This window comes from Lindgomyces ingoldianus (assembly GCF_010093535.1).
Source record: "Lindgomyces ingoldianus strain ATCC 200398 unplaced genomic scaffold BDR25scaffold_8, whole genome shotgun sequence".
NCBI classification, from domain to species: Eukaryota; Fungi; Ascomycota; class Dothideomycetes; order Pleosporales; family Lindgomycetaceae; genus Lindgomyces; species Lindgomyces ingoldianus.
Window position 1 is genome coordinate 1 of NW_022985169.1, and position 115,922 is coordinate 115,922.

At 40.0% G+C, this 115,922-nt stretch overlaps 25 protein-coding genes across 25 annotated transcripts; 12 read left to right on the forward strand and 13 right to left on the reverse strand.

Moving 5' to 3' along the window:
• Positions 1-30,787: 30,787 nt before the first annotated feature.
• On the reverse strand, positions 30,788-33,482 carry BDR25DRAFT_301795 (acetolactate synthase). Its single transcript, XM_033689651.1, has 4 exons — positions 32,961-33,482; positions 32,840-32,907; positions 31,095-32,786; positions 30,788-31,045 (listed from the first exon to the last, which is right to left on the reverse strand). The coding sequence occupies exons 1-4, from the start codon at positions 33,158-33,160 to the stop codon at positions 30,981-30,983; spliced, it is 2,025 nt and encodes a 674-aa protein (XP_033550370.1). The 5' UTR covers positions 33,161-33,482; the 3' UTR covers positions 30,788-30,980.
• Positions 33,483-33,736: 254 nt separating this feature from the next.
• BDR25DRAFT_323372 (sym-1) lies at positions 33,737-34,384 on the reverse strand (the record flags this gene model as incomplete). Its single annotated transcript, XM_033692097.1, has 3 exons — positions 33,737-34,119; positions 34,172-34,291; positions 34,333-34,384. 3 exons carry the CDS (start codon positions 34,382-34,384, stop codon positions 33,737-33,739), a joined length of 555 nt encoding a protein of 184 aa, XP_033550371.1.
• Positions 34,385-36,457: 2,073 nt separating this feature from the next.
• Positions 36,458-39,132, reverse strand: BDR25DRAFT_386320 (uncharacterized protein; the record flags this gene model as incomplete). Its single annotated transcript, XM_033697994.1, has 13 exons — positions 36,458-36,849; positions 36,921-37,077; positions 37,124-37,474; positions 37,525-37,596; positions 37,645-37,678; positions 37,723-37,857; positions 37,906-38,050; positions 38,104-38,182; positions 38,239-38,283; positions 38,333-38,597; positions 38,651-38,856; positions 38,916-39,013; positions 39,075-39,132. The coding sequence occupies 13 exons, from the start codon at positions 39,130-39,132 to the stop codon at positions 36,458-36,460; spliced, it is 2,037 nt and encodes a 678-aa protein (XP_033550372.1).
• A 716-nt stretch (positions 39,133-39,848) lies between these two features.
• Positions 39,849-41,122, forward strand: BDR25DRAFT_311775 (uncharacterized protein; the record flags this gene model as incomplete). The annotated part of the gene is made up of 4 exons (XM_033691254.1): positions 39,849-39,862; positions 39,934-40,287; positions 40,339-40,679; positions 40,734-41,122. The coding sequence occupies 4 exons, from the start codon at positions 39,849-39,851 to the stop codon at positions 41,120-41,122; spliced, it is 1,098 nt and encodes a 365-aa protein (XP_033550373.1).
• Positions 41,123-41,804: 682 nt separating this feature from the next.
• On the forward strand, positions 41,805-45,234 carry BDR25DRAFT_352029 (uncharacterized protein; the record flags this gene model as incomplete). Its single annotated transcript, XM_033694955.1, has 15 exons — positions 41,805-41,912; positions 41,963-42,032; positions 42,104-42,718; positions 42,755-43,683; positions 43,725-43,771; positions 43,820-43,893; positions 43,924-43,962; positions 44,098-44,230; positions 44,295-44,376; positions 44,414-44,642; positions 44,720-44,791; positions 44,826-44,882; positions 44,945-45,019; positions 45,099-45,177; positions 45,207-45,234. The coding sequence occupies 15 exons, from the start codon at positions 41,805-41,807 to the stop codon at positions 45,232-45,234; spliced, it is 2,637 nt and encodes an 878-aa protein (XP_033550374.1).
• A 139-nt stretch (positions 45,235-45,373) lies between these two features.
• BDR25DRAFT_123754 (uncharacterized protein) lies at positions 45,374-46,603 on the reverse strand. Its single transcript, XM_033683737.1, has 3 exons — positions 46,523-46,603; positions 46,055-46,469; positions 45,374-46,003 (listed from the first exon to the last, which is right to left on the reverse strand). The coding sequence occupies exons 2-3, from the start codon at positions 46,421-46,423 to the stop codon at positions 45,398-45,400; spliced, it is 975 nt and encodes a 324-aa protein (XP_033550375.1). The 5' UTR covers positions 46,424-46,469; positions 46,523-46,603; the 3' UTR covers positions 45,374-45,397.
• A 165-nt stretch (positions 46,604-46,768) lies between these two features.
• Positions 46,769-47,887, reverse strand: BDR25DRAFT_281423 (Arabinanase/levansucrase/invertase; the record flags this gene model as incomplete). The annotated part of the gene is made up of 3 exons (XM_033687887.1): positions 46,769-47,503; positions 47,543-47,644; positions 47,678-47,887. 3 exons carry the CDS (start codon positions 47,885-47,887, stop codon positions 46,769-46,771), a joined length of 1,047 nt encoding a protein of 348 aa, XP_033550376.1.
• An 816-nt stretch (positions 47,888-48,703) lies between these two features.
• Positions 48,704-50,484, forward strand: BDR25DRAFT_281428 (uncharacterized protein; the record flags this gene model as incomplete). Its single annotated transcript, XM_033687888.1, has 2 exons — positions 48,704-50,001; positions 50,050-50,484. Exons 1-2 carry the CDS (start codon positions 49,054-49,056, stop codon positions 50,482-50,484), a joined length of 1,383 nt encoding a protein of 460 aa, XP_033550377.1. The 5' UTR covers positions 48,704-49,053.
• A 3,572-nt stretch (positions 50,485-54,056) lies between these two features.
• BDR25DRAFT_311780 (uncharacterized protein) lies at positions 54,057-55,063 on the forward strand (the record flags this gene model as incomplete). Its single annotated transcript, XM_033691255.1, has 3 exons — positions 54,057-54,163; positions 54,210-54,255; positions 54,410-55,063. The coding sequence occupies 3 exons, from the start codon at positions 54,057-54,059 to the stop codon at positions 55,061-55,063; spliced, it is 807 nt and encodes a 268-aa protein (XP_033550378.1).
• Positions 55,064-55,755: 692 nt separating this feature from the next.
• Positions 55,756-58,746, reverse strand: BDR25DRAFT_123768 (uncharacterized protein). Its single transcript, XM_033683738.1, has 5 exons — positions 58,457-58,746; positions 57,898-58,393; positions 57,083-57,845; positions 56,517-57,019; positions 55,756-56,465 (listed from the first exon to the last, which is right to left on the reverse strand). The coding sequence occupies exons 1-5, from the start codon at positions 58,571-58,573 to the stop codon at positions 55,954-55,956; spliced, it is 2,391 nt and encodes a 796-aa protein (XP_033550379.1). The 5' UTR covers positions 58,574-58,746; the 3' UTR covers positions 55,756-55,953.
• A 704-nt stretch (positions 58,747-59,450) lies between these two features.
• On the forward strand, positions 59,451-62,122 carry BDR25DRAFT_386331 (uncharacterized protein; the record flags this gene model as incomplete). Its single annotated transcript, XM_033697995.1, has 3 exons — positions 59,451-60,127; positions 60,182-60,784; positions 60,832-62,122. Exons 1-3 carry the CDS (start codon positions 59,682-59,684, stop codon positions 62,120-62,122), a joined length of 2,340 nt encoding a protein of 779 aa, XP_033550380.1. The 5' UTR covers positions 59,451-59,681.
• A 798-nt stretch (positions 62,123-62,920) lies between these two features.
• On the reverse strand, positions 62,921-66,052 carry BDR25DRAFT_281434 (uncharacterized protein). Its single transcript, XM_033687889.1, has 2 exons — positions 63,394-66,052; positions 62,921-63,264 (listed from the first exon to the last, which is right to left on the reverse strand). Exons 1-2 carry the CDS (start codon positions 65,913-65,915, stop codon positions 63,219-63,221), a joined length of 2,568 nt encoding a protein of 855 aa, XP_033550381.1. The 5' UTR covers positions 65,916-66,052; the 3' UTR covers positions 62,921-63,218.
• Positions 66,053-66,213: 161 nt separating this feature from the next.
• BDR25DRAFT_281438 (uncharacterized protein) lies at positions 66,214-67,944 on the forward strand (the record flags this gene model as incomplete). The annotated part of the gene is made up of 2 exons (XM_033687890.1): positions 66,214-66,872; positions 66,919-67,944. Exons 1-2 carry the CDS (start codon positions 66,219-66,221, stop codon positions 67,942-67,944), a joined length of 1,680 nt encoding a protein of 559 aa, XP_033550382.1. The 5' UTR covers positions 66,214-66,218.
• Positions 67,945-70,275: 2,331 nt separating this feature from the next.
• Positions 70,276-71,273, forward strand: BDR25DRAFT_352039 (uncharacterized protein; the record flags this gene model as incomplete). The annotated part of the gene is made up of 3 exons (XM_033694956.1): positions 70,276-70,913; positions 70,962-71,150; positions 71,228-71,273. 3 exons carry the CDS (start codon positions 70,276-70,278, stop codon positions 71,271-71,273), a joined length of 873 nt encoding a protein of 290 aa, XP_033550383.1.
• Positions 71,274-71,348: 75 nt separating this feature from the next.
• Positions 71,349-73,258, reverse strand: BDR25DRAFT_352040 (uncharacterized protein; the record flags this gene model as incomplete). Its single annotated transcript, XM_033694958.1, has 11 exons — positions 71,349-71,400; positions 71,457-71,495; positions 71,531-71,688; positions 71,725-71,766; positions 71,804-71,846; positions 71,907-71,947; positions 71,976-72,124; positions 72,337-72,346; positions 72,392-72,701; positions 72,786-72,816; positions 72,859-73,258. The coding sequence occupies 11 exons, from the start codon at positions 73,256-73,258 to the stop codon at positions 71,349-71,351; spliced, it is 1,275 nt and encodes a 424-aa protein (XP_033550384.1).
• A 2,831-nt stretch (positions 73,259-76,089) lies between these two features.
• On the reverse strand, positions 76,090-78,015 carry BDR25DRAFT_386341 (uncharacterized protein; the record flags this gene model as incomplete). The annotated part of the gene is made up of 3 exons (XM_033697996.1): positions 76,090-76,096; positions 76,193-77,290; positions 77,375-78,015. 3 exons carry the CDS (start codon positions 78,013-78,015, stop codon positions 76,090-76,092), a joined length of 1,746 nt encoding a protein of 581 aa, XP_033550385.1.
• A 465-nt stretch (positions 78,016-78,480) lies between these two features.
• BDR25DRAFT_217272 (uncharacterized protein) lies at positions 78,481-79,072 on the forward strand (the record flags this gene model as incomplete). Its single annotated transcript, XM_033684902.1, has 2 exons — positions 78,481-78,575; positions 78,661-79,072. The coding sequence occupies 2 exons, from the start codon at positions 78,481-78,483 to the stop codon at positions 79,070-79,072; spliced, it is 507 nt and encodes a 168-aa protein (XP_033550386.1).
• Positions 79,073-79,746: 674 nt separating this feature from the next.
• On the reverse strand, positions 79,747-81,829 carry BDR25DRAFT_352043 (uncharacterized protein; the record flags this gene model as incomplete). The annotated part of the gene is made up of 15 exons (XM_033694959.1): positions 79,747-79,919; positions 79,951-80,025; positions 80,080-80,201; positions 80,241-80,280; positions 80,314-80,369; positions 80,427-80,516; positions 80,549-80,740; positions 80,801-80,842; positions 80,896-80,928; positions 80,959-81,069; positions 81,138-81,150; positions 81,252-81,311; positions 81,381-81,401; positions 81,474-81,766; positions 81,825-81,829. 15 exons carry the CDS (start codon positions 81,827-81,829, stop codon positions 79,747-79,749), a joined length of 1,326 nt encoding a protein of 441 aa, XP_033550387.1.
• A 1,358-nt stretch (positions 81,830-83,187) lies between these two features.
• BDR25DRAFT_301799 (uncharacterized protein) lies at positions 83,188-84,168 on the reverse strand. The gene has a single exon (XM_033689652.1). It carries the CDS (start codon positions 84,156-84,158, stop codon positions 83,250-83,252), a length of 909 nt encoding a protein of 302 aa, XP_033550388.1. The 5' UTR covers positions 84,159-84,168; the 3' UTR covers positions 83,188-83,249.
• Positions 84,169-84,522: 354 nt separating this feature from the next.
• On the forward strand, positions 84,523-84,951 carry BDR25DRAFT_123816 (uncharacterized protein). Its single transcript, XM_033683739.1, has one exon. It carries the CDS (start codon positions 84,665-84,667, stop codon positions 84,878-84,880), a length of 216 nt encoding a protein of 71 aa, XP_033550389.1. The 5' UTR covers positions 84,523-84,664; the 3' UTR covers positions 84,881-84,951.
• Positions 84,952-85,023: 72 nt separating this feature from the next.
• Positions 85,024-85,608, reverse strand: BDR25DRAFT_323381 (uncharacterized protein; the record flags this gene model as incomplete). The annotated part of the gene is made up of 1 exon (XM_033692098.1): positions 85,024-85,608. The coding sequence occupies one exon, from the start codon at positions 85,606-85,608 to the stop codon at positions 85,024-85,026; it is 585 nt and encodes a 194-aa protein (XP_033550390.1).
• A 233-nt stretch (positions 85,609-85,841) lies between these two features.
• On the forward strand, positions 85,842-87,483 carry BDR25DRAFT_123822 (uncharacterized protein). Its single transcript, XM_033683740.1, has one exon. It carries the CDS (start codon positions 85,950-85,952, stop codon positions 87,330-87,332), a length of 1,383 nt encoding a protein of 460 aa, XP_033550391.1. The 5' UTR covers positions 85,842-85,949; the 3' UTR covers positions 87,333-87,483.
• A 2,541-nt stretch (positions 87,484-90,024) lies between these two features.
• Positions 90,025-91,072, forward strand: BDR25DRAFT_340930 (uncharacterized protein). Its single transcript, XM_033693554.1, has 3 exons — positions 90,025-90,296; positions 90,353-90,459; positions 90,515-91,072. Exons 1-3 carry the CDS (start codon positions 90,049-90,051, stop codon positions 90,976-90,978), a joined length of 819 nt encoding a protein of 272 aa, XP_033550392.1. The 5' UTR covers positions 90,025-90,048; the 3' UTR covers positions 90,979-91,072.
• Positions 91,073-92,428: 1,356 nt separating this feature from the next.
• BDR25DRAFT_340931 (uncharacterized protein) lies at positions 92,429-94,798 on the reverse strand (the record flags this gene model as incomplete). Its single annotated transcript, XM_033693555.1, has 2 exons — positions 92,429-93,022; positions 93,078-94,798. 2 exons carry the CDS (start codon positions 94,796-94,798, stop codon positions 92,560-92,562), a joined length of 2,184 nt encoding a protein of 727 aa, XP_033550393.1. The 3' UTR covers positions 92,429-92,559.
• Positions 94,799-96,240: 1,442 nt separating this feature from the next.
• BDR25DRAFT_352048 (uncharacterized protein) lies at positions 96,241-97,926 on the forward strand (the record flags this gene model as incomplete). The annotated part of the gene is made up of 4 exons (XM_033694960.1): positions 96,241-97,155; positions 97,201-97,212; positions 97,237-97,833; positions 97,879-97,926. The coding sequence occupies 4 exons, from the start codon at positions 96,241-96,243 to the stop codon at positions 97,924-97,926; spliced, it is 1,572 nt and encodes a 523-aa protein (XP_033550394.1).
• Positions 97,927-115,922: the final 17,996 nt, after the last annotated feature.

Consider the following 115,922-nt stretch of genomic DNA (forward strand, 5'->3'; position numbering starts at 1 on the left):
CGTAGGGTCAATCGCTTGTGCAGTGGATCGCGCGGGTACTGCTGTTGTCTAGCTGCTAGGTCGTGCAGCTTTGATGGCTTTGGTGTGCGCCTCGCACTATCTCCTCCTTACTTCGTACGGTAGCAGAGCTTGCCGTGCGATGCAAAGGATCAATGTGCTATTGTCTAGCTGCTAGGTCGTGCAGCTTTAGTGGCTTTGGTGTGCGTCTCGCACTATCTCCTCTTTACTTCGTACGGTAGCAGAGCTTGCCGTACAATGCAAAGGATCAATCTGCTATCCTAAGGGATAGGTAACTAAACAAAGTACCTCGCAGGGCGTGGGTACTCTGCCGTCACTCTTCCTAAGGGATAGGTAACAAAACAAAGTACCTCGCAGAGCGTGGGTACTCTGTTGTCACTCTTGCTAATTTGCAGTTGATTAAATCAACCACTAATTAGTGTTGAATGGGCTCTGACAGCTAGCTGCTTATGGTATGAGCACTTAAGTAGCAAGAGTAAGAGTGGTGTACGGTGTGCACAGCGTACGAGGTAGGTAAGGTGAGGGCAACATGTTTCTGGTTCTATTGCTCTTGTCTTTTTCTCCGTACGGAGGAAAAGGGGGATATCTAGATGTTCGCGCACGGAGGTTCGCGCACGAGCATCATGTGACATAGATACGTGATCCTGCTCGTGCGCGATCGTTCGTATCCAGGCCGCGACGCTGCTGCTGCGTACGGACACTTATAGCTATTAATAACTAGTAGACAGTAGCTGCTAACAGTACACTTCTTTATATGCACATTAAAGTGCTTTAACTAGTCTAGACTAAGCTAATTAGTAGTCTAGCTACACTTAAAGATTATAATAACTTAATTTTAAAGTAGATTTTTTTTATACTAGCTTAAAAAGTAGTTACTACTCTAAAAAAATAATAAAAAGTAAAATAGCTTACTTTTTAGCATTAATGCCCTAGATAGCTGTTGTCTACTTCTAGTTACCTAGCTAGACTGCTTTTAGCTGTCCTTATCTTTTTAAACTTATAATAACTACTTTAGTAAATATCTAGCTTATTATAAACTTTATTTTATTAAAGTTGTACATGTTATTATTTTAAATACTATACTTAGCTTTAATATTCTTTATAAGGTTAAACTAGCTTTAAATTACTATAAAATCTTTATAAAAAGCTTTTTTATAGTTATACTTACACTTAAACTTTACTTTAAGCTTTAAGTAACACTTAATAAATATATTAAACTAGTTTATGCTAACATAGCCTATATTATGCTTAGTGTGTAAAGAATTAGCTATATTAGCTATAGCTGCTAGCTAGAGGGGAAATCCTTGCATATTTAGCTTAAGTATGTGCTAAATAATTACTTACTTCTTATTATTATCTAGCTTTTTTAAGTTAGCTGTATAATTAGCTTAGAAAAGTTATTTAGTGTGTTAGTTACTTATTATTTTTTAAAAGACTTTATAGATAGCTGCAGTGTATTACTTAAAAAGTATTATATTTTATTTAAAAGTTTAAAGTATAAGCTGCATCTAACATTTCTTTAACATGTTTAAGTAGTGTTGTTAGAAATGCATTAGTGTAAAAAAAAGTAGTGTAGTAAGGTCTTAGCAAAAGTAAGCAACTTAGGTGTGTAAGCAACTTGCCTATAAAGTACGTTAACATGGAACACAAGCAAGTTAGTAACATAAGCAAGTTAGTAGCCTTACTAACTTTCTCTACTTTTAAAACAACGCAACTTAACAACGTATTAAAATACTATAAAAATGTAAGTATCTAAGATAAAGTAGCGTCTACAGTATTTTTTTTACATGTGTAAGAATTATAACTAGGCTCTTTATAGCAACTACACGCGCAAGAGCCTGTTAACTTTACCTTAATGCTAATGCATTCTGCTGCCTACTCTGCTCTACTAGCTGCTGTGTGTCTTTTTAAGCAACTATATCTACACCTTCTTTAATTATTATATTTTTGTGCTTTTAAATCTGCCTTTTTTACGCGACTTTTGCTTTATTGCAGCCTTATTAGCTTTTTAAAGGGCAGAGACCTAATTACATAGTAGTAAAGCTAAATGCATTACTATTTTAGCGCCTTTAGTAAATAATTTAGCAACTAAAGCATTTATATAAAGAATAAGTTTTAATGCTGTTAAATTCTTATATAAAGTAGAGTTAACTACGCCTTAAGTTTATATGTGTTACTTAGTGTTTACAACACCTAAAGAGCTTCTAGTTAAGGTAGTAGTAGTAGTAAAAGCGTATAAATAACTATATTAAGCTTTAATAGTACTGCTTCTAGCGTAAGCAGAACTAGCCCTGCACCTTTAAAACTTGCGCAAATATTCTCTAGTGTAAAAGCCTTCTTAAAAGCTGCTTTAAAGAAAGGTAGAAATTTAAGCTTAGTAATATGCTTTATATAGTAGTAAACTAAGCTGTTAATCTTATTTTTATACACACACTTTAATAGTAAAAAGCAGCTAACATTAAGTAGCTAAAAAAAAATGTAATAAATGTAGAGGTATATAAAGCATGTAGATATTATTCTCTTTGCAGAGGTCTTTAAACACAGCTAAGTAATAGCTTGTATAACTATCTAAGACTAAAAGTTAGCGTGCGCCTACTATTCTATTTTTAGTATGCTTAATAAAGTGCCTTAGCTAAGTAACTCTAAGATTATTATTAGTCTATCTATTCTTACTTACACTAATCTTCTAGTTACCTAGGATATCCTAATCCTTATACTAGGCAGATAGGTAGTACTAGGCCTTAAAAATAATGTATAGTAGGATAGCTTACTCTATAGCATTAATTTTCTAAATAACTATAACCTACTTATAATTACCTAGTTATACTATCTTAGGCTAATAACATTTTTTTAAGCTAGTAACAACTATTTAAGTTATTATCTAGCCTATTATAAAGCTAGCTTTATTAAAGTTAAAGGTATCCTTGTCTAAGATTCTATAAGTAGCCTGCGTACACTGTACAAGCTTAACCTAGGTCTATATTATCCTAGAATCCTTACATAGAGCTTACTGCTAGTTATACAGTTAATTAAAATACATAGTAAGGCTATTTATATGCTTAATAAAGTTTAGCAGCTAGTTCTTTTCTACTAGCTAAGCACTACATGTAGTAAGCAGATTGTTAGCTATAACTTGCATAGTATTTAGACTAGGCAAGAATCTTTATAAATTAAAGTTAAGTATATGTCTAATAATTAACTTCTTCTTTAGCTTAGTAAGCTTTTTTAAGTTAAGCTAGTAATTATGTTATGCAGGTTAGCTAGCGCGTTAGTTATTTAAAGTTAATTAAGGCATGTTAAATGTAGCTATAGCATAATTTACACTTTTAATTTGCGCGTAATTAAAGGCTTAAATAGTAAAAATAATACCTACTTTACTTAAACATAATTAAGAAGTAGTTAGTTAAGCTATAGTAGTTAATAGTTAACGCGTTGCGTAAAGTTAGTAAGGCTACTAACTTGCTTATGTTACCAACTTGCTTGTGTTCTATGTTAATACTTTTTAAGTAACATGCTATAGCTATTTATAGAGTCTTTTAAAAGATAATAAGTAACTAACATGCTAAATAACTTTTCTAAGCTAATTATATAGCTAACTTATAAAGGCTAAATAATAATAAAAAGTAGATAATTATTTAGCACATACTTAAGCTAGATACATAAGGATTTCCCCCCCTAGCTAGTAGCTATGGCTAATATAGCTAATTCTTTACACACTAAGTATAATATAGGCTATATTAGTATAAAATAGCTTAATATATTTATTAAGTGTTACTTAACGTGTTTCACCACCGAGCGGGCGGCACCACCAAGCAGGCGGTTTTTGCTTAGCACAACTATTCTATGTTACTCTAGATTAATTTCTTTACTACTACTATCTAAAACTATATACTGCGTACTTGCTTCTAATTTAGAAGTTACCTTCTTAGCCTACCTACAGGTTTATGCATTATGCCTAGCTTCTCTACACGTTCTACAGCAACGTTAAGTTACTAGCGCCCTATCTTAACCACCCTGCCTATAAGCCTTCTTATACTACTGCGCAGTTAAAGATAGCCCTACAGCTACTTAATCTACTGCCTTACTATACTCTAAAGTGCTACTTTTTTAAAGCTGCTTTTTTTTATATAACTTTTTTTTAGTTATTATATCTAATTACTTTTTAAGCTTAAAGATGTAAGTAGCTTAAAGCATGTTTTAGTATAGCCTAAGTTTAGCACTTTTAATAAGTTATAAAAACTTAGTAAAGGCTATAACTAGTAATTTTTTAATAAATTTAAGTACTAGCCTTAACTAGAAGCTAAATTTATGTGTATTACTTAGAGTCTTTAACTACTAAGAGTTAGTAGAGAAAAAAGGTTCTAGTAGAGTGCATAATTATATATTAAGTTAATCTAAGACTTTTACTATATTAAAAGAAATATGCTTTAATGCTTTAAAAGCTTTCTAGTAGTTCTTTTCTTAAAATATATTAAAAAACATAAGTTTAAATACTAGTAAAAAGCTTTTTTTAATTAATATAGTAAATATATTAGCACACTAGGTTTTAAATATATTAAAAGTACTTTAACTTTAATAGTTAAAAATAGACTATATCTAAAAGCTAAAAAATATATAATAAGTAAGTAAGCATATAAAGCATAAAAATCTTATGTTTTAAGTAGTAGTCTTTAAAATTCTAAGATTAATAGCTTTTATAACTGTCTAAAATAAGTAGTTAATATACTTTTACTTAACATGTTTTTATATACATGTTAGAGTGCTTTAACTATATAACTTTAAGTTTATTATTTATTTATTTATTATTAAAGACTAAAAGCTTCTAATTATAAAGTATATTAGCCTTCTTATACTATGCTAAGATGTAGATGTTTTTTTTATAAATAATAAAAAGTAAAATTATGTACCTTATAGTGTAGATACTTTAAATAATAGTTACCTACTTTTAATTACTTAGCTAGATAAGATTAAGCCTTATATGCTTCTTTAAGCTTATAATAACCTGTGGAGGATAAAATAGCCTGGCAGTAGCTGTTTAGAAGATTAGATAAAGTGACTCTGCTATCTAAGAGAGCTAAGGGCTCTCCTTATATACACTAAGCTTTAGAACATAATATCTCTAGATCCTAAGCTGCGTCCTAGGCTCTAAGCCCCAGCTAAGGCTCTTAGTATACGCGACACACCCCCCAGGTGAGCTGCGCAGCAGCTTACCTGCGTTAAGCGTTAACTTAGCTTGTTAGAGCAGCGCTGCGCGTTTACTCTATGTTTATGCTTATTGCTTTAGGCAGCGCAATGCTTATTTCCCTAGGCAGCGTAATGCTTGTTTCCTTAGGCAGCGCAGGTTATGTGTGTGCTGTAATTACTGCAATAGAGGTAAATAAATTCTCTTACTTCTTAAGCTTTTTTTTTATAAGTCTAACTAACATGCTATGTATAAGTTAATGCTTTTAAGAGCTTTAAAAATAACTTTAAACTTATTTATAATCTCTACTAATGTGCATTTGTAGCTTAATAAAGCTAAAAGAGCTGCCTGCTTGCGTGCTGCTGCTCTGCAGGGCCGCGCTGCCTATAAGCCCGCGCCTGCTACCCGCCGCCGGCCTGCGCCTACCACCCCCCGCCAGCCTCCCCCTAGTGCGCTCCGCGCGCAGTCCTGTCTAGGCTGCATAAAGAGTGCGCTTACAGGGCGCTCTAGTAGAGAGTGCTATCATTCTACTACTAGCAGTTTACACTGCTAGCGCTGTTCCTCTAGGCACAGCTGCCTGCCTCTATAAGCCCTGTTGTAGTGTGTAGGGTAATCTAGCTTTTAACCTATTTATAGTCCCCCTATTACTGTTGTCTATACGCAGCGCTTTATTACAGCGCTTATTGCAGAGGACAAGCAGGTAAGCTTCTTTACAAAGATTATATGTTATACCTTAGATTAGACTAATAAGCTATAAGCTGTGTTCTAGCTTTAGCTAGTTCTTTAAGCTCTACTTAAAAAAAATATAAAAAATAAAATAAAAAGGTAAAGTGTTATTTTCTTTAGGCTCCTAGCGTGTTACTAGTGCGCTAAAGAACTTTTAAGTAAGCTTATTAATCTCTTTATAGTTTAAGTGTTCTATGTTTTTACACATCTTATGTACTAAATCCCTACTTAAACTTTATAGCATAGAGAAGTGTCTTTACTAGTAGCTAGAACTTTTATTTTTAGGCAGTATAAAAATATTCTTACTATTAATAATTAACACTTTTTTTTTTAAAAGCTTATTTATGTGTCTTTAAAGTTAAAAAGCTACTTAAAGTGCTTAAATTCCTACTTTAGTAGGTGCTTTATAAGCCTATCTACTAGCATATTGCTTGTTTTAATATAGCACACTTTAAAAAATCCCTTTGCGTGCTCTTAGCGCAGCTACATGTTCTAGATATTAATATAGCGTAGGTAGGTAGTTATCTAGGTGTTCTTTTATACTACTAACTAGATTATCTACTAGTTATTATAGTAGATCTGCTATAGTGTGCCTAGCTTTAGAGTAAGCTTTTTAAAAAAGTGTTTTAAAGCTAGTAATTTTTTTATAATATTTGCTAAAGTAAGTAGTTTAGCTTTTATTATAAATATAGTTACTATTAGCTAGAAAGCTACTTTTTATAAAATTAGTTTTTTAAAAAGTAAGATAATATATTTATAAAATAATTATTTAGTCTTTATATAATTAGTAAAAGACATGTCTTTACACATAATAAGTTACACACCTTTTAGTGCTTTATACTATATGCCTATATACCTTATGTAGTACAGGTACATAATTGCCTAGTTTACTGCCTAGAAGTGCTGCTTTCCTAGGTTTATTAGGTAGTAGAAGAGCTAAGATGCTACAAACACTATATTAAAGCGCACTATAATTATAGTGTAGAGTGTTAATTTTATGTGCATTTAGTATTTTTTAATTTTATACTTTATTACTAATTCTTAGTTGCTTATAAGCTTTTCTAATAGTAAAAAAGTTTTTAGAAAGAGCACACTTTTTATAAAGTTAAACTTCTTTACTACTTTTTTAATATATATATTATATACTAGCTAGATTATTCTAGCCTTTTTATTTTTAATTATTTTAATTTTTAAAAACTATTTATATAGCCTTTAATTTTCTAGCTTATATATTTTTTTAATTATACTAATTAATTAGTAAGCTTCTAACTTATTATTATAGTAATAAATATAAAGTATATTATTTACATAAAAAAGTAAGATATAGTAATTATAGTTAAAAAATAAGTATAGCTTTTTTTTAAATAAAATAAGCTTAAGCTTTTAAAAAGCTTGCAAAAGCTTCTAGTACTATAAAATTAGTAAGTTATATAGTCTATATAAGGCTTAGAGAAGCTTAACGCATTTGCTAGGCTTTATAAAGCTTTTTAGAAGCTTATATATTACTTCTAGCTTACCTTTATAGTGCGCGTTTAAAAATATACTTATAACATTATATTACTTAATCTTTAAGTTAAATTAAGCTACTATTACTATTACTATTTAGAAAAATCTAGCTGTAAGAGTAGCAGTATAAGTTAACTAGAGTAAGTTCTTACTTTAAAGATTACTATTGTCTGTACGCAGCAGCAGCGTCACGGTCTGGATACAAGCGATCGCGCACGAGCAGGACCACGTATCTATGTCACATGATGCTTGTGCGCGAACCTCTGTGCGCAAACATCTAGATATCCCCCTTTTCCTCTGTACAGAGGAAAGACAAGAGTAATAGAACTAGAAACATATTGCTCTTACCTTACCTACCTTGTACACTGTGCACACTATACACTACTCTTACTTTTACTACTTAAGTGCTTATACTATAAGCAGCTAGCTGTTAGAGCCTATTTAACACTAATTAATAGTTAATTTAATTAACTATAAATTAGTAAGAGTAATAATAGAGTACCTACACTTTATAAAGTACTTTATTTTATTACCTATCTTTTAGAAAGAGTAACAACAAAGTACTTACGCCTTATAAGGTACTTTATTTAGTTACCTATCTTTTAGAATAGCAGATTAATTCTTTACATTATACAGTAAGCTCTGCTACTGTATAAAGTAAGAAGGAGATAGTGTAAGACGCACACTAAAGCCACTAAAGCTGCACAACCTAGCAGCTAGACAACAGCAGTACCTGCGCAATCTACTGCACAAGTAATTAACCTTACGCTTTATAAGGCACTTTGTTTTGTTACTTATCTCTTAGGAAAAGTAATAATAAAGCACTTATACTTTATAAAGTACTTTATTTAGTTACTTATCTCTTAAAATAGCAGATTAATCCTTTACATTATACAGCAAGCTCTGCTACTATACAAAGTAAAGAGGAAATAGTGTAGGGCGCACACTAAAGCTATTAAAGCTGCATAACCTAGCAGCTAGACAACAGCAGTACCTGTGTAATCTACTAAAAAAGTAATTAACTATACTATTATAATAAAATCTTATTAGTAACTAATAACTTTATGTAATAATAAAAAGAATAAAGAATAATTTCTATTATATAAATAACTTATAAAGGACATAAAGATATTAGAGGCAACACTATAGAATAAGACTAGCCTAAAGTACTAAAATAATAAGATTAATATGTTAAAAGCTTTAATAAGCTTATAAACTTAATTATATATAAGTTATATAATTACTAATCTATATATAATAACTTAGAATAGCGCTACCTTTTTAAGTGCGTATATAAAGGATTTTAAAGAATAAACACTATAAGACTTTTTAGCACTTAGCTATATGTTTAAAAAAGAGCTTATATAAGTGCTAAAGGACAAAGAAATTACACTATAGCTAAGCACTAAAGGTACTTAAGCCTAGAAGCTATATAATATAGTATAAAAAAAGGCAATTATACTAAAAAAGCTTTATATATAACTTTTATTACTATATAAAGCTCTGCACAGAAGTAGACTAAACATAATGCTACTATTAACACTAAATATACTAGCATTACCTACTCTTACACCTTAGCTAGCACTACACTAATTACTGTACAAACAATACATGCTACCCTACCTAACGCCTGCTCCACACCCTTAATTGTACACACCACTGCCTGCAGTAGTGTATGCACTACTAATACTACCTGCATAATCTATACTACATTATAACCTGTACAAACTTCTACTCTAAAGGGAAACTACTAAAGAAAAACTCCTAGCAGATAAAATTATATAATTTTAAAAAGTATAAAAAAAAATAATAACTACATAAGTTAACTATATAATATTTTTATAAATAAAATAAGAATTTTTATTAATTTATGTTAATAGCTAAATATTTAAGAAACTTAGTACATAGACATCTTTCTAGATATTTTAAAAAGTTAGGTAAATATGTACTATATGTATAACATAGGCCTTAGACATAACTAAAAGCATTTATATAACACCTTAAGTAGTTACTTTAACACTAATATAAACTATAGCTAGTACTAGACAGACTAGATAATAATAACTTTTATATAATACTAATAAAAGAACTTTAATAAGAGTTTATATAAAGTTTTTAAAATAATAATTAATAAGCTTACACTTATATAAAAAGTACTAAAAATAAAATTTTAAAAAAATGTTCTACTACACACTGCTATTATATAAGCCTATTAAGAATAACTAGAACTAAAACATGCTATGCTTACTATTAAGCTTTTATGTAAAGCCTTATTTAGTAACTTATAAGTATTACTTTAAGTTACTATAGACTAAAAAGTAAACTAATACCTCTAAAAACTGCTTAATATATACTATATAGACTGCTAATATAACTCTGCATAATAAAAGTTTATATAATAAAAAAGAAGCTTTTCTTTGCATAAAAAAAAACAACATAAAAGATCTTTATCTAAGTTTAGGCTATAATTTAGAGACAACTACATGTAGATAAAGAAGTGCTTTGTCTGCTATAAGAAAGAATGTTAGTTATTAAACTACTTTTATAATAACTATATATAAGTAAAGAACTAGTATATTATCTTATATAAAAATTTTTATAATAAGACCTTATTATATAAAGCTATTACCTTATATATCTAAGACTTTAAAGGTTACTTTAAGAAAAAGAATAATTTACATAATATAAAAGAAATAAAATAAAAGAGTAAGAATACTAAAAAAGCTGTTAACTACTTTACCTCTACTACTTATTTATACTGTGTAACAGAAGAGGACATCTACAGCATTAAACCTAAAAAATATGCTAAGCAGTTTATCCTTAATAACTAATACTATACAGTATACTAAGGTAAACTATAAAACATAGGCATAGTAAAGATCTTTACTATTAGTAAGTTTTAACTTAAGGTGTATATATAAAAGAACTTATGTATAGAAATTAATTAAACACTTAGCTAAATAAATATTAGCTTTAAAAGCTAAACACTAAAGGGATTAATTAGTACTATATAAATCTAGAACCTAATTAGTCTAGTTACATACTACATTTTAAAGACTTTAATACTATTTTTACTATTACTAGCAAATGCTAACTAACTTAGGGCATACTTTAACAACATTTTAAATGTTATTATATGTAAAGATAAAACTACTATTTTTCTTATATAAAAATAAAAAGACTTTTTTTTTAATATTAGTAAAAAAAAATTTATGTCTTTTTTTACTAAATTAGAACTCTACTGCCTTTACTACTAATTTAGACACCCTTGCATAGAGAGACTCTAGAAGATGCTAACTAGCGCTAGCTACAACATTAATGCTGTAGTGCTAGAAAAGATTAAGAAGTTTTACTACTTTTACTAATTATATAACTAGGCCTTATAAAAATTTAAGTTTATAATTAAGAATAACACCTACTTTAACTATAAAGTTATTATTAATATTATATAAATTAATAATAAAGATGTTTTACATGTTATTAATATAAACATATTATTTTAGGCTGCTACATTTCTAAAATCTATGTCTACATAAAATACCTAGGATGCACTGTGTAAATGCTAAATTAACACTTATTAAAAACTTTTAGACTATATTATGCATAACTTTAGTATAAACTTTACTTTAAAGAATTTTTAAGCTTATGCAAAGATTATAGAAGCTACATGTAAGCAGATGCCTATAAAAGCACATTAAGTAGTTAGAAAAGTTAAGCGCGTGTATATACCTCTCTAATAAGTGTTTAACATCCTAAAGACTAAGCTAGGTAACTGTATAGATAATAAGGCTATTCTGTAAATAGTAGTTAAGGCTCTAAACAACACAGCTAGCCTATATAGTCTAGTACCTACGCTGCTAGTCTTTAAAGCATACCTAAAAATTAACCTAAACTTTTTACTATTACTAGACATTATTATATAAGCAAGTGCTATATAAAAGGTAATAAAGATACTTTAAAAAGACTATATAAAAGTAAACATTAATTATATAATTAACACTTATAATAGCTTTATAATACATAAAGTTCTTAACCTCTTCTTTAGCTTAAAGATTATAGCATAAAGAGAGAAAAAAGGCTAGACTAGCTTATATAAGATTAAGAGTATTAAAAAGAAAAACATTATTATTAAAAAAAAATAGCCTACTAAAGCTCTAATATACATAGGTTAAACTATACTATAAAGAAAAAAAAAACAACTTACTTATAATAAATAACCTAAATAAACTAATCTTTATATAAAAAAATTTTCTAAAAAAAAGAAAAAAAAACAGCTTTATAAAAATATTATAAAAGTAAAACTAAAGCCTACTATAAACTAAGCCCCTTAAGATAGTAATGCTGCACTAGTGTAAAAGAAAGATATAAATACTAGAAGAAGTAAAAGGCAAAGAAAACCTGCATAAAGTCTAGACTAGGTATTTCTAACCTAAAAGAAAAAGAATAATTAGGCCTTATTTATTAAGCTTTATATAAATAGTGTAATTACTATACCTAGAAAACTATTTAAGAAATTAGACTACATAAAAATAAACACCTTAATTACTAATAGCACTTTTAAGGTTATAGTATATAACTTAATAAAGCATAAAAGTTAGATTTTTAACCTTTACTTTATATAAAAAGTAAAAGGTAAAATAACCTAACTATATAAGAAATTCTGCCTAGTGTTTACTAGCTACTTAGATAAAAAAAAAGAAAAAATCTTTACTTAGTTACTAACTATTTAAAAGATAAGCTAAAGACTACTTCTAGCTATAAAAGTAAGCCTAAAAGCTATATATAAAATGCATTTTAAACTATGTAATATTACATAAGTATACATTTAATTAATAAATAAGCTTATGTGCATACTGTACATAAAGTTACTAAAGAAAATGCGCTAGAGCTTTCTACTAAATATAATACTCTAGGTTGTATAACTCTTATATAGAGCTACTAAATTAGGACTGTATTAGTTTAAAACATACTATAACTACTATAAAGAAAAGCTGTGCATGCACATCTTTTTATATAACCTCTGCTTTTTAATTACTAATAAAGAAAAGCACACTTTTAGTATTACTAGCTTATAAATAGATAATACTTTAAGCATTATAATAAAAAATTTTATGTAAAAAAAAAGAAAAAACTATAAAAAGTAAAGTTTTACATAAAAAGTAAAACTATTCTAGTAAAAAAGTAACTTATTAAGTTTAATAGTAAAAGAATTAAACTTATATATAATATAGTAGTTCTTACTTAGAAGAAATAAGTAAGCTACTTTTATATAATTAACTTAAAAAATAAAGATGCTGCATAATAATATGTTAAGTAATATGCAAAAGAGGTATATATTACATTTATATGTTAACTAAAGGCAGCATTTAACTTATTTATTACTACATAAACTATAGACTTTTTATATAACAACATTAACACACTTAACACATAAATCTAATAGTAGATAAATAATAGTAAGTGTAGTCTTACCTTTTTACTATTATAGCTTAATTATGTAAAGCTGTTTATTTTTATAAATAAATTATTTACTAATAATAAAAACCTTAGCTTATAGCTAGAATTTTTAATTATATTAAGTAATAAAGACTATATAGAGTAAAGTAACTACTTTAAAATACTAGGTAATATTATACACTAGAATTCTACTAAGTGTAAAAAAGTAACTAAAAGTGTTCTTACTAGTAAACTATATAAAATAGTTAAAAAGTTTAATAATGTAATTACACTTAGTATAACTTTATAGTAAATTATATAAACACTTAAACTGCTACTAATTCTAGTAGTAATCTATATAAATTTAAGGTTTTTATATAATTACCTTATTAAGCTAAGCACTACTAGTAAAAAGTAACTTATAATTAATATTATGTTACTTTATAAATTATATAAGAAAAAAGAAATTACTAAAATAAAGTAAATTAATAGTAAAAATAACTTAGTAAATGTATGTATAAAAAAAACACTAAACTAAGCTTTTTAATTATTAGTCCTAACTAACTGCCTCTCTGTCTAGATAGAAGCATCTGTAGACTAGCTAGATCTTGTGTGTAAAGATGCCTTAAACTAACTAAACTAATAACGCCTTTATATAAGGCCTATTTTTCTTTATTTTATTTTTTTTATATTATATGCACTTATTTTTCTTATTATAAGGATCTATTACTGCTAGCACTATATAAAAAAAAAAAAGAGCTAGGGGATTATACAGCAAGGCTTAGAAAGTAAAGAATAAAAAAAAAAAAAGCTATTTATACAGCACAACTAGCCTATTCTAACGCACAGCATTACTAGAGGCAAGTCCTAATAAATAAAGTAAAGTAAAGGCAGAACATAATTAAATAGACCTACATAGATAGAAGGGAGGTAACGCGTACAGAAGGTAACTCTTTAGACAAAAAAAAAAGTTGCTAGTGTCTGTACACAGCAGCAGCGTTACAGTCTAGATACAAGTAATTGTGCACAAGTAGGACCACATATCTATGTTACATAATGCTTATGCGTGAACCTCTGTGTGTAAACATCTAGATATCCCCCTTTTCTTTTATATAAAGGAAAGACAAGAGCAATAGAACTAGAAATATATTGCTCTTACCTTACCTACCTTGTACACTGTGCACACTGTACACCACTCTTACTCTTGCTACTTAAGTGCTTATACTATAAGCAGCTAGCTGTTAGAGCCTATTCAACAACTATGTACATAAATATAAGCTTTATATTTAGTAAAATACTTATTTTAGTTAAATTTATATATAAATACTTACTTTAGTAAAAGCAGCTTAGACATTACTTTAGTTTATATAATTTTTTTAAGTGCTTTTTTTAAGTAGAGTAGCTATTTCTTTTTATACTATAATCTTAAAAAGATTTTTATATAAGTGTTTATATAAATTTTTTTATTTTAAGAGTTTCTTTAAAAGCTTATAAGCTCTTAGTTAAGGCTACCTAAAAAAGCAGCTATAAAAAACACTATATAAAGTGTTTTAAGCGCTTTATTATTATAAATAATAAATGCTTTAAAAAAGTTTATTTAGAGGTGCTCTAGATTAACTAGAGCTAGGCATATACTGCTTCTATTTAAAAGTGTTATATATATACTTCTGCTTTCTACACTCTTAAGCTTACTTAGGTTATTAAAATCTTACCTTTATATTTTTTAGCTTATATATGTAGCTAGTCCCTAGCTTTTTTTATTATATATATGTTTAAAAAGTGCCTTACCTGCTTTAACTAAAGCTATAAAAGATAATGTTTTAGTATAAAAAGTAAAAGTTAATTTTTTAACTAGTAAGTTAGCTATTTAACTTAATAAGCTTAGTAAATCTACTTTTTTAGTTAAGTGCACTTACTAAAGATTACTAGTATGCTTATGCCTACTCTATATAGGGCATGTTATAGAGCTATTTATAAGCTCTAGCTTAGAAGTTAGCTTTAAAGTAATAAGTGCTATATATTTATTAAAAACTATGTAAATTCTTAGTAACTTAGTTATTATACTTATTACTTACATAGTTACTTTTACTTTTAAGTGCTAATTTTTTAGCTAGCTAACTTAAGTTTTAATAAGCTTTTTAGTTTTTACACTTTTAAGCTTACACTTTTAAAGCTTTTAATTTAGTATATTACTTTACTACTTATTTAACTTTTAAAGTAAAAGCTTAAAAGTTTTTTTTATATTATAAATTTTACTTTACTTATTAAAAATTTTAATAATTTTAAAGGCTTTTTTTAGAGAATTAGTTTATTACTTTTATTTTTGTAAAAGTGTGTTTTATTAAAAGCTATATTTTTTATAGTAATTACTTAGTTAAGTAATAAAACTTATATTTTATAAATATTTAAAGCTTTATAGCCTATAAAATATTTTATATAGCTTTATAAAGTTACTTTAAAGCTTTACTTCTAATACTTAGCTACTTACTTTTTATTAAGTAAGTAAGTGTAACAGCTATATATATAGGTCTTACTTTAATTAGGCCTTAGATTAGCTATAGCACTTTTTACTTACTCTAGCTTATAGTATTTAAAGTAGTTAGTAAACTATATGTTTAAAACTTTATTTAGTAAGCGTAAGTTATATGCGTGCAACAGGCTTATATTATACAGCTATGTTGCTGCGTCTACTACTTCTAGCTAGAGCTTCTTAGAGAGTCCTACACTACTTTTTATTTTAATAAACTTTATAATTTTTTTTTATTTAGCTTTTTTTATAGCTTTATTTAGTTTATAAGTGTATAGTAAAAAGCTTTTAATATTAATGCTAAATTTTTTTACTTAAAGCTTATACTTTAACTTTTTATGCTAAGAGAGTGTAGTAGTGTTATTATTTTACTATATTTTACTAATTTAAAGCTTATATTAATTAAATACTATGCTTTTAAAGTTTTTTATTACTTTTTAAATTTTTAAAAGTGTTTTTACTTAAAAAAAGTATAAAAAGATTTTACTACTATATTTATCTTTAATAATTATTATTTATAAAGCTTTGCTGCGCTTTAATAGCATATTAAATATATTCTATGTAATTCTTTAGAATAAGTAGGGAGCTTGCTTTTTTAGTCTTTTTAATATAATCTACTTAGTGTAGGTTGTTGTGTAGTGCTTATAGTATACTTACTTTATACTTATTATTTATACATTCTTTGCGCTTTTAACTAGAGCCTGTAGAGCTTTAGAGCCTAAGTGTTTTATGTGCACATACTAAAGCTCTTTTAAGTCTAAGCATAAAAATATAGTTTATAAGCATTAGTAATTTAAAAGCATACTTTACACTAGTAAGTAAAAAAAAAAACAGCTTTATATTTAATAAACATAAAGTTATGTTTTTAGTAAAGTGTTGTAAGTACTTTATTCTTTTCTAGCGTGCCTATGCGCAGTGTATAGTTAAGTTCTAAATACTATAGTCCTTTTTCTCTTAAACAAGCTTCTAAGATAATATTAATGTAAAATCCTTCTACTATAACTACTTTTTATAGTGTAAGATCTTCTGTGCGCTTTTTTTATGCTTTATTTAACACTCTTTTAAGCTTTCTAGTTTCTGTTCCTTAGATTAAAAATAACTAGGTGCTAGCTTTTACTATGTGTAAACCTTAAGCTTTCTTAAATAACTTAAGTACAAGCAGCTCTATACTATTTACTAAGTGCGTAGCACTCTTATTATCTAGAATTATACTTATAGAGAGTAGGTAAGCGTTAAAATTTATAGTTATATGCATCTCTAGTTTTACTAAAAGCGCTAGGTTAATAAGTGTAGTAATAATGCTTTCTAAAAATGCTAGCTTATTTAATTCTTTAATAGCTTTTAAAGCAGAGGAGACTTTATTTAGAATTACATAGCCTTTCTTAAGTAGTATAGCTTTTACTTTTTTATGCTACACTTACTTAAGCCTCTTAAAAAATTTTTAATATATAGTTTTACTAAGCTTTTTTAGCTTTTTAGTAACTACTAACATAAAGTCTCTACAGTCTACTGCTTTCTATAGATAATAAAATTGCCCTAAAGCTTTGCATAAGCACAGGTAGCTTAATTAAGCTAAAATAAATTAGGCTAAATTGTTATCTAATTGTCTGCTAAGCGTTATAAATATACCTGTGCCTTAGTTACTTACGCGTAAGAAGTGCTCTTAGAGCATTATTAAGAAGATCTTACTAATTTTCTAAATTATTAAAAGTTTCTTACTAAGTGCGCTAGCCTCTATAACCCTCTAGTGCTTAGAGCGCGCCTAGTCTAGTGCGAGCTTTAGAGCTAGGGCGTCTAGAAAGTCTTATGCAGCTAGCTAGCCTTCTACATTAAGAATCTTGTAGGTTCTTACCTTAGTGTATAGGAAGTGCTACTGCTAGTACTAAGCTTCTAGAGTTATAGTGCTATACTTTGCCTTAGTAAAGTAAGCTTTGTACTTTACTTATATAAGATTCTTTATGCTTATATCTATTAGTGCTAGCTCTTGTTTTAAGGCTTATATAAGTGCCTATAGAGTAGATTAGTTCTCTAACATAAGCTGCATTATTATAGGTTTAAAAAGCTCTAGTGCAATAGTTGCATTAACCTAGTTCTAGATTATCTAAAGATGCGTTACATAGGAAGCCTAGTTGCTTAATTAAGCTTAGTACTTAGTAATATTAGTCTAGTACTATATGTTAGCCTTTTTTAAGAGGTTCTTAGTAGTAATTACTCTAAGTGTGGGCATTTTTAGAGCGCTGTCTATAGGATTTAGAGCGTCTAGTCTATCTAGATTAATTATGTCCTATAGGTTTTTGCTAAGAGCATAGAACTAGAGCTAGATAAACTAGAGAGGCTAGCTTGTGTGGTTCTTAAGCTAGTATGCTCCTGTTAGGAGAGGAGCATCTTAATTAGCTATAACATAGGCTTTAGAGGTAATAAGAATAAGTAAGAATAAAAAATAAAGCTTCTAAACAGCTTTTGCTAGCGCTATAGTTATGTAAAAAGAATCATCTTAGGTTCTTAAAGCGCTAGGCCTATAACTATAGAGAATAAAATAGCCTAGCAGTAGCTGTTTAGAACATTAAATTAAGTAACTCTTCTATCTAAGAGAGCTAAGGGCTCTCCTTATATACACTAAGCTTTAGAACATAATATCTCTAGATCCTAAGCTGCGTCCCAGGCTCTGAGCCCTAGCCAAGGCTCTTAGTATACGCGACAGTAACTTTATATAAATATAGTTTAATACTACTAAAGTATAGTTTACTAACATGCACATAAGTTTTTTTTTATTATAAAAAGAAATTTTTAGTCTTTTAAAGCTATCTTAAGCTATAAGCAGTAGCCTAAAATGTAGAGAGTAAAAAAAATAAAAAAAAAGCTTTTAAAGCTATTTTAAAGTCTACTTAGAACCTAGTATAAGTAGTGTAAGTTATAAAGAGCTAGAAGGCTAGGCTTTTTATAGCTAGTGTTTAGGTAGCTTTATTCTACTAAAACACTAAGCTACTTTGTTAAGTTTTAGCCTTAAAGGCTTTAGTGTTTAACTTTTAGGCAGATATTATAGCACTTTTAAGTAGCTAAAAAAAAAGTGAAAAGAGTTTAAAAGAAGTTTAAAAAAAAAGGTAAAAAAAGAAAAAAAAAGTAAAAAAGAAGAAAAAAAAAGGTCTAAAAGTGTCTAATAGCTTACTATTAGACCTCTCTAGCGCTATATCTATAGAGTTATAATACTATTATATATAACTATAAATTAACTTTTTACTTTTATACTTTATTATTTGCTAAGTAATCTATGCCTTTTATACTAGCTTTAAAAGCCTTAATCTACTTACATAAAGCTTTTAAAGGTTTTAGCTAATTTAAATACTTATTATAAAAAGCTTTTAGTTTATAAAAAGAACTTATAAAATTTAAAGCTTTATACTAGACTAGATTAGAGTTATGTTTTACTTATTTTACTTAGTACTTAAGCATTTTCTAGTAAAGCTTACTAGTAAGTATTTTCTTTACTTTCTACTTCTCTACTTTATTAATAGTAATTTTAGGGGGTTTTAAAGGTTCTTATTCTAGGAGCAGATTCTAAAAGTCTTTATAGAGTATGTTTAGTGTAAAGACATTATGTATCTTTAACTTTAAAAGTAGCTTTAGGTAGTATAAGTTTTTAACTTATTTAAGTACTTTAAAGAGGCTTTTTTATTATTTAGATAGTTTTTAGCTAGGTATCTAGGCTCTAGATATTTCTTTGCAATACTAGCAGTGTGTCCCTATACTAACGCCATGCGTGCGCGCTTACTCTAATAGAAATCTAAATTAATGTTAAGTCTATCTATAATAAAGGCTTACTATTATTTAAATATAAGTTTTTTACTATTTATAAAGTTCTTAATCTTAAGCATGTGTTTAGTAAAGTAGCTTTAAAAAAACTTAGAAGTGCTTAAAAAGTCTCTTACTATTAGTGTAGTAAAAGTAATTTAAAGCACTATTAAAAGTAATTTAGTAGTTAGTTAAAGTTAATTAAGACTAATAGTTTTTAATTTAGTTAGCTATTTAATATATACTCTTAATTAAGTAACTTAGTTTTTAAGAGCTATACTACTAAAGTTTAACTTTAAATCTAGTAGGTTTTTAGCTTTAAGTTCTATAAAAAAAAGTTTAGCTATTAAAGTTAGTAGTTATTTAGCTTTAGTAGTAAGTATCTTACTTTAGCTATAGCTAAAGCATGTTATAAGCTTTATACTAAGGTCTAAAAGTAGTTAAAAGTTAAGCATTAGTAGTTATCTTTAATTTTAATAAGTTATTAGTAGTTTTTAAGTTTCTACTTTAGCACACTTTTTATAACTTTTTTAAAAGTAATTTTAATTATAAAAAATAAAAAGCTTTAAACTTAAAAGCTTTTATTAGTAAAAAGTTTCTAAAATTTTATTTATAATAACTAAATAATTTAATATAATAGTATATAAAAACTATAACTTAAACTAAATTAAAGACTTTTTAGAGTTAAATATAGTTAAATAAATAATTAATATAATATTATTAATAAAGCTGTTACTAGTAAAAGTAAGTTTTTTAATATAATATAACAGCATAGGCAAGATAATAAGTTTAAATGTAGTAGAAATCTACTTAGAGGCATATAAAAGTCTGTAGGGACTCTAAACCTAGGAATGCTATTAACACTTATAGGCCTTATATAAAAGAATATTAGAAAACTCCTAAGCTAGCTATAGGGGTAAGGTGCAACTAAATACATAAGAGAATAGGGGTAACTGCAGAGGACTAGGTTGAGTTATGGTCAGGGCTGATACAGGGGCCCTTTGGATAGGATCTGAGCGACCTGAGATGGAACGATTCGTAGAATCGTTACAGTGCCACCCGCTTAGTAGTGAAACACGTTAGAGCTTAAAGTAAAGTTTAAGTGTAAGTATAACTATAAAAAAGCCTTTTATAAGAATTTTATAGTAATTTAAAGCTAAGTATAGCATTTAAGATAACAACACATACAACTTTAGTAAGATAGAGTTTATAATAGGCTAAATATCTACTAATGTCTGTACATGCGTACAGCTAAATTAAGTTGCCTAAAACAGTTAGCTATCTAGCTTGTGTGTTAGAGGCTATGTGTACTTAATAACTCTCTTTCTTTATATCAAAAGAGAGAGAAGTAGTTAATTATAAGAAAATTTTTACCTACTTACTCTTATTACAGACTGTACGCTTAGCGTACAGCTGCCCACTATCTACTGCGTGTAAGGACAGTGCTCTGTACCACTACGCTAATACAACTAAAAAGGTGCGAATAATTAACCAACAGTTAATTATTGCGTACAGAATAGTATATATACCCGTCATACGTAAGCGCCATCTTGGCCTTACACTGCGTACGTAACTACGCAGAGAAGAGACCTACTACTAGATGCGTAGCTATCTAGAGAAGTAAGCTAACTAACACTAATTAGTTTATTAACTAGTAGAGTTTTACTATATGTGTAGCTATATAAAGAAAACATCTTTTTATAATAATAAATAAGTAAGGTAGCTTTAACTACTAGTATAAAAGCTAGCCTACTAGCTGCAGTATCTATCTACTGCCCGCGTAGCGACGCAGGGGAGGTATTTAATATAACTAGCAGCTGTTGTACGCCTTAGAGTTAACTACTAGTATAAGAGCTCGCCTGCTAGCTGCAGTATCTATCTACTGCGTGTGTAGCCACGTAGAGGAGGCATCTACTGCAACTAGTAGACTATTTCACGCCTTAGAGTTAACTATAAGTATAAGAGCTAGCCTGCTAGCTGCAGTATCTATCTACTGCGACTAGTAGCTGTCGCACGCCCTAGAGCTTATCTCAGCTAGCTTAGACGTGAGGAGAGAACCAAGGACGCACAAACCACCATGCATATTGCTACTCTAAATAGAGTATGGCCTAGGGGTTAGCAGTTTCTAACCCCTGTTAGTAGCTTTTCTCTCCTCAGCTGTCTAAGGGACTTTTGTGAATTTTTCTATAAATAGGCCTATTTTAAGAGCATTACAATAGAATTAGATTTACAATATCTCTACTACTATATGTCTAAATTAGCTTAGAATTTAATAGAATGTAAAGACAAGCTATAGCTATAAAATAGTAACTATATTTTTTACTAAATTTTAACTATTATTAGTAGAGAAAAATCTAAACGCGCGCAGAACTTTAACCTATCTATACCCTAATTTTAGATTAATAGTATTACCCTCCTAACTAGAACTTAACAACTAGTAGACTAAATTCCCTAGAATTTTGCAGGATCCCTAACAGAGCTAGTCTAAGACGGCTCCTAGATCCTTAGAGTCCTAAGACAACAGCTAGTTAAGCTGCAGACATAAGTGTAACAGCGCAGGCAAGACAATGGGTCTGAATGCGGTGGGAATCCACTCAGAGGCATATGGGAGTGCGTGGGGACTCTGAACCTGGGAATGCCATTAACACCTATAGGCCTTGTACGAAAGGATATCAGAAAACTACTAAGCTAGCTACAGGGCGAGGTGCGACTAAATACATAAGGGAATAGGGGTACAGCAGGGGGCAGGGCAGAGTCGGGGCCAGGTCGAGGTCGGGGCCGATACGGGGACCCTTCGGATAGGTTCCGGGTGACCTGAGATGGAACGAGAATCGTTACAATAAGAGCAATCGCAATGTCCCTAGCCTACTATCTAGCTTGACAACTAGCGGCCTAGATCTCCTAAAATTTTGCCAGCTCCCTAATAAAGCCTGTCTTAGATAAGTCTTAAATTCTAAAGATAATATATTATGTAGTTAAGAAGTTGCATTAAGGTGTAGTTAGAAGGTTATTAAAATGTCCTATGTAGGACTTAATAGCGCAATACTCTGCTAAATCTTGTTAGAATTAAGTTACAAAAACGCTAGAATATAGCTAGAAACTGTCTCTATTACCTATTAAAATCTAACCTAGTTTAGACAAAAAGTAGTAGAGCTACAGTAATTCTTAGTTAAGCTAGTGCATAGTAGAGGAGGTTTAGAACTATAATATTACGTAAAAAATCACAAAAGTCCCTTAGACAGCTAGGGAGAGAAAGCCTTTCTTACACCCTTATTAGCTAGAGAGATAGGGCTTGCGCCACTAAGGCTACTAGCAGGGGCTTGCCCCTGTCGAGGCTCTCTCCCCATCCCGTCTGAGCTTGCTGAGATAACCTAGAGCTAACCTGCTACTTTGCACTAGCTTGCTCTTTAAGAGCTACTGTACAGTTAACTAGCACCCTTTACCCCCCCTAAGAACAGCTGTACAAACAAGCAACTAGTCCCCGCCCTAGAGCTAACTTGGTACTCTGCACAACAACTTACTTTTTAAAAGCTACTGTATAGTTACCTAGCACCTCTTACCCCCTCGAAGAACAGCTGTACAAATAAGCAACTAGCCTCTACCTCTAAGCTAACCTGCTACTCTACACAATAGCTTGCTTTTTAAAAGCCATTATACAGTTAACTAGTACCTCTTACCCCCTCTCTAAGAACAGCTGTACAAACATGCAACTAGCCTCTGCCTCTCCCCCCCTCTACTGCCTTGTTATAGAACACTTTACATATTATAAACTTATAGAGGTGACCGACATGTCTAGAATAATACTATAAAAAAAGTTAACTTTAATCTTTTAGTAGACTACTTTAACATGTTAATAAGTCTTTTCTAAGTATAATAAACTTTATACATTGTAGACACTTTTATTTATATGTGTATAAAAGTATATAAGCTATTCTACTTTAAAAAGAACTTTAAAGGCTAGATAATACAAAATTTTAAAAACTTACTTTATATATTTAAGTAAAAGCTCTTTTTTGCTTTAGCTAAGTATAGGATTTATTTTATAAAAAAGAGATGCTATATATAGGCTAAAAAGCTAGTAGGTGTTGTAAACTAGCAGTACACTATTAGCTCTATATAAGGAAAAAAAAGAAAAGGATATAAAAAATAGTGTAAAAAATAAAAAATAAAGTAATAGTAATAAGTAAGTAACTTAATTTATAAACAAAAAAGGTTACTAGTGTCTATACATGCGCATAGCTAAATTAAGTCACCTAAAATAGTTAGCTATCTAGCCTATGCATTAAAAGCTATGTGTACTTAACAACTTTTTTCTTTCTATAAAGAGAGAAGGCAGTAGTTAATTATAAGAAGATTCTTGCCTACTTTCTTTTATTACAGGCTGTACGCTTAGCGTGCAGCTGCCCACCACCTACCGCGTGCGTAGCCACGCAGAGAAGGGACCTAGTACCAGATGCGTAGCCATCTAGAGGAGTGAGCTAACTAATAATAGGTGTTATTAAGTTTATAAAAGTAGTTATAGGTTTAAAAAGTATAAAATGTACTTTTACTTAGCTAAGTAATTAAAAGTAGGTAAAAGTTGTATAAAGTATATAATTCTACCTTTTATTAACGTACCTAACAGGTTGGCCGGCTACACAGGTTGGCTAGCCACTTTTGCTAAGCCTCTACTATACTCTACCTATCTACATAATGCTTTAACAACAACACTAGATTAAATCTTCTAAAGAATGTTAGATACAGCTTACTTTTTAAGCTTTTAAATAAAACTTAAAACTTTTTTTATAACATGCTATAGCTATTTATAATGTCTTTTACATAATACTAAGTAATTAACGCGCTAGACAGCCTTTAGAAGTAAAATGCTAGCTTAAATTAAAGAATCTAACTAAGCTTAAAAAAAAAGTAGTTATTAAGTATATACTTAAGCTTATTACATATAAATTTTCTTTTAGGCTTATAGCTATAGCTAATATAGCTAATTTCTTACGCGTAGAGTGTAATCTAGGCTAGGTTAGCTTAAACTAGCCTAGTATATAAGTTAAGCACTGCTCTAAGTTTATAATAAAGTTTAATTATAAGTATAATTATAAAAGAGCGCTTTATAAAGATCTAAAAGTTATTTAAGGCTAGTTTTACTTAGTAGCTAACATAAAAGCTAAGTATAGTATCTAAAATAAAAACACATATAACTTTAATAAGTTAAGCTTTATAATAAGCTAAATATTAACTAAAGTAGTTATTATAGCTTTAAAAAGACAAGAATAGCTAAAGGTAATATAGTAAAGTAATAAAAAGTAAATAATAGTTATCTAAAGCATTAATATTGTAACGATTCTCGTTCCATCTCGGGTCGCCCGGAACCCATCCGAAGGGTCCCCGTATCGGCTCCGACCCTGGCTCCGACCCTGGCTCGACCCTGACTCGACCTGGCCCCGACTCTGCCCTGCCCCCTGCTGTTACCCCTATTCCCTCATGTATTTAGTCGCACCTCGCCCCGTAGCTAGCTCGGTAGTTTTCTGATATCCTACGTACAAGGCCTATAGGTGTCATTGGTATTCCCAGGTCTCTGAGTCCCCACGCACTCCCATATGCCTCTGAGTGGATTCATACCGCATTCGGACCCATTGTCTTGCCTGCGCCGTTACAAATATAATAAAGTAAGCTATTTTACTTTTTATTATTTTTAAGAGCTGCTATTACTTTTTTACTTAGTATAAGAAGAAAAATCTACTTTAAAACTAGGTTATTATAGTCTTTAAAAATAGCTAGATAATAAATAAGCTTAAGCTATAGTAGTTAAAGCACTTTAATAAGCATATAAAAAAAGTTATAAGCGCTTATTAGCTTTTTATTATTAATAGCTATAAAAGCTATAACTTACTTAATTTCTAGTAGTACTATAAAAAAAATAAAATTATTACTATCTATATGCTTTTATACTTATTACACCTTTTATAGCTTTTTAATGTAGGTTATTTTACTTCTTTAAAAAAAGTGTATAGGCGCTAAGCTAAAGATTTTATGTGTAACTAAATTACTTATATTATAAAACTTAAGTTTCTACTATGCTTTATACACACCTATAATATAGTAATTACTTTTAGTAATATCTAAAAAGAGTTTTAAAGCGCTAGTTTAGTTCTATTTAACCTAGAATAAGTTAAAATAGCTTTTAATGTTTAGTTATATACTCTATTACTACTACTACTTATTAATAATAAGCCTTAGTAGTTATAAACTCTAAGTAATACTTTTAAATTTAAGTTATAATTAATGCTTATAAAGGTAAAAATTTAAAGGTATGTAAATAGCTTACTAATGTCTATAGTAAAAGCCTTTAAAAAGGTCTTAAAAGGGGTAGTAATTATTGCGCATAAGCTAGTATTAGTGTAAAAAGAGATTATAAAGCTTTAAGCAGCAAATAAAGCTGCTATGCAATGTAGATTGCATAAAAGAAAGTAGATTTAAGCAAAAAAAACTTTAATAGTTAAAAATAAAGCTTGTCTAACTACTTTAAAGAAGTTTAAAGCGCGTAGTAATAGGAAAAAGCTAAAGACGCAGGTGTGCGCTAAAAAAAGTAAGCTAAGTTAAAGGTAATATAAGTAGTGCAATTAAACTAAGCATAACTTATATATATATAAAAAAGTAGTAGAAGTAGACTTTAAATAATATCTTATATTATATTGCTTTATACAGGGCTAAATTAGGCTGTTTTGCGCTAGAATAGGGTGGTTTTAGTAGGGGCTTAGCAAAAGTGGCCGGCCAACCCGTGTGGCCGGCCAACCTGTTAGGTACGTTATTTATAAAAATTGTGTTTATATTTTTATATAGTATAAAAAATGTTAATTAAATGTAATTAAATGCTTTTCGGTTTTAAAAATAGCTTAATATGTCTATACACAGCAGCGTTACAGTTAGGATACAAGTTATCGCGCGAGATAGAATCACGTGGTGCCTGTGCGCGAACATGTAAATATTCTCCTTTCCGTCTATACAAAGATGAGACAAGCAATGACTAGAAATCTGTTGCCCACCCTACCTACTCTATACGCTGTGCACACTATACATTACTCTTACTATTGCTACTTAAGTGCTTATACTATAAGCAGCTAGCTGAAAGAGCCTATTTAATATAAGAAATAACAAGCCTAGCTTTAAGTAGTTAGAATACTTTAATACACATATTAAAATATATAAAGTATAGATAAATTAGCTACTTTAATTAAAATTTTCTAAACTAGTAACATACACTACAGACAAGTTGCTTACACACCTAAGTTGCTTACTTTTACTAAAACTCTACTAAACTACTTTTTTTACACTAGTGTATTCCTAACAACACTACTTAGACGGGCTAAAAGAATATTAGATACAGCTTACACTTTAAGCTTTTAAATAAAATGTAACACTTTTAAAGCAACATGCTATAGCTATATATAGAGTTTTTTTTAAAAAAAAAATAACTAATACACTAAATAACTTTTATAAGCTAATTTTATAACTAACTTATAAAGGCTAAGTAATAATAAAAGGTAGGGAATTATTAAGTATATACTTAAGCTAAATATATAAGAATTTTCTCTTTAGCTAGTAGCTATAGCTAATATAGCTAATTCTTTACACGCTAAGCATAGTCTAGGCTATGTTAGCATAAACTAGCTTAGTGTGTTTGTAAAGTGTTATCTAGAGCTTAAAGTAAGCTTTTAGGTATAAGCATAGTTAGTAAATATCTAGCCTATTATAAAGCTTATTGTCTATACGCATGTACAAACAAGATTAGTAATTATATAACCTATATATAATTAAGTTTATAGGCTTATTAGAGCTTCTAACATGTTAATCTTATTATTCTAGTACTTTAGGCTAGTCTTATTTTATAGTTTCACCTCTAATATCTCTATATTCTTCGTAACTTGTTTATATAATAGGAATTCTTTCTTATTTTTTCTGTTATTACCTAGAGTTGTTAATTACTTTTATAGTAGATTGCACAGGTACTGCTGTTATTATCTAGCTGCTAGTTTATGCAGCTTTGTTATTTATTTTAGTGTGTGTCTTACACTATCTTCTTTTTACTTTATGCAGTAGTAGAGCTTACTATACAATGCAAAGAATTAATCTGCTATCCCTAAGAATAGGTAACAAAACAAAGTACCTTGCAGGGCGTACGTACTCTGTTGTTACTCTTACTAATTTGTAGTTAATTAAATTAACTACTAATTAGTGTTAAATAGGCTCTTTTAGCTAGCTGCTTATAGTATAAGCACCTAAGTAGCAAGAGTAAGAGTAGTGTACAGTGTGCACAGCGTACAAAGTAGGTAGAGTAGGGGTGTCAGATTGAAGCACTGTTTCTAGGCTTCCTGAGATGAATGATGGGTTTGGATATGATGTATGGGATGATGATTGATTGTATTGATTTATCAATCCTTTTTCCGCTCTACTCGTGTTGCTCGGCTTTTTGTTTTGCCGATCCGAGTCCCTCGCGCACTTGCCCTATGCGCGACCAGCTTGCAACATGCTGCAATTTGCTGCAACATGCAGCAATTTGCAGCAACATACTGTTCGAGCTTATTGCTCGTACTATGTAGCAGCTTTCGTCAAGCGTTCCTCCTGTCTTGACAGTAGGTGCGCATATCTGACAAGGGGCAACAGGTTTCTAGTCACTAGGTAATAATAAAAAGCAAGTAATTATAAGCCTATACTTAACCTATATGTGCAAGGATTTTCCTCTTAGCTAGTAGCTATAGCTAATATAGCTAATTTTTTGCGCGCTAAGCATAATCTAGGCTATGTTAGCATAAACTAGCCTGTATGTTTGTAAAGCGTTATCTAAAGCTTAAACTAAAGTTTTAAGCATAAGTATAATTAGTAGATATCTAGCCTATTATAAAGCTTGTTTTATTAAAGTTATATTTTTTATTATTCTTGATGCTATACTTAGCTTTAATATTCTTTATAAGGCTAAACTAGCTTTAAATTACTTTAGAATTCTTATAAAAAGCTCTTTTATAGTTATACTTATGCTTAAACTTTACTTTAAGCTCTAGATAACACTTTATAAATATACTAAGCTAGTTTATGCTAACATAGCCTAGATTAGACTTAGCGCGTAAAGAATTAGCTATATTAGCCACAGCTACTAGCTAAGAGGAAAATCCTTGCACATATAGCTTAAGTATATACTTAATAATTACTTACTTTTTATTATTACTTAGTTTTTATAAGTTAGCTATAAAATTAGCTTATAAAGGTTATCTAGTATGTTAGTTATTTATTAACTTTTAAGAAACTTTATATATAGCTGTAGCATATTACTTTAAAAGTGTTATGTCTTGTTTAAAAGCCTAGAGTGTAAGCTGTATCTAATGTTCTTTTAGCACATCTAAGTAGTGTTGTTAGAAATGTATTAGTATAAAAAAAGTAGTTTAGTAGAGTCTTAGTAAAAGTAAATAACTTAGGTGTGTAAGCAACTTATCTGTAGAGTATGTTATACTTAAATTTAAGTAATAATTTAAGTTTACAGTTAAGTATTTTTTAACTTCTTTTAAAACCTAAGACTATTTTTTTACTTATTAATAGTGCTAAACTAATACTATACTAATATACACTTACTTATATTTTTAAGCTATAAAATTAAGTAGAGACGCTAACTAAGTAGAAATTATATAAAAGAAAGTAGATTTAATAAAGTAGCACTATAGAGTTTCGTAAAGCAAGTAATTAAGTAGCTACTAGAGCGTCTACAGCTTGCTATCTATATAAGAAGGCTTATAGTAAAGGTAGTTAAGAAAAAGCCTAAGTAGGTCTTTAGCCCTGTAGCAACTATAAAAAGATAAAACATAATACTTAAACTTGTTAAAAGAATATAAAAACATTCTTTATACTTAAAAAGTATAACATGTAAAGGTGTTACAGTTATGTTACAACTATCTAACCCCTGAGTACACTAGGCTTGGCACGGGGTATATAGGCTCCTCGGCCTCCGTACCTCTGCCTCCAACCCTAAGGTTTCCTCTCGTTACCCTCCTATCATGCATTCCCTCTCTGTGATGTGTTTCCTACTTGATACCTCTTATAATAGGTTTTTTTAATAGTAATTAATTTAATGTTTTTTAAAATAATTTTGTTATGCTAAAAGATTTCAAGTTACTTAACGTTAATAATAAAGTGTGTTGTATAAAGTAGCTTTTTTATAAGAGGCGTTCCCCCTCTAGAACCTTCTCTATACATAGAGTTGCCGTAATCCACTGCAGTTAATTATAGTTTGCTACAATTTGCTGTAGTTTGCAGTAGTTTGCAGTAATTTACTTCATGCCTTTCCTAACAATGCTAGCTAATCTCTAGCTGATACCTCTAGACACTAGTCTATCATAGTTAAGCGGCAGTTGAAGAAGCGGAACTAGCAGTTGTGCGAGTAAAACAGTTGAGGAATCTATAACAGCAGCAAGAAGATCCTTATTCTAGAGGCTATCATCTATAGGAGTAAGTAGGTGAATAACTGCAGGCGGTACAGGAGGCTGCAGTAGGTTATGATAGAGTTTTTACAGCGATAGAGAGGCGAGATGTTCCTCAGCTGCTGAGTAAGGCAGCCTGAGAGCCACATTTCTACAGACACAATACAGCCGCCCCTCCACAACTAGGGATTTAATTCAGGTTGTACGTAATTAGAAGCTGTAGGATCCTATGCACTGTGAAGTGTACTTTTTAGAAAGTTAATGAAGAACCTGCTTGTTAAGGTATTACAGGTACTACATTGCTAAAGATCTTCTAAGTTCTAGAATAACTAAGCCTAAATTACCTAAAGAGGAGATTGTGCTAACTACATTAAGCTTAACAAAAAGCTAGTATTCTTATAAACTAAAAATATAAGCGGACTAAGCTCTGCTAATAACTAGCAGCAACTACGGTTACATCTAAAGCAGTAAATAGGCAAACTAGATCTAAGACAACACAGATAAAAATACTACTAAAAGTAACTGTAAGTCTTAGATGGTTAGTAACTAAATAGGTTAGCAATTATTAATAATAAAGTTTAGCGAACACATGGAAGCCTATCTAGAATCTTGGACACTTTAGAGATTTAATAGAGTTTCACCAGCCATGCGGAGGTCACCGAAGAGTCAAAAGAACCGAGGCGGTGGAGGTAACATTCCTGTTTGGGTTGTATGTTTACGCTTCTTCTTCACAAGTGTATCGAGCTATCGTCAATGCGCCTGGATCTTTTAGCTATTTCTCTTGGAGCAGCTATTTATAATACAAAAATTACTCCTGTCTTGGTCATACTTTAATCATTATCTGCATAGCATCGACAGCTGCTTCAGCAGATCTCCAAGGCGAAACGCCGTCGCTTCAAGTCACGTGAGCTGATCAACTAGAACTCACCTAGAAGAGTACCGATTCCTAGTCCGTATGGGGACTAGCTTCGACGTCTCAAGGCAATTCTTTTTGAAGCTGCTTGGGCTAGTGCCTGCCCTAATGTGCGCACAATCTCCTGTCATCTCAGAGAGGAGATTTGTGGATTCACGTTGTGACTCAGACCTCAAAACCTTCGTCGCTGCAATCTCTTGAATTGTTATCTCTCAAAAAGGTTCAGAAAACAGCCCAACTCAGCGTCGTTACCACTTTCCAAATACCCCCCGAGCTCACCAAGCGGGAGTTAGAAACTTTCTCCCCGGATGACGAAGTCTTCAAGAAGCTGGGGCAGGCGACACGACACTGCTTGCACAACTTCGAAAAGCGCAGCAAATATCACGACCCTTTCGCCCGGGAGGTCCTTAGGTCGTTTCCCCAGTTTCAGTCGCCTCCATGTACACCATTGGTTCGTTCCGCCATGAGCTTTCGGCGTGACTTGTCCCCGGCTGTGATTGTTTCAGTAATTGCGTTCAAAGGCTAACCCGAATTACGTACCTTCATCGTAAACAACGAACTCATGTAAACCAGATCCAGCAGGCACCATGGGTAGAAGAGGAACCTTCTTATCCGTCACAACTTCCAAGAATGCCGGTCCATCACTCTCAATCAACCATTGAAGTGCATCTCTAACCTCATCTGGTTTAGTTACCCTTCTAGCCTGAATTCTCATCGCCTCTGCCAGCTTGATGAAATCGGGATTCTCAGAGTGTGTATGCGAATACCTATCCTCGTAGAACATATTTTGCCATTGAGCGACCATACCGTGCTCCTCGTTGTTCAAAACTATCATCTTCACGCCAATATTAAACTGCTTGGCGGTTGACATCTCGGTCAAAGTCATGTTGAATGACGCATCACCGTCGATATCAATGACAAGAGCATCTGGTCGTGCAACCTTCGCCCCAATAGCCGCAGGGAGACCATACCCCATAGTCCCAAGTCCACCTGAAGTGATCATCGTTCGTGGGTGTCGCCATCGGAAGTGTTGGGCAGTCCACATCTGATGTTGGCCGACACCAGTTGAGATAATGGTATCATGTTTTCGGTGTGCGGTCAAATTCGAGAGCTCCTCAATGAGAGCCTGAGGCTTGATGAGATCTGCCCTCTCCGACTTCTCATACGCTGAGAGAGGAAACTTCTCCTTCCAACAGTTGATCAGACCGAACCATTCTTTCCGCTCGGCCATGCTTTGGTCCTGTACGAGAGGGTTCAAGATTGCCAGGTTTTCTACGACATCTCCTACAACGGCCTCAGTAGCCTGGACAACTTTGTTGATGTTCTTCGGCATGATTTCAAAGTGAACAATGCCTCCACGGCCTTCGCTGGCTGCGAGCTTCGCTTGTGGCGCGAATTTTGGTATAGAAAGAGTGACACGATCGTCGAAACGGGCCCCAAGAGCAATGATAAGATCGGCGTTTTGTATGGCTAGGTTAGCATATGCTGAGCCGTGCATGCCGAGCATGTGCAAAGCTTTCTCGTCGAGCTCGTCAAATCCACCAAGGCCTTGGAGAGTTGTAGTCACCGGTATCGCGGCTTTGTCAGCAAGCTCCTTAAGAAATTTAGGGCCTTCTGGCCGAGAAACAACACCCTGGCCGGCATAGATGACGGGCCTCTTCGCCATATTTATTAAGCGAGCTACACGCCCGATGACGGCATTGAGCTCCTTCTTTACAGTCTCTTGGGCGGCCCTTGATGCCTGACCGGGTGAGAAGGGGATGCTAGAGCTCATGGGAACACCCTTTCGTAGGACTCCTGCAGTAACATCCTTAGGTAGATCTACCAGGACTGGTCCTGGCCGTCCTGATGTTGCAATCTGAAAAGCTTCGTTTATCCGCCTGGGGAGCTCAGCGACATTCTTCACCATGACATTCCACTTTGTGCATGCGCTTGAAATTCCGAGCATATCTGCCTCTTGAAAAGCGTCACTACCAAGGGCAGAGGTGACAACCTGACCACAGAACACGATCAACGGAGTTCCATCGGAGTATGCGTCTTGAATTGGGGTGATAACATTGGTCGCACCCGGTCCTGAGGTGACGAGAACAACGCCAGGTTTGCCGCTTGCTCGTGCATAGCCCTCTGCCATGTGCCCACCGCCTTGCTCGTGTTTGGGAAGAATAAAGTCGAAGTGTTTTGAGTTGTAGACAGCATCGAATACGGGGAGAATAGCACCACCTGGATAACCGACTGCGGAGCATGGTCAACAACGTCAATTGAAAGTTTTACCAACGCATACGTACAGATGTGTTTGACTCCATGCCTTAACATCATCTCGTGGAATATTTCTCCTCCAGTCTTGCCAATGAATCTGTACTTTTGTCAACTCTCGGGGTTGTTACATGGGTGTGACTCATAACATACGACTCATCCAGTTCTTGCTGTTGGCCACTTCGCGCTAGATGGAGAGGATTCGCTTTTAGTTGAGTGGTATTGAAGGCCAGACTGGGACTTTCTCGAGGTTGCCGTGTTGTGGATTCGAACGAGTACGGTTTTGAGGTTGGCGCACAAGCTGTCGCAGCGGTTGCCTGTGATCTTGAGGCCGAAGGACCCTTGTGGATCATCGTGGTGGATACAAAAGCCGGTATGCTTGAGAAATGAGGGGAATTGCATCTTGTAAAGTATTTTAAAGCCCTAGGGGTAGTCCCTACTGGAGACCGAAGCATGCTGCAGAGCGGATGGGTTTGAGAGGAGAGGAGAGCACTGTTGGAGAACTAGCCAAATGCTAAACGATCGTCCTGGTACCGCCTCGCACATGGATACGAGGATGTCGGTCGTCAAATAGATGCAATTGGCATGCGACGGAAAGAGGGAGAAGAAAGGGGCAGCATGTAGCCAGTGTGCACAACGCTCAAAAAAAACAGTTCTTGTTCGCTTCTGCCGCTGATGTTTGCGATGACTGAACCCCAGGATCTGGGCAAATGAGGTCTATGGACCAGCTGTTATCCGGTGGCTTACCCGCGGCGCTAATTCCCGCATAGGGTCTGTCCCCAGGTCCATTCGTAGCGGCACAGTGGTGTGCAGCCATATCAGAGTGCATCCAATAGATTTAATCCAAAACTGGGACACATTCAACCTAAGCCGGCCCATTGATATTTGAAATGTTTCTGATTAAGTTCAATCGTCCTCAAGACGGAACGCTAGATACCTTGCTGCATGGGCGAAGCATACGCGACCATCGTGGAGCTATTGGCGTCGCTTAAGTAACAATTCCAACCCAGAGGAATCACATTCACGAGTATGACTCGATGATCTAGTGGGACAAATCGGAAGTTAAAAAGCGACATAAACGGCCAGACTATTTGATTCCTCCGCAGAGCTGTAATGAACGACTTAGACAACTTCTCTGATGGACTCGAGCCCTCCACTATTGACATGGAACTCAGGAAGACAAAGAGACTTGCCGGGGCAAAGAAGGTTTGATCTATTGCGACATGTGTAACCATTTCAAGGGTTTTGTTCTGGAGAACGATTTTGGCTTGGAGAAACCTGAACCAGCGCGTGGCCGCTAGACGCCATATAGCTGTGCGACATTGCTACTTGAGGATATGGATGAATGGGATCGAGTAATATACCTCCACCATAGAACGCCATGCGACCAGTTCTAGGTAAATCATAGCCTTTGATGCCCTTCTTCTCCACTGGCTGTTCGGTGAGAACATCTCCGGTTCCGAATACAACAGTTATGGAGACGGCTTGTGTCAAAACCCGTCACGATGCCATCTTGCACTGGTACCTAACTGAATTCGACACAGAACCAAGTGCGTAATCAAAGCACCACAAACCATCGTAGCATTATCGGACATTAACCAGCTCTTGCGTCAGTGTGAATCTTTGGATTTGAGTAGTAATCTTGAATATCAATTGCAGCTTGTCACGGGGGTCCAATACGTAGATGGGAGGTATGATAGCAGATGTTGCAGATCTAGCGTGAGAAGGGAAGCCTCCGAGGACAAGTGGGACAAGACGGCACGTGATTGTGGAGCTCGTCCTCTCAAAGCTCTCAACATATTTTATAAATAGTTTGCATAAGTAAATAGTTAATGTTGCGTCGCCAAAAGCTCAACCTTCCAGCTAGCACAGCAGAAGGATATATATAGGCGGATAATTGTATGCGACACACCCCCAGCTCGAACAGTGGAGCGAGAGAGGTGAAAAAAACTCAACACACCCTCCCAGCCCGAGCAGTAACTGAACGTAGAGACAGATCTAACAAGGTAGCGTCTGTAATAGGCACACTGCCTAAATACTCTTTGCTGAACGTGGGAATCAAACACACAGTGCTCAGGGATAATGCGTTCCTATTAGTTAAGCAGGGAGAGCAGGGGTGCGAAAATTTTCGCGCGCTAACCATCCACACTATGCCGCAAACCAGGCTCATAACTGTGGAGGATAAGATAGCTTGGTAATAGCTGTTCAGATAATCAGATAAAGTGACTCTGCTATCTAAGAGAGTTGAAGGCTCTCCTTATATACACCGAGCTTCGGAACAAACTATCTCCAGATTCCGAGCCCTAGCCAAGGCTCTTAGTATACGCGACAGTTAACTTTAATAAATTTTAGCACCTTATACTTTAATTAATAATATACCTATGAATAAACTTTTAACATACTAATAAAAATAAGTTAAATACTTTTAGCTTTTTAAGTATTTTAAAAACGCTATATGTTACGCATTTAAATTACAATACTAATCTATAAACCCTTTAAAGCTACACTTGTCTAAAAAAGTAATAGTAGACTTTTATAATATAATTATACAGCTAACTTGTAAAAATTAACTAACTTACACTATAGGTAAGTTACTTACACACCTAAGTTGATTACTTTTACTAAACTACATAAAACTACTTTTTCTATACTAATATATTTCTAACAACACTACTTAAACGTGTTAAATAATGTTAGATATATCTTATACTCTAGTCTTTTAAATAAAACGCAACACTTTCTATGTAATATACTGTAGCTATATATAAAGTCCTTTAAAAAAATAATAAACAGCTAACAAGCAACTTAGGTGTGTAAGCAACTTGCCTATAGTGTATGTTATAGTAAAATAGTTAGAAGCTATTAAAACTTAGAGAAGAAAAGTTATAGTATTATAAATATAATAGGTAATGTAACACCTTACATATATTACATAACTACTATACCACGCTGTTAGGATAATAGTTGTTCTACGCTAGATTACTAACATTTTAACTTTTATAATGCTAGCAACCTTTTGTTTTCTCTTTAGCTTTAATATATCTAGTATAACTGTAAGAGGCTTGTGCCTCAAGGTATCACCTAGAGATTATCTAGCAACGTTAGGAAGAACATAAAGCAAACTACAGCAAATTGCAGTATACTAGGGCATACATTAGTTGTATTACAAGAGACACTAAGCTGGCTTGTTGACAACGCTATCCCTAGGCTAGATCTACGCTAGCTAGGTGTTGCAGTATAAGCCCTAATTCTGTAGCGAGGACACAGTTCCTCTTCTTCATTGAATTCAACACTGTTAGTAGGCATTTTGCCATCTGCGCTAAACTATTACAATAGCGCTGCCTAGTAACTGATTATACTAATTTAGCCTTGACTCTTGCAGTACTTGTTATAATTATACTCTTTAGGAAGTTAATTAACAGCCTTCTTATTTAGATATTACATCTATAATATTACTAAAGATTTTTTACATTCTAGGATAACTAAGCTTAACTTGGTTAAAGAGGAGGTTCAGATAACTATATTACACCCAAAGAAAAGCCATTGTTTTTAGAAACTAAGAATATAAGCGGAGCAAGCTCTAGGAATAATTTAGCATGTTTATAAAAAACCTAACATCCTAAAACAAGACTAGCCTCTCGCGCGAACGATTAGATGCTTAGCGGTTCCGAACTCCCATTGTGCAAGGGCATAGGTCGGGCACCATATCGTTGCATACTCCTGTACCCCAGATTTCCACTATTCCCTGCACCCCTACCATTGATTAATGGTTCATGTAGGGAGGAGAGGGAGTTCATCGGGAGATCTGCAGCGACTGGGTGGAGGCTCGGATCGGGAGCCGCCGATTCATGCCATTCCACCTTGATAGAATTGTCCTTGCTGAGTTTCACGCCCTCATGCCAAAGCTCGAAAGAGATGTCGGCGGGTCCGATATTCACCTTGACAACGTAATCCACACGATGGTACTTTGGCCCGGAGTTCCACCAGTGTCTGTTTTTCAGCTTGAACGTAGAGAGAGGAAGAGAAGAGAAATCGGAGTCTACTTTGCACAATGAACGGCAGGCTTTTTAGGTTAGTCTGCTGATTGGAACGTGACGAGGATCATGAGCTTACAGGAGGTCATCGTAATCGGCAGACTGGCTTTGTCAACATCAGAGCAGACAATTTCGGTAGGGAACACTCGTGGGGGGTTTGGATTTGTACTTGTGGCTGGTGAGCATTTACGACGAAAGCCGCGAACAATTGGCTGGTTGTTCGAGACAGGTTCGCCCTACTGCCATTAGTTTCGAGGAATGTATGGGAAATGAGAGTCATACCTGCTTGATGAACCAATCAATGTAGTTTGAAATATAGGTGTGGCCATCAAGGGGATCATAGTTCGTACGAGCCCCTTGATGAAATGGATTTTGTGGATTGTAAATCACCTTGCAGATCGTCCCATAAGAGAATCGAGAACAACGCCATCCAAGTACAGATTTCCCACTCTTGAGCTTTTGCACCCGATCTGCCACATTGCCTTTACACACGACAAGCTGTGGGTTCGGTGCGACTCTGATCTTCATGTTCCGAGCATTAGGGTGGCTCGCATTTCTTGAAGCATAACGATCGCGTAGGCGGTCTCGCACGTAGGCGGAGTTGCCAAGTCCTCCGGAGAGAACCAAGTGAGCCTAATCTCATTAGTGATGTATTTACGTTGCGTGAACTGGGACCCCCCTACAACTTGTTCATTTGGCATCTTCTTCTGAAGGCGAACGAGCTGCTTGTCGATCATATCGAAAAGTTTCAAGATCTAAGATCTTGGTCAATACTCGGATTCACGTGCTAAGTCGCTACCTACCTGGGCATCAAAGAATTGTCGGAGGTCATCTCTGCTCCCAGATCAGCGATGTCTCTAACTCTATATACAACATGTTACCTTCCGAAATTCATATCTCCGTTGCGAATTCCGTATTCCTCATTTACATAGCGTCGGTCAAGTTTCGGAACACGCACAGCAAATACCTCGGTGTCGGAAAAGGACTCATCGGAACCGTAGTCACATTTCGCATTTCTACGACTTCCGTTAGTACGACAAATCAATACTTCAATCCGTACATACTGGTACTCCTTGCTGCTTCGCATTTCCCACGCAGTTAAGCTGAGATTCTCGAGACCCATGGGTGATATTGTATTCGCAAGCTGCAGTTTCTCTTGCACGAACTTCGCAAAGAGAGTATCTAGATGCGCAGATCCTATAGTCGCGCCTTAAGGTCCGCATATTAGCAAACGTAAACCTCGTCATTCAGGGGCTCATTACCAAAAACCGTGTCAACTTGTTGGAGACTCAATGACTCCCCACGACTGCTCGTATTCTTAACGCGAAAGACTGACAAATCCTATCATACCCATCAATTTGAAGCCAAGAGGCCATTCTAAGACAGTGGTTGCTCACCGTTGTACCTCCTCCCACGTCACATACGAGCAGAATATCGTTCTCCTTCTCAAAGTTAGCTTAAGAGAATGGGGCACCGTAGTGCAAGTTTTACCTTGAAAATCGCTGGTGTACTACGCGCAGTATGCACTGCGGCAGCCTCCGCCTCCGTTAGCCCAATCACCGCAGTATGATTCGGCGCTTGGCCAAAACCTGCACGAGATATGATGTTCCGAAAGCGCTCCACAGTCGGGTTCGGTCTCCAGGTTGTAGGCACCGAAAATATAAATTCGATTTTAGCATCCTCCCATCGGCTCGCAAGCTCGCCCTTCAGCCTTGTTTCAACACAGCGATAGAGGAATTGAAAGTAGTCATAGTACCTAAAGTTCTTATAAGCTATTGCAAGAAAATCCCTAGGCTCTGAAGTCTCTACCACTGCTCAATTTCATGGATACGGGGAACTTGGGCTGGCTGATTTGAAGCTTTGCGCATTTCCTCTAAAATGCCCTCATCCAGCATAGTCTTGAACAACTCCCGGATTTGGCTTCGATCATCACATTTTTCTTGGGCAGTCTCAGCGAGAAAGCCCCAAGATGAGGGTGCGGAAGATCCCTGAGTGTATACAAGGATAGTGGGAACCTAGCCAGGATTGAGAATCAGTAGGATTATGCGCAGCGCTGTTTCCAGGGGTCAAGAACCTTGTTTTCATTTGCCTGCATCCTCCCAGGCCATCTCTGAATATGCCTAACGCTACCAAGAGATCCTGTCGCAACATTACAGAAAGCGACTCCGGTACCTAAACAATTAATTCACGTAAGGAATTGTATGGGGCTAGAGAGGAGGAGTAATATGCTTACATGTCATTCCAAAGTCTATTGAGACAACTAAATCTGGTCTGCCAGTTTGTTCACCCATCGTGGTGTCTTATGGCGTAACTGAGGGATATTCGCTAGATGATGGGGAGACGGAAATTGAAATTGAAGCAAAGGTATGGTGGTAAGCGCAGGTATATATATCGGATAGGAGAGTTATCAAGAATCTTGGGTGAAATCTCAAACGAGGCTAGACTGTAAGTTAACTGCAAGGTAGATACACATAACTGTTAACGGATCCGAGAGCTTAGCTTAAAGGATAATATTGATCTCGCTAGGAGAAATGAGAAGCAAAGGAACTGTGGAATGAAAGTTGGTGACAGTAGTCGAGACGGTAGACCCGGGAATATTACCAACAATCTAGGCCCCTATAAGAGGCACAAATGGCAAGGACATTACGGTACTTCAGAGACCCCTTTTCTCTATTCAATTCTATAGTTCCACAACCAACCAATGAGCAAACAAAGGAATCAGTCTGAGTTGCTCCACCCGAGCCGAAGCCGAAGCCCTGTAACGAATGAACAATTAACGATCAGAACTTACCCCTTTTTCTCGCAATAAAGAGCCCAAGACGAGTAGCTGAGCCGAACCGAAAAGCCGCGGCGAGCCTGAGTTAAACGTAGGAGACTGTGAGGTAATCTGGCGTGTTAGGTTCAACACAACCTAACTCTAATAACCGCTTCTAACCAATTAGGCAGCAGGATGCCGAGTAGCATGCAGGGAGATGACTGACACACGGTTTTCTCGACCGGACACACGATGGCAGGGACTCGGTACATTTGATGAAACGTGGCGTTATCGGGCTGCATGTGGTGCGATGGCTCGTGGAATGTATATCTAATAGTTTAAAGCAACCGCTTCTCTCCAGCCCCATCGATCGAGAGCAGTTCAGAAATCTCTTCCCTAATTCCACTATCGCTGCCGCCAACACGACAACATCAGTACATCCTGCTAGCACAACAGCAGGTACCACAGATGCAAATTCACCATCCTCTACTAGTGCAACGCTAGCCTCGAAAACTCCATTAAGTTCAAGCAATAAACGCGTTCCCGGGGCAGCAGTCGTAGGGGTAGCCTTCGCTTGCCTGATCATCGGAGCAGCCATTGCCGTCGCTATGCTGTTCTTCCTCTCTACCCGACGCAAGAGGAGGCAGGCAGATTCGTATAAACGACATATTCCATCGTCGGAGAAGGGCGCGTTAGTTGATACCGGTCATACGAAAAGCGGAATATGCTGAAAAGTCAACAGTTTACTGCCACAGCCCGTTGAAGATGATGCAATTAAGAAAGTGCTCTCCCGGGTCCGCGATAATATCAAGAATCATGCACGATCATACTATCATCTTGAGATGGTGCCAGTTACTGAGCTAGATGAGTCGCAATTGAGTGGTTTAGCTGCTGCCGTTGGCATCAATGCTTCCACACTCACTGGCATATTCTTAAACCCTTCCACTCGAGAGGAAGCAATCCGTCTATTCATCGCGTGGATCGCCATATCAAGATGCTCGGACGAACGACACCCAACATTCCTCCCTGACGAGTTGTCCAGCCTAGCTATCGCCATGCCAGGCAAGGACGGAACAAACAGCAGTATGTATCATCTCTCACACAATCCATCCAGCAGGAAACTAAAGGGAGATATAGACCAAGCTGCACTGTTCAGTGAGTGGAAGACGATTACCGGGGCCTTGCTGCAGCAACGGTATGGGAAACAGTCGGAAGAAGCAGCTGCGACGGCGCGCAGCGTGGCGGAAGCCATTGAAGAATTGAATTCAGTTCTAGCGCCTTTCGTTGTCAGCAAAGTTAATAGAGACCGACGCCAAAAGAATCTTGAGATGATCATGCAACGGTCGGCGAAACTAGCTTTCCTTTTGTTTTCTCAGCCTGGTACATTTCGCTTCGACTTTACTGGACAAAATGGGGTCATGACCATTTTTCCAGCTCTCTTCCAGGTGATTGGCGACCAGGCACAGACTCTAAGCCCGCCCAGGCCTCTTTGGGAGAAGGAAATTGCGGTAGAAGGGCAGGTCTGAGTGAGGTGACAGGTTCAGATAGTTCAGTCTAGTTCGCAGAATATTACTTCATTCGGGGATTGTATGTAGTCAGTGGTTATTATTTGATTTAATAGGAACAAGGATGTAATGCAAGGGGTTTGAATCGAACACTGTAAGACGTGGAGTGAGAAAGTGGCGCAGGTTTGGTGAAGAGATGTTTCACCGTGCCCTTGCAAAAAGCAAGTTACCGTTAAAATTCGAGCCAATAGCTAGGAGTTCAGCGCACAAATTGCACTGCGAAGCTCTTGACAGAGGCGCAGACCAAAAAGAAGAACAACAGACAATAAAACTAGAAATTAGAGTAGTGATAATAAAGCCTAAAGGACATGATAGAGAAAAATAATAGTAGAGAAAATAGCTTTTTACTTTGCTGCAACGATTTCCCAAGTTGCGTAAGTATATCACTTGTTATAAGGGTCCTCCCGTAACAGTTTCACGGCCTTATCCCGAAATAACCTACTGTAACCAGCTTTTTGCAAGGCACAATAGAGACCATTCTGCCTTGGGTCTAGACTTCCAATAGGTCCGGGCGTTCCCTCAGACCTCGCCCGCGCTAGCCTATCTTACCCCAATCATGCTATTTCTACCCTACTTGGATATTTTTGCTGAGTGGTAATAAGCCATACATGGATTCTGTGGTGGGTTCGATTTTTAAGCTAAGATGCCAACTCGCATACTCACTCGCATGCCATGCTTCTCTCGGCTGCAGGAGGATTTCTACAACATCGATAACTTTTCTCGCTTTGGGTCGACGAGTAACCTGGCGAAAGTGTGTAGCCAAGAGTAGCTATTTTGCCACCATGATTTTGCAACGGCAAGACCGAGTTTTGGCCTTGCGGCTCCGTGGCCACAGGCGAGCCCGCCATGCCACTGGATCTCCCACCCACCTGTAGCGTACTTTATTAGCGTGCACTATCAACTCCTTTCTACCCCCTTTCGCCCACCGAACCCATCTCACAGGCAACGATCTTTACTTGCCAGAACCACTATCCTTTTTTGAATATTCTACCATGGGGCTAGACGCGATAATTGATGCCTTGAATACCACGATCAACTTCGCCGAACTACTCATACACACCATTAGAGTCAGTACCGGGGACGACATCTTCGTTCGGTCAATCCAGATTATGAGAAATGATCTGAACGAGGTCGAGAGACTGCTCGGCAATGAATCGGTTAGGAGGAAACTCACAGCTGTCCCTAGAAAGCTTGAATGGATCAGAGGTGCCATCACCAACACTAAGTTAACATTTAACGCTATTACCCAATGCGCCCAGAGTGCGTGCGTAGACCAACAAGTTACCAAATCTATCCGTCCCGACCCACGACTTCGCGAGAGGCTGATTAATCGGCAAACGGAGCTTTCGACATGCCATCAGCAAATATCAAATGTACTGAACTTTCTAAACCCTTTGGAAGAGATTCCCGTTAGTTCAGATCCTCCGACATATCACGATACCACTTACTTTGACGATATCCTGTCCCCCCAGCAGAATAGGGAAGGCATGATGAAATCAGGCCAAACTTCGAAATCACAGCAAGCAAAAGTTGAGGGTAAGAGCACCCCATTTTCATGTCAACTATTTAGTTGATCTAAAACCAAATACTCAGATATTTTGCAATCCACACGACCGGGGGAACCCTACGATCTTCGAGCAAATCTTTTGCTTGTACATAATAATACTCCGCCAGCATACGTCTCAGTGCCACAGACAATCCAGCCTCAGGAACTCGATACAGTAGAAGGGAAGGGCTCCCACTTGTCCTTTCCGAAGCAGAAGACTACATCCGAGTGTGCCCTCCTTAGCTCTCCATCACCTAGTCTCCAAACACCCAAGTATTTGCCATGTTCTATGAAGAATTTACCGCCATCTTCAGATTACATTCAACAGCCACTACCCAATGCTACAACCGGAAGGAAACACCAACAAGGCGTTCCAGAGCCAATTGGCGCCACGCATTCACTCTGCGGAACAAATGCTCAAGGGCCAGTAAATCCTTACGAGTTTTTCCCTGACCTTGAACCTGAATCTCCCAAGCTTGGATCAAACAGTCGTCCTGTCCACGCACTATCGGAAATGCCTGGAGACACGTCCTTTCCTGTAGAAATACAAGCCTATGGCTCAGGGTCATCTCCTCGATATCCTCGACCTGGAGTAAGAAGTATTGGGTTCGAACTTCCCACACAATATCCCAGTCAACGGACGGTTCAATATAATCCATCTGAAGACTATCCGATAGCAGCTCACAAATCACCATCACCAAACCCCGCGAGCGTTCCCGCAAACGTTTCTCAGCAGGAACTGCCCGTATCCAGACAGAATTTCCACTCAGGATTCACCAGATTACAGCAAAGTCGATTTGAGTTGCCTTCATCTCCGGGTTATCCGGTACGTAAACCGGAATATCCACAATATCCATCCCCGACTTCGGCTTTGCATTCATCAACACCCTCACTAAAATCTACAAAATACACCCCATCTCCTCTATTAGCTCCTTCGATGGGCAGGTCCACTCGTCCCGGCGTTGGCGAACGGTTGGTTTCACCACTGACTAAATTTGACGCACGGGGTTCGAACAGTTCCCCGGCAAAGGCACCAGAGACGGCATCCGTTGCCAGGATGCGGAGTCAGAAAGCTTTCCTAGAAATGCTTGGGAGTATTGATCACGATTGAGTCCACTAGTATTTAATAAGGAAATTAAAACAAATAACGGTTCATTACATGTACTATCCAACGAAGATACACATGGTACTCCCAACTAAACTAATATCACTGGAGCACAACTCTCGTCACCATCAATTTCGTTCAACCTGTTGGGTAAGAACGCATTAGCCTCTTCTAGCAATATTAGCGTATAGTGTTCAACCAAACCCTAAATTCGCTTCCCAATTCCTAGCTTTCGCTACCTTTCAATCAAGCTCTGATATCTCCCTCTGGACCTAAGACCCACAGTTTCGTCTTGTGTCTCGTTGGATCAGTCTCCGAAATCTATCCAATCGATGCATCCATTTGTCGCGGCCTTGGCCCCCACCGCGAAATGCGAGGAAATTCTTGATCGTTCAAATTCTCTAACCCTTGTAGAAACGTATCATTAGAATCGTAGATCTCGACTAGGTCGGGAAAAATAGGGGCCTTTGAAGAAAAATCAGTGCTACCCTACCCCATAACACTGGCATCCAAGCGCAATCCAATATGCATTCTATGTCTATAGTCTTTATCACCGAGCCGCATGTCTTGTAATGTCTTGAACGTTTCGTGGGGAAATGAGGACGCTCTCAAAGTACCAAGGTCTTCTAGTGCGCCGGGTTCAAATTTATTTCTATTTTTCTACTCAGTAATGAAAAGTCTTGAAGACTATGAGGAAACACTACTTTGCTCGCTGGATACCCAGGATCTCGAAGTTTTGCCCGATAGCGATTCCGATATCGACGCAATGTCATACAAACATGCCGTGAAGTGCTTCCTCCATATCGACCCAAAGGAAGGTGGACGGAAGCGTGGGGAGAACGCGGAGTAACTGTGATGCACAAACAGCAATTTAGTGCCAAGAGGTTTCAGACAAGGCGAGGGTGAGCCCAAATATCCAAGTTGCACGGGAAAAACGATTCTGCAATCGGCACCCCCCTTATTCTGGACTTTCCGCCCAGTTGGGAAAGTAATCTGGTCCCTCACGGTTGGAGTGTTGGAACTAAACTACGGACCACACAGAATACCGAGAGGTGGTCGTAACCCTGGTTGTATCCCCAAAAATATATATTTACGTGTAATTTTTAGCGCTGAATCGCGGCGATCTGTGAAGGTATTCGAGCGGCTCTCCGAATGGTTTGTAAAGAGACCGTCGAAAGATCCTACCGTCAGCCCCTTCCACCCGAATGTCCTGTTTAGCACACTAGAACAGAATCTTCGACAACTCGCCTGAACGTGGCTATCTAGAATGCGCGGAACGACTGCAGCTTCAATTATGTTCTTTGAAGTCTCCGAGAGTGATGAAGTAGGCAGTGTTAATATGAGGATCAAGGCAAGTTGTCTCATGTGAGAAATGCTCGTACACAGCAGATCAGCGAGAAAAAGCACGTAGGGAGCAAGTGAAAGAAGAGTTAACGAGATTAGTTAGAGAAGAGAGGCGTTGGGTAAAAGCGGATGAGAGGCAGAGGTAGTAAATGATTGACGCATTAAAAGCTTCACACTATCAGAAAGGACTGATAGTGCTAAGATGTAACGGTAGAGGAGGAATTACAAAAGCGAGGACAACCTAGAGCATCTCTTGGGGCGGGCTCAGAGCCGAAAGTTCGAACGCATCCCTTGACATCATTTCATACAGAGTCGACGAGCCTGCTTCGTAGTACGGTTGAGCACACTCAATAGGCTGAAGTTCGAAAGTGGAGCTCCGATGAGTCTGATCTCTTCCAGTCGGATCTATCTTTTCTTTCCGCTGCAAAGACTTTGCAACAAAGAAACCCAGGCCAATGAGCACGACCGCTGCAATGCCGACGCCAACACCTATGCCAACTTTCGCGCTAGTGGAGAGCTCAATGCCACGAGCAACTGGACTCGGCGTCGTGAGTGCATTTGTTGGCGTTAATGAAACATAACTGGACGCAGAGGCTACAGTAAGTGCTAACAGGGATGTCGACATGCTACTATAGGATGTAGATGTTGAAAGAGGTGGTGAGATGTGGGACGTCGAAGCAAAGGAAGTAGAGGTTGCGCGATTCGGGGAGAAAGAGACATCGAGGGTGGCAGGAAGTAGGTGGCGGGGTAAATTACTGTCCTTAGAACAGCAATCGCGGTCAGGGCCACAACACCAATTCTTCGAAGTGCTCGTTTTATTACAAGGGGCTATAGGCACAGACAAAGCCTTGGGTTTTGTAAGGTATCTGTAGTGCAATACTCTCAGGGAATTACATACATTCTCTATGCAAATATTCAAGCATTTCCCACTCTCCCAATTGGGTTCAGTGCAGTAGTCCCGGTAGTACCGCGTGTAACTCGAGCCGTTGGAAACAAATCGATTCTGGCAGACGCCATTAGGGAGGCATTCGTCAGCTGTCTCCCCATCTGCGATATCGCCGCCAGGAGGATTCGAACGATTCAGCGCACAACAGACGGTAGGCACGTTGGGGCATGCTTCGTAGATCGGGTCGGTAACGATAGTCCCATTGCTAAAATAGCATTTAGCAAGGGCACGTGGGATGATCGGTGCGTGGACAAAGGCGCCAAGCACGAGGAGTTTTTGTTGACCGTTATTGAATAATGTAAACAAGAGATATGGGCGCATGCCGAACTACGGCCAGGGTCTTCTAATAAATAACTTCGTAGGACTGCTGCTGAGCATTAGCGGGAGTGCATCTGAACATTTAGATGGAGAGGGACCTACCACCAATACTCGTCCGCAAGATGTGCCATAAGCCGTTATTCTCTCAGGACAGAAAGACATTAAAGTTGGTGACAGTGCCCTAAAAAGGGAGAAGATCGCGCACTTCATACTCTCCGTTGAGTCTTAATCCGGCTATGACTCTTTCCAGTTTACAGCAGAAGCTAAAGATGGCGTCGCGCGACCCAAATTTAGCCCCAGACCGGCCCCCATGGCCAAGCTCGCTTGCTCTCCCACCCAAAGTCCGTATTACGAAGCAGGGTCGAAGGAAGCATCAGTCTTGTTAAAGATTAGATTAGCAGTATACATAGCTCGAACACCACCAAAGTCCGTTTTAACGCGGGCATGGAATACCATCCTCCATTTCGACTTGTCCTGAGTTACGGATACACTTCCTGGGGCTAGTAGGCCCATGTCGCCAGTCTTCAGTAATCGCTTAGGAGATCGAACGTAAGGACCGGTGATGTTAGAGCTAGTGGCATACTTTACGTCATAGCTTGGGAGCCTTGTGCAGCCAGAGCTGAAGAAGAGAAAATAGATGCCCTCGACGGTTCGAATCAGATTGGGGGCCTCAACCAGCGGGCCGTCCTCATACGTCCGATCCAGAATCTTAACTGGCGGTCCAAGAGGAGTGGTGCCATCCTGCTCCAACTTCTGGAGAAGAATCGGAGTGTCCTTGAGAGGAGGCACCGTGTTCTCGCAATCCCCGCCGTTTCCTCTATTGTTTCCATCCACTTTGTATGCTAAGTATATCGATCCGTCCGAGTCGATGATTGAGGAAGGGTCAATAGCACCACCAATCTCAGTGGGACAGGCGAGGGGAGTTGGTAGAGGGTCATAAGGACCTTGTGGAGAGTCACCAACGGCTGCTCCCACACAGTGGTTCCCAGTGGCATTGGCAGCGGTAGCGGCATAGTAGAGAACAAATTTGCTATCGGCGCGCTGCAGCACGTTGGGGGCCCATAAGTTGGACTTGGGCACAAGCTGGGCCTCGCTCTTCAACATCATCATCCCGTCAGCAACCCAGTCGCCCAGTTTTGGTAACGGATCCTCGGTATAATCGCACAACGTCCAATTTACAAAATCTGGCGAGGTTGCGAGTTGTACGTGCGACAAGCCGAAGTGCTCTGGGGTCTTGTCGCGCCCCTCGTGCAACACCCCGGCAGCGTTGTTCGTTGCAAAGGCGTACCAAGTGCCATTGTGCCTGAGGAGATTCGGATCTGGAAAATTGGAGTGGAGGACCTCTCGACAAGGCCAATGTTCCGTCCCAGGTGACGCCGAAGGCGGCGTGACAATGGGGCTGTCGCGTGTCTTCCGAGGCAGGACTATTGCGAGAACAGCGCAGACGACCGCTATAATGACAAGCATAGAGATAGCGATAGCAACAAACCATGGTAGGTGTACTCCCAAAATGCGTCGCGGTTTTCCGTCCTTCACAGGCCATGGTATGCTCCACCGGTGTCCGTTCTTCGTAATTGGGCACGTGGATTCTTCTTGCTTCGTTGGCATCACGTGCGGATCTTGCTCTTTCACAAACATGCACATCTCGGGGATTGGGGACAGGGAGGCTAAGAGACGTCGTCCGCGTCCGGAGGGAGGCAGAGAAAGGAGATATGGAGCCGTTGCAAGCAGAAGGCCATACTGGCTTATATCGCGCGATTTGCAGGGCGGGTGGTGTAGCAGATCTCAGTAGTAGTTGTAACGAGGGGTAGGTCGAGACGGAAGAAGACTGGGCTAATGCAGTGTGACGGCTGGACCGTGCCAAGATTCACAACCGCGGCTACCGGCAGAAGAGACGGTCCGAGTTCAGTGAACTTCACCTCTTTGAACTCATCACCTCTTCTTCACTTCTTACGCCATCTAGGCAGGGCATCCTTTCTTACATTTGTCTTGACACAAGGGAGAGACTTGAGGAACACACTATGCTAAAGATGAAAGATTTGAAGAGACTTGAGTGGTCCCCTGGTGTGCCTCCTCCAGCAGAGCTTGCTTTCCTACGGCACGCCTAAGATAATTAATTAGAAAAAGGTTTGTAGCTGCAGTCCTCGCTTTTCCGTCAGATTTCCTATAGCAAATGTCCCGTATTGCCGGTTTGCTTCTAACACAAGTAGCTTCATGACAGACTACTACCCTGGCCATTATCTTCTATATCCCGGCAGGACTGGTGGCAGCTTTAATGCCCCTCTTTAGTGCTGCCATGGTAGGCAGAAACTTATTCCAGTGTTTCAGATTGTAAGATCAGTCCAGACCCAAAATTCATTGTTGCCTCTCTTGCTTCACTCTCTGTCCTCCGGCAATCAAACTAGGCGACTATATCCGGTGATTGCACCATCGGGGACCATAAAGTTTGCTTAGCGCCACGTCTCACACGGCCTTCAAGCCCAATATCAATGTGTGGGTACAAGTGACTGCCCACTTCGTTTGTCACGTGCGTACCCGCACTAGCGCGTTTTCCAGGCTACATCAACCCCACCACCTCTCTGTATGCGACCCCAGCCCAGCTACTTACCTCGCACACCGCTATTCGGCCGAGGATGGTGACGAAGGGAGTCAATCGTTTTGCGCTGCTAGCCGATGACGGCAGTCCTCCTTCTGAAGCGGACGAAAACCGCAATGTCAAACCCCATATCTCGAACGGGAACACGGGCCCTCATGAACCTGCTACGCATTCCAGCTCACAGTGGAAAGAGAATGTGAAGCCTGTTGGTACCCGCCACTCCAATGCGCTGAAAACACTCGTCATTCGAGGTCTAGAGTACCGCGCTCCAGCGCATTCAAAGCAAAAGAGTCCTCCATTTGTATCGCCCGTATCCCAGGTGGATGATTCCAACTCCGGCCGCAATGGGTTTCCAGATCACTGGTGCGGCGTGTGCCAAGCGGCGTTTGGTAGCAAGGCTGCTCTGTACACTCATGCAAAACACACCCCGAGGCACGAGAACTACTGCAACCTGTGCACTCGCGTGTTTAAAGATCGGAATGGTTTAAAGAATCATGTCGATAACTCAGTGGGCCATGAGATATTCTGCAACTCATGCCTAAGTGCATTCAAAGACACCAACGGCCTTCGCAATCATTTCGAGAACAATTACGTGGTCGGCCATGAATTTGCATGTCTGGTGTGTTTGATGGCATTCAAGAGCAGGAAGGAAATGGAACATCATCTCCAGACGGCTATGAACCATGTTTGGTGCCGCACTTGCCATCGGCGCTTTAGAAACCAGGACGAGCGTGATGAGCACTGGATCAAGACAACTAGGCACAAACACTGCTTGCAAACCGGCTGCGACTTTGATGGTCCGAACCAAGAAGCGCTCCAGAAGCACATGCTGGAGGGTCATTACCACTGTGATAATTGTGGTGTCGTCTTCCCAAGCCAAACCAAGCTCAACGCGCATATTCAGTCATGCTTCTTGTGCAAGGCGTGTGACTTTCATACTAGTCATGAAGGTAATTACCTCAATGTAAGCATCTTCCTCCCTCATGTTACTCCTACCCTTCTTCAGATTGTTCCCAACTCACAATAAGCTCAGCACATGACCAAGCACGTCCCACCAACGCTCTCATGCTGGGCTTGCCAGATCCCTCTCAAGACTCAGAGCAGCCTTATTAACCACATCGAATCTGGAGGCTGTCCACTGTTCCCAAACCCCGATCGCTTCACCAAGCTTCTCGGTCGGTGGTGGTATTCAACCCTGTACATGGACATCGGTATTCATGCTCAGCTCCGCCAGGGCAGCGTTGATATGGACACTCTCAATGAAATGGTCCATGCAGGTGCAATCGAACCATTTGTGTGCCGCGCAGACGGCTGCGGAAGGGTATTCCGACACATGAGCAGCTTGGTATTGCATGTAGAGAGCCAAGCATGTGAGTGGGATGTCCAGAGGCTTGGGCTGGACAAGCTGAAGGATATCTTTCAGCAGGAATTTTCAATTCCGGGACGAGTGGACCAGGTAACCCATTAAGGTCTCGTGCAATTCGAGAGAGAAAAGGATTTCAATTGGCTGCCAACTAGTGAGGGCGAGAGGGTTCCAACCATATGACCTGAATTTGCAGAAATGGGAAAATTCGGAGATGTGCAGGATCATAACCATGTTCAATTGCCATCATTCTCGCTTCCTCTATCAACCCTCTACCGAGGTTTTAAGAGTACTTGAATCGGGAATAGAGTATTGCTGAATTTCTTTCGTTTCTTGCCAGTATACGGTGTTCGGCCAAAAGGTCCGCTTTGCATGAGGTGCGTGAGCCTCCGGAGTATCTTTTCCTCTTTCTTTCCGTCCATTTCTACCGAAGTATGCATGTGTAGCCAATGTCCGAAGCGCCTAGTTGTTTGTCCAGCGCATTCTTTAATCTCGCCCAAAAGAGGACGATCGGTGAAAGACTGAGTTCTTGGAAATGAGTACTTTCCAGCGACATTGCCCTCTGGGATGATTAATTTTGTCCTTAGGCTGTTGCACTGGCCAAACGCATCGTCGACTTCGCAAGACTTTTTGAGAGCTCGGCTCGCTTCTGGGGGTTACCCTGTCATGGTAATCCCACCATAGTTAAGGTTAGCCATACCTTTCTTTGTCGTCTAGCAACGCTTCCGCTGTCGTTCTTATCCACTAGATCACCGATCTTGTGCATTCCCCTCGCAACTATTAGCATTAACTAGTCATATGGTCGTTTAGTCTCAACCATTCAAAGTACGGCCCTAGTACTCAACGCTCCAAACACTTAGTATATACCCACTAGATTCAAAAACTCAACTTGCTGCGGTCATCCTAACAATCAAACCGCGGCCATGCATCCCAATCCCACGACTCCGGCCCCAAGCCTCAATCCACTTCACACCGCGTCTTCAACCGCCTACGAAAGCATCCTCCTCCGCTTCCGAAAAGCCTGGAACGACATCTCTAACCGCTACCCTACACCCAAAGACAGCGCCCGCGTCACCGAAATCCAAGGCGTGCTTCAGCGCGGTATGCAGAAGTGCTCCGATGGAATCGAGGGCAAGGAAGGTGTCGCTACACCGCATTCAATTAAAGACCGCGTCTCTCAGCGAATCCACGTCATTAACGTGAAGCACGACGATATGCAAAAGCACGCTGCTTCCACGGAAATCCACGTGCCTTCGATCCGACAGCTGCAGAACGATGTCGGAGATGTGAGGGTGCATGCTGCGGAGATTATTAAGACTCTAGAACGCCGGAAACAGACGTTTTTGGCAGGTTTGGATCAGCGGTCTAAGCTTTGCCTTCGCGTTATCAATGTGTATGATGAGGCGGTTGCTAAGGTGCTGGAAGGGAGGGATATCTCTGCTGCTTGGAGCATTGCCGAGCGGGCCAATGAGTCTGTGCAGGAACTTCAGAATCAGTATGTACAGAGTGGAAATGGCGAGGGCAAGGAGGATGGTGAGTCGATTGCCACGGTGCAGATCTTGCGAGACAGGAAGAAGTTTGTGGGGGACGTCAACCATGGATCGAAGGTGTATCGGCATATGACATCCCTCTACAATGAGGCCATTGAGAGGGTGAAAGGCGTGGATGTACCAGCTGCGAGGAGCATTCCTCGGCTCGTTGAGCTTAGGGCTCAGGAGCTGAAGGAAAAGTATCCACGCAATGATCTTGGAGGTGTGGAATTCATTCAGGCGGTGAAGCATGGGAAGGACCAAGATGTCAGTAGATTTCTACATTCCACTTGCATCATTCGAGATTGGAAGCTAATTATGAGTAGGCCGTTGCAGTTCCCATCAAACGAGAGCGCGATTGCGTTTCCCCACCTCCGGGTCCAAGGTCTTCTAAACGAGGCAAAAGATCGCACTATGTAAATAGCGCGACCATGGATCTGGCAGGTGTATCATACATTACGTCAATGAATCGTGGTAAAGCCACGGAGGTAAACTTTACATCCCCGGTTCCCTTTCCACACCCATCGGAGCTAACTAACCACAGATTCCCGAAATGGTGCAAAAATCTAATCACGATCTAACCTCTCCCAGCGCCACCTCGCAGTCCTCGAAAGAGAACAAGGAGACGCGATTCACATCACGGCCATATGTGATCCCCGGTACAAACCAAGACGAGATCTTCTACCAGGGTGTCGCATGGGCTTGTGGAGAGTTCTTGGAGATATGTCCGACAGCGGTGGTTGCAAAGATCGAGACGCAGTTGGAGAAGTTGAAGTGGAGTGTGAGGGACGATATGAATCTAGACGACTATAGAACGGTGATTTTCAACACCCAGGATCAGGCGGAGAATGAAACTGAAGAGCGCGTGGCGGAGACCCCGGCTCCAGAGGGCCAGTCGACTCAGATCAACAAAGTGGGGACTGAGAATGGGTCACGGGAGGAGGCTGACAAGGAAGTAAGTGACTTGGCGGGTTTGCAACATGACTTTACTCCGAATGGCGAGAGTTGGGAAGGCACTGAATTTAAGACTAAGGATGATGTCGGACAAGTCGAAGGGCAAATTGATAGAAACGGACAAGAACCTGGGTTCAAGCCCGCAGAATCGGCCGCCCAAGTTACGGCGCCAGCAAGAGGACTAGGTGGAGATGAGGCCATGGCTCAGGATCCTATTGTCATCGTAGATGATATAGATTCGGACGCCCTGTTTACCGCGCCGTGATGCAGTACAGGGGCAGGTTCACAAGCCAATTTCAGAATGTGTTCGAGGTTTGTGGTCTTTGATGGCTCCTGGGAATCGGTATTTTGGAATGCATCGGCAAGAAGGAACACAACCCAGGAAGGGTTTTCGCCACAGGCTAGGCCATTTCATGGGAGGGTAATTCCATAGCCATAATAGATGGGTATTGTGGCCAGGGCGAATCATAATAACAAAATCTCTCTAACATCGGGTTTCATTCTTCGGTTTAGAAACCCTGACTTAACATCTATTCTTTCTCCACATTGCTACCCCCCAAGCTCCCACGCTACCAAAAGCCAAAAATATACTTATTATTCAAACCATGTATTGACTCCCTCGAAATCTATACAATGGCGGAAGCTGGAGCCTAGCTAGGTGCTAAAGATGCGGAAGACCGAGTTGATAGACGCAAGTACAGGGAAGCAGAGAATGGACGTATTAGGATGGGCCTCAAAAGAGTGTAGGAGGACGACCTTGCAAAGCAGTATAGGGATACTGAAAAGCCCCCTCAGTGGTTGTGGACACAGGGAAGGAGGGTCTAAGGAATACTACACAGGAGAAGAGCATATGTGTTACAAGATGTACACGGAAAGAGGGAAGCAGTGGGCCGGCTGGTGGGGTGAGTGGTGGGTTTAGGGATAAAGGTGGTGGATAATGACTCTGATGGACTCCTTGAGTGTCTGCTGGTAGCGTTGGGTTAGTTGGAGAGCGTATTTGAGGCTGTGATAGAAGACACCTCTGAGGTGCGTAGGGGGCTATAGCGGTTATTTGGGAAACGTATGAATGGATGAAGAGGATGAAATAGCTCCTAGAGCTTTCATGCTAGTGCTACACAAAGGTTTAATACAGTTAGGCGTTGCCATATAGAGGGAGACAGGTTAGAGCTAAAGGATGATTGAGACGGAAGGGCTATGAGTGATGTTAACTCCTTGGAGGAGTTCGCAGTGGCGGCGGAGATGGAGCTAGAGACAGCACCGGCGACACCGGAGGCACAGTTATCAAGATCCAAGAAGCTTAGGTAAATTTGCTGGCAGCAGAACTCGGGCTAACCTCGCCTTCCCAAGACTGCACCTAAAGAAGTGTGGCCGACCTTCGAAGAGCAAACCAAATGTAAGTCTCATTGCCAGATGCGCTGACTCAGCTCCATCTTTCACCACCATCGCCAATACCTAGAATTTACGATGATGGAGCTGAGTTCTGAGCTCTGCCACTGCTGGTCTTTTTTGCGCGAAGCCAATAGATCAGCGCTAACACCAATATGCAGGCACCACCGCCCTCATTCATAGTCATCTTACCACTCCCCCACGCGCTCCAGGACAGGGAAAGGGAGCAAGAGTCGCCCTCCCCCTCCATCATCTCTTCCTCCTCTGCCGGCTCCTCCGCACTCTCCTCCCTCTCTCCCTCTCCTGCCTACCCGCCCTTCCCAATAGCGCTCACTTCGCACTCAGCACAACACTTCCGAAACGGGGCGCTCATCACAATTTCTGCCATCCGGCCGTTCCTCGCAGATTACTCAGGCCCATACATCAACACCGCTCCCCTCCTTCACATCCTACGCAAATTCGAGTCTGCAGGCCATTCCGAGCTGGACACGCACGCGAAACGCGATGGCCGGACGTATGCGCTTGAAGCGCTGAAAGATCAGATTCGAGATCTGTCGTCGGGGCGGGGGTATATTACGTATACGGAGTTGGAGGCTTTGTTTAAGAAATTGGATGACCATACGCATCATGAGTTGGTGATGGTGAAGGATAGTTGTCCTGGGGGATGGGATCCAGAGCCGACGGATAGAGAGATGGAGGTGTGTGTGAGGACTCCGGTGGAGAGTGAGGAGGGGAGTAGTGAGGAGAATGGTGAGGATGGTGAGGATGGTGAGGGGGATAGTGAGGAAAGTGAGGAGAGTGAGTATGAGGGCTGAGGGATTGCTCGTTGTCGAGAGGTGTATTTGCGAAACAGTGGGATATTTACGGATAATGTGCTATTATTGGTTTGAAGCGATGACGAAAGAGAGTTTCACCTATAGGATGCCGACGAGACAGATGCGATTATAAGAGAGGGGACAACAAATGAGTTTCTGGATGATAATGAGGGGTTTATGGGATCGCGACAAGCAAGAATGAAGAGACTCAACTTCCAATTCGGGGAGCTATGAATATGGTGTTCAGCACAAGAGAAACAAGATATATCAGGCCAGCTGACACCGGCCTTGCCTGCTACATACCGTTGCTTCATTTTCATCCATCTATCACAAGCACCAAGCGCCATATTATCACAAAACAGCCCATCGCTTCCTTCAAAATGCCAACAAGTCATGACCGCACTCGTAAACAGGCGTCTTTGGCTAACGTTAGACGCATCATCATTTTCCCAAACACTTTCACTGCATGACTGGAAAACCGAGAATCCCTCCATCTTTTTAAAGTGTTGCTGTTGTGCAGAAGTGAGAGTCTAGAATACAATTACAGCCTGAATAACTTGATCCAGGGACATGGGAAATTGCCGCGGACCCCTGAAGGGTGATGTTTTCCTGAGGCCAGGGAATGTGGGGCTCGGCTGATGAACCGTGGTTAGTGATGCACTAGATCTGCAGGTGCCTTTGCCACGTGGGAGGCTAGGTGCTGGGAAACTAAATCGTTCCAACGGTTCGTTTCGCCGTCAAAGACTTCGTGAGACGTCGGGGACACCGATTCTCCTCGACGGGCTTGGCATCGGGTGGACATGTTTGGTGTACGGTGGAAATTGTCCACTACTACAGCCCAGAGAGGAGGCACATGTGGCTGAACGCGCAGGTAAGCCGAGGCTGCCACTTCAATATGTTCTAATTTGCGGGCTGAACAGCTGGTTGCTCTGCTGGATCATTGCCTCAATCTTTCCGGTTTCGTTTGCTTCGAAGGATTGCATGAGCTCCATTTGCTGCTCCTGATTCAAACCCATGCTTCGACTCTCAGCACTCCATTGTGGGTACAGGTAATCAGCCATGGGATAGCCTTGGCCTGCCGCATAATTTTCGTTGAAGGTGGGCGAGGTTAGAGCCTGAGAGACAGGCGGCATCGTATACGGCTCCTGGTGGGGCATAGAGAACGTTGGAGTCCACTGGGGAAGCTCGGCAAAGGTCGCGGGAAGAGGATTGAACTGGGTTGTTGGTGTGAAATTGAAATTCGGTATGTTTGCGTCCACCGATGATTTCGGGCTAGAGTCGATGTAGGGCTGGGGTGGGGCTTGTTGCGGAGACGTCTGTGCCGAATGGGACTGGGCTGCCGGTGAGGATGAGTATAGGCTTGGTGCGTTCTGCTGGGATGTGAAGCTGAATAGCGGTTGAGCTTGACTAGGTAAGTACCCAAATGGAGGTTGTGATTTGTCAGGCGGCGTACTGATTGAAGCCGTTGACGCTGTGGCCGGGCTTGTGGTCCGAGATCTATTGATACCCTCCACCATGCTTGACGTAACAGATGCACTTTCAGACGGAGACGATGCCGAAATCGGTATATCGCCGTCCTTGTCGTAGATCTTCATGCAGGCAACAATCAAGTTCCTATATAGCTCCAGGGCAGATGCTACACCGGGCCACCGTTCGGACGCCAGCTCGATGCAATCGAGGGCCACGAACAAATGCTGCTCAACTTCGTCATGCTGATGCCTCCGTCGGATCTCAGAGTATGACAGGGTCCAGAGCATGGTATTTATAGCCATGAAGATGGATTGAGTGAAGATCCAGGTAAGGTCCACGCTGCCGGTTTCAATTTGTTTGCGGTGCATGTGTATGTTGTACTCGCAGGCCTCGTAACATTGTACTGCAGCCTGGAGCGAAGGTCGTGGGACTTGCGGAGAGGGACGAAAGAGGAAAACGACCATTGTGTTGTATCTCCCAGTGAACCTACACAACGAGTTAGACAGATCGTCTCCAAAGACAATCTTAGATACAGCGACAGTTACTCACCAGACTTTGTTCAAGCCCGAACCCCCATCCATCTCCGGGCTTGTGTCTCTCCACGCAACCATTGCTGCTAGCATTTGGGTAAACCACGGATCTTGGTCGTCTTTTGGCTCCGACCTCTTCCTTTGGTAAAGTTTTCTTCGGATCTCCAATTGCAGTAATCTCATCTTAAAGAAGTGTATGGCGATCCATTTCTTTAATGAGGCTTGCGGCGCTGGCCGTATGCCATCTCTGGTGATGTATTCGTCGTCGACGAGCTCGAAAAAGTTCACATCAATGTGATCTCGACGGGCGGCAAAGATACTCGGTCGACCAAGACTGTGAGCCAACCCAAAGTCCATGGTGAGAAGACACCAGAAGAGGCGTCGTCGCATGTCGATCTCCAGTGGGTCAGCTGGTGCGCCACCAGGGCCCCGAGTTATTGTCTTCTCTTCATGTATACCTAGTGCTTGGCAGAGCCGCACACCGAGGCCAATGATATAATAGACGGCTGTTCTTGTTGGGGTGAGGAGTGAGTAGCCAGCAATTAGCGCGAAGCACTGCAGTGTCTTCACATTCATGGGTTTTATCGAACCCTCAAGGAACTTTAGAGCAGCGAGGTAGTAGCTATCGGCAAGACCAGCGTACTGGGTGTCCATCTTCTGCAGGCTGATGGCGATCACCATGCGGAGACAGAAGTTCTGGTAGGGGTCCGTGGAGCCGCTGTAGACGTCTTCAACATCTTGGGTAAATGTCGGCTCGTGGAACATGGGGTACATCGGATGCACTAAAAGACAGTTAGAAGGACCCAGGGCTGGCATTGGTCAGGTAATACGAGCCTTTGCCGTAGAAGAGCTGGACGAGCAGGTTCGTGAGATCTCTATTTGGTAAGTCCTCAGCCGCAACGTCGCTTATCAGCGGATAGACTTTAGACGTTGGCTTCTTGTCTTCTTCATCGAACGTTGCTTTTATGTATTTTGCTCTTGAATCCGGGACGATTTCCGATATGCTCTTCGAGTCGGTGAACTGCTTAGCGAGCTGCATCACGAGACGAGTGATAGTGATACCGCTCGACGGGCCCAAGAACTTAGACTCGTCGGTCTCCTGAATGTGCACGGCAGCCGCACCGCGCATCACGTCTTCCGGATCCGGCTCGACGTCGTCCCTCTCCAGATCAGACAGTTGCTTCTCCAGATCGCGCACCTTGTGCTGCAGATGGACGACATAGTTGCGCGGTATCTTGGTGCCTTTGGTGGGGTCGTAGTACTCGCAGTGGGAGTTTGTCCGCTCGCAGGGCCCGCAGCGGGGCAGGCCTGGGTCGCATCTCGTCTTGCGCTGGAAGGAAAGGGTCAGTTTGGAGACGCCGTTAGTTCCTTTGGGGGGGCATGAAGGGCTCACGGTGCGACAGCGACAGCAGGCCGTCAGGGTGTGGGCGATGCGGTTGGGGGAGGGGGCCTCTTCGCTGCTCTTCGGTGCGCCGTTTTGCGTGGACTGCGACCCCTTCGCGTCCATCATCTCGTCGTTGAAGTGCTCAGTTGCGCGCGCAGAGGGAGTCCAGTGAGGATGTCGACGAGAGGACTATGTGTAGCGCACACGGCCATTCCAAGGAAGAAGCAAGCAATACGGTCAATCACGGTGTGGCATGGCCGCTCTCTGGGGCTATTTGAGGCGTCGATGTCGTGGCACAGCCAAGCAACGCAGCAGAAAGAGACCGGACGGAGATGGATATGGCAGCAGCCCTAGAGCGGTTCGACGGTTCGAGGTGGAATGCGTACCTTGGCTGTGTGGGAAAATAACAGCGACACGGACTGGTATATTACCGCCCTGGTCCAATCGAGGGCAGCGCACCACGATAACCACAGATGACAAACGGCGCAGAATGTTGGGCGGCGATGCTGGAACGGCCGCTGATAGGTCGAGGTGTGAAAGCCTGCCATCCGATGAGCAGCCGTCAACCGCCCGTCGACAGCCTGGTAGGGCCAGGAAGGCTTGCACCCGCCTCACCGCCGCTGGCTGCCGAGTGCATCACCACCACGGCCGCCCGACACGCTGTCTCCGCCTTCTTCTGCAGTCTTTCTATGTGGATCTATCCTCCCTCCTGCAATACATCATCGCGGGGCACGAGCTGTCTGCCTAGGCTCACTCCTCCCACCAGCCGGTGAGACCAATCCCCGCCCGTTTCTCGAGGGCTGAGTGCGCGCATTGAGCCCTTACTGCGCCCCCCCACAACACCCTGCACCTGTACCACACCTGTACCACATCTCTACCTTACAGGTACCCACCGCATCCACAGGCACCACTCTCCAGAGCTGAGGGCCCTCGTAATCTAGCCTCATTCATCTCCCAAGGGTTCATGGCAGCTGTCCTGCCACACTAAACCCTCACCGTCTCTCTGCCCGACCCTGTAAGTGGCCTTCCGTGTCCAAACTTCAAATTACTTCAGCCATGGTCTCTGGCCAACCCCCCGAAAGCCCCTCATGTTCTGCAGCTTTCTTTATCCTCGGTCAGCCCTCTCGCTTGCCTTTCCCTAGTCTCTTCCATCCCCTCATCACTCCTGTATCGCTTAATCTGGCTATTCATTTCCCGATCGAGCGTTCACGTGTTCATCCATTGATTGTCCACCATGGCTTCAGAACCGAATCCCTCTTCCTCCAACAACGACCTAATGGCGCTTGAAACTCCTCTGCTTCGTGTGAGCCGACCTGTGGCTGCTTGCTCGCGGTGTCGGGCAGCCAAGGTCAAGTGCGATGGCAAATTGCCCGCCTGCACGGCATGTGAGAAGTCGAATCGAGCCTCCGAGTGCTCCAGCACCAACGACCAGTTCGCCCGGGGCAAGGAAAGGAGTTATGTGGCCACCCTGGAAGCCCGGGTCGAGAGGCTCGAGAAGAAGATCGCCGAGGCCAGAGCAAGAAGGAAATCATCGTCCGTGTTGATGCAAGATGCCGACAGTGCCACTCCACGCCGGACTTCTGTGGACACCCTGAAGGCCCCTCGCCCCATCAGCAAACGCGCCGCGCGAAGAAAAGAGGCTTCAGATATCGACGATTTAGTGTCCGATTTCGGTCTGCTGTAGGTGTATCCCTCGTAAGCTGTCCACGTGTGCAACAGCTGAGCAATCTCCAGTGCCGTCAATGCAACGGCAAGAGACTTCTATGGCTTCACTTCAGCAATGTCGTATGCTCGGCTCGTTCTATCGGCGAGCGCTAAGGAAGCCTTACCTTCTGGGCTTCACAAAGCTCTCCCCCCGAGATTTGCTGCAACACCCCTCATCCAGCATTATCTAAACAATGTCTTCATGCTTCTACCCATCTTCGATGAAGCCAGCCTGTATGCCTGTATTGATGCCGTTTATCATCCAGATGATAATGCTTCGGCTTTCGATCACTGGATTGTTCGTATGGTACTTGCAATAGCATGTTTATCACAGTCCGAGTCCCGCGGAGACACCTTGTATTCTGATGCAGTTGGCCACGTCAATGCCGCTCTCGAGCATGCGGAGGAGGTTCTACATCCAGGATTTGTCAGCAGTATCCAAGCGCTGATACTCCTCGTCGAGTACGCAATCATGGATCCTCACCATTTCGACAGCTGGACATTGATTGGTGCCGCGTCAAGGGCCATGGTCGATCTCGGGATTCATCAAGATCCGTCACGGAGCACCGCAATATCAAGAGCCAAGCTCGAGATTCGGAGAAGAGTGTACTGGTGCGTATACGCGCTAGACAGGTAAGCGTCAACAACAGCCTTATGGTGATAACGCTGACAGATTGAAGGTCAACATCTCTTGTTCAGACTAGAGCTTTCTCCTTCTCCGATGATTCCAGCCACGTCTCCTTTCCATTCAGCTCACAGTCCACGTCCCCCAAACACTCGTCTCCGCACACGCAGGTCTTCCTTCAGTCTTTCGACGCCGCTCTCGACCTCTTTCGAATACGCGAAATCCAATCTGGCTGGTACATGGATCTTTTCCAGTCGGGGCGTGAACCTTGGCGAGACCCATATCCATATATATGGAAGCAGTACGCCAAGATGACGAGTTGGTTTCAAGAAATGCCATCAAGCATACTACCGTCAACAAAGACGTTCTTTGAATTAGAGCTTCTATACAGCTACGTCTACATTCTCTCTCCAAGCCCACGCATACCCCACATTCACGAATACGCTCAAAGGTTAATATTCGAGCACTGTATTGCCTATGCCACTAATCTTCTAGCCCTCATCTCAAAGCCATCGAATACAACGAAGCCGCCAGTGACTTTCTATGATGCCATGCGCGCATACATGACCGGCCGTCAATTCGTCGACGTCCTATCCCGCAACCTGGACGTTATCCTCGACCCAATGCCTCCCACACCACCAGCTCCCTCCGTGCCTCCATCGACATCCGAGGACCCTCTTGCACCACCAGCACAAATTCCACCTCCTACCTTCCCATCGCCAATCATACCAGATGGCCAATCTACCCCCAAAGACCCCACAACAAGAGCCATCAACGCCATCAATGACTTCACAACCATTCTCTCCCGCTTCGGCCTCCGCTTCGGCTTCACCCACTGGCGCGACCGCTTCCAACGAGAATCTTCAGCCCTCCAATCGCAGCTCTACCACCGCGCATCCATCTCCCCAATCCCCTCACCCCCGGCCCATGCCATCCAGCCACAGCCAGGATACCACCCACAGCCATGGATCCCAGCAACAAGCCCCCAGCAAATCTACCACAGCCCGGGCCAGGGCCATAACTACCCCACAACCCCGCCCTCGGCCTATACTCCCCAACCCAGCCCCTTTTCGACAAGTCCATATGCGCCATCGCCGTTTGCGACCCACACTCCGTCCACGCAGATGAGTGATTGGACGACGCCGTCACCACAGCCAGCTCCCGGGCCTGCGCAGACAAGTATATTGGAGATGCCGCAGCCGACAGAGGGGAGGGTAAGGCAGGCTTTGGTGTACGGGCCCGGTTTGCCGCCAGCGGGGCATCCGGCAAATGCGCAAATTGGGGGGCAGGAAGGGGGTAGCGGATGGGATGCGCAAGGACAAGGTCAGGGCCAGGGTCAGTGGTAATAATATTGAATTTGCGGATTGTAGATTTGCAGAGTATGTATGGATTATCAGAAATGCGTATATGATTTCACTTTAGTGGGAGTTCTGTTAGTCTTGAGACATCATTTGAGAAAGTTGGAAAGGGGGGGTTTTCAGACAACATGGAATTGGAATAGTCCTGTACCGAGGTATATATAAAAGCCAGTGACTTGTTAGGGTATTATTCGTACAACTTTAATGAGGCAATCTCAACCCTTTTTCTTTTCTTTTCTTTACATCCAACGGCCTTGATTGAGATTCCCGCTCACTTCGCCAGCAAGAATCTAGAACAACATTAGGTTAAATAAAGATCAACCTAACCCTGACCTCAGCGAAATACAGTTCGTGTGTTAAGCTCATGCACGTATTCAGGCCTACATCTAAACATCAGATATTAGGTCTAGAAGCAAGATAAATGAAACTAGATGTACTACGTAGATGCTATCTTTCTTTTTATTTGTTGTAAGAAGTGGCATGTATGGAGCTCAGCAGTCTGTCACTTTCTTCTGGCTAGTAGAAACTTACCTTGCAGCTTGAGCGGCTGGTTTACATGCGCAATGGACTTATGCTTTGTTGGGGTTTTTTTTTTCTGGTTAACTGGATTGATTGCTGCAGCTGCACTTGTTAGTGTAATGGGTTGTGCCACATGCAAGGATGCTGTGTGGCGTCTGCCAAGTTGGGTTTCCCGCGGCTGACAAATTCCCAACTCCATCAAATGAAAAATCAATCGCCACAACTCAACTGATAAAAATATAGCACAAATTTTGGCGCACATGTACGTTGCGTTTAATTTAAATACCATTCAAGCGTCCCTACGGATGGACTGCACGCTTACAATGCTAAGCGGAATGCGATTTGTCCTGGACTACACTACAAATATATCTAAACCTGCTCTTCCGCGAACCGGACCAAACCAAACCAAAGGCGCACTCGCAATGCTCCCCCAATGCTCCCTAAGACACAAAGAAAGCCGACCAAGCAAATTCTCATCTTTCAATTCGGAAATCCGGACCTCCGAGCTACGTGGCAGGGTGGATAGGAGATGCATCGGGGGTCGGATTGCATCGGGTCTGAGTAATTAAGGACTACTGAGAGCTAGGCACGCGTCTACGGCCAGCCCGACTCTGTGAATAAAAGTTAGTTCGCAAGGAACAGAGCAACTCCTCCCACCTCATTGCACATCCCAGCCAAGGCCTCCAGCAGCCAAACAGTTAAGCAACGGAGCGGAGGGTAGGAACTAGAATTTCACGTACCTTCCCTCTTTCATCCTAACAACATCATCAATAACCTCCCTATCCAACGCTGGAAACATCCCCGCCAACGTCTCAACTACAACCCGATGCTCCTGCCTTTGTATCCGTCGCGCCTCTTCCGCTTCCGCGGACGCTTGCCTCGCCGCCGCGTCCTCGGCTGACAGGCGTTCGCGATATCGCTGTTCTTCCGCGGATCTCCTCTGCTGCCCCCCCGCCTTCTCATTAAATTGCGGAGATGTTGCCGTCCCGGTCCTAGGGTAATCGCTAGAGCGACGCGGTTGCGCGGGAGGCGCGGGAGAGAGGCGCGGGGTGCTGCCTGGTTGCGGGGTTGAAACGGGGTGGGAAGTTGATGTAGCTGTAGTATCATTGTCGGAGAAGATACGACCGATGGTACTGAGTGGCCGTTGGATCGTGCGGAGTAAGCCTGCTACGGCTGCGTTTTCTTCCTCGGGGGGCTCGCCATCGTTTCCAGTGTTGCGGAGACTAGTTGAGCGACGCGGGCCTGCCTTTTCTGCCTCTAGTGAATTCCGCGGCGTGACTTCCGGCCGTGAGAGGGAGGATTTCTCGGACAGGTGGAGGTGCGGTGATGGCATGCGGCGATGGCCGGGTGTTGTTGGGGGATTCGTTTGGAGACGGAGGGCTGGAGGATTAGAGGATTCAGGTGTTGTTGGGTCGGGGTCGGGGTCGGCGTGCCGCTCTGCGATGGCGGACACGGCTGCCTCAACGTTCTTTTCAAATTCTTCGTCTGAGACGGTGAGGGAGGTTCGGTCGAGTCCTTCGATGAATTGGATGGCGCCCATAAGCGAGGATATGTAGTAGCCCGCTTCGCCGCCGAGTTTGTCCTGATTGCGGAAACGTAAGATGTACTGCACATTTGAGACGAGGTGATCTGGGTTTGCTTGCAACACTGTGTATATGAGAAGAGGGACAAAAGCGTCGGCAGACTGATCTGACTGCGATGTTCGAAGGAATCCAAAAATGACTTTGCAGCAATTCAGAACGCAGATGACCTTATCTCTGGGCGCTCTGTAGCTCTTGATCTTTAGTAGCTCCTGCTGAGCCAGGAGTAGAAATTTCCTGCCCTTGTCACCGACAGTCTTAATATCTAAATGCTCCTCCTTAACCCACTTGTATATCCGGACCTTCTGCGCCAACACCTCGTCCCGCTCAACGTCCTCTTGGTGCTGTCCTCGTCGACCGAGCCCGACAGGCTCCTGCCCTCGCCGCCTGCTTTTCGTAGGATGAACGGGCTCGGGCGGCGGTATTGCAGGCGAAAACGTCTGCGTATACAGCCGGTTCATCACTAGCTTCTCCATTCCCTCTCTAGCATTGTCGAATTCGGCGTCCGACACTGTCCGCCAGACCTCACACAGCGCCATCTTCTTGCTTATGAACTCGAGGAAGTCGCCTATGATCTTGACCTGCTCGTGCACCATCCACTGCTTCTTTCCAAACTCAAGGAGGAAGGACCGAAGGAACTTGGCGACGGGATCGGCCGTGCGATGGCGCAGTTGTTCGAGGAAGCGGTGGAAGTCGAACGGAAGGTCAGGTTCTGGGTCAGGCACGGGAGGAGTGGGTTTGTACTGAGGCGCATGTGCGCTGGGTGACATGGGCCTGGCCGCCTTCTCGTTCAGGGAGCTGTTGGTTCCAACTCGGTACAGCGATGAGGTCCGCGGCGGTGGCGACTGCAAGGCCTGCTCAGACGGACCACCTTCTGCCGGCGTGGGCAAGGGCTTATTTAGGGGCTCCAGACTTGACCTCCGCGGCGGGTGGGTTATGGGCGAATCCAACATGGGGCCAGCGAGCTCCAAGCGCGGCGACATGATCTCGTCGGCGCCCGGGGCTCCGCTGCCGTGCTCGAACTGCTCCATGATGCTCTGTATCTCCGACCTCGAATCGTCGACAATGTCCTCGGCGCCCTCATACTTGGCAGCATACTCGGCCGCCTCAGCGTCTTCCGAGTTTCTGCCACTTGATCTCCCTTGCGAGAGGGGCGAAGTAGTCCGGCTGGGCACATCGATGCCGGAGGAGAGGTACCTTTCGTCCTTTGGGGGAGGCGGTGGAGGAGACGGAGAGCGGACTGCAGCTTTCCCTGCCGCTTTGGACGCCGGTGCAGGAGGTGGGGTCGAGGAGAGCGGTGCAGTTTCTGTTTTGGCTGACATCTCGTCCATTGACGGTGGGGTGCTCTGCGGCTGCTTCCCCGCACTAGCCTCGACGGTCGTGGCTTCCTGGGCAGACCTTGGCCGAGATTCTTCTGTGCCCTCGTGAGCCAGCTCCTGCGTCTGCTTGGTCTTGTTTGCATCTTCAAGCCCCGCGTCTTGGTGAGGCTCCAGCGCCTGCCCCGCCTTAGCAAGCGTGCCTTCATGATTGCTGGAAGCCTCAGGTTGAGGCCCCTTTGCTGTGGCTGGTTCCGGCTGCCCCTCCCCCTCTACCGTCTGTCTGTTGACGCCATTTGCTAGCCTATCCTCGCAAGGACTCGTCGGAGCTGCATGGGGTTGCGGAGCTTGCGTCGGCGAAGACATAGGCCGTCGTGCGGCGGGATATTCAGTGAGAGAGGCCGATCTCAGGTCAGGTAGCGTCCATGGACAGGAAGGAAGCTCGTTGGTCGGTTCCAGGGCGCGTGGGAGGAGTGGAAGTTAACTGAGGCAGTGTTGCGCTGTTTTGATGTGCCAGTAGTGTTTGGGGCCGCATGCACTCGGCTCGGCATCCTAGAACCGAATCGCCCCAGCCACCGGCGCTAGCACCCCAGTAGGATTAGGGCCGTGAAAATTCCGCCACACTCTCCAGCTGCTTCGCACCTACTCCTTCAATACCCCACGACTGCCATGTGCGGCATCTTTTTCTCCCTCAGTCCCACTGACCACTTGATCCCAACTTCCAGCACTGAGCGCCTTCTGATGAACCGTGGCCCTGATAGCTTCGGAAAACACCAGGCTCTAGTTTTACCCCAGCTCCGTGCTACCTTCATCTCCACAGTCCTTTCACTCCGCGGCAACAATATTACCACCCAGCCACTTAGGGATCAACGCGCTGAATCGGTGCTCTGCTGGAATGGTGAGGCATGGAAGATAGGCCCGGATCTCGTGGAAGGGAATGATTCCCAGCTTGTTTTCGATTTGTTCCTTCAGGCGTCCTCCAACGCTTCACGTGACAGCAGTAGCTCGTCGATTAGACAAATGGTCCAGGCTGTGTCTACCATTCGAGGCCCTTTTGCCTTCGTATTCTATGACGCCCAGAACTCCTGCCTCTACTATGGCAGAGACTGTCTGGGGAGGCGTTCTCTTCTACAAAAGTCAACCTCTGTTGGTGAATTGATCTTGTCCAGTGTGTGCGACAACGCGAGTGGAGATCAATGGCACGAGGTCGACGCCGATGGATTGTATGTCCTAGACCTAAAATGCGCTGCAACACAAAAACTGGAACCCATACGCATCCCTCACTGTCGATCAGGAAATGAAGCCGCGCCCGGGCTGGCCCTAGTAGGTGAGTTGAATTTTGTCCATTCCTATTCGCTGATTTTGCTAGCCGTTGCCTTTCCCCTCACTGAACAAATCCGTCCCTGATGGACCTCATCAGCCTGATCTTCTCAACGTGCAGCGCCTACTTGGAAGCCTGGCCAAATCACTTTGGCTTCGAATCCGACGCATTCGAGAGTCCGTCATAGATTCGGCTGAATCGGATACTAAAATTGCTATTCTCTTCTCTGGTGGCCTCGATTGCACTTTGCTTGCCCGCCTCAGCCACAATGCGCTTCCACTTGGTGCGGGCGTCGATCTATTGAACGTTGCCTTCGAAAACCCGCGCATTCATGGAACCCTGGGCCCGGGCGAATCACCTTATGAACTGTGTCCCGATCGCATAACTGGTAGAACGTCTCATGCCGAACTTGTGAGAGTCTGCCCCAACCGGAGATGGCGGTTTGTTGAAATCAATGTACCCTATTCAGAAACCATGGAACATCGCACCCGGGTCATGACGCTGATGCATCCCCACAACACCGAAATGGATCTCTCTATCTCGTATGCGCTGTACTTCGCTTCAAGGGGAATTGGACTTGTTCGGGGCAATCCCAACAGCCCTCCCAGACCGTACTCGACACCAGCACATGTTCTTCTTTCCGGTCTTGGCGCAGATGAGCTATTCGGTGGCTACCAACGCCATGCAGTCGCTTTCTCACGAACAGGCTATCCCGGCCTCATAGACGAACTCGAACTCGACTTCGATCGTCTCGGGAAGCGTAACCTAGGCAGGGATGACCGCGTGATCAGTGACTCTGGAAAAGAAGTACGGTTTCCCTACCTGGACGAAGATGTAATTGCTCTGGCCTTGGATCTCCCGGTGTGGGCCAAGTGCGACTTCGAAAATGGAAATTTGCCGGACTCGGATGACCCTTCACGACGCCTGGAGCCTGGGAAGAGAATCCTCAGACTTGCTGCGTGGAATACTGGGATGAAAAGCGTAGCAGCAGAGAAGAAGCGTGCCATACAGTTCGGATCCCGTACAGCGAAGATGGAGACTGGAAGGACCAAAGGAACTCAAGTATTATCATGATGCAGTGGTACGTTGGCCATTTTCTATCATTCCATGTTCTTATTCCGGCAATGATTAGAGGGGCTAGAGCTTGCTCAAATCTCTCAACCCGGGCCAATTGGGGGAGGTTCCAAGGACACTGCCACACACCTCTACTGTTGAATCGCTTGCGCGTTTTCGTATGATAACCCGGCGAGGAGATGGATATGTGTGTCAGCAGGCCTTGAAGCTAATGACCTCGAATAGTGTAAAAGGCAAGTCTGAGCTACAGAAAGTGAATTCTGTCATATTCTTCATTTCCTATCCATCAAATCTTCCACTGACCGTCCATTTCCAATAGCCTTTTGAATATATCTGCGGACGCTGGCTGGAAGCGCTATGTAAACATCGTTGCTGGCCCGACCAGAGGATAAGGCTGTATGAGTCTGCGTGTTCACATAACTGCCGCGCATACCAGCAGCACCAGGCCACTGCCTTCGCGGCTACTAAACCGGCCGGAGAAACCAACATCCTATCTAACAAAGCAAAACCACAAATGCCGCCACAGTAAACACTATCGCCGCATCCCTTGCACCATATCCAGCTCCTCAAAACACATCTTCAGACCATCTGATAGTGCCAACGGTTCCCACCCCCACAGATATCTTTTGTTCTGTACTTATTTCTAAAGCGCTGCCTCCACCTCCCACTGCTGCTTTCCTTCTGAATACTCCAGGAACCTTTGGCTAACACCTGGTTCCTTCCACACGTTGTCCGCAACCCTCATTCCTCCTACAGCGCGATCACCGGCGGCATCCCTCGTCTCTATTCCTTATAACCTTGGAAGTACGGCCATATGTAGCGTGCCCAGGTCGACAGGTTGGAGTGGTAGAAGATTGGGCTTCGGAACGCCAGAATCTATCGAAAGCTGTAAATGGAGCCAGAAGTGTTTTGCTTTATATGGAAAGGGGAGAGTTGACTACCCCCTCGGGGAATGGGCGGAATTAAAGGGTGGTGAATAGGGCTATTGGGATGTTACAACGGGGCGCTCTTATAGCTCACTAACGTTTCTGAAGGCTGAACGATATTATGTGGCCTTACGTGAGGTGGGCGTTTAATAAGTGACAGTATCTAGCAGCCTCACGTTGGCAGGACGTTTCAATCTAGCCAGTGCGCGATTTAGGATACCAAGCTATTTTGTTTCTTCGCGCATACGATCGTAACAGAGGCCTTGAACCGAGATTTTGCAGGTATCCTGCACGTTTCCAGGGCATTCTCTGTATAGTGTCATCTTTAGAACGCCGCAAACAGTTGCGTACTAGGCATGTCGCAGTGCGGCGCCAAAGGCAACAGGGTAATTGGTTACGGACGGTTTCAGCTGCATGCAATTTTGGTGCGGACTTGCGGACTGTGCGGCTTACCAATAGTGGTGGAAAAAGACAGATGTGAGGAAGTGGGCAGTGCCTTGGAGGTACTTAGAGTTCTGAATAGCTTGAAGCATGCGCGCACCTCGTTGCTTGTAGTGTACTATGGTCAATACGCTTGAAAGCAAGTGAGGAAGCCTCACTCATTTGAAACATAGTGTTCGGTTGTGTTGTCGTTTTGATTTGCGTTCCACATGCTTTGCCGGCTTAGCTGCACTTCTTTGACACAACACCACTTCGCTTTATCACTAGTTCATATCAAAATATTAGATTTCCCAAACTTACGATACTTCCTATACCATTCTTAAGTCATTGTCCAACATATCCGTGATGTAGGAGCCATATCCACCACAGAGGTTTGTGGATTCCGCATGCCACAACTAACTACGAAAGCAAGCATGGGCGGTAAATACCATGGCGTAATATATTAGCTTTGGCAAAGAAGCCCTCGCACAGGTTCCACCATGCTGAGATGAGCCGCGTTAAGTTTAGCAGGATTAGATTATGCGTTTTTCTGCAATTCATAGCCTTCTTGTTACAGTTCATTCCCGCTATTTTAATAGAGCTGCAATGTGAAGCTCTTTGAAGCACCAGAGGCATGAGGAACTAAATTAATTGCTAAATGAGTGTGCCTAAGAGTTTATATATGCATAGGAGTGAGTTAGGCAGCAAGTGACTAAGCAGCAGGTAAAGCAGGTAACGTAACAAGTCGTGTATCAGATGTTGGAAGTGCGTCATCATGTGACTTGAACTCCCAAATATGATGTCTTTTTGTGTGGACGCCATATGACTAATGCTTACCTCACTTAGAAGTGAAAGCAGCTGAAGGCTACGAAAAAGTCGACTCCAAATCTTCCCACCCCAGCATTGCTGTATATTGGCACGAGCGGCATAATTTAGACAATAACAGATACTTTGGCATCTTCTTATAACACGACGCAAGGCTAGAATGGAGGATAGCCTACTGTCTATTACCGCCAATATTACCGGCATTCTCACCTTTATCGCGGCATTGTGTGCGTTTATATACGTTCGGTGTAACACCTTACGAAATAGCTGGACGGAAATTGCAACTATCGTCAACTCCGTCGAAGCCACCATCGAGGAGACTCGGGCTGTAGCGAAGGCAGAGCCAGTCATGCAGCCTGGTGGTGATCCTGATTCTAGCCGGCTGAAGAGCCTTGTATTAGAACTATATTCAACTGAGCTCGCCATTCTCGCTCAGTGTATGAACGTTTACGGCAAGGATTTAAGAACAATTGAGCCTGGTTCGCGGCCTTCCGGAAGTACTAGTACCACTTGGGACGACGTGATGCAGGAGGTAGAGAAGGCCCAAAAGCGATGGCAGAATCGAAGAAACTATCGCTTAAGCGCAATTCATCGATTGTCGAACGTCATGATTGTGATCATTCAAACCCATCCACGCGTAGCATTGATCTGGGCGATTATAATATCTATACTCAGTCTTGGCGCAACCCCAACAATGATGCGTTGGTACATGGTACGAGAGAAGGTCTTGAAGAAGATCCAGCAAAGGGAGACTATTCGATCGCGACTATTGTTCCATCAGATTTCCATTGTAGCTTCGTAAGTTCACCTGACAGCCTGATGCCAGACTAACTAAGATCTCACTAGACTGGTAAGAAATCAAGAGTTTCTGGTTCGTGGCTTAGTGGAAGAGAACAAGAAACTTGAGTCTGAGTTGAACCTGCTGAATAATCACGCTGCATATACCATCGAGTCCATAAAGAGCTTGGCCCGCGACAGCAATGAGATTAAGGACCTCATCATTCGTTTGTCAAACCCAGCGAACCAGCATGACAAGTCCCAGAACCCGGCCACTCCCGCAGTTAGAGGGGATTGTTAAGTATACTCACCTCATGTGCTTGCTCCGGGTGAAGGGACAGAGATATATTAATGAATAAGGAAGAAGCTAAGCAAGAATGACCCAAAATATACTAGCAACATTTAAGGTAAAACAGCAACTGCCTTTAGAGCAAGGGAAGGTAGTTAGGATACGCGTTACAAAACACTGTGCTTGCCTAAATGAATCACATATTTTGTGTTTGTAAAGCTTCAAGTCTTTTCACAATTATGTTCTTAGCTAATGCAGTCGAGAAGCGCTTCTACTATGGTGCGGTGCTATATGGTGGTGGTAGAAGGAAGGGGCTATGTGAATTCACCATCTATATCATAAAAAGTACAGCATGAGCGTCAATACGGAGTGAAAGTCGGTGTGGTTGAAACAAAGGGAGAAGCCCAAATTGTCTAGAAACCGAGCCGGGATGTGGGGAGGAGAAAGTCCGATGTGGCGAGAAACTGTACTGTAATGTGAGGGCCATACTTGATTAAGAAGTACGGCCTGGGGCACAACCCATTGCAATGATGGATGCTAAACTAGATCTAGAGTAGATCCGTGCGATAAAATGGCTTCGAGAATCTGGAACAGTGATTCAGGGGTGGTGACAATTTTGCACGCAACTATATAGCGAGTGAGAGGGTTCTGGAAACACCACAGCACTGCGGAGCCTATGCGGTGCCCTCTTGGTTGGAACCTAGAAAATTATGTAATAATACCACCGCGTCTGCGTTTGTGGCTGCAGCTCCTCGGAGGTATTAAACTAGTGGTGGATATCCGTTTTGCAATACGTAAATTATTGTGAGAGGTATCGAGCAGGAAGCACGAGGCACAGAGAGGGAATGCAGGATAGGGGGTGTAACGAGAGAGTAAACCTTAGGGTCAGAGGCAGAGGTATGGAGGCCGAAGAGCCTATATACCCCGTGCCAAGCCCGGGGTACTCAGGGGTTGGATAGCTGTAACATAACCGTGACATTTATATAGCTAATAAAATACTATAAACGTGTAATAAAAAGCCTATTAGTAAAAACTACGTTAACAACTTTATTAAGTATAACTACTAGAAAGGTATTAAAAATATATAACAATTATTCTAATACAAAACATTAAACGTAGTGGTACTAAACTACTAACTTTATAAATGGGCGGTACGGAAGGTTTGCTAGTAGTCAGGGGTGAGCACTTCTTTAGTGGCTACTCCCTCCACGCGTGCGCTTTTGGATCTATTGGGCACCCCTCCAAAGGCCTGGCCCAGCGCCTCTCTCCTCTTCACTTTGCGTTCATGGATTTTGCTGAGCTGACGGCGGCAATGGGATTGTCGGCTCAGGTTCTGGCTACACACTATAGCGGCAATGGGGTGGCTGTTGCGTTTGTATGAAGGATTGGGTGATGCGACAACAGCATGGACACTTCGCTGATAGGGAGCATTCAAAGTAGGCGGGGCAGAGGTTTTCAAACGTTTCTTTAATGTTACGTAGTATATCAAAGGGATAGGTGGGCGACTAGGCTCGCTACCTCTATTCGTGTTCTTAGCACCCAAAACTACTTCTTTTAGTATAGTTATTACCTAACTAGGGTAGAGTTAAAGCTCTAGGCACCACTTGCAGGTGTTCCGCTTACCGATACCGAAAACTGCTCTAGAGCTTAGGTATTTTGGTTAGTTTGTGACAACACTGTTCGCGTTAAGCTTCTGCATCGCAAGCTGGCCTCTGAAGGTAATTCGACCAACTAATTTGTCATAGAACCATGTGACCTCGTCCATGTTGTACATTTTCTTCCCTGTTTCTCTTGCTCTACCAGGATCATGGACAGCACTAACTATCTCATTCATCAGAGCCAAATTGATATCGCTCTTGTACAGGATGCCAGCATAACTCATAAGACCGAACGGCTCTTCTTTAAGCATAGACTCCTCTCTCGCAGAATAAAACAAGCATCCATTGAGGATAGCGGTAGTACCAGCGTTCCCAACCGTACGTACTACGACTCGTAGATACGTGAACGTAGCAGTCACGTGAGCCGTTGAAACGTAGGAGGAGTGTGAGCTGTAACGTACGTAGGAGCCAGCTCCCATTACAGACTGTAATACGTCTTAGAGAGACAATATTTCCTAGTAATATAAGGTCTTATTAGACAGCTATAAGGACGCGTTAGAAAGGTGTTTAAAGTTATGTTTTTAGAGTAATAATTAAGTAAAAACTCTGTAGTTTGTATAATAATTAAAAAGCTAGCAGAGAAGGGGATTAAGGCGTAGGATCCTATAATTTTAGTTAAGAATTATAATTACTTATAAACTTACTTATTATAAGCTAGATGTCCTAGTTCCTCTAGTGTAGCAGGTGTACAGCCTTATTCTAAGAATTCTTTTAAGCTAGCTTTTTTTACTAAACTAGAGTTACTTATTACGCTAGTTCTTATTAACTTGCCTAATTAAGGTCTTTATTATTAGAGTCTTTAGTCTTTTTTTATAATAGCACACTATCTAATAGTCTTTTAGCTTTTATAAAAAAGTACCTAAACAACCTTACTTTTAATAATAAAGTATTATTTACTATTAAGTAGAACAATGTTTAGATAAAAAATAAAAAGTTAAGGCTAAAAAAGCTTAAATACTAAGTAAAGCATAAAAGCTAATTATATAGTAATTATTAGTTATTCTAGATATAGCTTTATAAAGCTAATTTAGTGTATAATAATAAAAGAAACGCCTTTAGGATAAAGTTGTAGCTCTACAGAAGGTGCTACACTAAGGGTAATTATAAAGAAGTAAAAAAAGTTAACAGTTATACTTATATTATCTACTACCTTAAAAAGGAGCACTAAATAAATGTTAGTAAAGGAAGTAAAGGCGCTCTTTTACTTAACAGGCTAAGAATCCCCTTAAGTTTATTTAAAGCAGCTTATAAAGTTATAAGCTTGTTATATATTATCTTTTATAGTGTTTAGTAAAAAGAAGCTTTATAAGTAGTAGTTATTAACTAAGTAATACTTTATAATATTTTTTTTTATATAGCATTATTAGTAAAACTTTAGAGCATTATTACTTAAAATAAAGCTAATCTTCTTGCTACCTTCTTAGCGTCTAACACTACATATTTGTCCTACATGTAGCAGAGATATACGCAGCAGAAGCAGGAGATTTAAATAATGCTAAAAATAGCTTAAAGTAAAATTATGTTAAGTGTTAATATATAAACTTCTTTAAACTACCTCTCCTTTCTAAGTGTAGTATTACACTTTATTAGTAGGTGTACTTTAGCTTATTAGTTTAGTGTTTTAGTATTTCTTATTAAACTAAACACTAACTAATAATACTATGTAGATGTTAACTACTAATACTACAACATCTTAATTAGCTTCTATAACTTATACAGCAACTATACTAGAGCAAATTAAGCGCTAAAGATTATTAAAGTTATTAATAACTTTAAAATTATGTTAAAATTTTATTATTTAGTAGCTAATAATATATTAAATAATAATAATAAGACTATTTTTGCCCTTACCTAACATCTTAATATGCCCCTTACCTTTAAGCACTGTATATGCTGCGCTGGCTATATAATCTAGCTAGTAGTAAAAGCAGTTATTTATAGTAAAGAGATAAGCACTTTTAAAGTAAAGCTTACTTAAGTAGCTCTTTAAAAACAATTTAACCTCTATTACTGCTATAAAGTTATTAAAAAACTTTATAATTTTATAAACATAGTGCTAGCATTATATAAATAATAAAAGGCCTTTATAACTTTTTAGGCTGCTTTTAACAATAACAACTCTCTCTAGAGCTTTAGGACGCTTAATCTTATACAAGACAGCAGTGTACGCTAGCACAGCGTTTATCTTATGCTCCTCTGCTGTTTTAAGCTTAAGGACACTATTACTAAGTTTATACATAAGTAAAGAAGCACTAATAATAACTTTATAAACTTTACTATCTTTAGTAACTCTACTTTTACTAAGGTTATTACTAAAAATAAATAAAAAAAGGTTAATTACTTTTATAAGTTTTTTAAAGTCTTTTACTTTATAATAAAACACTTTAAGGGTAACAGCTTTTATAGCTCTTTCTAGATGTCTATTATTAACCTACAACACCTCTATACTAAGCTCCTATGTATAGGCAATAAACTTAAAGGTAAGAGTAATAATTACTACCTTAAATCTAGTGTAGCATTTAGTATAAAAAAGTTGCTTACATACTAGAAAAAGTTTATTATTAAGCTACCTATATTTTATTACTATATAGTAATAATCTTAAACTCTTAACTTTATCTTATTTAGTTTAAGGACTATTAAAGAAAGCACTTTATATAGCATAAAAAAGCTAAAGCTTTAATAAAGGCTATTTTTTAAAAGTATATTAATGCAAAGGCTAAGGCTAAGGCTAATAATAATAATGTTACTTAAAAGCCTACACAACACAAGTTACCTAGTAGCAACTATTATAATAAGAGCTTTAAAAAAACTTTTTTTATTAACATAAGCCTCCTTACTAGCAGCTGCTTATATAAAAAGTAGTAGAAAACAACAGAGTTGCAGTAGTACTATAACAGCTACTATAAAGATGTTACTATAGCTAATAATAACAGCCTTTTATTTACTAACTCTTTTACTTAGTAGAAATAAGTTAGACAACTTTTTTACTTTATACTATATAAAATTACTTTTAACTTCTTATCTATCTTTTTTATAAGCTGTAATTATAAGAGGTTCTTTTTTAAAAGTAGAAGAATTATTACTTATAATAAAAATAAGCTTTTTAGCTTAATAATTAAGGCTTTTTAACTGCAGAAAAACTAGCTCTAGCAGAGTTATATTTACAGTAAAATAAGGGACTTAGTAGACTGTATATGCTATAACATCTTATAAGCTGTTAAAACGTAGGAGGATTGTAAGCTGTAACAGTTACGCCCTGTAAGTGGATTTAAATTCTCCCTTTACATTAAAACGTACTAACAAACTAAGAAGTTACAGCCTAAAAAACAGCGAGTTGAAACGTATTACGTACGGTTGGGAACGCTGGGTAGTACCAAGTACCCCGAGCAAAACGTAAGCGACGACAGGCACTACGAACAACCGCTTCTCCTCAATCATATAGATGCCAGTTTCATTGAGAGGGGTGTTGCGGTCTTTGAACGAGTAGATACTAGCGAAGACCGCGTACACGGTTTCGAATAGGATCTGCGTCGAGTTGACGAGAGCTTCCGGCCGCATCGGCTCGTCCGGACTGGCCTGTTGCGCCATGCGGTAAACATACTTGACGAATTCATTCCCATCAATTGTCTCCCCTCCGTCGAAATATCTCAGATTGTGTACCTCCTTCTCTAGGAAATTCCTCAAAGGGTAAATCTGGAGCCAGTCCAGTTCCGCCCGGTTCTCGCGGTCTTCTTCAAAACTCAGCGAGCTGTAACCCATTCCAGGTCCCGAACTTGCTACTAACTCTCCAGAGCTGACAAAGTAAGAAGTTTTGCACGACAGCAAAGAAAGGGTTTGTATGGTTTGCGAGGCTTTGTCGTAGCGTGCGGCCAAAACGCTCAAGCGGGTCAAGGCTGCCGTGCTACAAGTCGGCGTATACCAAGACGTCATGAAAATATCCGGGCTCCATGGGTTCGTTCGAATGTTGATTGCGTTTGATATAGCGCACATGCGGTCGATAGCACTGACCTGAATTGAGATTGTTGAGCTGCCCAGTCTTTGGGTTTTTTTCTCATACTCCGACTCGGGGATTTCTATGCAGTCACCATTGACGCCATAGGCTGCAATTTTAAGGCGAATGTTGCTAATTCCTAAATCGACTCGTGGGGTAAACTGTGGGAAGGCAAAGGTCCCGTCAGTGCGTGGTGGTAAGCTCAGATTATGCAGATGTAAACCTGCAGCAGTATCTAGTGCCATTCGGACGCTTGGCTCGTTCCTAAAGGCCGGAATCTGTGGTTCGATAGTCCCATTGTAATACGTGTCAATCGATAGTGGGAAGGTTGAGTTTGATAGCGAAGAATCCATCCTAAAGAGGAACGACGTCAGTGGTACTATGCCGAACGACAGCACCAGCGAAGAAAGCATGCAAGCCGACGGCAGAAAGTGCTTATTCCGGAAGGCAATTATCCACCTATATAATATAGGCTCCATCTTATAATCAAGCAATATTGTTCGTCTTGGGGACCTTCCACCCTGCTTCAAAAGATCCACATACGGCTGCCGATCAGCGAACGCCATCACGCTAGCATCCCACATCGTCCGGTAAATAGTCATAATAAAAGCCGGAATCGCAGTATAGAAAATGCCTTGTTCCCAGATAGCTTTCCGCAGTTCCGGGTTACGCTGGAGGAAGCCGGGAGGTTGGCTTTCTCTGGCGAAGCCGGAGTCTCGACGGGAGATAACAGTCAGGGTGGAGATTGTGATGATGAAGAAGATGACAATGAGAAGGAGGAGGGCCATGTACAGCCAGTGGATCTTCCATGAACGCCATTCCTTGAAGTCTTTGTTGCGCGGGACAATGATAGATTGGTTGGTAGTTGGCGATGATAAAGGATTTGGTCCAATCCCATTTCGATGACTTTGAGTCCCATCCAGAGTGTTTAGAGTTGTTGGTACGTGGGAAGATAATGTTTGTGTGTTCCCCGGGCTGGAGTTTCCGTCAGCGCATCCGCTTTGAATGGTGGCTGGAATCGCATGGTTATTCGACGCGAGGTCTTGGAGTAATGGTATGCTGCTACTGGCGGACGTTTGTGACGATGGGCCAAATGAGCTGGCGGCCGAGACTTGCCGCAAAAGTGGTACAGCAAGAGTACCATCTAGCGGTGCAGTTTGCGTTCTCGATATAGGACCTGGCATGTTGGGGTTCATCGTCTCGATATAGAGTTTAGTCGAAAGAGTAGAATCTTATCTCACTGAAAAAGCCGAAGGGTTTCAGGTTGCCACGACCTCAGAAAAACGCCGAGGGACCTGAAATGTCTGCTAATATGCTATCAACACGCAAGTGGTGGTATAGACGCCCTCAAGGACGCCAAAGGCGTTTTCCGTCCATAGGAACTTGCTGCAAGCGATAGTGGCGTTGTAATTAACGAGGCTGTGTCAAAAGAAAAATAGGAAGACTTCTCCACTGTCCACGTACCCCTCTTCGCCTTCTCGACCCTTTCTCTCTGAAATCCAGACAGTCGAATCTAGCTCAGTATGATTCGAGTTATTCACTTGTTAGTCCTTGGGGCACTTTGGCAGGTCGCGAACTCAGGCATTGTGCCACCAGCTGAGTTTTGCCTACCGTCGTCGCATCTGAAAGAACTCTCCGGGTGCATAGCTATGACGGACAAAGAAGACGAATGCAGCGCGAAGAAAACTGAAAATGAGAAACTAGACTGCTACTGTACTCAGGAGATGCTTTCATCGATCTTCGCGTAAGTCAACATCTTAGTATCACAAGGCTGGAGAATGCCTATACCCCCTCATCCAATACCTTCTGCCCTTTGTTAATTTTCTCAGGTGTCAAGACGATGTACGGCGGTGCCTCGAATCTCATATGTTCGACTCCCAATTCGACTACCGCGTCGAACACTGGCATGAAACATGCGACTCACGTGTCGCCACTTCCTTCACTACACCCCCTGTGACCTCCCTGACCGCAACCTATGATTTTAATGCTTGCCAAAGGCTACATCAGAGCTGCGTCAGCGGCGACTACGAAACAAACAAATGTTCGCAGACATACCTGCCTATGTCGAGCATGTCCTACGTTTCTTGCATATGCCAGCCCCCAATCTACTCGCTTGTCTCAGAGTGTCAGTACAATGGGAATATATCGTGTAAGCGAACAACGGCGGCGGAGTCGAATATTTTAGGATACTCAGTATGCTCGTATTTCTGGAGTGGCTCGGTAGGTTTTAATCTATACTAAAATGGGAAGATTTGAGCTGATGGTTGGCTAAGGAGACGCTCTCTTCGATTGATCTCACTTCGATGCTGAGTGATATGGGGAATGCTGCAGCAACAAGCAGCGAGCTGACGTTGTATAAGCCAGCTACTCACGCTGCTTCGGTTGCTGCAGTCATCCGAAGCACAGCTCCCTCAACAGCAGTTCAGCCTAAGCAGACGCTCTACAATGATTTTGTGGCAAATGAAAACGCGGAGTTGAGATAGGTAACTAGACGTGGTCATTCTGAGCTCGAACGAAACACTTGATCTGAGAGCTTAGAGAGGTTTCGCACGTGGGTGTCACTTCATTAAGAATTATCGGAGAGTAAATGCAAGTGAGGGCAAGACAGATAAACATGGCATTCTTTGGGCCGCGTCTGTATTCACCAACATGTTTATCTGCATCGTATTCCTTCCTCATCTAGAACCCCTTATGAAGCGTCATTGAGCTAGTACAATTTCGATTCCTACACGCCCTTAACGCTCAGGGACAGGGTGTGATGACCTCTCGTTCCAAGGTACTTTGGTGTCTGTTGCCTTGCAGGAGGCATGAGTTATCAGGGAAGTCGTGTATTGTGCAACGAGGGTCCGAGGAGCGATGTAATATCGATTGCATGCCCCGACAGATAACACATGTTTCTTCAATACATTCCCATCTCAAAGTTCGTGATTGCTAATATCCTCCTTCCTATGTTTGTTAGGTTCTATGTCGGCTACAAGTTCTGGCATAAGACGAAGGTTGTGCGAGTCGAGGAGGTGGAAATTTGGACAACCCGTTTTGAAGAAATTTGAAAGAGTAGGAAAGACGAGGAAGGACCAAGGAAGTCCGCCTAACATTTGTAATTCAACTTTCATATGTACCTTTCTGTTCACCGAACACTGCACGGTATGGGATATTGTATTTCAGATCACACGAGCGAGCGAAAGTTCCTCGCGCTATCTGTCCGTGCCATGAATTGGCTCAGAAGTGGTAAAAGGTTAACTTCCCACCAAGCACAGCAGAAGAAAATACGGATCCATATATGCGGATAAAGACACGTGTAGCTGGTACCGCATAGTGATTCGTTGCACGTACCTCCAGATCCAGGCGCCGCGCTAATTCTTCGTTAGGACTAGCTCATATGGTTCAGAATCACGTGAGCCAATGCCACATGCAACAGACAAGGAGCATTTGATCGCAACATGTGGCGTCTACGCTAACGGCATACGTCTAGTACATGTCACCACTGCAACCGCATGCAAGTAGGGCCTGAATCTTCAGTTGTTCGACCTTCAAGAAGCTATAGAGCAGCACCGCGGAGGTAATAGGCTCGACCCAGGGTAACTACCTCTATTACCGGAAGACTCCTTGTTCGAGTGCGGCCAAACCTTCAGCCTGCGCGAGCGTCCAGCAGACGTTCAAGACAGCAAACAACACAGGCTCAACACTAGACCCAAAATGCTGACGACCTACGCCGACTCACCTCCCGCGCCGGTGTGTGACCCTGCTGGGCTACAGTACCAAATGGAGAAGTAGCTCGGTCGTGGAGGTTTCGCAATTTGCCGGCAAGCACAGTAAGTCAACGCTGCCCACGGATCCCGAAAGACTGTCGCAATGAAGATCGTAAAGTCCAAAATAGGGATTAAGGATGTGGCACTGAAAGTATCAGCGCTGAATATGTCTCATTGTGTGTAGCACTAGTAGCCTCTGAGGATAACTGGTGCCCAGGACAAATATAGCCTTAGGATAAATAGCGGCGGCTCACTGCGATAGCTGAGTACACAGGAGGCCACTCGAACTAGTGGCTAACCTTCTTTTTAACTAACCTCCCTTTTTGGCTGGCCTCCTGCTCGACTGGCCTCGCTCAACGTTTGACGTCTTAATTTGACTGGCCTCTCTTTTTGACTGGGCTCTCAGTGCGGCTGGCCATAAGCTTGAAAATAGGGCCGTGAACAAGGCCATGATGCAAGAAGCAGGGCCAAGGTCCGGATGTGGGCCCCCTGGAACAGCTCAGGATAGGGAGGGTTAGGCGATTTATAATCTATGTTTTTGGAATTTATTGCAGGACGTTGCTGTCACTACTGTAATGCGGGCAATTCGCTCGCAAGATTACTAGTAGCATAGTGTTGTTAGTAGTAGAGGATTGCCCGCAGCGGGGGTTACTCATTTGTATAAGTGTGACTAGCACAAGAGGAAAAATCTGTCGTGCTGGCCAAACTAGTACGGATCAGGGGTCCAGGGCCTGTTATGTGATCATCCCCACATACCGGGTTAGAGATCAAAGCGTTAATCTTACATGTAATCTACCCACAAGCCAACGTTGCTAAATTGACTAAATGTATATAATCTATCTGGATACTGCTTTATAAGAGCACTACTTGTGGGAAATTTTACTCTAAATGACTTCCTCGACAAAAGAATATTAGATCACCAGCCCGCGATGATGGTATAGAGAGACGTAGCAAACGGTCGACCACATCCGCTGTAGGATCCGTAAGGACCTTCGCTAGCAGGTGCTCGGCAACCTTCCTAAACAACCTAACCTTCGGGCCATCCACATAGCTAGCTACTGGAGCCATCAGATTTGTAGAGTAGATACAAATCTTAGGCAAGTGAGGATCAGCGACGTGTAACGTTCCCGCAAGGCGTCTGCTATCTATCAACCCTGCCAGCCAGGGATAGCTGCTGAGATCGCGGCTGAAACGGCGCAGGATACAATCAATCAGTCAATATCTTATGAGACTGTACCGTGCACCGCATGCGTATGTCGTTGCTTGTGCATCTTGTCGTCTAGATCTTTGGCGTTTTATCGCGTTTGATTCGAAGGCTGTCATTTCTTCCGAGAAGATCTTTGTCAATTTCTGAAATTCGGGCGATTAGGCCGCCGAGATCCCAGGAACCGTCGGAAATCTCTCCTATTCCATACCCATCATTACTATCGCAATAGGTCTAGAGCTTGTTGTAGAAGAAAAATTTGGATGGAGCGATCAGGTCTTGCAAAGTCCACTCTCTGCGGAACTACCTGCAAGGACCAAGTCCAGTCTTATCTAGATCACGCAAGTATGCAAACCAGACTCATGGTTGCGCATACCATTGATAAATGGAGTTGGTCGCTTCCGTATGCTCTGGGATGTCCATTTGTTGATGCTGTCGATCCGAATACATCCGATATTGAGTTCCCAGGCAGCATCGCGAGCCTTCTTAACCTTCTCCCGGCCGCCTGCGTGGCTTCGTTGATTTCCCTAGAGTCGCGCCTACGAGTCCTGGTATGTCGCATCTTCTTGGTTGCCGTTTGCGTCTCGTTGCTAAGTGTGTGAAGAAATAGCATACCTAGGAACCTTATGGTAATCATGGAACACTTCAAATTTACATTCCCCACAATGAATAAGCCACATCATGATTGTGGCAAGCGGGGCGTTTTCTACCCTGGGTCTGCAAAGTTACTCTTCAGTGTCAAGATCGATCCTTCTAGCGCATGTCCCGATGTCTCTTCTCTAGCTCATTAGACGCAAGCGGTTGCTACTTTTCCTCAAAGAAACTAAAGTGAAAGGTTATTATAAATCTGATGGCTTTACGATGGGCTGCAATGGCAGACTTTGCTAATGACAACTGGTTCCCTCTCTGATCAGTTGCAACAACGATATCACGGGCTTGGAGTGTCTGAGTATAAGGTCATAGAAAGTCCAACCCCATTTATGATATTGTGCATCCATTGGAACGCTTGTCCCATGTCACTTGCAGGAAGTTTCTCGGTGAAGAAACAGCTCCTAAAAAGTCTGGAAGGCATCTGGTCAGTGGTATGCTGATGGAGACCGTTTGCGCCGCCCAATGACAAGCAGACTTGGGTTGCACAGCCTGCACAGCCTGCCCAGCTTGCATGTGAAGTGAGCAACAAGGCTCTCAAGGCCTTTTATCTCGGCGAAATCCGATTCCTGCCCGGCTGCAGCATTAGAAGGCTCAATTTTACGCCTTGAACAACTGTAACCTTGCAGGGGGCATGAGTTATGGGAGAGGTTGTGTATTGTGTGAAGTCAAGCCCAAGGTCGGTAAGGCATTTCATTCCGAAATACATGCCTTCGCTTCCACGCTTGTGGGAGCGGAGCTCGGCCAAGCTGGCCGACTCTCCTGCATCGAGCCTTATCGTCCAAGACTAGATTTTCTGCCCTCTACAACCCTTAATTTAACCCCCAAGAGGAGTCCATTGACCCTCCTTAACATCCTTCATAATTTTGTTCGCCGCCTCTTTATCAGAAAGCTCGCCAAAGTGCTGCGTCTTCTCCAGGAATTTCTTCTCCTCCTCCGTACTCTCCCGCCCCACCGCTGCATTCCGATATGGATAGCGTCCAAATACACGAATAATAGGCGGATGCGCATCCATGATCCAGCAATACCAAAAGACGTGATCCTTAACTTCATCACTATCTGCTCCCCCAGTTCCCGCGATCCTCGCGAAAGCAAGTGTGTCTCGCGAATCACGCAAGTGTGGATCCTTGGCGTGGTACTGGTCCGTAGCGTTGTAGTGGTCCGCGGTTTCGCGGCGGAGCTCGCGGGCCATGGAAGACTGGATATCTTGGCACTCCATGTTTTCTGCATGAGCAAACGGCGCGGCAATGAAGATGCGTAGCGCGGTCCAATGCTCAAAGGTGTACCCGCTTCGAGTTATCCAGCGATCTTTCGTCTCAATCCCTTGGTCGCGAGGAAGCATGTGGAGTTGTCTGGCAAATTTTAATGCTAAATGGTCGAAATAGTCGTTGCGCCATCTCTCATCAAGCCCTTCGCAAACCAGCCTCGGCGCCTGGTCGAGTAGCAGCATTATACCTAGAGCCTGTTCAGGGAAGTCATCGCTGGACGGGTCGGGGAGAAATGACATCATGTCCGGCACGCTGTTAAGGCCTAATTTGCTAATAGCAACGAGAGCATCCCAACATTCTAGCCGCCAGGTTGATTCATCGGGTTTTTCTGCCCAGACTTGGCCATTCAGTTGTACGTCCTTGGGCCATGGTATTCCCAATTTGAAAATTGACAACAGCCGTTCAGGCGTTAGCAAAGACCTCAAGCCAGAAGTTGTTGGAGGGATCCCGGTACTCATTGTCGGTGTGAAGCGGACCCAAATTAATATTGTGTCCAATCCTTGGAGCAATATCATGGGCTTCCACGCGGTTGCGCTGAATGTCCTGAAGTGCCTCTAATCGAATGTAGACTAGTGCCGGACTCCTTGCCGGTTGACCCGCACTTCTCTTGGCATCACCATTTCCGAACTACATTGTGCGTCACCACACGCCAATGCCTTGAACGTCTTTTTCGGGCTTGACCTCCAAGAAACGAACGGTATCTTCGAGAATCTTCGGGTGACAGTCCATGCGAGTGTTGGCTACGTCGGGCAAAGTCGGAAAATCGAGTTGCGATAATTTGTGCAAGCGCCACACTTGCAGCGCCACATGTTAGCAATGACGCAGCCCCGCCACCAAGGTAGCCAACATATATAAGACTAGGCAGGGGCGCTTCGGAACTGAGAACACAACACAAGTTAAGCAATTGTTTTCTATTTGGACAATTTGTACCTCTACGCACCACGCACTCCGAACACTCTCAAACATGCCGGTCCCACTTCCATCCGCGTCGACGGAATCCTCGGCGACTCAAACCACAACTTCAGCAACCGCCCAGACGGCCCATGAAGTATCCAACCAATCTACACAGGGTGTAGCGTCGACGAACCATCAACAGAAGACTGACGCGGAACTTGAGGCAGAGAGGCTGTATGAGGAGAGGATCGAGGAGGAGTACGCGAAGAGGGAAGGCGGAGCGTAATTCCGCGTTGACTGAGGCCAACACCACTTTCACTACCACAACAAATCTAGAAGCCGGTTGAATCAATGATATCTGAACTTCGAGGAGGGGCACTTGCCCAGAAGTACTCTTAATGTATAGTAGTATTTTCAAATGAAATATTTTCACCCGGCAAGCGCTTTCTGCAACACCTCCTGTGGTCTCCCACTCATGGGTATCTGCAACGCCAACTCATGTCCCTTCTCCGTCATCTTCCCCCACGTCTTCTTTAATATCGCAATGATCTTCTCCTCGTCGTGCTCCTTCTCAAATTTCTCAAACTGGTCATCCAGGAATACCAGACACGCCACATCCTCCAATACCTGCGTTTCCTCGTCCTGCTTCAAGTCCTCCTTCCGGATCAACGCACGAACCCTGTTGCTGAAATCTATCGGGTACTCGCACTCATCGCAGATGGATTGCACTAGTTGTGCTTGTCGCTGTTTGAGGTATGTCCGCCATGCATGATAGCCAACGCGCGTCATGGGGTAGGAATCGCGGGGTACCTCCCAGCGGCGGAAGTGCTGGGCGCGGATTGCGAGACGGAGGGGCTCGGAGGCCTCTGGAGCGCGTTTTGCGAGGTATTCAGTGCATTTTTGGGCGTAGTGGAGTTCATAGGGGATTTCTTTCCCAGAGATGGTGATTTTGTTTGGGTCGAGGGCGTGTGCGGCGTCGATGGCCGAGATGGCTTTGGTGTAGCGCTCTGACATGGTGAGGGGTAGGTTGTATGTAGCAAATACACAGGCTTGAGGGGGATTGAAAGCGGGAATATCTGGCTGAGTGCTCATTCTGGGGTTTTTCTTTTTTTTTTTTTTTTTTTTCTCCCAGGGCGTGATATCACCCTTCACCCCGCATGCTTCCATGGAGTTTGTTGGCCCAAGCTCCAGTGCCAAGTTCCTTCCGTCGTTTAGCAGTCCCAGACGTCAAGCTCTAACCTCGAAACTTTATCCCACCATCAACTGCCACTCTCCATTGTGAATGTCTCGACTCCCATGCCCGCGTCAGCTCCCATCCCAGTAGCCCACTTCCCACTAACTTCCCACCATCCAAGATGAGCGTCCCAATTCAGCCCGCCTCCAACCCCACCCTATCCCGCAATCCTCCGCAATCCCCCCCAGCCCAACATTTCCGCTCTCAACCCGCGGCCGGCGCCGTCTCACCCCTCAACAACATCCCCACTGACATCGCCACCCACCGCGCACTCCTCTTCGCACTTGACACCCCCGTGCAACTCACGCCCGCCGTCTGGGACCGCTTCTGGCCATACATCGATAATGTCTGGTGCGTGCATCAGAAACCGCACCCGTCCTCCTCCACCGGCATCGCTAAGATCTACGGCGGCTGTCGACTAAACCGCAAGACCAATTTCCCACCGCCGGTGATTCACGAGCACTCACGACCCCGGCAAAGGCGCGAAGGCGGGACATGCAAGGCAAAGTTTAGGCTGACGCTGTATCCCGATGGTCGTAGGGTTGTGGAACGCATGGGCGAGGGCCATTCGCATACCCTCGAACATATTGATTCGATTAAGCGGAATACCGGCGTGCGGAACCTTGTGCTGGATGATTTTTTCAAGTCCTGGGAAGCTGGAGGCATTCTCGCATTCCTGCGAGACACTTCTGCAGCCGGCGACCCTGAAAAAGATGCATTAAAAGATGCCGGGGGTTTATATTTGTCGCGTCAGGAGGTCCAAAACATTCTCAATGGCGCGCTCAAGAAAGCGTATCCGGGGCAGGATATCTCGGAGGTTAAGAAGCAGATGGATAAGTATAAGAATTACACGACATGTAATTTTAAGGGTTGCAATGCGCCCGCGTTTCCGGATATAAAGACGTTGATGGAACATAGGCGGAGTGTGCATGGGTTGAAGAGTCATGATCATAGTGACAAGGTGTATAGTTGTCCAGATAAGGGATGTTGGAGGAGGAAGAAAAGTAAGGGGTTTGCGACGTTGTTGGGGTTGGAGGAACATGTTAGAGAGAAACATGGGAGTGGGAGTCAGATCCAAGGAATGCAGGGCCAGGGTGATGGTCTCCTCGATCCGATTCTGGCGAATCAGCTCAGTGGGATCGGGAATTTGAATCTTCCGCTCAATATCAATATGTCGAATCTCGCCCCCGTGATAGCGAACCTTGGTTCTCTGCCTCTTTTGTCAGATCCGATCACCCCTGATTCTTCGGGCGAGGAACAGGGACAGGTGCAGGATATGATAACAGAGTCACAGGGTGTGGAGGAGGCGAGTAGGGCGCTGAGCCATATGGAAAAAGAGGGGATGAAAATTAGGATTAAGAGGTTGATGATTGAGAGGCAAAAGTTGGATACCGAGATTAAGAGGCTGAACAAGGCGGTTTGGGGAGATGAGAGGGGCGAGATGGTTCCACAGGAATTGTTAGAGGAGCATGGAAATGCTGTTGGGGATGGAGGTGTAGGCTGAAGGGATGGTAGAATGGTAAGCAAAATAGAACTGGTAAAAAGGGACGCCCGATTCCGAGACACATCGGCGAGTATCCGTGTTGCAGGAAGATAATGCTCTATCGCTCGAGAAAGCACACTCCTACGCCGTGTCCTTTGACACGCATCGTTGAAGAAGAGCCAGAGTAAGAGATAAGAATCCTGTCCAGCGCATCGCAGAATTGTACTGACAACAATAGCCCTCGAAAGAGAGTGATCACCTACGTCTACGTATTCAAATCCGTGGCGCCTTCGCCATGTGAGGATTCCGCCACCTACTCCAAATTCATCGTCCATAATTCAATTCAATACGTAACCCGCCTAATCGCAATCATACTATGCAGCAAGGACTTGTAACAATCGATACATTTGTAGTATCCATATCTCCATTAAATATTTCTTGGAACAATTTGGGCAGCACTTTCTCTAGGCGTGGAGATGCTCGCTCTACAACCTCCCTGAGACTTGGCGGAGTTTTGACTTTGGGTTTCTAGAAGGGCATTAAGGGCGCGAGATTAGTGGCAAGGTCTAGGAAGTAGTTCTAAGCAGGGGATGGGGTTGTAGTTGTTTATAGGAATGGGATAAGGATTAATAAAAACCATTGTGAAGATATCTAGGAAGTTTGAATTATGAATAGTGGTAATGGATAAGGTTGATTGAGGCCCCTTCCCCCCTTTCCATGGCGCGAGGTGGCGTTGCACGCCATAATTAGCCACCCTTCAAAGTTGGACAAGAAACCAAGACGCAGAAGACATGATAATTACAGTATCCCTTTACCCACATCTGTCCGCATTTTCATCAGTTGAGATAAATGTCTTTCGCAGGGACTTCTGGTAGCACTTAGCGCATTTGCTGTAGTTTCTGTCCATGGCGTGCCCTTTTTGCACCATTCACAGCGGTAAGTTTGGAGGAACGGGTTATTTTGGGTGTCGATGATTATACTATGGCTGCGAGGGGTTGGGCGGCGTTTGAAGAGAGGGCAGAAGAGCATGGTGTGAGGAATGGATAGAATAGAGGGTGTAGGAGATTAAGGTGTAGCTGTAGTTGTAGGATGCAGGATGCTGAACGTAGTACTGGGACGTGGAGAAGGAAATCGGGTGTTCAGAAGCCGATAATTTTGAGGTTCTGGGAAAGTTTTTGCTGGTGCTTGGTGCTCATTTGGATTGGTGATTTGGTGCTGCATGTAGGCCGCGTGTGCTGGTGATTTATGCCAGTGGTTTACGCTGGTGCAAAGGAGGCCTGTGGATGTATACTAAGCTGTCGCGTTCTCGGAAGGTGAGACTTGGTAATATTTCGATCAGAATTTACCCGATTTTTTCAATGATCTAACTATCAGATGCTCAAAGGAAGTAAATCGACTTTGTGGTGGCCTTAATTTAGAAGCGGAATAACGGTCTCATGGAAACGTATTGCAGCGGCTTCACGTTAAAAAGTGGGCGATAGAATACAGTCTCAAAGTCGACGTTGCTGTTTGCAAGTATGACTCGTTGGCATGCCTATCGTTGCATTTGGGGCCAGCACGCCAAAGCAGTCGTATATGAGAGGCGTTCGGTTGGCGTCATGGAGATGTTTAGTTACAAGCTCTTCCATTTCTTGGAGATCGACGACAACAATGGTAGGGTGCCAACCTCAAGAAAAAGAGGTGAACAATTCGTGATCGGGCGGATCAAGCATTGAGCGAAAGCTAGCTGAAGCTCTCCCGGTACTCAGATTATAGATACCCAAAGCTGTTGACTCTCCCCAGTGCATTGGCGCAGAGAGGAAGTTGTAAAGTGCTTCTACAATTCGCTTTAGTATGAGTACTAGGTCAACATAGGGCGAGATCAACATAGGGAGAGATCAACAAAGCCATTACGCCCTAAAATTGACAGGGCCGAATCCAAGGTACGAGATTGCGAAGAAGAGAAGAGTCAGAAAGAACGATGTATTCTTAGAACAGATAAGTGATGAGAATTATTTTCAAATGAAGAGTATTTATGCCACAAAATTGACCGCGCAAAATGTCCACGCATCAAAATATTTCGGTATTCATAGATGATCCTCAAAGATGAGACAGGGATTTTCAACGCGCTGAGTTTATGTACATCATTGATTTTTCAAGGGTTCTTCGACTCTGCCACTAATTAGTCGTGAATTTTTGCAAAGGATCTACAACACCGTATATGTGCTTACGTTGAAGATTAAAGATCCGAATTTTCTATTGATTTTGCGCCACTTACTATGAACCAGATCCTTTGAGCATCTAACAGGCAGGCCCCAACGTTCCCGTTGACAAATATCTGGTTCGACCGCGAATCCTTTTCGTCTCATACGACCTCCCATGTCTTGCGGATTTGGGACCGCAATATATTCTCAAGATATCGAACACGTGACGCTCCACGGATAAATACACACACCCCCACTTTGCCTGTACGGGACGGTATGCAGCCCATCAGCGGGGACTATTAGGCCAATAACATCGCGCTATGCTACGAGATCTCACATGCATCATTGGTAGCTGTCCGTGCGAGAACTCAATTCAAATACTTGCTCCAGAGGAGGCTACATATCCGAAGTTTGTAGGATTTCATAGATTAGAAACCGCCTGAGACCTCACCATAGGAGCGGGAATGATATTTTGCTCGACATAAATTGCGGGCTTATCCTCGACACTCCTTTCCTTTGGCAACAATAGCTTCAAGTCTAACCTTCTACATACAATGATGAAGCACATCTTAGTCCTAACGTCGCTCGCTTCCTTATCCTCTGTGTACGCCGCTCCGTCAACATTCCCTCAAAGCGCAATAGCGGGCCCAATTGGTAGCCAATGCATTAACTTTTTGATACGAGCACAATGGTTAATTGCAGATTGCCTCACGGGCACTGATTCCACCACCCGGATCCAAAGCGCTGTGTGGTTAGATAACAAGATCACAAACAATGACGGTAATCTCGAGTGGGACCCCAAGTAAGCCAGATCCTCCTATCCCTAGGTGTAGGTAATTGGAGTCTAATGCAACCTAGGGGTCAATGGTGGCTATCGTGCTACGAGTGTAAGCTCATAGACGGGAGCCTGAACTGCCAATGCAAATCCCATGCTGGCCGGCTGATAAACACTACACTCAGTCTCGGTTCGTTCTTACCTCTTGAATCATAGACATTCGTAACCGCTAACATTAAGGCTAGATGAGCACATCAGTGTCTACAATGGCCACCTCCTCTCCGACATCAACGGCGCACCCAAACCTCCCAGCACCTCGTCCAGCTATCCCATTCCCGTTGATTTCGAGTACGCCGTCAATGGAATTGCCACCTGCCCAGATTCCAAAAATTCAACTCAGGACTGGTGCAAAACCATTTCGCCCTCGTGCGAGAATAAGCGAACGTACTGGCACTTCGACGAGCCTTTCTGGTTTGGGGGACCTATCCATTGCCAGATACTATCGTTGAATCAGCCGGATCACTTTCAGTTTGAAGTCCTGAAATGGATGGGAGAGGGCGCGTGGGAGCTGATCGCGTATCCAGATGAGGCGTGTAAAGAGCAGCCTATTGGGAGGATCCTGGAAGCGGAAGCAGGGACTTGTAGGCCATTTCAGCCAAGAGTGAAAGCCATTACTGTCATTCCGATGTTCAATGGGGATCCGTATTGAGATGGTGTTGGGTAGGGTGCATAGGGGAGGTGTGTAAGAATCAGTTGACCCTTGCCACTTTTTGGTGAACGAGCACCCTTATGTTTGATGTACTAGGCTAGGCGAACTGAAACTGCCGTCAAAGGAACTTTACACTGAATTTTCTCTGCTTTGTGCGTTTATTAACCTCTACTCGCTTCTCGAGAACTATCGGAGGTCAACATGGTGCTCAAAACGCCCTCTTGTCAAGGAGCTATAGACGCTCGGTGAATGGGTACGCTTGGAGGACAAGCAGGTCACCTAGGTGCCCGACAGCTACAGGGTGGAGGCAGGGACTCTGAGGTGGGTTGTGTGACGTGGACACGGTAGGGATGCTTCTAATTGACGGGGTTTAGGGGTGCAAAATGAAAATGATGATTTGCATGTCGAGGGCAGGTGTGCCAGCGCCGCAGTTGGAGTCTGCTGAGAGCTAATAGAAGCGTCACCAAAGGACTACGTAACCTGGATCAGCGATGTTGAGCGGAATCTCCGCACAGGGAAGTGGAAAAGCCAGAATGAATCTTATAGGAGCATGTGGTGATTTCAACATTCTCCCCTTTTACAAGAGGAATAACCTGGGAAAAGCCAGCAATAGGCGTCATAAGAAGAACCAACCTCTGGAACGAAGAGGATTTGAGACAACGCCGGCTTGCTATAGGACTTTTTTCCGGACCAGGTGGTGAAGAAACCTCCTATGTTTAACGTTTCTTACATAAATACTGCGAAGATCGACTAGAAGATTCAGGATCTCAAAGAATCCGATATGACATTTTTTGCTACTGTGGCTACCTATTCCTCCGCAGCTGTCTTTCCGAGGCTAATGGGGTTCTTCCCGCTGTGGAGAAGTAACTTGTCGAGAATATCCTGTTCGTTTCGAATTCTCTACTTCATTTCTCTCTTCATTTCTACAAAATATAGAAGAGCTAAAATGGCAGCCGACGCCCTAAAAATGGGGAAAGAGCATCTAAAGCTATTTATATCGATCATATATTGAATTACCCTACTCGCCAAGGCTGCCAGGGCTTGTGCCGTTGCTGGTGCTTCATGGCTGATGTTCATTAGGATAGTGTAGTTGGACTAAAATACATTGATTACTTAAATTGATAGAAGAGAACTAACTTCTAGATAAGAGGGCTTCTGGAATCAGCCATAAAATCTGCAAAATGCAAATTAGCGCTTAACTACAGTCATATTAGTCGAGTCACGTGATCGAACTTAGGACCTAGGTTCCTTGCAGATTAGCGCATTCACGGTGTCAACTTTGCCCAGACCCACCCTAGCCTTTTTGCCACCTCCTTAGTCTTTAAGTTATATCCTAGATATCGTAATGGAAAAGGTGCAATGCTTGCGTAAATACGTCTGTTGCTATAAGAGGTTTGGAATGATTTTCGAGGCGTGCAAATGGGCAAACAAAGAATCTGCAAAGATGCCTGATTTCCGAAAACCTAGTAAGACCATCGAAGCCGCTGTTAATATACAAAGATCGATACTAATTCATCTTTCACCCAACATGATTACTTGACTCTCCAATTTGCCAATTCCTCCTCGCGCCTTCCTTCTTTTTCATGGCGTAGACATGTATTCGCCGTCTAGAATACGCGGCGACATCTCTGGATCACCAATATTTGGATCGGGAAGATCACTGGAATAGGACGACTTGATGCCACACTCCCAGGCCGCGAAGTCTTTTTCTTTCGGATGGCGCAATCTCGCATTATGCCAATATTGAAGATGAGCGCAAAATTCTTGGAAACTGGTGAATGGTCCCCGCGTACAGGTCTGCAACTTGTGTGATTCGTAGTGGGCCCGCTTCTCCAAACGCATAGGTTCCGTGAGATCACCGAGGACAGGGATCGTTACAGAGCACAACTTACACCGATCATATTGCAAAGTTGCGGGGGCCCATATGGAGTTTGGACTTTCGAGAAACTCGCATGACCAAGCTTTGCAGTATCCGTGCCTCGTAAGAGCATAGGGGAATGACGTAAATGTAGTACTGCACAATGGGCAGGTAAATGGTGCAGGTCTATACTCATCTTCGTTAATAATGCCTTAGCGATGGGAATTAATGAAATACGCACGTATTCTCTGGCACGCTAGGTGGAGTGATCGCAACCCCGCGAGTTCTTGCTACATGCTCCTTCGTCCAAATAAAGAGTCCGTCGTTGAAGTGTCTGGAAAAATGCTTTTTGCGGGTTTCCCAAGTTTCGAATTGAACATCACAAGCGTAGCAGCCCAGATGTTCGTTGCTAGACACATCTGCTTGCTGTTCCCATTGGGTCGCCATCTGTGTGACCACAGTCTCAGGAACTTGCTGGTGGGAATTTCGAAGGTGTTGGACGAGGTGGTCTCTCCGGGAGAACGTACGTTCTGATTCTGGTTTCTGCAGGCACTTGGAGAACGTTTTGCAAAACTGCTCCCCCATATCGAGATCTTGGTCCCCCACTTTTTGATCATTCCCATCAACTGAAATTGGTGTTCGGCAGCACACCCACGTCTTTACGGCATAGTGTACGGAATTTTCATGACGTAGCCACTCATATTGAGTTGTAAATACTCTCGAGCAGTCAGGGACGGTACAAGGAAATTGTGTGCGGGCAACAGTATTTGGGCTAGGGGAAGGTGGACACGAAGGCGGGTTTGAAGACAGGAGCGGAGGGAGCCGAGAGGGCAGATCCCAGGAAGGGAGTGGTGAAGAAGGCAATGGCCGGGCCTTCGGAGGATGAGGCCATCGCCTACGGCCTTTCCGAGAACTCCGGCTAGTAGCCGAGGCGTAGCTTGCGGCAGACTCAACACTGATGTTTGAGCTGTAGCTTCCTGCACTACTATAAGCGTCTCCAAAGGATCCGAATTCCGATAGCGGGGAACATGGCTGTGGCACCGTGTCTGATGAAGGGAGTGTGCCAGGGGCCATGTTTGCTTCGATGGCTTCTATGGAGACGGGCTCCTCTTCCGGCGATGAAGCCAAGTACCGTTCCAAAGATATGTTGCTTGGGGTGGGTGATGTCGCAGTAAATATCTCAATTCCCTCTTCAAAAGTGCAATTTTGCTCATTTCCCTCTGCAGTACAGCTTTGTCTAGAACCAAGAGGTGTATTAGGGTATGGGTGAGGCGAGGTTTCGATAGCTGAAATACAGGGCTCCTGTCCCACAAGACTACGTTCAGGATTTTTTCTAGCCCTTGCATTGCTAAACCAGTTTTTGACAGTTTTCGGAGGTAACGTTAGCTCCTGAGCTATGGTATCGATATCAGATCTGCTTGGGTATGGATTTCGTTGGAAGTAGTGCTCTAATGTGGCTCTTTTCTCCGACGATATGCGATTTCGCCGATTTTTTTGCGCAGCCTCGGGTTTCAATCGTCTACCCGCCTTCTGTGGTAACATTGCAATGGATTTCAAGGTAGAATCGTACGGGCTGATCGACACATACCCAGTTTCGGCACGCTTCGCTGGCAGTTGGTCATAAGGTATAGGCGCCTCCACAGAGCATGAGGAATCGTTTTCCAGAGATTTCTCAAGACTGATGAATGCTAAATGAGAACTTCTGTTGAGAGAATCGTCGTGTTCGAGCGGAGCGTAGGGCAGTAGACCTTCCGGATCGAGAATGTTGGGCTCTTCGTCCCATACCATTCTCAAGTCCTCAAAGGCGGGATCTGCCGAGTGGAGGTTCAAAAAATAGCTGAGGTCTGGTACATCGCTATCGAGGATTTCGCGCGGTATACCATCTGAATAGTAAGGCTGGATCGTTTGAGGCGAGGCAGCCTGAATGCTGTAACGATGTGCCTTGGGGATTTTGGAATACATGATTAAGGTGGGATGGGCGCGGGAAGAGAAGAAGTTGAGAATACATTTCAGAGACAGGCATGCCCTTATGGGGACCCATAGATAGTATGTCGAGACGAATGTCGGTGATTTCTAGGGTTTGATCTCTAAGGCGAGCCAAGCTGAAGGGGTGGTCAAAGCTGCGGACTAGTACAAGTTTAGTTAGAGGCTTAGCTCATCAATTAGTCGACAAAGCAGACCCCATCATGGACCGCTTATTCTATCGTAGGTCTGGTTGTTCCGTAAGCGAGTCGGCTACCAAGCGAGTCAGCCGCCTCATGAATAAGCAAGCAATGAAACTACAGCAACCAAGCAGCATCATGGAAGACATCTCAAGGCTTAAGAGCCGACATGATGGAGACACGACAATGGATGGAGCAGCTTCAGTAACAATAGATACGTAAATGCTCTGTAAAGGCTTAGCAGGTATATAATATACGCAAACTAGTACTGGTATGATGCCACTTATTACAAGAGGTCATGAAAGGTGGGTACTTGTGAAGGTATGGGTACAAGAATCTGGAAAGGCTTTGTATAAAGCGGCGAGGCAGCGTGTCAGTGGTTTGTTTCTTGGAGTTCATTGATTTCAGTCCGGAGATGAAAGGTCCCACCAATCCGTAAGACCGATGTTTGAAACAAAGTCCCATCAACCACTGATAAGTATTTTTCTCAAACTATACATATTTGCAAATAAATTTTCTGTACCTACCTGAGTTGTTTCTCATAGCTTCATCCAGCATTGCCTGTGGCGGAGTGTCGACTGGGGGACAAAGTGCTTGAAAGAGCGCAACGTACTTTGCGCTGGGCAATAAAAAGACCCCATCTTTGCTAAAGGGTTGATTGCAAATAAGTTCGTCAGCAGCGCCGCATTCTTGGTCTCTGCAGCTTTTCTGCCTGTCGATTTATTCCAAAAGTTAAGACTTCTCTCGTGCTAAAAGTCCAGCTATACCCAACATTTTGATCTCTTAAACTTCTTTACCCGTCGTAAGATGTGAATCTGAGCGCGGTATTGTGCATAGACCTCGCCGCGGTGCGGAATTCACTAGCGACACACTATTGACCACGTGACAGCGACTTTCACTTGGCGCGTCTCTTCGTTCACTGACATGGTATCAGTGAATCCTCCTGACTGATCTTGCTGGAATCATGTGGCTCGATATCAGATAACAAGCTTAACAGCTTCCAACTCCTATATAAGTCAAATAACTTTCTCTTCAAAACCACTTCCTCCCATCAGACGCACTACTCGCAGCGTACATCCTAAGCGTAGCCTCTACAAATCTTGACTTATATCCCACTAGCAACCTACCAAGTCTTTGCTACAGACCTTGCGATCGCACAAATTTCCGATAGCAAACTTTTCACCAAGCAACTCCCGCAACCATCTTTTCACACCAACCAAATAACACATCTTGATAAACATCATGGACTCATTGGGTACTAAACGTTCCAAATCCGAGTCGGATCATGACGACGAACACTTCACGTTGCAGGCGTGGATTGACGATGTTGCACTAACACCGAATGCCGGCGGCATTCTCACCACTGCAGGGAAGGTCCTCGAGGCAGTACATCCAGAAGAAACTCTCAATAATGCCCACGTAGATTGCCCAGGCGAGAAATATTTACGCTTGGATTGTAGCGACATGGAAGGACGCGGTAAGGACAAAATTGCCGCACCAATACCCAACGCCGCAGGCTTTCCAACCACAAGCAGGAAGGCTACCACGCTCTCTGGACTGCCTCTTCGCAAAGATGCAGCGGTGGCGAAAGAATATCAGCAAGATGGAGATCATGATATCTACCCTGACTGGGATGGCGTCTCCGGTTTAGACATCCAGGACAACCTAGAGTCACAATCAGCCGGCGATACTGGCTTCAAACGCACGCTTGAGGGGGTTTCAGGCCGCGAACATGATGATAATCCAGCTAACGGGAGTAAATATAGATCTATCGCGGAGGGTAACACTGGAAAATGTAAGGACAAGGACAAGGATGGCGACCGTGAGACGATCTTACCACCTGAACACGTTCAAGACGAAGGTAAGAGGGTGGGGGAGCGAGAGGAATATGGGCAAGAATATAGCAAGGATGAGCAGGCCGACGGGCCAAAAGAAGACGAGCCAGGAGAGAATTCCGCCGATTCCAACGATTCCGACGATTCCGACGATTCTAACGACTCCACTGAGTACGGCCCCGACGGAGAGGAAGTCGGCAAGACACGGCCAGCCAACGGCAGTACTAAAACCGCGACGAGAACTGTGGTTTCTAGCTCCCACATCGTCACTTTCAACAAGGTCCTAGCGCCTAAGGCGGTAAATCCAGACCCCTTGTATTCGGTGCGGGATTAGGTCTTTCTCGTAAGCACTGAACGACCCAGGAAGGGTATCATCAAAGTGAAGCACTGGCGGCACCAATAGGATAACGGTAATGACGGGCTAGCATATGTATCAAAATCCCACCCAGGCGAACATCTCGCCAATAACGTTGCAACTGAGCAGCCTCTTACCTCCCCTTGTTCTTTGCTGGATGTTGGAAAGTCTTTCGCCAGTTCCCCAACTATGCCCTCCAGCACTAGAGAGGGTCCCGCTGGCGTGCCACTTATGATTATTAGAGCTAGAAAGTATGTCTCCGGCCTCGTTCATCCCAAACAGACTGTAGGAGAACCCGAATTCAATCGAACGGGTGTAGCTATCCCTAAGAACCCCAGCGATAAAATGTCTATCTCGAAAACAGCCTCACTCACGCTATCTATGACAGTGCGAGCAGCCCGTGGAGTAGCTGCACCAAAGGCTGCACTAAAGAAACGTTCAAAAATCCCACAGATTGATAGGCCTTGGAGCGTTCAGACGTTTAAGGCCAAGGCAAATTTCGCTATGTTGCTCGATCTGGTAGAGTCCTTTGGCGAGGATAGGAAGTCTTGGGAGAATGTCAATGACAAGGCTATACTTGGACAGTACTTGCACCATAGACAGGTAGAGTTTGAGAAGGCGGATACTGCAAAGAGGAAGCAGCTTGTTCCTAGATAGGAGCTTAAGATTCAGGGCAGCGGAACAACCAAGGCAAAAATCAAGGCAAAAGAAAGGCTCCAGATAAAGGGGACGAAGTAGAGTGTTACGCAAAATTAGGTGGTGAGGGCGTTTTAACTTGTTCTTGGGGTAAGAAGTGATCTATTAACGAAGTCGACAACAAGCCCGACAAGAAAGAACACTGCTGCTTTAGCTTAATTTAAGGTGTTTATATAATTCTTTAAATTCTTTTCTAGGTATACATAGCTAGAGCTAGTACTTTTATAACTACTTTTTTTATAATGTCTATTAGTGCCTGCATTTCTAGCGTCTTTTAAAAGGCTACTACTATTTTGTATAAAAGGTTACATACTTTTAGATAGCTATAGGCTAGTAACTAATATCTATTTTACACTAGCTTTTTCTATTCTTTTATAACGTACTTCACGGGCGAGTTGCTCACACACACCTGAGTTGCTCACTTTTGCTAAGACCCTACCCTAACAAACTCTATTATAGCCCATAACAACCCGCTCTAGCACTATATAGTACAGTACAGCCTAGAATATTATTTAGATACTACTTCTGCTTCTTACTTACATGTTTATGTGTTATGCCTAGTCTAATTACACTATCTGCAGCGCCTTTAGAATAGCTTACCTACTTTAGCTTACACCTACTTCTTTACCTTTTTTCTATTACTATGCGCTCTAAACTTTTTTAGAGCTATTAAGTATAGGCCTTTTTAAATTATTAAGGTTTTTTTTACTTTAATTTATTTTCTTTTATGTAATTTATGTTACATAGCAGCTTTATTAGCTACTTAAAGCTTAGTAATTTTTTATTACACTAACACTAGCTTATATGTAATTATTACTACCTTTTTTAAAACTTTTTTAAATGCTTTAACTATAAAAGTTAGTAAACTATTTATATACTTTTAAATTTTAATTTTTATAATGTACTTTATAGGCAAGTTGCTTACACACCTAAGTTACTTACTTTTACTAAGACTCTACTACACTACTTTTTTTATACTAATGCATTTCTAACAACACTACTTAAACATGTTAAAAGAACATTAGATATAGCTTATGCTTTAAGCTTTTAAATAAAATGTAACACTTTTTAACTAACACACTATAGCTATTTATAAAGTTTTTTAAAAAATAATAAGTAACTAACACGCTAGATAACCTTTTTAAGCTAATTATATAGCTAACTTATAAAAGCTAGATAATAATAAAAAGTAAGTAATTATTTAGCACATACTTAAGCTAAATGCGCAAGGATTTCCCCTCTAGCTAGTAGCTGTAGCTAATATAGCTAATTTTTTACATGCTAAGTGTAATATAGGCTATATTAGCATAAACTAGCTTAATATATTTATTAAGTGTTACTTAAAGCTTAAAGTAAAGTTTAAGTGTAAGTATAACTATAAAAAAGCCTTTTATAAAGATTTTATAGTAATTTAAAGCTAGTTTAACTTTATAAAGAATATTAAAGCTAAGTATAGCATCTAAAATAATAACACATATAACTTTAATAAGACAAAGTTTATAATAGGCTAGATATCTACTAAAGCAGTTGTTATAAGTTTAAAGAAATAAAGATAGCTAAAAGCAGTTTAGCTAGATAACTAAGAGTAGATAATAGCTATCTAGGGCATTAATGCTAAAGGGTAGGCTATTTTACTTTTTATTATTTTTTAAAGTAGTAACTACTTTTTAAACTAGTATAAAAAAGAAAATTTACTTTAAAATTAAGTTATTATAATTTTTAAGTGTAGCTAGACTACTAATTAGCTTAGTTTAAACTAGTTAAAGCACTTTAACATGTATATAAAGAAGTGTACTATTAGTAGCTACTGTCTACTAGTTATTAACAGCTATAAAAGCTATAACTTACTTTATTTTTAGTAATACTATAAAGATAATAGAATTATTACTATTTACATGCTTTTTTACTTATTACACTTTTTATAGCTACTTAATATAGGTTATTTTACTCTTTTAAAGAAAGTGTATAAGCGCTAAGCTAAAAACCTTATGCGTAACTAAATTACTTATATTATAAAAATAAAGTTCCTGCTATGCTTTAAAACAGCTTATAATGCTATAATTACTTTTAGTAATATTTAAAAAGAGTTTTAAAGCGCTAGATTAGTTCCTTTTAACCTATAATAAGTTATAATAGGCCTTAATATAAAGTTACGCACTCTATTACTACTACTACCTATATATAACAAGCCCTAGCAGTTATAAACTCTAAGTAATACTCTAAAACTTAGGTTATAATTAATGCTTATAAAGATAAAAATTTAAAAGCATATAAATAGTTTACTAACTTTTATAGTTAAAGTGTTTAAAAAAGTTTTAAAGAGGGCAGTAATAATTACGCATAAGCTAGTGTTAGTGTAATAAGAAATTACTAAGCTTTAAGCAGCTAATAAGGCTACTATGTAACATAAATTACATAAAAAAAAGCAAATTAAGGCAAAAAAGACCTTAATAATTTAGAAAAGCCTACGCTTAACAGCTCTAAAGGAGTTTAAAGCGCGCAGTAATAGAAAGAAGGTAAAGAAGCAGGTGCAAGCTAAAGTAGGTAAGCTATCCTAAAGGCGCTGCAAATAGTGCAATTAGACTAGGCATAACACACAAACATGTAAGCAAGAAGCAGAAGTAGTATCTAAATAATATTCTAGGCTGTACTGTACTATATAGTGCTAGAGCGGGTTGTTATAGGCTATAATAGAGTTTATTAGGGTAGGGTCTTAGCAAAAGTAAGCAACTTAGGTGTGTAAGCAACTCACCTATAAAGTACGTTAAGCATTAATTATAACCTAAGTTCTAAAGTATTACTTAGAGTTTATAACTACTAAAGCTTATTATATATAAGTAGTAGTAGTAATAAAGTGTGCAACTTTATATTAAGGCCTATTATAACTTATTATAGGTTAAAAGAAACTAATCTAGTACTTTAAAACTCTTTTTAAATATTACTAAAAGTAATTATAGCATTATAAGCTGCTTTAAAGTATAGTAAAAACTTTATTTTTATAATATAAGTAATTTAGTTATATATAAAGTTTTTAGCTTAGCGCCTATATGCCTTTTTTAAAGAAGTAAAACAACCTACATTAAGTAGTTATAAAAGGTGTAATAAGTAAAAAAGTATATAAATAGTAATAATTTTATTATTTTTATAGTATTACTAAAAATAAAGTAAGTTATAGCTTTTATAGCTATTAATAACTAGTAAATAGTAGCTACTAATAGTACACTTCTTTATATACACATTAAAGTGCTTTAACTAGTCTAGACTAAGCTAATTAGTAGTCTAGCTATGCTTAAAAATTATAATAACTTAATTTTAAAGTAGATTTTTTTTATACTAGTTTAAACAGTAGTTGCTACTTTAAAAGATAATAAAAAGTAAAATAGCTTACTTTTTAGCATTAATACTCTAGATAGCTATTGTCTACTTTTAGTTACCTAGCTAGACTACTTTTAGCTGTCTTTATTTCTTTAAACTTATAATAACTACTTTAGTAGATATCTAGCCTCTTATAAACTTTATTTTATTAAAGTTATACATGTTATTATTCTAGATGCTATACTTAAGTTTAATATTTTTTATAAAGTTAAACTAGCTTTAAATTACTATAAGATTTTTATAAAAAGCTTTTTTATAATTATACTTACACTTAAACTTTACTTTAAGCTTTAAGTAACACTTAATAAATATATTAAGCTAGTTTATACTAATATAGCTTATATTACACTTAGCGTATAAAGAACTAGCTATATTAGCTATAGCTGCTAGCTAGAGGGGAAATCCTTGCGCATCTAGCTTAAGTATGTGCTAAATAATTACTTACTTCTTATTATTATCTAGCTTTTATAAGTTAGCTATATAATTAGCTTAGAAAAGTTATTTAATATGTTAGTTACTTATTATTTTTTAAAAGACTTTATAAATAGCTGCAGTGTGTTGCTTAAAAAGTGTTATATTTTATTTAAAAGCTTAAAGCATAAGCTGCATTTAATATTCTTTTAACATGTTTAAGTAGTGTTATTAGAAATGCATTAGTGTAAAAAAAGTAGTATAGTAAGGTTTTAGTAAAAGTAAGTAACTTAGGTGTGTAAGCAACTTGCCTGTGAAGTACGTTAGTTCTTTTTATAGTTACAACTATTTATGTTTTTAAAATTTCTTTAAGTAAAGCTTCTATTTTTAATAGCTTTTCTTCTATATAGTCTAATTTTAGCTAAGTGCATTAGCTTATATGTTATCTTTCCTAGCTATGTGCTTAATAATATAGTAAAATTATGCTAATTTCTAAGCCTAGTGTACTTATTTTTAGTAAATATTTTTTAGTAGTTAAGAACATAGTTAGGTTCTTATAGTCTAAGTATACTATAAAAAGTTACTTTTTACTTTATAATTTAACTTTTTAAGCTTTTAGTACTTTTATTATTACTATAACGTACTCTACAGGCGAGTTGCTTACACACCTAAGTTGCTTACTTTTACTAAGACTTTACTAAACTTGTTACAATCAGCATGCTTAAACTACAAGCAAGAGGTGGTGTAACCTAACTAGATTAAACTAAGAAGCAGAGAAGCTGCTCTGTGAGTTTAAATATACATGTGTGCCCCCTGCCAAGGTGCTACTTGTTGCGCAAGCAAGGGAGCTTGAGTCGCAGAGCATGTGACGCGGTACGCGTTGTCATAAAACTACTTTTTTTATATTAATGCATTTCTAACAACACTACTTAAATATGCTAAAAGAACATTAGATATAGCTTACACTTTAAGCTTTTAAATAAAACATAACACACTTAAAGTAACATACTATAGCTATGTAACATACTTCACAGGTGTAAGGACGGAGCTCTGTACCACTACGCCAATACAACTAAAAAGGTGCGAATAATTAACCAACGTTAATTATTGCGTACAGAATAGTATATATACCTGTCTCACGTAAGCACCATCTTGGCCTTACAACAGGCAAGTTGCTTACACACCTAAGTTACTTACTTTACTAAGACTCTACTAAACTACTTTTTTTACACTAATGTATTTCTAACAACACTACTTAAATGTGCTAAAAAATGTTAGATATAGCTTACACTTTAAGCTTTTAAATAAAATATAAAACTTTTAAAGAAATATACTATAGCTATGTATAAAGTCTTTTAAAAAATAATAAATAACTATAGCACTAGATAACCTTTATAAGCTAATTTTATAGCTAACTTATAGAAGCTAGGTAATAATAAGAAGTAGGTAATTATTAAGACTATACTTAAGCTTTATGCGCAAAGATTTTCTTTTTAGATAGCATTTATAGCTAATATAGCTAATTTTTTACGCACTAAGTGTAATCTAGGCTATATTAGCATAAACTAGCCTAGTATATTTATAAAGTGTTATTTAAAGCTTAAAGTAAAGTTTTAAGTGTAAGTATAGTTAATAGATATTTAGCTTATAATAAAGCTTATCTTATTAAAGTTATATATATTATTATTCTAGATGCTATACTTAGCTTTAATATTCTTTATAAGGCTAAACCTACTTTAAATTACCTTAAGACTCTTATAAATAGCTTTTTTATAGTTATACTATGCTTAAATGTTACTTTAAGCTTTAAATAACACTTTCTAAATATACTAGGCTAGTTTATGCTAATATAGCCTAGATTACACTTAGCGTGTAAAAAATTAGCTATATTAGCTATAAATGCTATTTAAAAAGAAAATTCTTGCGCATATAGCTTAAGTATAGTCTTAATAATTACTTACTTCTTATTATTACTTAGCCTTTGTAAGTTAGCTATAGAATTAGCTTATAAAAGTTATCTAGTACTATAGTTATTTATTATCTTTTAAAAGACTTTATACATAGCTACAGTATGTTTTTTTAAGAGTTTTATGTCTTATTTAAAAGCTTAGAGTGTAAGCTATATCTAACATTTTTTTTTAGCACATCTAAGTAGTGTTATTAGAAATGCATTAGTGTAGGAAAAGTAGTTTAGTAGAGTCTTAGCAAAAGTAAGCAACTTAGGTGAGTAAGCAACTTGCCTATAAAGTATGTTATAAAGTTTTTTAAAAAAAATAATAAATAACTAATATACTAAATAACTTGTCGCATACAGCTATCCGTCTATATATATCCTTCTGCTGTGCTAGCTAGGAGGTTAACCTTTGTTAGATTGAAGCACTGTTTCTAGGCTTCCTGAGATAAATGATGGGTTTGGATATGATGTATGGGATGATGATTGATTGTATTGATTTATCGATCCTTTTTCTGCTCTACTCGTGTTGCTCGGCTTTTGTTTTTCCGATCCGAGTCCCTCGCGCACTTGCCCTATGCGCGACCAGCTTGCAACATACTGTTCGAGCTTATTGCTCGTACTATGTAGCAGCTTTCGTCAAGCGTTCCTCCTGTCTTGACAGTAGGTGCGCATATCTAACAACCTTTTAGTAAACGCAACATAACTTTTATAAGCTAATTCTATAGCTAACTTATAAAAGCTAAGTAGTAATAAAACGTGAGTAATTATTAAGCACATACTTAAGCTATATGCGTAAGGATTTTCCTCTTAGCTAGTAGCTATAGCTAATATAGCTAATTCTTTACACACTAAGCATAATTTAGGTTATGTTAGTATAAACTAGCTTAAAATGTTTATAAAGTGTTATTTAAAGCTTAAAGTAAAGTTTAAGTATAACTATAACTATAAAAAAGCTTTTTATAAAAGATTTTAAAGTAATCTAAAGCTAGTTTAGCCTTATAAAGAATATTAAAGCTAAGTATAGTATCTAAGATAATAACATATATAACCTTAATAAAATAAGCTTTATAATAGGCTAGATATTTACTAACTATACTTATACTTAAAACTTTACTTTAAGCTTTAGATAATTGTCACGATTGTGCACGAGTAAGGTTATAGAGCTTCACAGAGGTCTAGTTTAATTACTACGTGAGGTATTATAGTAGGTACAAGACGTTGTGTGAGGAACAGGAAGGTTTAGAAGGAAATTAGTAATTAAATACTTAGCTTAAAAGTCTAAGCACTTTAGGTATAAATTAAGCCTGTTCTAGGTTTAGTTAGTGTTAAAGCAGTTTATGCTTAAGTTTATGTCTATGTTATGTTATATTTATGTTAAATGTGCACTAATAATACTCTAGTACATGTTTAATATAGTTATGTCTAGAATCTAGAGAGGATACTGTGACAGTACCCCCCCCCTTATTAGGAAAGGAATTCTTTACATTAGTAGTTTTAGCATTAAGTTGTCTTTGTTAGGGTACAGGTTTAGTTTAGATAGGTATTAGGTGTAGAATTAGGTTACTATAGAGTTTTTTTACAGGGCTTCTACAAGTTTTTATAATAGTTTGTTGTATCTAGTCTATTTTATAAGGTATTTATAAATACATTTCTTTTTATTAAACTAAATTTGTTTAACATCTTTTATAACATATTCTAGTTTGTTATTTATAATAATAGGTTTAGGTAGCAGGTTTAGCTGTTTAGGTAGATAGTTAGATTTAGAGGCTGCTTAGCGCAGCAACAATACGTGGAACACAGGGTGTATCTTTATGCTGTTAGGTAAGATTAATTAGTAAGTGTGTAATAAGACTATATAGGCTACTATAAAGGGGCTAAAGTTCTTCTAATTAAGTTTCTTTAATTATTAGTTTATTTAAATATTTCTAGTGTCTAGCTAGACCTTCTTGCTAGCTGCATACGCAGGGGCGGGGGTTTAAAATTAGTTTATGTACTCTTGTTAAAAGCTTAAGCCTATGTAAGCTTTTTATAAACATATTTAAATATATTTTAGATTTTGTTAATAAGTTTATTTATGTCTATTACTTATATAAATTAATAAGTTAGTTAGGGGGTATTTATAAGTAGTTTAAATTTTATTTAGGGGTAGTATCTATAGTTTACTAAGAATAGGGATACTTATATTAATTTAAATGTTATGTTATTAGCTTTAAACTGTGCTATAGCTAACTATTTTACCTAGTTGTTCTACTAGTAGTTTATGTATACTTATAAGACTTATTTTATTACAGTGTTTATGTTCTTAGTCTAGCTGTTAGTCTCTAGGTAAAAAGCTGTAGATAGATAAGAGATAATTTAAAGCTGTTTATAAAGTTTATTCTAGAAAGCTAAGACAAACTACATACCTCTGTCTAATATAATTATGTTAGGCAGGCTATAGTAAACCTATACGTATTAGTAGAATAACTAGGCTATATTAGGGGCAGTTATAGAGGAACATAGTATTAGGTGTTAATACTTAGTTAAGTAATTAACAACTACTATAATATTTATGTACCCTTTAGATAAAGGTAAGTTTATAATAAAATTAATTAATATATCTTTCTAAGCTTATTTAGAGATTAGAAGTAGTTTAAGTAGGCTATTATACCTTTTTTAAGAGGCCTTTACTTTATAGTAAGTATAGCAACATAATACATATTAGCGTACAGTATAGAACATGCGGGGCTAGTAGTACTCTCTCTGTAGTAGGTTAAGAGTCTTTCCTCTGCCTAGGTGTCCTCTAATAGGCAAGTTGTGTATAATTTAGAGTAGTTTAATTTTTAGTTTATTAAAATTAAAAATTATAAGTTAGTTATAGTAATATAGCTTACTATTTTAGTTTTTATAGTTAGCTAGTGTTACCTTCTTTAACTAACTAGCGCTATTTTAAAGCAGGTCTAAAGTTTCTTAAATAAATTTATTATTTAAATACTTATTAGTAATAATTTAATTAATTATCTAATTTATTTTATTTAAGTTAAGGTTTAAAAATAGCTTAAGTTAAAGCAGAGTTTAGTATTAAGCCTTTTACACTTCTTTTTAAGCAGAGATGTCTTAGGATTGCTTTATAAAGGCATCTAGTTTCCTTCTATCTTAACTAGAATAATAAGTAATCTTAAAATTAAAATAAAATAAGTATTTAGACTAATAAGCTTATTAGTAGCTAAGTTATTTTATAGTTGTAAAGTACTATAAGTTCTTATAGTTAGATAGAACTTGTATTAGATGCGCTGCACTTTCTAGTTTAGGTTGCTATTATTTAAAGTAGTATACTATAGTAAGCAATTCTTTATTATAGATCTTATAATTACCTTCTACAGAACTTATTCTTTTTAAAAAGTATGTAATAGGCCTAATAGTCCTATCTAGCTTAGTCTAGAAGAGAACTTCTGCTACTACGTAGTCTAAGGCATTAGCTTCTACAAGTATTAGTAGTTTAAAGTTAAAGTAGTAAAGTATTAAAGCTTTAGTAAAGGCTTTTTTTAGCTAGTTAAAAGACTATTAGTAATTTAAGTTAAAGTTAAATTAAACCTTTTTCTTAGTAAGTGTAATTATAAGGCTTACTAGCTGTAAAAAGTTGTTAATAAATTATTAGTAAAAGTTAGCAAATCTTATAAAGGCTTAAATATCCTTTATATTCTTTAAGTATTGCTAATCTAGCACAGTCTAAACTTTAATAGAGTCTATTTAGATGCTATCTATAAAGATTACATATCTTAAATATATAACCTTTAATTAGTAGAACTTACATTTGTCTATGTTAAGTTGCAGACCTACTTCTTCTATAGCCTTTAGCACTAAGCGTACATGCTGTTTGTGCTCTAAAAGGCTATTACTATAGATTAGAATATTGTTAATATACATAGTGCAGAACACGTCTAGGTAGAGTTAGAGCAAGTTGTTTACAAAATATTAAAAAGTACTAGGCGTGTTAGCTAAGCTAAAGAGCATTACTAAGTACTTAAATAGTCTGTATTAGGTCTAAAACGCTGTTAGCTACTTATTACTCTTTACTATCTTTAGCTTATTAAAGGCAGTAATAATATCTAACTTTATAAAATACTTTACTTTACTTAGTTAGCTTAGAGTTTCCTATAAAAAAGAAATTAAGTATTAGTTTTTAATAGTAATAGTGTTTAGTTCTTAGTAGTTAACGCAGAATTAAAGCCTACTTTTAAGTTTCTTTATAAATAGTATAAGTAACACTACTAGTAAGAAGCTAGCTTAAATAAACTCTTTTTTTAGGTTCTTGTTAAAGTATTTTTAGAGCACTTTTAATTTGTTTAGCAACATTCTATATAGTAGCCTATAACTAGGTTGTTTACTAGGCTTAAGGGTTATCTAGTAATTATATAAATGTTGTATTAAAAGCTTATTAGACTTGTCTTAAAAAAAGACATACAACAAGTTGTAGTAGTTTTAAAAGACTATTATTCTTAGGTTAGTATGTTTTTAAAGAGCTAAAGCTTAGTCTATATTAGAAATTATAACTGCGTAGATTTTATAATCTAGTTGTTAAGCTAGGGTTACAAATAAAGCAGGTTCTATGTAGTAGATGTCTATTTACTGTTTAAGTCCTAGTTTGTGTTTAAATTAGGTAAGTAAAAGTTCCTTAAAGGCTTTCTTTTCTTTAGGTTTAAGCAGTTATTAAATTATTTTATATAGCCTATTTTAGTAAAAGGCCTAGCTTATTAGCCTTACTTAGGTAGTTCTTCTCTAGGTTATTAAAAAGTAGGTCTAGAGACCTTTTATATTAAGTGCTATTTAAGTGTTATTTAGGTATAAGCGTAAGTATATATCTTAGCATTAAAAAGAGTTAAAGTTTAGAACTTACTTTTAGTAATTAAAAGCAACCTTATGCTAATACAGCTATAGTTGTCCTAGGATTAGGTTATAATGTTTTGTGTTTATTACATAGAGCTTAATCTGCTTCTTATAGTGTTAGTAGGTAATTATAATAGTTATAGTATAAAAGATAGAACTTTTTTTAAGTTATTTTCTATTAAATTTAGTTAAGTAAATTATTTAGGTAAGTAGTGTTAATTAAAAATTTAGTTTATGTGCTAGTTCTTTATTAATGTAACTTATACTATTTACTTCTAAGTTAATAAAAGACTGTATTAGAGCTAATATAGTTTTTTATTATAAATATATAGGAATATTAACTTAGTACTTCTAGTTATTAGTAGGGGACTTAGCCTATAAGTTAGCAGAGATCTAGTGTTAAATTAGTCCTAGAGGGCAACTTAGCCCTAGGACAAGCCTTTTTGCAGGCTTCTACTGCTATAGCTGCGGCTATGTTAAGAGTAGCAAGGAGGATTAGAGCTTAAATACAAGTTAGAGCCCTTATAAAAATAAGATTAAGATAGTAAGAATCTTTAATAAGTACTAGCAGCGCTACTTATGTAGACTTAAAGAAAAGAAATAAAGCAGTTTTAAAAAATATAACTATGCTTACTACACTTAAAGTATTAACTTTTTTTTTTATAATTTTTACACTTTTTAGAACTAACTAGAGCATAATTTAAATTAATTTTTATTATATTAGAGTCTTTATTTGCAACTGCGCTAGTTTAGAAGTGTATTAGAGCTTGTACAGAGAGGAACTTTATGTTATTATTATAAGTAGTAATTAGGTTTGCATACGCGTTAAGGTTATTTAGGAGGGGTTCTCCTACTATAGCGCGTTGCAGTTTAGTTAAGAGAGAGTTATGTAAGGCTGTAATTAGACTTATCTTATTTAGGCCTATATTAGATGTAAGTTAGTAAAACTTAGTAAAGTGTAAAGTAAAGCTTTTTTTTCTTTATTATAAAGTGTTTAGGCAACTTAGAGCTATTAACTTTTTATTTAAGTCTTTATAAGTTACTTATAAAAATACTATAAATTAATTTAAGTTAATAATATCTTTATCTATTAGTAAGTTAATTAAGGCTGTTATATTATAGTTAAGTTAAAAGTAGGCATATAGTAACTAAAAGTGTTTAAAGAGAAATTAGTCTATGTTTTCTTTAAGTTTATATTAAAGCTTGTGTAAAAAGAAAGGTAGGTCTTTTTGTTTTCTATTAAACAGCAGGGGATTAAGAAGTTAGTTAGATTTTATTACTAAGTTAGAGGGGTTATAAGTTGTAGGCAGTGTTAGGCAGAAAAGAGTTAAGCTATCTTTAGACTTTTAGGTAAGCTTTAAGGCTAGTAAGTTCTTAGTTCTTACTACTATAACAAGAGTTAAAGTAGAAACAGACTGCTTAATAATATAAAGCTGTTTTTTAAAGTCTTTTTAAAAAGCTTTAAAGCTTATAATATAGCAGCTTTTCTATAAAGTAAGCGCTTTTTAGAAAGCTTTTTAGCTTACTTTAATAGCTTAAAGTTATGTAAGTACTAAGCTTATTAGATTAGATTTAGAGGCTATTTTTAGCTAAGGTTTTAACATAATGTAATATTATAATTATGCATAAGTAAGGTTATAAAGCTTTACAAAGGTCTAGTTTAATTACTACGTAAGGTATTATAGTAGGTACAAGACATTATATAAGAAATAAAAAGGTTTAGGAGAAAATTAGTAATTAAATACTTAGCTTAGAAGTCTAAGCGCTTTAGGTATAAATTAAGCCTGTTCTAGGTTTAGTTAGTGTTAAGGCAGTTTATGCTTAAGTTTATGTCTGTGTTGTGTTGTGTTTGTGTCAGACGTGCACTAATAATACTCTAGTACGCGTCTGATACAGTTATGTCTGGGATCCGGGGAGGATACCGTGACAATAATGCTTTATAAACATACTAGGCTAGTTTATGCTAGTATAGCCTAGATTACACTTAGTGTGTAAAGAATTAGCTATATTAGCTATAGCTACTAGCTAAAAAAATTCTCTATATATTTATATAAAAGCACTGTAAATGTCACGATTGTGCACGAGTAAGGTTATAGAGCTTCACAGAGGTCTAGTTTAATTACTACGTAAGGTATTATAGTAGGTATAAGACGTTGTGTAAGGAACAGAAAAGTTTAAAAGGAAATTAGTAATTAAATACTTAGCTTAAAAGTCTAAGCGCTTTAAGTATAAATTAAGCTTATTTTAAGTTTAGTTAGTGTTAAGGTAGTTTATGCTTAAGTTTATGTCTATGTTATGTTATGTTTATGTTAGACGTGCACTAATAATACTCTAGTACATGTCTAATATAGTTATGTCTAGGATCTAGGGAGAATACTGTAACAGTACTCCCCTCCTTATTAGGAAAGAAATCCTTTACATTAGTAGTTCTAGCATTAAGTTGTTTTTATTAGAGTATAAGTTTAGTTTAAATAAGTATTAGGCGTAGAATTAAGTTACTGCAGAGTTCTTTTATAGGGCTTTTACAGGTTCTTATAATAGTTTATTATATCTAGTTTATTTTATAAAGTATTTATAAATACATTTTTTTTATTAAACTAGATTTATTTAATGTCTTTTATAACATATTTTAGTTTATTATTTATAATAATAGGTTTAGGTAGTAGGTTTAGCTGTCTAGGTAGATAGTTAGATTTAAAGGCTGCTTAGCACAACAACAATACATAGAACACAGGGTGTATCTTTATGCTGTTAGGTAGGATTAATTAGTAAGCATATAATAAGACTATATAAGCTACTATAAAGGGGCTAAAGTTTTTCTAATTAAGTTTTTTTAATTATTAGTTTATTTAAATATTTCTAGCGTCTAGCTAGACCTTCTTGCTAGCTACATACATAGGGGCAGGGGTTTAAAATTAGTTTATGTACTTTTATTAAAAAGCTTAAGCCTATGTAAGCTTTTTATAAATATATTTAAATATATTTTAGATTTTATTAATAAGTCTATTTACATTTATTACTTATATAAATTAATAAGTTAGTTAAGAGGTATTTAAAAGTAGTTTAAATTCTATTTAAAGGTAGTATTTATAGTTTGCTAAGAATAAAGATACTTATGTTAATTTAGATATTATGTTATTAGCTTTAAACTATGCTATAGCTAACTATTTTACCTAGTTATCTTACTAGTAGTTTATATACACTTATAAGACTTATTTTATTACAGTATTTATGTTTTTAGTCTAGCTGTTAGTCTCTAGGTAAAAAGCTATAAATAGATAAAGGACAATTTAAAGCTATTTACAGAGTTTATCTTAGAAGGCTAAGACAAACTACGTACCTCTGTCTAATATAATTATGTTAGGCAGGCTATAGTAAACTTATATGTATTAGTAGAATAACTAGGCTATATTAGGGGCAGTTATAAAGAAACATAGTATTAGGTGTTAATACTTAGTTAAGTAATTAATAACTACTATAATATTTATATACTCTTTAAATAAAAGTAGGTTTATAATAAAATTAATTAATATGTCTTTTTAAGCTTATTTAAGGATTAGGAGTAGTTTAAGCAGGCTATTATACTTTTTTTAAAAGGCCTTTACTTTACAGCAAGTATAGCAACATAATACGTATTAGCGTACAGTATAGAACATGCAGGGCTAGTAGTACTCTCTCTATAGTAGGTTAAGAGTCTTTCCTCTGCCTAGGTGTTCTCTAATAGGCAAGTTATATATAATTTAGAGTAGTTTAATTCTTAGTTTATTAGAATTAAAAATTATAAGTTAGTTATAGTAATATAGCTTACTATTTTAGTTTTTATAGTTAGCTAGTGTTACTTTTTTTAACTAACTAGCGCTGTTTTAAAGCAGGTTTAAAGTTTCTTAAATAAATTTATTATTTAAATACTTATTAGTAATAATTTAATTAATTATTTAATTTGTTTTATTTAGGTTAAAGTTTAAAAATAGCTTAAGTTAAAGTAAAGTTTAGTGTTAAGCCTTTTACACTTTTTTTTAAGCAGGGATGTCTTAAGATTGCTTTATAAAAGCATCTAGTTTCCCTTTATTTTAACTAGAATAATAAGTAATCTTAAAATTAAAATAAGATAAGTATTTAAACTAATAAGCTTATTAGTAGCTAAGTTATTTTATAGTTATAAAGTACTATAAGTTCTTATAGTTAAATAAAACTTATATTAGATGTGCTGCACTTTCTAGTTTAGGTTGCTATTATTTAAAGTAGTATACTATAGTAAGTAATTCTTTGTTATAGATCTTATAATTACCTTTTATAAGACTTATTTTTTTTTAAAAAGTATGCAATAGGCCTAATAGTCCTGTCTAGCTTAGTCTAGAAAAAAACTTCTGCTACTATGTAGTCTAAGGCATTAGCTTCTACAAGTATTAGTAGTTTAAAGTTAAAGTAGTAGAGTATTAGAGCTTTAGTAAAGGCTTTTTTTAGCTAGTTAAAGAACTATTAGTAATTTAAGTTAAAGTTAAATTAAATTTTTTTTTTAGTAAGTGTAATTATAAAGCTTACTTACTATAAAAAGTTGTTAATAAATTATTAGTAAAAGTTAGTAAATTTTATAAAAGCTTAAACATCTTTTACATTCTTTAAGTATTGCTAATCTAGCACAGTCTAAACCTTAATAGAGTCTATTTAGATGCTATTTATAAAGATTACATATCTTAAATATGTAACCTTTAATTAGTAGAACTTACATTTGTCTACATTAAGTTGCAGACCTGCTTCTTTTATAGCCTTTAGCACTAGGCGTACATGCTGTTTATGCTCTAAAAGGCTATTACTGTAAATTAGAATATTATTAATATACATAGTGCAGAACATGTCTAGGTAGGGTTAGAGCAAGTTATTTACAAAATGTTAAAAAGTACTAGGCGCGTTAGCTAAGCTAAAGGGCATTACTAAGTACTTAAATAGTCTATATTAGGTCTAAAACACTATTAGCTACTTATTACCCTTTACTATTTTTAGCTTATTAAAGGCAGTAATAATATCTAACTTTATAAAATACTTTACTTTACTTAGTTAGCTTAAAGTTTCCTATAAAAAGGGAATTAAGTATTAGTTTTTAATAGTAATAGCATTTAGTCTTTAGTAGTTAACATAGAATTAGAGCTTACTTTTAAGTTTTTTTATAAATAGTATAAGTAATACTACTAGTAAAAAGCTAGCTTAAATAAACTTTTTTTTAAGTTTTTATTAAAATATTTTTAAAGCACTTTTAATTTATTTAGTAATATTCTATATAGTAGTTTATAACTAGGTTGTTTACTAAGCTTAAAAGTTATCTAGTAATTATATAAATGTTATATTAAAAGCTTATTAGACTTATCTTAAAAAAAACATGTAATAAGTTATAGTAGTCTTAAAAGACTATTATTCTTAAGTTAGTGTGTTTTTAGGGAGCTAAAGCTTAGTCTATATTAGAAATTATAACTGCGTAGATTTTGTAATTTAGTTATTAAGCTAGAGTTACAAATAGAGCAGGTTCTATATAGCAGATGTCTATCTGCTGTTTAAGTCCTAGTTTATGTTTAAATTAAGTAAGTAAAATTTTTTTAAAAGCTTTTTTTTCTTTAAGTTTAAGTAGTTATTAAATTATTTTATATAGCTTATCTTAGTAAAAGGCCTAGCTTATTAGCCTTACTTAGGTAGTTCTTCTCTAGGTTATTAGAGAGTAAGTCTAAAAACTTTCTATATTAAGTGCTACTTAGGTGTTGTTTAAGTGTAAGCATAAGCATATATCTTAGCATTAAAAAAAGTTAAAGTTTAAAACTTACTTTTAGTAATTAAAAGTAACCTTATGCTAATATAGCTATAGTTGTCCTAAAATTAGGTTATAATGTCCTGTGTTTATTACATAGAGCTTAATCTGCTCCTTATAGTGTTAGTAAGTAATTATAATAGTTATAGTACAGAAAATAAAACCTTTTTTAAGTTATTTTTTATTAAATCTAGTTAAGTAAATTATTTAAGTAAGTAGTGTTAATTAAAAATTTAGTTTACACACTAGTTCTTTATTAATGTAACCTATGCTATTTACTTTTAAGTTAATAAGAGCCTATATTAAAGCTAATATAATTTTTTATTATAAATATATAAAAATATTAACTTAGTACTTTTAGTTATTAGTAGGGGACTTAGCCTATAGGTTAGCAAAGATCTAGTGTTAAATTAGTTCTAAAGAGCAACTTAGCCCTAGAACAAGCCTTTTTATAGGCTTTTACTGCTATAGCTGTAGCTATGTTAAAAGTAGCAAGAGGGATTAAAGCTTAAATATAAGTTAAAGCCCTTATAAAAATAAAATTAAAATAGTAAAGATCTTTAATAAGTGCTAGCAGCACTACTTACATAGACTTAAAAAAGAGAAATAAAGTAGTTTTAAAAAATATAACTATGCTTACTGCACTTAAAGTATTAACTTTTTTTTTTATAATTTTTACACTTTTTAGAACTAACTAAAGCATAATTTAAATTAATTTTTATTATATTAAAGTTCTTATTTACAACTGCGCTAGTTTAGGGGCGTATTAAAGCTTGTACAGAGAGGAACTTTATATTATTATTATAGGTAGTAATTAAGTTTACATACGCATTAAGGTTATTTAAAAGGGGTTTTCCTACTATAGCGTGTTACAGTTTAGTTAAGAGAGAGTTATATAAAGCTGTAATTAGACTTATCTTATTTAGGCCTATATTAAATGCAAGTTAGTAAAACTTAGTAAAGTGTAAAGTAAAGCTTTTTTTTTTATTATAAAGTGTTTAGGTAACTTTAAGCTATTAACTTTTTATTTAAGTTTTTATAAGTTACTTATAAAAACACTATAAATTAATCTAAGTTAATAATATTCTTATTTATTAGTAAGTTAATTAAGGCTGTTATGTTATAGTTAAGTTAAAAGTAGGCATATAGTAACTAAAAGTGTTTAAAAAAAAATTAGTCTATATTTTTTTTAAGTTTATATTAAAGCTTATGTAAAAAAAAAGGTAGGTCTTTCTATTTTCTATTAAATAGTAAAGGATTAAAGAGTTAGTTAGATTTTATTACTAAGTTAAAAAAGTTATAAGTTATAAGTAGTATTAGGTAGAAGAAAGTTAAGCTATCTTTAGACTTCTAGGTAAGCTTTAAAGCTAGTAAGTTCTTAGTTCCTACTACTATAATAAAAGTTAAGGCAGAAATAGACTACTTAATAATGTAAAGCTATTTTTTAAAGTTCTTTTAAAAAGCTTTAAAGCTTACAACATAGCAGCTTTTTTATAAAGTAAGCGCTTTTTAGAAAGCTTTTTAGCTTACTTTAATAGCTTAAAGTTATATAAGTACTAAGCTTATTAAATTAGATTTAAAAGCTATTCTTAGCTAAAGTTTTAACATAACATAATGTTATAATTATGCATAAGTAAG

Bases quoted from the DNA above. Each gene is read 5' to 3' on its own strand.
- BDR25DRAFT_301795 (XM_033689651.1), bottom strand. From the start codon at position 33,160: ATGATCCACAAGGGTCCTTCGGCCTCAAGATCACAGGCAACCGCTGCG. The intron at 32,787-32,839 runs GTACGTATGCGT...CATGCTCCGCAG, and splicing joins GCATGGAGTCAAACACATCT to TCGGTTATCCAGGTGGTGCT. The intron at 31,046-31,094 runs GTACGTAATTCG...AAACAATCACAG, and splicing joins GTTCGTTGTTTACGATGAAG to CCGGGGACAAGTCACGCCGA.
- BDR25DRAFT_123754 (XM_033683737.1), bottom strand. From the start codon at position 46,423: ATGCGCCCATATCTCTTGTTTACATTATTCAATAACGGTCAACAAAAA. The intron at 46,004-46,054 runs GTATGTAATTCC...ACAAAACCCAAG, and splicing joins TGAATATTTGCATAGAGAAT to GCTTTGTCTGTGCCTATAGC.
- BDR25DRAFT_123768 (XM_033683738.1), bottom strand. From the start codon at position 58,573: ATGATGGACGCGAAGGGGTCGCAGTCCACGCAAAACGGCGCACCGAAG. The intron at 58,394-58,456 runs GTGAGCCCTTCA...CTTTCCTTCCAG, and splicing joins CCTGCTGTCGCTGTCGCACC to CGCAAGACGAGATGCGACCC. The intron at 56,466-56,516 runs GTACGCCGCCTG...TACCTAGTCAAG, and splicing joins AGCGTCAACGGCTTCAATCA to CTCAACCGCTATTCAGCTTC.
- BDR25DRAFT_281434 (XM_033687889.1), bottom strand. From the start codon at position 65,915: ATGTCTTCGCCGACGCAAGCTCCGCAACCCCATGCAGCTCCGACGAGT. The intron at 63,265-63,393 runs GTACGTGAAATT...TTTTATTCACAG, and splicing joins GTTAGGATGAAAGAGGGAAG to AGTCGGGCTGGCCGTAGACG.
- BDR25DRAFT_301799 (XM_033689652.1), bottom strand. From the start codon at position 84,158: ATGAGTACCGGGATCCCTCCAACAACTTCTGGCTTGAGGTCTTTGCTA.
- BDR25DRAFT_123816 (XM_033683739.1), top strand. From the start codon at position 84,665: ATGCCGGTCCCACTTCCATCCGCGTCGACGGAATCCTCGGCGACTCAA.
- BDR25DRAFT_123822 (XM_033683740.1), top strand. From the start codon at position 85,950: ATGAGCGTCCCAATTCAGCCCGCCTCCAACCCCACCCTATCCCGCAAT.
- BDR25DRAFT_340930 (XM_033693554.1), top strand. From the start codon at position 90,049: ATGATGAAGCACATCTTAGTCCTAACGTCGCTCGCTTCCTTATCCTCT. The intron at 90,297-90,352 runs GTAAGCCAGATC...AATGCAACCTAG, and splicing joins AATCTCGAGTGGGACCCCAA to GGGTCAATGGTGGCTATCGT. The intron at 90,460-90,514 runs GTTCGTTCTTAC...CATTAAGGCTAG, and splicing joins AAACACTACACTCAGTCTCG to ATGAGCACATCAGTGTCTAC.